The sequence below is a fragment of the Neopelma chrysocephalum genome, unplaced genomic scaffold, assembly GCF_003984885.1.
Source record: "Neopelma chrysocephalum unplaced genomic scaffold, ASM398488v2 Primary Assembly neopelma1_73b, whole genome shotgun sequence".
Taxonomy (NCBI): domain Eukaryota; kingdom Metazoa; phylum Chordata; class Aves; order Passeriformes; family Pipridae; genus Neopelma; species Neopelma chrysocephalum.
Genome location: NW_020897734.1, coordinates 2816298 through 2931632, shown reverse-complemented (window position 1 = coordinate 2931632; position 115335 = coordinate 2816298). Strand labels below are relative to the sequence as shown.

The 115335-nt window shown below is 44.7% G+C and overlaps 3 protein-coding genes and 1 pseudogene across 10 annotated transcripts; 2 read left to right on the top strand and 2 right to left on the bottom strand.

Annotated features, from left to right (window-relative positions):
* The first annotated feature begins 30436 nt into the window (after window positions 1–30436).
* Window positions 30437–81539, top strand: PLS3 (plastin 3). Of its 4 annotated transcripts, none has more exons than XM_027687198.1 (17): window positions 30456–30533; window positions 36855–37005; window positions 59805–59891; window positions 67291–67454; window positions 69822–69951; window positions 70408–70540; window positions 71830–71911; window positions 72579–72744; window positions 73817–73959; window positions 75158–75253; window positions 75780–75975; window positions 76628–76706; window positions 77361–77475; window positions 77592–77725; window positions 78626–78749; window positions 79311–79435; window positions 80222–81539. In XM_027687198.1, the coding sequence occupies exons 3-17, from the start codon at window positions 59825–59827 to the stop codon at window positions 80352–80354; spliced, it is 1887 nt and encodes a 628-aa protein (XP_027542999.1). In that variant the 5' UTR covers window positions 30456–30533; window positions 36855–37005; window positions 59805–59824; the 3' UTR covers window positions 80355–81539. The 4 variants fall into 4 exon arrangements, with proteins under 4 accessions (XP_027543001.1, XP_027542999.1, XP_027543000.1 ...); XM_027687199.1 differs by having other exon boundaries at window positions 30490–30533; window positions 36858–37005; XM_027687200.1 differs by lacking the exon at window positions 36855–37005 and having other exon boundaries at window positions 30437–30533.
* Window positions 49851–49922, bottom strand: LOC113969544 (annotated as a pseudogene).
* Window positions 81540–83127: 1588 nt separating the features above from the next.
* Window positions 83128–109935, top strand: AGTR2 (angiotensin II receptor type 2). 5 transcript variants are annotated; one of them, XM_027687275.1, is made up of 3 exons: window positions 83128–83143; window positions 92617–92749; window positions 94428–96031. In XM_027687275.1, exon 3 carries the CDS (start codon window positions 94501–94503, stop codon window positions 95617–95619), a length of 1119 nt encoding a protein of 372 aa, XP_027543076.1. In that variant the 5' UTR covers window positions 83128–83143; window positions 92617–92749; window positions 94428–94500; the 3' UTR covers window positions 95620–96031. The 5 variants fall into 5 exon arrangements, 4 of the variants coding, with proteins under 4 accessions (XP_027543076.1, XP_027543075.1, XP_027543078.1 ...); XR_003534882.1 differs by lacking the exon at window positions 83128–83143 and adding an exon at window positions 109924–109935 and having other exon boundaries at window positions 92472–92749; window positions 94428–95998; XM_027687274.1 differs by lacking the exon at window positions 83128–83143 and having other exon boundaries at window positions 92472–92749.
* On the bottom strand, window positions 84457–85719 carry LOC113969438 (nyctalopin-like). The gene has a single exon (XM_027687129.1). The coding sequence runs from the start codon at window positions 85717–85719 to the stop codon at window positions 84457–84459; it is 1263 nt and encodes a 420-aa protein (XP_027542930.1).
* Window positions 109936–115335: the final 5400 nt, after the last annotated feature.

Below are 115335 nucleotides of genomic sequence, written 5' to 3'. Positions count from 1 at the left end.
CTTTCCTGCTGCACGCAGAGAGAGAACTGCAGCTCTGCTCCACGGCACTCTGCTGCTCTGACCCAAGGGAGCTACACAAGCACACCTACAGCCACACCACTGACCTGGAAAGGAGCAGAGAACTGGGGGAGGAACTAGAAAAAGAAAGTCATTTGTAACCTGTTCTGCTCTATAATGAGGTGCTGGGGATGCAAACGAGGAGCAGGTTTTATAACTGAGGGCCACAGGTACTACTTTAGTAACAACCAGCTCTTTGTAGCTGCTCCTGCTTTGTGCCACAGTTGCTTTCAATGAGAAACCAAGTGGGAAGCTCAGCTAAGGACTGTTGTTGAGCTCCGGAGTTTTTCTCCCATTTGGATCCAGAGCTCACTGGGAAGCTGGGAAGGCTGAGGAACTGCTGATGAACAGAGCTGATGGAAGAACTCTGTCCTACACCTCACATGGAGAGCATGGTGGGTGGGTCAGAAATGCTCCTGCAGATCTCTGTGTTGCCTTGGCTCTGATGCAAAGCACCTTGCCTGGCTTGCAAATGGCATCTGGGAGAGGTTCAGCTCTATATAGAAGATAAAAGAACTGCTTTCAAAGAGGAAATGTGCAAATTAGAGCTGTAACTAGATTAGACTGTGAGTATAACTTGTCTTTGGATTATTTATGTCCCATGTGCTTAGTCTTGATCATACTCATTACAGCAAGTACAGCCCAGGATTGTTTAAACTTGGAGCCAGGACAGCTGAACAACAGCCTCTGGACAGCAGGGTCATATGACTGCTGTGAGCAGGTTGGAGGGAGGTGGCAGTGACCGTGGTTTTGGGCTTGTTTCTGAATCACACATGCTATTTCAGGATGATCACAGAACAAAAAGACGCAAAGAAGTCACACTTCTTTGCACTTTTTTTTTTTGTTATTTTTAACTCACTCTTGCCTGATGTGTTGTCCTGCATCTTAATGTCTCTAACTTTCTCTGAGTGGAAGATCCCCAGAGACCCTCTAAGCATTGCTGCTTTTGCCTGACACTGTCACCCAGAAAAGAGATGGATAATGCTCTCTCTGCTCTGCAGGTGCACGACATGCCCAGCCCAGCCACAGACAGATACCTGCCCCTTCTTCCTCCAGAGCAGCTGCTGGGTGCCCTCATGGGCTTCTCTGCTGACAGGGATGATAGAAGAGCAGCTGATCTGGTTTGAAGTGTGTCCTTAGGGCTGCTCTGAGCACCAAGGGGAAACAACCGGTGTGTTTGACCCTTCCTGACTGAGGTGGACTCCTGTGAGGGGAGTCAAAATGCCTATGAGTACATGTCCTTTATTTATCCAAAATGCTAACACCTAGACATGTCTGGAAGCTTCTGGAGGTACTGAAGATCTGTATGTTACAGCAAGTAAATGTGTGTGCTCTCAGCCCTCAGCAAATGCAAGTTAAAACTCATGATGGTGCTTTGTCTGGCTGCTGGTCCTTGAACACACATAGATTGCTACTGCATTCTTTTGTCGCTGCGTTGCCACAATCAGCACTTTGGCTTCTCTTTGTTTAGGAGCCTGTTGTGAGGTCAGTGAGCACTGCTGTGTGCTCACCACCTCACAGGGTAAACTCCTTACCCACTGCTTTAAATAAAGTGACATTTGGATTGGAAAGCTCATTTCATTTTGTGGGGAAGCAGTTTGCACAGTAAACAAAGAGGAGAGAGAATAGGTTCAGACTTCATTTATATGAAGACATGGAAACTATAGATTACTGTTCTGCTGTCTTGCTGCTTGAAAAGAGAGACCTTGGGGGTTTTTTTTACATAGCACATTTGAATGTTGGCTCCTGACACTGTATTTGGATATTTGCTGAAGTTCTAAGAGTATTGAATACCTAGAACGTCCCAATGATGTAAGACAGGATGTTTCTGGGGTGAAAAGAGGACCAAGATACTCAGTCTTTTTTTATAAGCAGAATAACTATAGAAGAGACTTCTAACTTTTGGCTTGCTAATTTTTGTAGCTAGAATCTGGAAGCAGCTTCCTTTTCCGAGCTGACCTTGGAAAATGTGTTAGAGTATTTTCTGCTTTCCATATCAGGAAATGTTATTTGCATCTTGGACTCCTTTTTTACTTTTTAAAAAGAGCAAAAAAGAACCTTTTCATGTGGCAACAAACTGCAAACTAAGAGCTTTATTTCATATTTTAAAACCAAAATATAAGTTATTATATCTTTTTCACAGTGGAGACACTGTGTCCAGTGCCCAGCTAGTTCTGTGTTAACTGTTATAATTTGGTTAGTTTAAGTCTGTGTAATGCATAACAGTAATACCCTGTTTGTGCCTTTGCCTTTGCACGTACCAAGACTGTAAGTGTTAAAATAATTCTCATTTTTTCAGGAATAGTCCCTCAGTGCTCTGGAAAGGTATCTCAGGGATCAATCCGAGCAGTGGAAACAAACTGGCTTGCGGAGAGGCCAGTGCCATTGGACTGGTGCTTGGAGCCTGAACTGCCACATCAGCATCACCTGCAATGGCAAGTCCTAGAGGAACAGCTGATGTTGTAGAGGAAGGGTTAGGGAGGCTCAGGATGGTGGAAATCACATTAGCAAGATCTAAGATAGTCTCCAATTGTCCATCTCAGCCACTTAGTTCCTGGCCTGTGCTCTGTCTTTGTCGAGACAGAGCAGATCTGGCACAGGATGTCACCACAAACTAGTGTGTTTTAACAGAGATATTTTTCAGAGACTGTGGGTTGAAAAAGCAGAGCTGTATAGCAAAAACACAGTGCAACGTTGCTAGAGATGCTGCATCATTCTGCAAAGGGACCTGAACATTTTTTCTCCTGCTTGCATAATTTCATCCCAGAATTGCCGTGTCACTGTCACACAGGTTTTGGTCTCCAGGTCCTAGGATCTGTGATTATGAAGAAAAATTCAGCTGACAACCATCTTGGAAACATTGCTGGAATAAACACTCTCTCTAGTTTTGTATATCTTGTTCCAACCCCAGCTTGGGTCCAGAATCACTCCAAAAGTTCTGGAATATTCTGATGAACACAATTTGTTTTTCCTACTTTCAAACTTGGCACATTTTACCTAGGTACAGTTACTACCTGCACAGACTCACACTACCAGTGTGATGACCTGGCTCCTAAGAAGTCCTTGTTCACAGTAGTTAGAGAAAAATCTGTCATCAGTGCTGTGGAATTCAGATCAGCACAGGAGTCCTCCTTTGCTCTTTGAGGCATGTGAAGAAAAGTCTCATAAATGTTAATAGTAATAAATTATGCAAGCCTTACTGCTATTTAAAGCCAAATAGATGGCATCACTCACATCTGGGATTGCTACACATGGATATATTACAAGCAAAAGGAAAGGGTACAGGATGACATCCCTTGGAAGACAGACATGGGCTATGTACTCTCATTTAGCAGCTCCTGCATCCAGCCTGTCACAGCTGATTATGCTGCAGAATATTTTGTAAAAGGCCAACAGCTACTCTTTCTGCTGCTATTAATGTGATGAAAAAAATTACCTTCTTCCTGGATTGTCTTAATGATTACCTAGCTCCATTAATTTCAATTTTGCCATTTTAGGTCAATTTTAAAACTGCATGTTCTTGAAAATGCATCCTCAAGTAGTCAGACTCTGTTGGAGTTACCCTCCTTCCTCCTCCTGGATAAATAGACTACTCAGCTCCATGTTCTCATGCTGAAGATATGTTTCTGGATTGCAAGTAATTTTTGTGGCTCTCCCTTGAACCTCTTCCAAGCATTGAGCATCCTGGAGTATATTGACATCAGAATGGGAGGTGCTGAATTCTGTTTGCCTGTTTCTCCCCCTTCCACTCCCTCAGCTTGCAGAGTCAACTTCTGCTTTACATGCACAAGTACCAGCCCTGCGTGGATCTCAGGTTCAAGTTTCCATGAATTATTTCTGTGAGAAAAGCTGCCTGTCAATCGTATGCCTTGCAGGAAACCATTTTGTTTTCTAAGGAGTTTCCACCGAAAAAGGGGAAAAGCATTTTAAAGCAGGACCTGAGGCTGACAGCGAGGTTTCAAGCTGTGCCAGCACAAGGTCTGGGTTTGCAGCAGTCTAGACAGTGGCCACCACATCTTGCGAGGGTGGCTGGGAAGTACCAGTGCCCTCAAACCAGAGCAACTCACCAGCAGTCAGCAAGTTGACTGTTTCATTTTTGTTTGTGGGGCTTTTTTTTTGGTCCCATTACCCAAGGAAATATTTTGGAACAATGACATTTACCTAGGTCTAACAAATCACCTGCCTTGAGCGCCGTTTGTTGGCTCCTCTGTCATTTTCCTGCTTTACTAATAACCTGTTCTCAATTATGCCTGTGATGGAGCTGGTCAAGCAGCCATAAACCATCAGAGATGGGATGAGCTCAGCTGCTCCAGCCTCAGCCCACCTGATGGCCACGGGCAGGGAGCTGAACGGGGCTGATGACTCAATGTCCTCTGTTATTTCATTCCCAAATTTCAGGAATTAGAAATGCTGACTGAGTCGTTTGTTAGTCTCCTTGTATTGCTTTTTTGTACTGCTGCCTAGGACAGGCAGATGGAGAGGGTAAACTGGAGACAGTTCTGGTTGTTTCCGATAGCCCATGTTTTGGAGGGAAAGTGAAGCTAGTCAAGAGTTTGACAGGTTTTCGGGAAAAAGGCTCCACTGAGATAATAAAAAAATAAATCTTAGCTACTTGACAGCATATTTTAAAGCTTTTCATCTTATTAGAGAGAAGATGACTTCAATGGCATCTACAGGATTAGTTAATACTGAACTTCCATTACTTTTAAATCTCATTTCATTTTACATTTTAGCAAAAATCCATGGAAATTACTTGCAGTGATAATATGGTACCTTCCCCATAGTCTTTTCACAGTAATCTCCATTTTTGAGGACATTCCATTTTGGTTTCAGGATGAATTCCAGTACGATAACATTTCTTCCTTTGCATTCTAGAGGTCATGAAGATGAAACTTCAGGAATTCAGCAGTCCAATTTCAACCCTTGCCAGACTTTTTCATGGAGTGGATGAGGAGATTTTTCTTCAAAGTCTTTGTGGAGGCAGGAAACTGTGAGTGTGCAGTGATGGGCAGAGCTGTGAGTGACTGCAAATTCAAAGCTCACACTTACCTTGCTGCAGAACAGAGTTGTACAACAATGATTTTTTTTTTCCCTGCTTGCAGAAATCAATTGTGAATTTGAGTGAATTTGTGAATAAACCTGAATTTGTGAATAAACCTGAATTTGTGAATAAAACTTAATGTCTGCCTGAATTTACATCAGCAGAGCAGAATTAGGAAGGTAGGAAAGTCTGGAGTGCAGGCAATGATGAACAATCCCTTGTAGCTCCTTCTCTCTCTGCCCTAAACTTTTTTCCTATGTAAGGAGAAAAGTGCAAAGACTTCTGCAAGGTAACAAACACTGTGATTACAAAAATCTGGTAAGAATAGGAAAAAACTGGAACACTTTCATCATATTAAGCTAAGCCAAGACAGAAAGTTTGAATTGCAAAGAGCACTTCTCATAATGCATCTTCTTTTTTTTTTTCCCAACAGCATGACACAGTTTGCTCTCAGACTGTCAGTCACAGAAACACCCTTGATGGTTTCTACTTGTTTCCAGTGATACAGGTGGATCTAGAAGCCACTGCAGGCTGTATTGTCTTTATTTCCTGAAGCACAGCAACCTCCTTAGTGGGAAATGCTCTTTACAGCAGACTGTATTCCAGCAACCAAGACTTAAGGCATATCTATAAAAGAAATATCTGGATGGTGCTGTGATATATACTGGAAATGTTTCCCTGGTGTAAACTGGTGCTGCTTCACTGCTTCACAAAAAGGTTTTATCTTTTACAATAGATGAATACTGAACCACTTGTACTTCTATAATACAAAGAGCTGCCAGACCTGATGACATGGTTAAATTTTTCACTACAGCATTGAAACTCACCTTAAAAATAAAAGATACCATAGTAGATGGGTGAGCTGCTAGAAAAATGTGACACTTGGAGAAAATCCAGTTGATTTGGTAACAGATAAGGACTGTCTAAACTTGTGGAAGGTCTTAATTCTGCCTACACAGAACAACTATGAGTATTGCACAATGAATCTGGGATTTTCATTCAACACAAATCTCTTCCATAGCACAAATTGGTGGTAGATGAGCAATTGGCCTGACTTAGTGATGCAAAATGTTCACTTGAGATGATATGTTTGACTATGTGTCACCTTTTCTTGTCCCACTTGTGCAAACATTCGTGCATGCAGGGCTTTGCCAGTGTTCATGTTCACAGTGGCTGCTGCTCTGATGAATCAGGGCACTTGTGAGACAGAAGGGACGTTGGTTACTAAATGTCTTCCACTCTAAATGGGGTCAGACTGCTCCATGCCTGGCTGCTCCCTTCTCTTCTTACCCAGAGACAGGTCAGTCAAAAAGCAACTCAAAAACAACTCGCCATCTCAAGTACGCACGGGCTTTGTACTGAAAAGTTACCCGACAGCAAATACTGTGAAAAAAGTACCTGTTCATTTGGGGATAATTCACAGGCAGAGAAAAGCTGGACTTATGTGGCCTGGTAAATTGTTTGCAATGAATCATTCAACCAGTCAAAGTGCATTTGCTAGTAAAAGAGAACAGGAAAGGAGATGTGCTAGCGGCAGCAATGTGTTGTCAAGCCAAGATGAAAATGAAAGCAAGAAGTAGGGCACTTTGCTGCCTTCCCTCTCTCCCTTGCATTAATACCCGAGGAAGTTCAGACCCTTTGAAAGCCTAAGAGCTTTGCACTCTGGCAGGAAACTCCAGAAATAAAAGAGAGGGCACTGTGTCATACCGTTCCTTCCTTGGGATTCTGGAGTGTGCACAAACACATCATTTCTGTTATTGCGCATTTCCATTGAGATGGTGCCCAAAGGCTCCAGTGGGGCTGGCTGATGCCACGTGAGGGGCTGAACAGCATCTCCCCCTGAAGCCAGGGAGGCAAAGGGTGACCAGTGAACACGACAGCTGCCTGCACCAGCAACTGGTGAGACCTGTCCTCTCTGCAGCTGTCAAGCAGCAGGACTATGCAAACACCAGCTGATTTCAAACATGCCGCAGAGAAATTTAGGAGCAGCTGGTGATTAAGAGGATGGAATTATCACAACAGGTTTCTTACTGCTCTGTGTGACATTATCAGCTGGATGCAGCACACTGCCCACCAGCTGAACCAGCCAAGGCTGTCATTAGCATCAGGGATGCTGCACATTTTTGACCCAATGCTGGTCAAGGTGTTGCTTCCACTTGGAAATGGAATATTAGCAAAACTGGCCGGCCATCTGCAGGACAGCATGCCTGGCCTGTGAAGAAAGCAGTGTAGAGAGCTGACAGTTGTACAGAAAAGCTTCCAGGCATTTCTTTTTCCTCTTTTCAACTTTCACTTGAGCTGTAATATTTAGGATAATCATATAATTCAGGGGACATTTTGGATAAGTCAGAAGGGACATTTCTGTGTGCCTGGTACTTCTCAGTCTCAAAAGTTGCAAAGAATAACCTTTGAGTTTTCGATGTGCCATGCTGTCACCTCCTCATCACAACAAGCTTCCTCTGGCATGGCTCCCAGTGCTGAGGGTGATGGCAGCCGGGCTGTGGGCAGTATTAGGAATATGTAACTGAGGAACACTGCCATGTCATCACACTTTGGACCATATGCATTGAGAAGGAGGATTTTGCTACCCACACCTCTGAAATGGGGAGTGTGTGAGGGCAGACTTTGGTGTGGGACAGGAGCCCTCTGTAGCTGATGGCTAGATGTTTTTCCCTAGCTGAGCCTCAGTATTCTTATCTGTTCTTTGGGCACAAAGGGTATTAACCTCATTGGTAAAGTGTTTGAGACCCACTGGGGAAATCCCCTTGATAAGATGAGAGGTTGTTATTAAAACATTTTAAATTCCTCCATGACTGCTTTCAGTGCTCGCTTTGCAACATAGTGGAAAAAAAAATTATTGATACCTATTTCTTCTCTTGGCTGCTCTGCTGCATCCCTGTGTCCTTGCTTTAATAATCTCTCCCTCAAGCTCCAGTCTCCTTCTGTAGCCCACCAACACAGTTCACTGTTACCTGTATACTCCATGGGTCATCTAATCACTTGGATGTCTTACCTTTTCCTAGATGATCCTTGTTCCTGGGGCCACTAGAACAAAACATAGCTTGGGAAAAGACTTCTCCTGCAATTCTCATCCTGATACCTGGCAGTGGCTGGGACAATTCTGTTCACCTTCCCCAGGGCAGGAACTCCTTGCTGTGTTCTTGCTGGCCCACTCCCAATTGCTGCAGCCCCTCTCGCAGCTGATGGTGCATCTCATCTGGGTGGTAATATTGACTGCTGACTGATTCAGACAGAGGATGCATATATGTCTGTCCAATATTGAGTGTGCACAACAGGGTGCATTAATTCTTCATTTTATGAGAGCTGGCAGTGTTTGCTGACTTCCTCTTGTGTGGAGATGAGAGTGGGAGCACTGTGCCTCTTGACCGGAGCCAGCCTCTGACCACCACTGCTGTTTGTTATTCACACACCAGAGACCAAAATGAACACTGACTATTACATACATTATTCAAGGGAAAGAGACAGCAATTGCATTAAGCAGTGCGCGGTGAAACAGTTCAACAAAGGGCAGCTTTCCTCAAATACATCTTAAACATCTTAATGCGCTGCCGGGATGTCCAAAATGCTTTTGAATTTACCGTATGTATTTTGTTCTTACAGGAGACAGTGCTTTTCCTAGCAGGGCACAGAGATTGAAAGCACTTAAGAGCAAAAAAAAAGGAGGCCAATTCACTTGGTGACTGAACAAAGGTTGCAGCTTCGAGATTCGGAAATAACAAACCACTTTTGAAACAGAATCTCAGTCAGAGGCAAGGAAAGGGACATCAACCCTGTGTGCTACACAAGGCTGTCAATTTAACTGCCTCCAGAAGATGGGCAACAGGACGTGGCTCATGCCCTGCAAGATTTAATGTCTCACCAGCCCCATTTGGGGCTATCCCTGACCTTGCCACACAGGGCATGGTACCCAGCCCAGAGGACTGGGTTGCTCATCTCCCTCCACCCGTGGCATCCCATTTCCCCAGCTACCTTTTCGCTCTGCTGGTGCTCCTTGCAGATAGATGGGGGTCAAGGTGATCTGCCAGAGTAAGATTTCCTATGTTGTTATGGTGCACTTGCTCTCAGTCAGGATTTATGTCCCTGGCATGTTCCTTGCTTGGCCTCTGCTTTCTCTGGAACCATTAAAATTAAGGGACCTGCAAAGGGTGATGGCAAAGAAGAGACCATTCAGCATCTAAAGCTAAGGAAGAAAGCTATGGCAGGACAGCCAGTCCTGCAAAATATTATGTCCCTATTTGACTTTGAGACAGCCCAAGGAAGGAGACTCTTCCAAGAGCATGAAAACTTGTTGCCCCAGACTGACATTTCAGGAGAAGCTGCTGGCCTGAGCCACTTGCCTAACCTAAGCCTGCAGACGAGGCTGCTATGAAGAGGCTGGTTGGCAGCAGGAATCAGCAGACACAGTGCAGGATCCTGACATCCAGCACTTCCCCCCAGCTGCATGTCCGTGGGGGAGCAGGATGGCACCAGCTCACTGTGGTGTGGGCTGAGGAGTTGCTGTCCCAGGGGTGAGCCTGGCACAGCCACGTGCCAGCACTGCCTGCAAGACAAGTACGCGGTGTTCCCCTGCTCCCGACACCACCTCTGCTCTGCTATTTCCTTCAATTGACCCCACGGCAATTTTCCAGCTGGAAGCAGCTTCCTCACACCCAGTCCTGACAAGGTTAGCACTAAGTTCAGGACCATTAGCACCTGATTTTTTCCTCTGAACTGTCACAGCTTTGTAGCTGATCAAATCTGAAAAGGGTGCATTTAGCAGATATGCCCTCCTTCTCCCCACAGCCCCAGGAGCTGCCCCGGGGGCCTGCCCCGGGCTGCAGAGAGGCAGAGCACTTTGGGGGAGTTGCATGGCACTGCAGGGCTTACGAGCCCGGTGGAAAAAATGTTGAGCTGTGGGAAGCAATGATCTTTCAATAAGCACTGTAAAGTGTATAGTCAGACATTTAAGAACAGCCCTGGCAGAAAAACAGAGAAACTCTGGGTGAGCTAATCCAAAAACAACAAAAGAAGTTTTCCTTTGCCCCTCCTGCGTTAGAGCTCTGCCTTTCCATAACTTCAGCCTATATTGCTGCCTCTCACACGCACCCATCCTACTGCTGCCCGAAAAGTGTTTTGAAAGGAAAACAGCTCTGCTGGGCAAACACTGATTTGCAAGTTTCTCTGTAAATACAAGAAGAGAAAGAGAATGAAAAGAAAGTCAGGAGATGGCACACAGAGGGGTAGGTCAGTCTGCAAAGGCAGCTGAGGAGCAGCAGCAGAGCTGTGCTGGTGGCATGTCCCCAGCAGCTGCCTGTGCTGCCGGCACTGCTGGGACTCCCTGCCTCCTCTCCCTCACCTTGAACACCTCTGGCAGCACGAAGGGAAATGACTGTTCAGGGAATGGGGGAAGGAAAGGCACATGGAGAACTGTTACTCAGTTGAGCCTAGTTTAGTTATTCAGTTGAGCTTAGTTTAGTAACTTGTAATCATAACACGCCATGAATGACACAGGGCAGCGCCTCATGAACAGCTTGGCTTGTGCTCCCACCCCAGACTGGACAGGATTTGGTCTCCAAAATATACATATTTGGCAAGGAAGGAAAGCTCAACTCTTGCCATCCTTTCACAGAGGCCAGAAAATGATGATTTACTTATAAGGTATAAAAGGTTTTCAGAGCGAGTCCCAGGAGGGCTGTGATGACTCCATCACTAACCATGGCTCCACAACTGGACCCTGAGCCTGCATCCTTGGGCCAGGCATTGTCACCACGTGCTTCCTATTGCACTCAACGGGCATTTCCAGGCAAACTCTGCCTGACTTGGAAAGTTCCTGCCTGTGTGGAGGTTATTACTTGCAACAGTGCTGGCTGCTGCAGAGCACTGGATGCGGAAGGCAATGTCCCAGGGAGCATCTTTCCACCAGTCCAGACAGCTGCTTTCTGCTCTGGTCTACACCCAGACGTCGCCACATCTTCTACACATTGAGGGAACAACCTCCTGACCATACCTGCATGGAAATGCCCTGTTCCTCCTGCATTTAGGTGTCTTAGGAATCCAGCAGGCAGAGCTGCTCTTAGGCTCACAATGCTCACATAGTGGCAGCATCCATGGGGCAGTTCTGACTCCCCCCCATGTATGCCTGCATTGCTCTGCTTCCACTTTAACAGGTCATCTGCACCTTGCTGCCTGGAGCAGGCAGGATACAGGGACACGATCACCCTCTCAGCTCATCCCTCACTTATGCAACAAAGAACTAGAAGAATAAAAGTTTTACTGTTTGAACAGTCAAAATTCACTAGAAATGCAGGATTAAGGAAATTTTGGATTTTTATCAAAATATTTTGATGTCTGGCCAAATGAACAATGTCTTGGAGCATATCTGAAGATCTAGAGAAAATAGACTGTCATTTTTAACATCCTTTGCAATTACCTTTCTGATTTTTGAAAAACACTGACCATTTTAGTCGAATTTAAAATAAAGGCAAATAATAATTATGTATGAAAAAATAAGTTTCCTGGAATATTTCAAATCACAGTGGAAGATAAGTTTTTAGTTTCAAGAGCTTTGGAAGAGACAATTTCCTTTGCTCTTCACTGCAGCAGGTGTGACTCATGGCTGGGGAGCTGCAGCCAGAGCAGGGTTTGTCCCTCAGGGCAGCCAGTAGCACAGCTGAACTCCACAGCCTGGGCTGCAAAGAGCTGCATGGCTCGAGAGCAGATCCACAACCAGCTAATAATTATTTATGCATTAGTCTATGACGGCTGTTATAATATTTTATTCATACATTTCCACCCTTTTACAGCCACCAACGCCAACACATAAACGCAAACTTCTCTTCCGTTGTAGAGAGGTGGTGGTGTCCAGTGTCTCTGAGTGTTTATCTGCTCCTGCCCCTTCCCCAGCTTCTTTCGTGGTCGTTAGTTCTGCATGTTATCTCCTCCTGCCATTTGTCAGCAGGGAAGGACTGGGTTTCCCTGCTGGGTGGGTCCATGTGGGTGCTCCTGCAAATCCTTTCCCCGAATGCATCGGCTTCTCACGTCAGTCCTTGGGACACATCTCTTATAAAATAGTGCAAAAACAGTCAGCACACAACTCAAATAACACACTGCGCTTTCCTCAGAAGTACTCAAGACTAGTTTGGGAGGGAAAGATCCTCCTGTGAACCACCTCTCTTCCCAAAAACTGCTCCTTTGAATGATTTCCCGAAAGATCCACACAGTCCCAGGAAATGCTCCAGAATTCCGAACAAGAGAGGCTTAGCTCTGCAGTCAAGACTTCAAACATTGTCATTTAGCAGCCTTCTGAAATACAGCATTTCAGTGTCTTTTGCTCTTCGCACAATAGCAGTAATGTGAGGAAATCTCACAAGCACAGCTGGTCTAAATAGCAACATGTAGGAAATAAAACAGGCTTCTTGGGCCTGGTACATACATCCTGCTGCTCTGGATGATTTCTAAACACAGAACACAGTGAGCATCAATTGACAACTCATAAACTATGGAAAAGGGATGCTGAGCTATTTCTGCATCCTGAAAGTGTGCACTGTCTGGAGAGAATGGGAAGGAATAGTTTTAGTTTTGAGCTTAGCTTTAGACCATTAAGTGCATTTAAAAATATCTTAGCAGCTGTATTTTCTTTTCTTTTTCTAGAATACCTGTTAAATAGCAACTTAACTATGTGTTAATGCAAGCATACAGACAGCCCAAGCCCAGAAATGCTCAGTGAATTCTTTTTTAAGAGGTAGAAAAAGGAGACAACCTATTGCTCTGAATTTGGGGGACGGTTCTCTCTCTGTTCTCTTTTCACCCTCCATGGAACCCCTTTCCTGTGCAATGGCTGTAGATGGTTACAGAGGCAGCAGACCACAGTGTGCCTCAGGTTGTGTGTGCTCCAGGCCTTGGACTCCTGCATGACCCACATGCATAACCCCAAGAAATTAGAGCATTATGCCCAGGGGATCAGCCCTGAGCCATTTCTGACAGGAGTTGATATATGTCACAAGATCTGCTAAAGGACAGAGGGTAACAGACTCATTTGTCAGCCTGTCCAAAGCAGTTGTGTTCTGGATATATTTCAGCATCTCAAATATTTTGCAAGCTGTTATCTCATGCAGCTGTACTGAATTTTTTCAGACACCACTGTGGTGGCTTCCCTCAGGGTAAAGAGGCCACATTTTGCTGTCACACTGTAAGCCTGGCACTGCTGCACATGCTGAAATCCTGGGGAGGGACTCTGTACTTTGTCTCAATGATACTGTTGACACCTAAGCCAAAAACTCTATTCAATATGAATAAAAATAATTATCTGGGCTTATATTAAATGCACAAAAGTTCTAAGGATTTTGTCCACATAAGTAAGAGTAACACTAAATATTCATGGACCTACTGACATCACCAGATCTACTGATACATTGGACTCTATAGTTGGGAAATTAGCTATCTTTTTTAGGAACACAGAATCTATCAAGAAATAAAAGAGGCTGTGGAAGTGTCTGGTAAGGCAGAAATCCTTGTTGTGGTGGTAAAGTCCTGGTAAGAAAATCATCTGCTTTGAGATACCAGGACCAGCAAAAACAAGGAGAAAATTGAAACAGCATTTAATGATATTTTTCTATGTAAGGATTCAAAAAGACAGCACAGAGCCAAAATATTCATTTCTTTGTGATGTGCCAAAAAAGTACTGTGAATATTCCTGATGTGACTGTGCACTGTGCCAAGCACGTGGTGCAGGTACCTGCCTCCAGAACAGGGAGTCGTGAGGCACAAGTCAGGGCACCTTCTGTGATCGAATTGTCAGGAGAAGATTTCTTCATTCAAAGTGAGAGTTCAGTGACTTTTTTGCAGCTTTTTGCCTCTCACCAGAATATTCCTGGCAGCAAAGTTGTTTATTTGGATATTTGTGGAAGGTGAATCATAACAAAGGAATCACAGACGCAGCTGAAACAGGCTGCTGCTTGGTCCTCATTCTGACAGCTCGTTTTGGGGAAATGCCACTGATTTGCTACCATTGACATCCAAAATCCTACACAGAAATCAGGCCTTTGCTTCTCAGATACACGTGTTTGATTTTTTTGGCCATGTTGAGTAACAGGGACATTCTTATTTAAATGGAAACAACAAGTATAGTTACAAGAGAAAGATGACGGCAGAAAGCATCATGACTGCTGTGAGACTTTCAGCATCAGCAGCCTGAAAGTCATGTGGTCTTTCTGCAGAGCATCAGGCCAAGCAGTGCTTCTGGACCTCCAGTTTTCTCTGTTGTGCTGTGGGACACCTTTGCAGGGTTAGAGAGGAGAAGGTAGCACTCACCAGCTCTCACTCTCAGCCCAGAGTGGCCCCCGTTGTGCTGCAGGAATGATGATGGCTGCTGGTGATACTCCGAGCAGGGACTGTGCAGGTTCTTGGTGCTGTGGCCCAGGTCCAAACAGCATCACAGCATCAGGCTACAATTTCCTTGAACATGGTGTCTTCACCTGCTGTCTGGCATCATCAGAGTGCAAAGACTGCAAGGAGCTCATCTGTTTTGGTGCTGGGTGCTATGCAGGGCATTGCTCACCCATGTTTCTGGTCCAAAAGCCAACCTATGTTATCAGGAAGATCCACCTTAAACAGCACAGAGTGCATCCTCATTTAGCTGCACATGCATGTTGTTTTGGGGATCAGATACCTTATTTACAATAGAAGCCATAGTCACCACATAGTGCCTTCTGTAGAGGGGAGGAGGGACACGGCAGGAAAAGCTTCTCAGACTGCACAGGAGGAAACTGGCAGTGCTTGGGTTGTGTCCCAGGTTTGTCCATGTATTGGATTCTGAGGGCCAGTTGTCCAGCAGCAGTTCAGGAGCGTGGGAGCTCCCCACCATGTGGGAGCCAGCCCATGGGTTGTGCTCCCAGGATCAGATAGGCACTGCTGCAGGCCATTTCTCCTCTCTGCCACCTCAGTACAACCGTGCAGGAGTTTGCCCTCCCACTGAATGGTGTTGTTGAAACCCAAAGATAATGGTTCAAAGAACCTCTGGCACTTAGCATACAATAAACTTAAAATCTTATCGGGATCGAAAGGTGTCTGATATAAAAAGCCATTACAAAGGTTTTTTAAGGTTTGACTTTCTCTGCCCTGCAGTGGACATAGTCCAAGGTAAAGTCCAAATTGAGTGTCACACTAGCTGAGGGACACTCTTTTTCTAATGCTGACACTGCTTTTCTAAAGCATCTGAAGCTTTGCTGCCGGGGTAGATGCTGACTCCAAAAAATGAGCCACTGTCACTGCTGCCACTGCAGGGTGGGACATCTTTACAGAGTGCTCCCCACCAGGCACCAGGGTCCTGGGGATATGTGGCTGACAGGGGCAATGCCTCTGGGAAGAGAAGCAGAAAAAGTCTGTTGTACCAGGATCTGCTGTGCTGGAGCCCTGTACACAGTCACACTTGTTCTTCTCATTCATGCTCTGGGTAGTGAACTCATGAATCTAAAACCGCTCTCCAAAGCTCTTAGGAACTGAAGATCCCCCTTAAATTGTTGTTTGCTTCATGCTTTAGCTGTTGGAAAAGTTTTTTTCAGAACAGGGGGCAAAGTACTGTACACTGAGGTCCAAATACAGGGAACCTGCAAAAACACACTACAAAGTCCACAGGCTGGGAGGTGCCCTGGCAGGGAGAAGGGAAGGAAAGGTCATGGATGTCAGTATGTCTCATCCTTCGCCCCTCGTTTCACCACTGCCCCGGGCTGAGGTGTCCCTGACTTTGCAAGTGCTGAGGGGCAAGTCCCAATCAAACACTCAAATGGTGATTTGGCCTCAAAAGGTATGTCTAGCACCATCCTGCCCTAAAAAACATAGAAGCCAAAACCCTCAGGCTCCCCTACTGAGCACAGCCTTGAGTCCCTCGGCACCAACAGCCTCTGAGGTTCTGAGCCTGCCTTGCTCCATGGCAAGGAGGCTCTGTTTTCTCATCACTGCATCCAGTGCTGGATAGTCCAAAAAGCAAGACAGAGGGGGCTTATCAGGTATGAACCCTTGCCAGATGCAGGGGTTAATGAACTCTGGCACCCTCTCCTATTTGCAGTCGGGTGATTATATGTTCATAACAAATGTGCAATCAGTTCAGTGCAGTCAGGAACCTGTTTCACCACGTGCACACCAGGGCACAGGTACAGGCTTGAGTTGTCTCATTCTTTTTAAACTCTTTAATGATTTTCTCTTCTGTTGGATAGACCCTGAGCTGCTGCTCATGAGTAGTTCTCACATCTCCCCTTCACAAAATGAGTGCACAAAGGCATCTGGGGAGAGCTGAAATTACTCAAGATTTTGACAACAAGTACAGCTGAAAAACATGTTTGTTTCAACATCATCTTTTTTGCCTTTGTTACACCTGAGGACCTTTGTAACTATTTGAAATTCTAATGGAAGATTTTTAAATGCATTTTTTCCATTACAAGTAAGTGCAAGTATGAGGGGAGTTAAATACAGGGTTAGGAAACACTGCAATGTTCAGGTTAATGAAATGCTTCTGATTGCTCAAGATTAAATATTTTTTTCCTCCCTGTCTTGCTAACCCAGACCTGTTCTCTTTTTGGTTTGTTTTGACTCTGGCTCCTGAGCTGATAAACGCTCCTGCCTCTGTGCCTGCTCGAGGGTACAGGAGGTGCACCTTTAGTACATTTCGTGTTTTTAACCCCAGTGTTCTCATTTGCCCTGAGCTCTTTGAATATGAAACCTTTATCTCTGCTTTCCAGCACATTTTCTCCCCTGCCAGCTGAGAAAAAGCATGTTCAGCACTGTGACCGTGGAGGCAGCCACACTGAGCCCCGAGGGCAAGGGCTGTGGCAGAGCAGGCTCATGGAGCTGCAGAAACCCGAGGAACCCCTGAGTGCCAGTATCAAGGTTTCACTTATGAGAAAGGAAGGATGCTTATACTTTCCCTTTATGGATTTTTTTTGTTTGTGAAAGAACCAATCTGACCTTATCAGGTCCTCTTGCACATCTCACCTTGGGCAGAGCCAAGGCCACGGACCTGCAATACCCTTCATACCTTCCTTGGAAGTACTCTAGCGGCAGATGGGGTCACAGTCCTCTTATATCATGAGTTTTATATCACCTATTCATCTTCTCGGTCATAGAACATCCGCTATCAGCCTGGCCCACATCCCCAACCTCCCACATGGGGGGGCAGCATGGGAGCAGCTCCAGCTCTCACCCCCAGCTGAGTGGGTGCTGTCCCTTCCATGCTGCAGCTCAACTGTCACTTCTGAGAGCATCCTTACTTTGCAAGAGGAATTCTGAGGAGTCAGAAGATTTGAGCTTGGCAAAGCATTTTGGAGATGCATCGTGGCACAGTAAGGTTCCTTGCTTTGTGGTTCCTTTGCTTTCTGCACTTTGGTGGATTCCTGACACTGCTCAGTTTAGGATGGGTTTTTATCACACACTTAAAGACTGTCTCCAACTCACTAGGGACAGCCAAAAGTGGCAGTATAAAGATACAGACCAGCAGGCTGATGTGTGGAAGCTTCAATGTCTGCATTGATGGCTTGTCTAATTTTCCTTCGTGATCCCACAGCATGGAATATTGCCATCCCTGATCCTCCTGCCATTCCCTGCTTAGGGTACAGAAATGTCACAGAAGAAGTCCTCATTGACAAAGCCATAAACATGGGCAGCTTTACAGGAAAGCTGGTGTATTATACTTACAGCAGATAACTGCCCTGCCAGGAGAGTGATAGCACAGGCAATAAAATTTAAACAATGAGTGTTTACGCGGCAGCTTGTGGGCTCACAGAAGGCTGCTGGAGCAAGCAGGGAGCAGCCTGGATCAACTAATTCATGGTTGAGGCCAGAGAAGCAGTAAAGGAGAACTTGGGGAGGATCTGCTGATAGCTGGGATCCTGTTGGGGAGATCTGCATTTGTGGTCCCTTAGACACAACTGCAGCCTTGGGACTCAACCATCCTGCTAAAACAGGCCATGGACCAACCACGTGACTTCTCCCACTGCCTGTTTTCTTCCACACTGAGCACTGTATGAGGAAAAGGGAGAAGAAAGCAGATGCAGGTGCAAGCAGGAATATGACCTGTCCCCAGCTGAATCATGGTTTTCATACAGCAAGTGAGGATATACTACACTCTAGCGTGAATAAATTATGCTTTTAATAATAATAATGAGGCTGAAAATCAGTTTTGCACACATGTGGGTGTGCAAGAGTGCTGAGAGAAAGTGGCCCCCATGCAACAGGTGATTCCATAAGCCACCCTGACTGCCCACATCACAGGCAGCTGCTGTATCCAGGGCTCAACCTACCCAGGCTGTTGTCTCAACAGTTGTGTCTTCCTAATCCCCCCAGCCACGTGTTAGTGCTCCCTTGGCATGCCCAGCTCTGCTGGCAATGGCTGCAGCTCTGCTTGGCCAGAACAGCTGGGAGTGTGGGGAATGGTGGCCTCCAAGAAGTCTTTATTTTCATGCTGATAAAGATCAAAGTTTTTCTCTCCAGGGTTTCATGGCAGTTCCCACCAGGGACGAGGTCTCCCTTGGGAACTGTGATCTATCCCAGGGTGAGGCAACGGCCACACCGATAAGACAGAGCTGCACGTGGCACCAAGGGCAAATCAAAAAGGCCACTTTGGGACAGGGGGACTGAGCCCCTGCTGCATCTGTGTTCAGAAAGAAAAGCTGTCATTGAAGGTCATCTGGATCACAGCATATTTGTCACCCAGGGGCTTGTCTGCAGGAGACATAGGTTTACATTGCCATGGCCTTTCACAGCACATCACTCTCCTGTATCCCTTGGTGATGTCACTACTGTGTCTGAGAAATCCTGTGTGTGGAGCAGCACCCACTGTGCTAGATGGCACATGGGCATTGGACATGATCATTGTTATCCCAAAGCATCTAAATGCTCTGAATAAAGAGGGAAAGGTGGCAGACAGACACACAGTGGTGGATTCAAGGAGGTGGCACTGTTCAAGGAGGGTTCAAAATTTTAAATTAATGCAAAATGTTGCAAGCCTTAACAAAAAAAGTTGGGCTGTGCCGAGAGGAATATCCTGCAGCTGCATGGCATTAGTTAGGGTGGGACTTGATAGCGGAAGCATTAAGAATTCTGTTTTGCTCACTTGGAGATTATTATCTTGACAAGAAGAAGATGCCACAGTCTCAAGCTGAGATTTAAACCTGAGGAGCTGTGCATGCACCAGAAATTTGGATGTATGCGAAAAAACCTTCCTCCCAGCTGGAAATGTAAAATCATTACAGGCTTATTTGAATTGCAGGGCAAAGGGTTTATTTACTGTGTTACACACAGCACATCTTCCAGCTCCCAGGTCTGTGAGGCTGGTCCCCAGTGGGGAATTGAGATTCTTTTTCCCAGTTAACAGGGTGGGAAAATAAGGTTTTGGCTGGGGAAACAGAACAGGAAAAGAACAAAGTATAATTGGAGAAAAAATAAATAACTCATTTTGCATTGAGTTGAAGATTTTCAATACTTGCAGCCTCCTTTAAGTGTTTAACCTCACATTCAAAAAGAAGGGTCAAGCAATTGTGCTTTAAAATACTACATTTGAATCTGTGGTTAGAATTTGTATTCCTCAGGATTTGGGGTGATTTGCTGAATTTGACCTGACTCCACACTTTGTCATTCACCAGAGCTGACCTTTTGGGAGAAGTTTACTATTAATTATACAGCTTACACCCAGCTTTTATGAGAAGGGCTGGTCTGCTGCTATCTGTTGCTGTTTAGAGTCCAGAGGCAATAGCAGGGCAGTGCAAAAGGGTGAGCCAGGACCCATGGGGCAGCGAAACAGAACCACAATCCTACAGCTGTATTGGGTTTGCATGGCAAGGTTTTTGTAGCAGGGGGACTACACCCTTCTACAAGAAGCTGCTGGAAGCTTCCTTCATGTCCAAGAGGGCCAATGCCACCTGGCTCCAAGGTGGACTCACCGCTGGCCAAGGCCAAGCCCAACAGCAACAGTGTTGGAGAAAAAACAGTGAAGGAGGAAAAAAATGCTGTGGAACAATAGCAGTGAAGAGGGAGAAATGAGAATATGTGAGACAAACAACTCCACAGACACCAAGGTCAGCTCATAAGGAGGGGCAGGAGGTGCTCCAGGTGCCGGAGCAGAGATTCCCCTGCAGCCTGTGGTGCAGCTCATGGTGAAGCAGCTGTGCCCCTGCAGCCCATGGAGGTCCACAGTGGAGCAGAGATCCACTTGCAGCCCATGGAGGACCCCACGCTGGAGCAGGTGGATGTCTGAAGGGGGCTGTGACCCCACAGGAGACCTCTGCTGAAGCAGGCTCCTGGCAGGACCTGTGGCCCTGTGGAACATGTTTGCTGGCAGGACTTGTGACCTCACAAAGGACTCATGCTGGAGCAACCTGTTCCTGAAAGACTGCACTCTGTGGGAGGGACTCATGCTGAGCAGTTTGTGAAGAACTGCAGCCCACGGGCAGGACTCATGCTGGACCAGTACATGGAGAACTGTCTCCTGTGGAAGGGATCCCACACTAAACTAATTTCCAAAGCTGAGTTTGTTTTGCCCATGACAGTAATTGCTGAGTGGTCTCTCCCTGCCCTTATCTCAACCCGTGAGCCTTTCTTTATATTTCCTGTCCCCTGTCCAGTTGAAGAGGGGAGTGACAGGATAGCTTTGGTGGGCACCTGGCATCCAGCCAGGGTCAGCCCCCCACAACATCCCAGCTCAGCTGAGCCAGCATCGCTTTTTAGAGCGAGTCAGTGAGTATGAGCAGGATCTCTGGGCTCACAGCATCACCCTCAGTGTGGGGGCTGTGTGGTAAAAAAAGGAATCAGGAAGGTGTCCCAGTTGGCAAAGTCCAGATCAGCAGGACAGTGGGAAGCCAGCCTCACCAGGGAGCTCATCAGAACTTCTCACAATGTGTGATTTCCAACTCTTTGTAAGGCAGCTCTTTCAATTAAATCTTTTAAATAATTGCATTACAGTCATCTGTAAATAAGGTCAGGTTTTCCAAGCTGCCTTCATGGCTAGCTGGCCTGAAATCTGTCAGATAGTATTGAAGTCATCACCACCACAAACAGTGTTTTTCAAAAGATAAAGCAAGTTTATTAGCAGCTATGTGACAGAGAAAGCTACCTCAGATTTTCTTCCAGTACCAATATGATGGACCATAAGCATATGATGATTAGAAAAAACCCTCTTTTCACAGATCAGGAGGGAATATTTAGTGGCTGAAAAATGTTTTTATGTGTTAATGCCTTTGGCAGTACTTCATTCTCAGATTTCTTATGAGATACATGTGTGAACACAAAAACTAAGTCAATTGTAAAAATATTTGGGGCAAAATCAAAACTAAAACCAAATGTTGCTTGTCCTACTTCTAGAAGAAGTGCCTTTTATTCATGGCTGTCACAGCAGTAGAAGTTGGTCTGGATGGAATATAAAAAATGGGAAAAGTGAGTACAGATAATGCTAAAACAACAGCAAAAAGAAGTAGGAAGAGATCAAAACTCTTCACACTGCCAAGTTTAAAAGGAGATGAGATCTCCATGTGTTACTTTGTCCACCAGAGGAGCTCCCTAGTCCATCTGGGGCACTTGGTGCTGGTAGCTCTTAACACTCTTTTGCCTCCATCTGGAGCACAGGCGATGTTGAGGTTGGCAGAACTGGAACCACAGACACTGCCCTGCCAGGCAGCTCCGGTGCCACATGGCCATCTCTCCTGCAAGTGGGGCCCTTGGAAATGTCTTGGACCATCCACCTCTTGTCAAAAAGCTGGGTCTCTAAAGAAATGCAGATTTGGGCTCTTCTGCTGGAGTGGCTGCTGGGGCAGGGACCCAAAAGAGGTGCAGAGACCCAGTCCTTTAATCTCTCCTGATAAAATGCCTGGGGCAGACGGTCTGGAGAATGTCCTTGGCTTAGCATGGCTGAGAGCAGGGGCCCACAGCACTCTTCTGAGAACCAGTTTGCCCTTTCTGTACAGATCAGTGTGGCCGAGGCCTGGTTATCTCAGGTATTCTCCACACATGGGAGTTGAGGGTCTCTCACTGCTTTCATCTGCCACCCTTAAAAGACCTTCAGTGCCTGCTGCAGAAGCAGGAGGATGTGGAGTGCCCTTGATGGAGGACAACACAGCCTGTTTTCTAATTCTGCCTGTGCCCAGCCCACTAGAGAATCTTTTTTTTTCCCCACAAGAGTATTATTTTCTTCTGTATTTAAGCCACGTTGCAGCTATGAATTCCCTTCTCTCTCGCACATCCCTATCAGCTCTAAAAAAGAGAGCGAGATGGGCTTCTGGGAGGAATTTCTGTCTGCAGCTGATGCTGAGAAACATTTTATGAGGGGTTTACTGTCCTTTTCCAGTAAATGACTTTTTTTATAGAGAATGTTGGTCAAAACCTGCGGACTGTTGTGAGGCTGGAATGTGAAATGCCAGGACAGCATCCAGCCAAAAGTCCTGTGATGGAGTTACGTAAGTGCAGGAGATGAGGATTCTGCTCACCCATCTCCATTGGCACAAATGCTCTTCAATGCCATGAAGGTGAATATCCATGCAAAACACGTATTGTTATGAATTCAGAAAGAATTATCTATCCAAATGAACTTTTAACATCATGCAGCTTCTTCATTACTGAGCTCTCTTCCCTCAGCCAGGATGAGATGCAATCCTGCTCCAGCCAAAAAGGTTTTTTTGGGACACAGAAGCTTTCTGTGAATTCCTTTCACAGACTGTCCCAAGGCTGAACACTCCTTGGAGGTGTTGAAGCACTGTCTGCAGGACTGGGCTTGCTTTCAGAGCTGGTGACTGCTTCTAGAGAAAGGTTTTACATTTTCTACAGTCCTTGTCATCATAGTAGAGCTGTTGGTTTGTCCTCTTCTCCTCCTGCCTAGGAGACATTAAACATGAGCTAGAGACTACTGGCTGAAGAGAAGGCATATGGAAAAAACTTTTTGCACTACTGGAAAAAAGTGTGGTGATGATTCCAGAATGCAGACCAGAGGGAGAATGAGCTGAGCTCTTGCCACATGACAGCCAATCATTTTACAACATGGAAATCCATTTTCTTGTTCTCTTTGAATAAAATATTCCTTGTTTTTAAAATGAAGCTTGCAGGACTTTTGGTGCTGATTACTCATCAAAATACTACTGGGTATTCAGTGAGTTACCAACCCGCAGCCCAATGCAAATGATTTCAGCAGCTGACAGCCACATACTGCAGCGACCCAGCTACCTAATAACCTTGCCTAGAGTCAGGCACCAAGAGAAAAATTAATTTTAACGTGTCTAGATCAGCAAAAACTAGAACAGCAAGAGCTAAACACGGGGAGTACAGTAGTGGGGTCAGGAAGGAGAAAACATTTCTGCCAGCTGGATCCAACACTCCGCATGCTGCTGCCTGGAGGACTAATCCATGCTCCTGTGCCAGGGGGATGGAGCTAAGCACCACTTATGGGGCTGGAAATGAGGTTAACCTCATTGTACCCACATCCTGCAGCTGCTCCCTGCACTGCAGCTGCACCCTGCATGCTGCTTGGGCTTTTGCACAAATGGGAAAGAAGAGAAATCCCAGCATGACCAGCACCAAGAGGTGCTTTCCTGCAACAAACAGGAACAGCAATAGTAGCAGATAAGGCTGAAAGCGCCTTGGAGAGAATTACTAGTTTGTCTCATGTCCCACAGCAGGATGACAGGAACCTGAACCACCCTAGACTGATTTCTGTTTGCCCTGTCTCTGCAGTTCCTCATGTTCTTGTCTATCACAAGGAGTTCCTCTGCTCTCTGCCCTGTCCCACACACAATTACCACAAAAGCCACATTGTTTTCAGGCAGTTCTATCTTTCCTGCTGTGTCTGTAGCAATAAAGTTTAGGGAATGCAAAGCACTGATAGGTAAATGTGGGCTGATGCACTCACGTGCTGGGGAGGCTGGCACACACCAGAGTCTCCTGGTTTTGATCAGCAGGATCAGCCCTGCCCCAGCAGTGCTCAGCTACCTGGACATGCAATTCAGGGCAAAGCAGCTCCCTTGAATCTGCTAAGATCAAGGCACCTGGCCTGATCTCTGCTCTGCAGAGCACAGGAGGAGGCAATAAAGCCCTGCAGTTGCTAGACCTGTTAGAGAAACTGCTCCACTGAGTTTGTCCCAGCCACTGCACCGGGTTTCACATCTCCTGGAGCTACACGGGGTGTTTGGTTTGGCAGGCGTGGTGCAGATTGGCCTCAGAGCTGGGAGCAGCCACCTGCAGCCACAGCCTGGGCTGTGAGACTGAAAAGCAGCTTCTGTACCAGGCAGGGTGCAAGGGAGCAAATGTGTGTCACAGCTACAACTCCACATATGGTCCTGCTGCCTTTTACACACCGTGCAGCACCCGTGCAAACACACACAGGGCTGGACAGAGAACACTGCTTCTAAGGATCACTTTTATTTCCCTCTTGGTAAATATCCTTATCCAAAATCAGTTTAAGGGAATTCTGTGAGTCTTATCTTGTTCTGCAATTTTCCTGCTTTACACAGTCACTAATAGTTCCCTATTTATTAGCACTCCACACATCCACGTCATCTCCCAAGCCCTGGGCTTGCAGGAATGTAGACAGCCCTGCTTGGCTTCCACTCACCATGGATTTTGGAGGCTCTGGGATGACGGGGTTTTGTAGGAACTGGAGGAAATTTGTGCCAGCATGAGTAAAAGAGAGGAGGAGTTAAAAGGTAGAGGGGCAAAAAAATAACAAAAACAAGGAGAAAGTTCAGAGAAAATGAGAACAAAATACTCACAAATATATTACAGACTAGAAGGACTAAAAATTTCAAATTAGTTAGAATCATAGAATAATTTAGGTTGGAAAAGACCTTTAAGATCATCAAGTCCAACCTTTAACCCAGCACTTCCAACCTCACCACTAAACCCTGTCCCTCAGTGTCACATCTACAAGTCTTTTAAATCTCTTCAGCGATGGTGACTTAAGCACTTCCCTGGGCAGCCTGTTCCAATGCTTGACAACCCTTTTGGTGAAGATACCAGCAAATGGGGAAATATTAGGAACATTAGAAACAGTGTCCTTGAGCAGTAAGAACACTTCCTCAGCTATCAAGCACAGCCTCTGGCTCTCAGCCCGTAGCAGATGAATGTAACTCATCAGCTGCCATGCAGTCTCTGTGTACCTCACTTTAACTTGAGTTGAGCCAAAGGAAGGCAGAGGGGAAAGGAAAATGAAAGCAAGGCCATCGCTGGTGATCCTGACTGGCATGAAGGTCAGCACTGTGCACACAAGACTCCTCCTTGGAGGCCCTGTACACTTCCCAGTTTATCCCATGCCAAGCCTTCTATACCATGCAGATTTGCCTGTGCCAGCAGCTATTCTGCTTCCTGCCTCCAGTCTTTTCCCAATGACGAACCAACTGCATAAAGTATTGACCAAGTCCTATCTTGCCAAACCACCAGGCTTTTCCCTCCTGAAACCCTTCCAGGGTAACGTTGTCCAGCTCTGAGCAGATTGCCAGGATTTAATAATAAGAAGCTGCATGCAGAACGTCAAGCTGTGGCAATAAGCAGGTTACTGCACACCCAAGTGTCAGCCCAGATAAATGATGACCAGAATGACCCACTCTCAGCTGCATGGCAGTGACTGTATTTTCCACAGTTTGCAGCTAACTCTGCTTGGTTTTTCTGCCCCAAACTACCGATGTCTGACTTCCTGCTCTCTGGAAATATTATTTTCTTTGTAAACAGTTGTTTCTACCTTATCTAGGAGAGAGGAAATGTGGATTCAGTAGCTTCTCAGGGCCTGGTCTTGATGGGTTGATAAATTAGGAGAAGGCACAAAAACACCTTCCCATTGCAGCTTTTTTTTTTCCTTTGGTCCACAGTGATGAAGGAGGGAAGTTCACCCTGTTGATGTGAACTGCAAATAAAGTCACACACTGTCTTTTGTGCTTGAAAGGTCAATGAATCCTCTGTAAGCTTGACCCATAAAAACCCCTGTAGTTAAGGGTTGTACAAAGACATTACATGAGTAACTCTGACTTACCACTCCTGTGTTGGAACTGAAGAGCTCTCCTTATGCTGCATGGGTGATCCCTGAAAACCTCCCCTTGGCAGGAAAGAACACAATTTTAAAATAAAATGTATACTGCAGGATAGAGACAGCATGAAACCCTGGACAACCCCTTCAACAAAGCATGAGGAGATTAAACTGGAGGCACTGGTGGTTTCACAACACAGTCCAGAGCCCCACAAGGTGAGCTGGCAGCCAGGGCAGTGAGAGGGAAGGCAGCTGGCAGGCGACCTGCCCAGAGCCTGGCAGGCTGATAGCTCTGGTGGGTAATCTGCATTCACGTGGGGAGTCTCACAGACCTCTCAGACTTTGAATACAGATTGCTTGCACTGGACAAAATTGATGGATAAATTTACTGATATTTCTTTCCCAGAAGTTGTTTTTAAGTAATGTGCCCAGAATTATTTGAGTAAACGTTTCTAGCAGGAGGTAAATTCAATTTGCTGTAGGTCAAAATATTATGCAGATTCCCATCTGCTTTCGTGCAATGGAAAAAAATAGTTTCAAATTATTAATCTATTCACAGTGCCACTCAGTTGTTCTTTTTGATTGATGACAAGTGTTTTTGACATTAATATCCTGGTTCTTAGATTCTGTTAATGTTGTGGGTAAGTATTTGCAGAAAACAAAACAAAAGTTTAGTTGAGAACAGATGCCCTAATTCTAATGGAAGAATTTCACACTAACTCCTTAAAGCCCTCTTCTGAACCCATATGAACTCTTCCAGTATGTTTTGCAGTTTCTCTGTCTCCTTGGCATACTGTGCATCAGAGACACAAATTTTTAATTGCCCTGTCAGGCTTTCTCTCCTTCTTCCTGATTGTCACCACCCCTTTACTTACAGTCTGTGATGATCTTGATCTTAGAGCAGCTATCTTACCCACAGGATATCAGCATATATTGTTCAATAACTCAGCCAAGAGCAATTATGGAACGTGGAACATGGAAAATCAGTACAGATGTATCGCTGAGCTGCCAGATAAGAAGCTTATATTTAAACAGACAATAAAATTTCATTTTACTTCTCTAGGCACGGAGTCACACTAACATTAACCTGGCAGTGGCAAAGTCTGTTAAGGGCCTGTCCAGCTTCCACTGGAGTCAGTGGCAAAGTCATACTGGATGCAGGGCCAGCTCTTCCTCTGCCTGGTGATGTCTATTGTAATAAACTGCATTTATGGGAATCCATTTCCTTACAGTTAAAAATAGTCAACACCAAAATCCAGCAGGCAGTCCTTCCATTGTGGATCTATAGCCAGGGCATTTTCTAACACCTGCTAAATTCACCATATTCTGCTGAGGAAGAGACTTAATGAAGCACTGTTTAAACTAATCTTCAAAAAGTATGGCCTATTACCTTCCTCCTAAATTCCTATGTGCTAGTAGTTTGTGAAGTCAGCATCTTCTATTTGCATATTTTCTATAATAATGTTTCACTATAACTTCATTTAAAAGTTATATTAAATTAAACTAGTCATGTCATAAGTCAGGTTGGAAACACCTGTTGCCTTTCTGACACTAACCTCTCTGTTCAAGCATGGCACTGTGTGGAAAGTCCCTCTGTGCAAACAGTGCTCTTTGTCATTTTCTAAATAGCACTCTTTTTGAAAGGGCTTTAAAAATTTCCCAAACATAATTTCAGGCATTGGCCAATACTGATATTCCAGATCCACCCTGTGCTTCAGTCTCTGTTTAAAATCTCCATGGGACTTTTTATAAAGGCACTGGTCTTCCCCTGCAACCTTTGCCAAAATTTCGCCTTTTCTTTTCCATTATATCACCTGTGGATGCAGTGAAATAAGAATCCAAGTGCCTCCTGTCCTGAAAGAGTCTGTCTGCTCCTTCCCAAAGCAGTAATTGCTGAGCTTTGTGTTTATTACTACTGAAAAAGGGAAACTAATATCTGTGTTAGAGTGTTTTTAACCATAAATAATCACCTAAGAACATGCAGTTGTGTGTTTTTTCAAATAAGGTATTTGCTACTTACATGTAAATAGATTTCCACATTTTGACATCTCACTCAGAATACAGTAATTACATTGAGTACATAATAAAAATCTCAAACTGAGCTTGATGATTGTATCAGAGTGCTAAGTGGTGATTGTAGTTCTATAAAAGAATGTGTCTACTATAGCTCAACTTTCTTTGTGCATGAAGACATGGGGAAATCCTAATAAAGAGGCAACTGGTAAATGTTCAATATGTTTAATACTTTGCTGCCTCATTTGGAGAACAAAGAGTTGCCTGTTTCATACTACTGGTTTGGACAAAGGCAGGGCATGGAAACGTGTAATCTGCATTTTCTGAATAGTCAAGATGCACAAAGATGATTTCATCTCTCTAACTCTTTTATGCTGGCATCTTAGTAAAATGGGACAAAAGTAATCTAAAGTTTTGGGGTTTTTTTGCTAAAATCCAGAATCAGAATCAGAAATATTTATAGTTCTGTTGTGTTTGTAATGCAATGTGAAGCACCCTAGGGTGGTAGGACTACCACCCTAGAGTGTAAAATTGAACTAATCTTTTAAATAAGTTTAAAATTACAACTCCTATCTCTGAGAGCTAGTCTAATAAACTGATGAATATGTAAGAGTTTCTGACACCCAATGAGAAATCCAACAGTATAAAAAGAATGAAAGGATCAAGGGAAGAGAGTCTAATTCTTCTCAGGAAGCTGCTCCTGCTAATGTGATGAGGAAACTCCCGCTGTGAACTGTGTCACTTCCATCATGTGGGACCACTCTGTGAGACCTTGTCATTTTGTAGCTTTGGAAAATAACTGAAAAATGAATTTTCCTGGCAGTTTTGACAACAAAATATGTTTTACTTTATGTTATAGTGATCGGTCTGACAGTCTTTCTGTAAATAATTCATACAAAAACTCATAACGTATGACCATGCAATTCAGGTCCAGAAATGTGCACCTGTAACAGTGGCAAGATAGAGAACTAAGTACTCATTGCAATGGACTTCACTGGGCAGTTCTAGTTAAATATGCCCTATATTTAATTAATTTTTAAAAAAGAGGAAGAATGATCTAATGTTGGTGTGGATCTTATCTATTAATAGTCTGTGAGGTAACAGTCTATTGCCTTTTGGCAAGTTTAGTTTTTCTGACAGTGGTGAAAAATAGTTAAACATCAAAAAATGGGACATGTGCTATTATGTTATACAAGAGCTAGCACCTTCCATTAGTGTTCCTTTTTTTTTCTCTGAATGTATTACTTTGTGGTGTTCTCACCTCCAGGCATGGGAATGTCTCATCTTTCTGACCTGAAAAGGGTCCTGCGTGCTTGAATGTATATTTGCTTTTCTCCTAAAACCAGAAGATATTAATACCTGGTCCTGGTGGAAGTGCTAGTGTTGGGCCAAGAGTGTGAGGTTTCTCATTTGGGGAAACGGCTTCCCCCTTTTCTGGCCCAGCTCTGCAGTCCAGCTCTGGTCCCTCTCTCCTTCTCCTCGTTCACCTCCTTCTTCCCACAGCAGGTGTTTGCTTTGCCTTTCTCAGTTCGAGGCCCCTTTTGAATTAACTCCTGTTCTCCACCGCTTTTACGCAAAAGTGTCCCTAAGGCCCTTGATTTTCTGAACCCTTCTAGCGATTTTCAGAGTGAATGTCTGTGTGGCAAATGTAGAAATTAGGGCAGTTATGAGGCCACATATCCCGAATCGGACAGCTAGAGGCTGGATGGGGAAAGGCCACTGCAACGCTCCCTGCCCAGGAGCACAGAGTACAGGGTGCAAGGGCCAGGCACCCACACCCCACATGCTCCTTGTGGGAGCCAGGCCCCGAGCCAGCCCCTGTCTCTGCTGTGTGAGGAGCTCCTTGCCCGGTGCCCACCAGCATCAGCTTCTCCTGGGCATCCTCAACCCCACCCCGTGGGGAGACCAGGGCAGTTTGCAAGGGGAGCCCGGAGCTCTTCTGTCTATGTGGCGGGGCTGCGGGAGCCAGAGCTGCCTGTACATGGGAGACAGGACAGTCTTGCGCAGGAGGAGGGATGCAAGCACAGGAGGAGGAAGGGATGCCTGTAGGGAGAAGGGATGCTTGCTTGGAAGGAGAGTTGTACACAAGGGAAGAATAAGGCATGGTTGCGGGGCAGGAGGGACGCGTGCACGGGAGGTGGGATGCACGCAGGGCAGGAGGAGGGATGCACGCAGGACACGAGGGATGCAGGCAGAGGCAGGCAGGGGAAGGCAGGGCAGAGCAGCCCGGCGGCGGCGGGGACGGGGGCACGCCCTGGCTGGGTCCGCAGCTCCTCCCTCGCCCTGAGTGACTCCGCGCTCGCCCACTCGCAGCGCGGGGACAACGTGATGTGCAGGCGGGCGGCCCAATCCGGCCGGGGCGGCGGGGCTGGGGCGCGCCGAGCGCGGGCAGCAGGGCTGGACTGGCACGGCGGGACGGCTCGGAACGGCACGGAGCGAGCGGTGAGTGCTCCCGGGGCTCTTCCAGCGCGGCCACAACTTGGGGAAAGTTTGCCGGCGCTCTCCCCGCCGCCCGGACGTGCCGCCCGCCCGCGCGGAGCATCCCGGCTGCGGCTGGAGCGGAGGAGGCGCCGACCGGCTCGGGGGCTCCGCGGGGCCCGGCCCGGCCCTCGCTGCCGCCCGGCCCCGCTCCCGACCAGCCGTGTCCCCGGCGGGGTCCCGGGACGGCGGGGCGGGCGCGGAGCCCGGGAGTGTCGGTGCCCGCCGGGACGCGGAGGACGTGTCCGCTGGGCGCGCTCCTGCCACCGCTTCCAGCCTCCCCGCGGCGATGAAAAGGCACTTGTCTGATTCATCCCCCTGGAAAAGTTCACCCCGGGGCTGAGCCGGGGCGGGCCCAGCGCGGGGGATGCGCTGCCCGCGGCCGGGCCGTGGCTCCGCGCTGGGATAGAGCCCTGGCTCCTGCAAACTGGGGGCTTTGTGCGAGTTGGGGAAAGCAGAGCCCGGCCGAGGGGCGGGGAGGTGCCGCTTCCCGCTGCGAGTTCCCGCAGGGCTGCACTGAAAAGAGGTTCGGTTTGCGCTTAACTTTTATCTTTTGTTCAGAGTAGTATTCCCAAAGCAGAAAAAGTGAGGAAATGGGGGCGACTTCTCGTCTAATAGAAGCGGGGTGAAATAAACTGACCTCATGGGACAGCTGTATGAGTTTATTTTTATGCATCTCTAATTTGGACTGGGAGAGGAAGTGTCACCCTGCTCCCCCTAACAATGGCTTCTTGTTGGGATCCTGAGGAGGGAAAGGGAAGAGCAGGGAATTTTTCTGGAGGTAAAGCTTCAGACTTTCGTTTTCTTAGGAAAAGCTGGGGCACCCTGACGCTGGCTGTAAGTATTCTGATGGATAGTATCAAATCCCAGTGCTCACAGAGGTAACAAACTCTGCAGTTATGACTATGCTACAGTTTTAAGTTTTTATCTAAGTAGGTCTGAGACATGTGCGTGGGAACCGACTTCCTTGGGACAGCCTGCATGTGTCTGCTCTGTAAGAGCATCTGTACCTTCAAGCAGGGCATCCCTTGTACTCATAGATTTCAGGAGAGCTGCTAGTATAGCTCCGAGCAAATGCCATCAAATCAGCCTCTGAGGTTGTTATTGCTGTTACACAATTCCAGTGGAATGTGAGAGCTGGGCTTCCTGTTTTTGGTCAATCTGTAGTAGAGACTATAAAAGATAATAGATATCTCAGATAAATTGCTTTTACATGAAAACTTGGAGCCATTGTTCCACCAGTAACACTTGTGACTTCTCCAGTGAGCCTGGTAACCTGAGAAACTCCTTAATGCTGGGAGACTTGCTCAGAGTGACTTTAAAGACAACAGCTGGAACCTGGATATAAAGAGGGAATAGTTAGGAAGATCAACATGTGTTAGTGCTGTGCATAATGATGTATAGAAATTCAATCTGTTTTGAAAAGAAGTCTTGTGCAAAGAGGAGCTGCTGGTAGTTTGTAAGTGGAGAACAGTGATTCGGGGGATTAGTGGACACAGGGCAAGTCCCCTGAGTGCAATATTCTGCAGCTGATTTTTGCCCTGGGGGTGTTTGATGGCCTTATGTGCGGGTGTGTGCACGTAGAGATTTTAAATTCCAAATCTGCTGTTTTGCATCTGAATAACTTAAAAAAAAAGTTATAAAATAATTTGTTAAGAGAAATGTTTTCGAAACACTACTGTTATCACAGCCTGTTAATCTTGCCAAAGGTTTAACAATTTGAGGATGTAGCTTGGTTGTAACCAAGCTCCTTTGAAGGAATTTTCTGCTTGTGAAAGATGAATTACTCATTCTTTGTCTGAGTTAAGAGATTGTAATGTGATTATTAAACTCAGTTATTCAGTACTAGATATAAAGAATTATGTTCAACTGGGGTCTTTGTTCGCTTATCAAAGCTAATCTGATTAAGTTTCCCCTCCTATAAAATAGGCAAACATCTCCCCAGATTAAAGAATGCCGAAAACTCCAGAAACCTATTTACTAGTTTTTGCTAGATTAGCTTCACAGTGGATGGGGCTCTGGGGACTGATGACTTCATTAGGTATTTGGCTGATGGATGCTTGGAATTGCGATAAATGCAGAGGAACCCCTTCCCCTGGGGCTCCCTTACTGACTTCTCTGTTCCGGGTTTCAATTGTTGTGAGATTAAGGTGGTGAGTGAAGGAGTTGCAGCCTTGTTAAATGGGTTTGCTGCTGAATCCACTCATGCGGGATCTTCTAGTAACTCTTTCCTGTGTTGACTTGGCTTTCTAGAGCAGCAACTTAACTGGCTTCGGAGAAGCGGAAAGACAACGGTTTTGACTTGAAGGAAGCAAAGGAAAATGCTGCTCAGTGATTGATCAGAAAAGATGTTAGGTGCCCTAATTCAGCAGTTGTGCTTAAGCAGCTGCTGGTGATTTAAGTGATCTATGTGCCTTGTGAATAGCTTTATAGGTAAACTGCATGCCTTTTGTGCAGTAAAACTGCAAAGGCTCCACTTGGAGCATCAGTACAGGAGTTGCATTTTTGACAATGTCTATAGTGTAATGCATCAGGAGCCGAGAAATGCTTTTCTTTTAAGTGATTGGCAGTGAGTTTAGGGAGGGTGTGCCCACCACAGATATTGTAATCGATTTCCTTATCCAAGTAGGTGGTGTGATCAGCGGCTCATTTAGCACCTGAGGTTGTCTTGGTGGTGATATTTAAGGTGGTGTTAATTTGTTTGGTGACGTGTCCCAACACACAGATAATGTTCCTTGTAATCTATTTTACATAGTATTAAATAATAGGTGGCGAAACACAAAGGGGCCGTGTTTTCAGCAGAGCCAAAGGCCAAGTAAGTTCTGCTTTATATAAAAATTTTGTTTGTTTGTTTTTAAGTTACAATGTTTTGCATCTTTTCATGTCATTAAGTGCTGAGAGGTGTGGATCAGAATTCTCTGGGGACGCTTGTCCCTCTTTAGATACAGGCCTGTTAGCTTCATTTTTCTTGCCCATGAACCGCCTGTGGCAGAGGAGATGATGGAAAAGCAGCATCAACCCTGCTTGCATTACTCCAGCACAGGTTTTGTACAGATCCATCGGTGCCCTACAAAACACAGTCCCAGCTCTCTAATGGTGTTCACAAGGGCAGCTCTTGACCTGCCACGCTGGGAGGCAGGTTAACCCTGTGCAGGGACGTCGGGATGCTTCTGACTGGGAAGAGAGTGGAAAGCGAATGTGAGGATGGAAGGAGGGAGATGCCACTGCTACAGTGTTGCTTTGCAGTTTGCTGAGGGCTGGACAGGTGAAATTTTGTGCGGCTACAACTTGGTTTTTATCTGTGCCACGTAGTAGCAATGTGCAGCAAAAGAAACATGGTATAACGTGTGGGTTTGTTCAGGCTTTGACTGTATTACCTTTGCTCCTTGTATATTAAAGCAGTAATTCAGCATAAAAAAGCAAATTCTCGTCTCTTGAGGCCAGCTGTTTAAACATGACTGACAAGCTATCGAGCTGCATGGTGCAATAACAGATATTAATTTTTAACTTATTAGTTACTACTGTGAAGTTCCTTGGGAATAGCCACAATATGATGTGTTAATATGTATTAACTAATTGCTGACCTTTGCATATTCAGTACTTTCTGAAGTAAGTACTAGTGTGCATTAATTAATCTGTGTATCTTTTTGGACATTGAGCTCACGGAGTAATTAAAGTTGCTAATTACATCAAAAAAGTCAAACATGAATCCAGAAACTCCTACCACCAGATGTGTGAAAAGTAGAATTAAATACTGAATTAAAATGTTTACCAAACAACCTTAATGAATATGCAGAGCATAACATTTCTGAATATCTTTTTCTTTTCAAGCACCTTGCAAAACTGAGACCAACTCTTTTAATGAGGGTGACGCAAGGTTGAATTAAATCAGTATTTGTTGGGTTACTGCAATGAATGTCACAACATCACCTATCCCTGGTCCCCAGACCCCTTGATAGGCATCTGTTGACATCTTTGCATGTACATTCCTGTTGGCATTTTGGGAATTGGTTTATTGCACAAGCAGCAGTGGTTGTGTTTGTGGCAGAGCTCTGCCGGGAGCACTGCTGGTAGGGGAGGGCATAAAAAGGACCGTTTCCCCTCTGATCGTCCCAGGGAGTTGCTCAGGCTCTAATGCAGAATCATCTATTCCTGCTTGCACCATTAAAGCCCTTTCCAGCTTGGAGGTACCTGCTGCTCTTTTTGCTGGTAGATAAGTAGGTGGGAAGTGTGAGAGGTGAAGGCCATTGGGTGGTGGTCCAACACCTGGGCTCTGGGTGCTGTGGCTGGGAGAAACGATGCTAACTGTCCATCCTGGAGGTCCTGTGAGCTGCAGCAGCTGACAGTGACCGGGCAGCTGTGATCACTTTCAGCCATGTGACTGCTGGTCATGAATGAACTACTGTTGTGTCCCCTGCTCCATACACAGGGGTTTGGGTGTACTGTCTCTCTTGGATTTACTGAATGGCATGGAACTAAAAATAGGTATCTCCAACGTGGTCTGTGCTGGGAATGGGTATGGAGTGAGTGGTGCTTAGACACAGCAGCATTCAGTACAGCTTCAGTCTTAGCAGCTGCCTACTTTGTGCTCTTCAGTGCTGAAGTTGTAGGTGCTGGGTTGGTCTTGCCTGTCCACCCTTGCTAGTGTCGCCTGCCCTGGATGTTCTTCCTGCCTCTAAGTCAGGTTTCTCTGAAGCGGAGACTTGGGTAACATCTCTCTGTCACATGCTGTGAGATTCAATTGGAGCACTGCAGCACAGTCTGTGAGAAGTCTCCTGGTTTGTGCAGATGTTTCTCAAGTGAAGGGATGGGTTAGATGTAGATTTCCTCAGTTTTACCTGGGTGGTTTTGCCCACTCCGTGCCATCAGCATGGATAAAGGGAATTCCAGCTGTCAGAAATCCTCCTGCCTTGTCTTTTTGTGTTCTGCAGTCCCCAGGCCCACCCCATCTCCTTTGGCACATGGCACCAGTACACCTGGGGTGGGTGTGCTGCATGGGGAGGGTGATGGAGGCCCACCCTTTTCACTGATGAGCAAGGAGATGATTTGACTACAGCCGAAAAATGGGACTTGTGTGTTGGTGGCTGAAGATCCCAACATGGGCAGCAGGTGCTGTGTTTGAGATTTTGGATATTTGGTCCCTGTGTGATTTGCCAGCCATATAAAGAGCAACAGGTCTCCTTGTACAAACTGAGCAAGAAAATGGGGTGAATCAATGGAACTGGAAGACAGAAGTCTCCACCTAATAGGGGTGGGAAGAGAGGACATGCCCATCTGCACTCTGCCAGTACCACACTGTTTGATCTGGAGGTGGTGCCACTGGAGGTAATAGAGCTCTTCCCTGTGGTGGGCATGTGTGATGTCAGTGCTGCTGACCAACAGCTGCCCTGACAGCAGGACTGCCTACTTGCCCTGTCCACCCTCTCCCAGCAGCTCTGTTCCCATCAGGACCTCCCTGGACAGGGTGCTTAGCTGTGGTGGCCAGCAAGGCCAGACCACTCAGTCACTGTGGCATCTGCTGGTCTCTTGGGAATCTATAATCTGTTGGCTTTTTTTGGTAATAGATTAAAAATGCCAAGAATGATAAGCAAGTCCTGTCTGGCCTGCTTGGAGGAATTATATCACGTGTGCTCCTCTAACAGCTAGGGTTTCACATCTGGGTTTTGTGGGTTAACACCTGGGCTATTCAAAGCTTGTTTTGTCACTGGGTTGTGAATGGCATGATGATGAAGAGGCAGCTTCCCAGTCTGAAGGAGAGTTGCTATCAGCAGAGATGCAGCTATCAACAGTTATTCTTTCCCTTTTGTTTGTTTTGCTGGTTGATTCCTCTAAGTTTATCTCCACCTTTCAGCATCTGTGAGCCATGAGGCTGACCACTGCCCATGGAAATGGAGCATCCTTGGCAGGTGGGCTTGCCTTAGGTCCCCTTCCTTGTGTCCCCCTGTGCTGGCTGGTCCATACTGACACCCTGTGTTGTGGGACAATGTGCACATTCCTGGGGGTGAATTGGCTCTTCCTGCAACATCCAGACAACACAGCCCCAAGGGCTCTGGTGGCCTGTGTACTACTAACATTTGGGAGTCAGTATGGAAGAAATAAAATAATTATTGATTTGACATGCATCTGAGGATGTGGGGAGCTGGACAACTGTCTGAAATGGGAAGCTCTGGTTAGGACTGCTGCCGATTGCTCATGTCAATCCATATGGGCCATATGCTTCTAACCAGTCTCCTTGTCTCATTTCCTTCTCTGAAATGCTTACAGCTGTTTTTCCTGCCTCTTCAGTAGGTTTTTTGTTCCTGTAAAAAGAGTGACGGCTCACAGATGCTGCTGGAAGTCCCCACTGCATAGCTGGGAAGAGAGACTATTACTGTGATCTTCAAGGGAAGATAAAGTGTAGTGTCTCTGCAGGAGGCCCAATTACTGCTGCTTTGAAGTAAGCTTTTTTGTTTTTTCTTTTTAGAGCTGAAAATAGATTTTACTGTCTCATTCACTGTTTCCTCATGACACACTGCCCTTAGTGATGGAAGTGAGAGAACAGGGAGTTGATGAGGTCACTTATAGGTAGAACAAGGAAGGATGAAGTGATATTGGCAGTGATTGTGTGTGTTGAGGTGTTCAATAGTCAGTCTTGCTGCTATGCATCTAAAACCTGGGTTAAACTTCGGTGTTGCTTAGATGTTGGCTTTTTCTCTGAAGAAGTCTGTGGCTGAAATGATAGCAGTGCTTGAGGTTCATCATTGCTGGTCCTCCAGTTATGTACCATCTCTTGTGTTCTGCTCTTTTTGCATTCTGCCAAGAGAAGTAATTGCAGACCTCTGTAGTTGGGTTAATGATCCAGCCCTGGTCAGGTGAAGAAGGAGCTCTGTAGATGCTGATGCCTATGCAAGTGTTTCACAGTTTATGGATGGATGGGAAAGGGCCATCTGAAGACAGTGAGAGAAGCTCTCTGTACTCACTTTTAGACAAATGACCTGTGTACTGCAAGGATGGTGGGGTTAATGTGGCAAAGTAAATGGCTGTGTTGACTTGGCTTGAATGCCAAGTCAGGACAGTGCCTGTAACAAATGAAACCTAGTTGTGTGTTTATGTCTGAAGTCTGTGTGATCTTGGGTTCGTTTAGGTGCTGAGAGTACAAAAAATCTCTGCTTTTAATGGGTTGGTTTCCTGCTGGCCATAAACCTAAATAAACAAAACTTCTCTTATTTTTCCAATCCTCTGATTTGACTTTTTTGCAGTCCCAGCTGTACAAAACAACAAGGTGTCCCAACAGTTGTTTTATTGGTACTGGAGATAGGAAACCTGGTATAGGATCCCTGTGGTATGTCCGTGGCTGGTGACCATTTTCCTGCCTCATCCTCCCAAGGCTCTCATTGTTGTGCAAGGAGCCATGGATTGGCTTTTCCTTCTGCACAAAATATACTGAGACTGTACTCTCCTCAGCCTATGTTGTAAATTATACTTTATAATCTACTGTAGGAAATGGAAAAGAAAGTAAATCTGATTTGTGTTCTTTTAGAGCCCTGTTCTTTCGACCAAAATACACAGGATAAGTCTGGCCCTTCCCTCTATTCACTTTTCATAGCCTCCTTTGTTTTTAATTTATATATCTTCTTATTCTAAATTCCTCCCATCCCCAAAATAGAACAGACATCAGCCTGCAAGCAAAGATTGCCAGGCATTGGTCTTGTGGATTATAGTGGCTTTTTGGCCTGGTTGGAGACTGAGCCCCACCCTACGTAGGCTTGGATTAAAAATAGTCTTCCTTTTCATCAAGCTGAAAACTCTGCATAACACATCTATGTCTTGGTTTCTGGGGTATTGGCAGCCATGGAAGCCCTTCAGCTATAAAATACCTCGGAAAATCTGTTTGCTGCTAATTGTTCCAAAAGTGCAAAGGTGACTGGTGTTGGGAAGGTGTAGAGCCAGGTGTCTGACTGCCAGCCACATTGTTATTGTAGATGTTGAGTAAAGTTTTAGCCATGCTTTTTGAAGGACCTGAAAGAGTTGAAAACCGTAGACCACAGCCTGTACATTAGGCTGCCACTTTAAGAATGTCTCAAGTACTGGGGGGAAGTCCAGTGGCCAGGAGACTGCTCCTGCCCCACAGCCTCTAGCTCAGTCCTGTCTGTTCAGACCTGAGCTGCACACTCCTTCCTCCTCTTATAAAACAGAAAATACCATCAAGGGCAAGGGGTTGGCTGGTATCTGGTATGGTGATCTCATTCCCCCACTGCCTATGGGAAAAGCTAAGCCTCAAACCCAAGCTTCTCAGGCAAGTCTGAGTGGTTGGCCGTGGGATAGCAGAGGGAAGATCCGAGTGTCTCCTTGCCCTGGGCATCTGTTCTCTACCTCATGAACCTCAACTGTTGACTTCTTGTGTGGTTTAATTTGTTTTCCACTGTCTTTGGCCACGCTTGGTGAGGCAGTGAGTCGTTTTACAGGGTGGTAGCAAATGCCAGCCTCTTGCAGGCTCCTGCCCGCTCCGTGGGGGAAGGCAGGATGCGGCTGATCTGGGATGTGGAAGCAGGAGGTGCTGCCTGGCAATTCCTCCAGCTTAACCATAAGCCTTTATGGTTGTTTAGGGCAGGGGTGGGAGTAAATGAGATGGGGAGTGTGATGGGAGGAGGGCAGGGAGACTCTGCCCATTGCCTGTTCATGGCTGTTTATGACTAGTGTGCTCTGTGGGCCTGGTTTACGTGACCTTGTCGATCAAAGGTCTCTCTGTAATGAGAGAAAATGCCTTTTTCTTTTCAGTTTTTGTAGACTCTGCCTTGGCCTGTTCTGTTTCTTGTTCTTTTATTCTAGACTAGATAGACTGTAAAAAAACCCTTAAAAATGTGAAATATTGTGTCTCATAAAACCTTTGTAAACAGTCACGAAACTGGCTGTAGAAGGACACTAGAAGGATTTTATTTCTCCCGAAGCCTAGGGATGAGCTTTCAGCCTTTGTCTAACTCAGTTGCATGTTTTTACTGTATTGAGAGTCAAGGGGTTATTTGTTCATATCTCAGATTCTTAAAGTACAAAAACTGACTCCTGCAGTTATGTCTTTACTACAGACTTTTTTTTTCTAGAGGAAACTGAATTTTGTTTGAAAAAAATGTTTGAAAAAATTGTTATCAATACAGAAACTTACACAAGGCAAATTGAGCTGTTGCCTACTGCAGGGTCAGGTCAAGACAATGAAAAACATCAACTTGGGGAAAAAAACATAAAGGAGAAAAACTCATGATCTGGTAGATGAGACAGGCTGAGTAAAATCAGGAATACTGCTGGCTTGTATCAGTGTTTCCTATATCAGCCACTGAATGGGCCTGTGGTTTGGGGAGATGCTGTGTGTTTTGGGGGGTGTCAGTGACTGCTGGAATGGTCTCACCTCTGGCCATAGGTAATCCTGCCCCTGACCTGTGTCCCGTTAGTGCAGCTTCTGCCAGAGTTCTGTGTGCTAGAACTGCTTCTGCTGCCTCAGTTCCAGATGAAGTGGAGACTGTCTTTTTAGAGGGGGAAAAAAAAAAGAATTGATTGCAGCGTTCTAGGGACATCCCCTTGGATTGCTAATGAAATTGTTGTTTCTTGTGGTGGAGGAAAAGGAAGCTTAAGAAGAATCACGTCTGTTCTCTCATGCTTTTTTTTCCTTCTTTCCTGAAGATCAACGTATGAAAAGTATTTTGTTACTAGAAGGACATACAGGCACATTGAGTGCGTGTGATTCTGCACTGAATTTATATCTATGTGGCTTATTTTTTGCCAATGTGTTAGGGATTAGATTAGGGCTCTCCAGAGCTGAATGCACAAGAAGTTTGAAATGCAAGTTGAAGACCTTGGATAACAGACACTTGTACCCTGTCTGGATTGGATGGAAGGTGATGTGCAGTGGGTTGTTACTGAAACAAGTTTGCACAGTCACCTGTGTGCCATTTCCATGTTCTTACCTCTCTGTTGTGTTGTCTGAAAACTATAGCTGAAGTCCTTCTTTTCTATATGCTCGTTCCCTCAAAGTATCTTTGCAGCTTGGCATCCCAGGAGCTGACTGGGTGAGTGAGATGGGATCCTGTTCTGCACGCTGGGAGTACCACATAACACTCTGCATTGTCAGTGCCAGAAATAGTGGTTGTGAGTGATGCAGTTCGTGTCAAGATGGAGAGATAAGTAGTTTTGCTTTATGGCAGCATCCCACCTGTGGTGGACCCATTAGCTTCCAACAGAAACTGGAGACTGGAGCACTTTGGGTTACCATGTTCATAGCAATGCATGTGTCTCTTCTAAATTTGATCAGATTTGAGGTTTTTTAATGTTTTTATTGGTCTTTGCCTCAGTGATGTTGCTGGTGCATGTGGTACTGTCCCTGGTGGCAGAAGCCTATGTACCAGGACTTCTGCTCCATGGACTGTGCTCAAAATAACAGGGAAGGGGGATTGCTGATCTACCTCTTCTGCTGCCTCTCCAGAGCTACAAGGAAGAAGAGTGTCTTGCTCTACTTTCACAAACAGTAGGACTGAACTTGCTGCCTTTGACTCTGCCCTGCTGGGAAGGATGGGAGTGGTGAATGAGGTCCCATGTGTTTTCACAGTCTCTGTCCCTGTTTTCATGGCAGAGCTCAGCACAGCCCCTCTCAGCAGAGGAACTGCTGGGCAAGCACCAAAGTTTTCAGAGTGCCCAGGACAGCGCTAACCAAGTGGAAACTTGAATTCAAGCTAGCAATCCCTATAATTGGCATTCATATTTTGTGAGGCAGTGCTTCAGCTGGGTCACTTACTAAATGGTGTCTGAAAGATCATAAATTCTGGGTCCTTGTTTATGCTGCCATTGCAGTCTTGTGCTTCTTCCTGCTAATCAGCCAGGAAGGGTCTGTGGAGCGTTGTTTGGGTTTGGAGCAGGGCTGTGGTTTTGAGATTCCAGGATGCTGAGTCTTGTCCCAGGGACAGGCTTGGATGCTCTCCTGCCTTGGAGCCTGTGCAGCAGGACGTTAATGAGCCGGCTGATACTCCAGCCCATCCCTGTTTTCCTTGGGTTAAAACAATGTTTACCTTCTGCTCTAACTGTCGAGCAGCTGCAGTGCTGCAGTGGTGTATATACACACATATATATTCTCCTATAAATCCTGTAGTTAAACATTTCCTTGACCCAGCATAGAATAAGGTGCTTGTCTCCAGCTGGTCACAGAAACAAAGGAAGTGAGTTCCAAAACAATATTGCAATTAAGCTGTTTCTTCCTGAATTTTGCACAAAATGTTTTGCCTCCGAGAACGCATTGTGAGAACTTTATTTTAGGGAATACATAGGGTGTTGTAGGTGCATATAAAGTTACCCTTTATGATTGCTATTGTGCAGGCATTCAGGGAGAAGGTTGACCCCTGCTTTTAAGAACTGTTTCTGAGATAGCAACATTCTGAAGGTCAGTAGAGAACAAATGGAAATACATTTACAAAAGCATTCATTTTTCTCAGTGCTCCTGGAAGTAATGAGCAAGTTTCTGAATCCTCACTTAGGTAGAATTCACCTTTCTATTAGGAGAGAGGGGGAAACCAGGCCTTCTGAAAACTGAAAATATTTTGAATAAGCAGCCTTAGTGTCTGATCTAAACTTTTTAGCCTGTTCCTTTCTGCACTGTTTGGCCAAGGTTGAGACTAAGCTTTCCTTGGGGATATGGATGGGAGGTTCCAGTGCAATCATACCCCTGCCCTTCTGTTGCCCACCCCTCTGTAATGTTCTCGTTGATCTAATTTCCAGCTGGGCTCTTGCCACTCTTTTATATAAACCAAATGCTCAAGCAAAAGCAGCATAATCAGACTTCTTGTTGAAAAGTTGAAAAACTTATGTTGCTTCTGCCCAGCTAAGAAGCTCCTGGAAGTTTCTGAAGCTGCACTGGATGGATGGTTGTGGCAGTGCCCACCCTACTTTAGTTATATCCATCACTAATGACAACAACTTTTGTGTCTCCCTCACTTCCTTCCCGTTCTCTAAGTAGTATATACCCTTTTTCTGCATTACATAGGGTTATTTTTGTTGGTCCCTTTGCTCCCTGTGTTCTGAAGGCCTATATAAAAAAAGATTTGGGAAGCCATGAAATGGAGTAAGATTCTGCCCTGTATGAATGGCCTTGGAACCCCATGTTATGCAAGAGCCTTTACAACCAGTACCAGTCAATGATTCACTTTAGCAGTTAAGGCTTTGTGCATTGGGTTGATATCAACTTGGCACATAGCAAGGCATTGCACTTTCTTTTAGTGCATTGCCCTTGCACGTGTAACTCTCACAGCTGATATTCTTGCTCAGCATTTGGACCTCTTAGGTGTAATCCACGTTGTACCTTGTGGTACCATTGTTCCCAGCTACAGATTTACCTCTCCTACCTGAGCCACAAAGTTGCTTCATGCCTTCTGTTGAATAACAGGGCCTTGCTTAGTCTTGGCTTTATGTAGGATTTGTAAATTTGTTTGTTTGCTTTTTTAAATTGTTAGGATGAGGGTTTTTCTTAATTCCTAAAACATTAAACTCAACAGCAACAACAGACTAGAGAATATAAGAAATCTTCCATCAAAGCAAAGACTGGCCTCACAGCATAGAAGTCAGTCTGCTACTAGTAGCTGTTTTTTACGGTCTGGAAAATGTGAGACAGCTTACTAATTAACAGTGTAATGAGCTGTGCTTGATGAAGATTGCACTCTAGGGACCTAAGGCTATGGGTGACAACTTACAGTGTATATGTGAGTGGCTCTACCTCACCTTTCTACATGTTTGAAGAGTGCAGTAGTTGTGAGAGTCCCTGAAGTTGGCCTGTCCAGCAGGTCCATCCTAAAGGAGATTTTCTGTTGGGCTCTGAAACAAAATGAGCAGTTGGAGGGAAGCCAACAAATGCACGAGCTAAATACCAGAGAAAGCTTCAAGGTCCCTTGAGATGAGATTCTGGACTAACTCAACACAGCTGAACTTGTAGGTCCCCTTGCACAACATGAAGGGCCACGTGCCTCTGGCAGGATGTCCAGACAAAATACCAGTCCCTCCTTGGAGATCCTCCCAGGCTGGACTGGGAGTGTGGGCTGATGCCCAGGCTGGTCAGTGACTGCACCAGCAATGAAACCTTTCTGGTGGTGGGAGGTCACCTGCAGGTGGGTTGTGTGGGACTGAGGAGCCACCCAGTGGCAATGTCCCACAGCCTCCCACCAGCCAGGAGTGGGTGCAGCAGATTGGTCTGGACAGTGGCCAGCAGTTGGCCAAATGTCCATTTGGTGGTCGGAGCAGGCTGTGACTGCAGTGGTATAACCTCTTATTGTGTATTGGTGGGGGATATTAAGTGGTTCCTGACCTCTGGTTCTGCATAATTGCCAGTCTTGCTACAGCCCACGGATTTATTTTTCAAGCCACATCCTTTTTACTGTTGTAATCTTATTTTGAAGATTACACCAATTTTATTAGTAATCTAATAGGGTGCTTCTGTAGGCAAGTCATTGGTGATGTTTGGCATTAGAGAGAGCTCTTGAAGTTGAGTTTTTGAGTCAATATGAGGTGCAGTGCTTGGCTTTGGCAACAGTATTTAAATTTTAGTATTTAGAAAGTGAGTCTTCTCAGGGGAAAAGTCTGGCTTGAGTAGCTGCAAACTTTGCAAAGCTGTTGCTGCTGCTCAGGCTGCAGAGAATTTATCACTGGCAGAAAATTAAAAGGCTTGTGACAGACTTGCATGAAAATACAAACCTCTTCTGAACAAATCTGTACTCTGTCATTTACGTTGTGCTACAATTTGCAGTTAAGATTGTACTAAGGTCTTTTGACATGCAGAAAAAAAAGGTTTTAAGAAGCATCAAAAAACAAAGAACTATTCTCTATTCCAAGCTCCTCCAGTGTCTTCTCCTTTGGCTCAGACGAGATGTAGCAGAAAGGATGGAAAAGTGCCTCAGAACTGGTGGTGTCCTGCTCAAGCCTGAGACCTGCCTGCAGGACTGGCCAGAGCAAATCCCAAAGGCACTGCACACCCCTGCAATGTGCTGGCTTCTGCCCAGGGAAGTGTAGCACATCTGGCAACTGCTTTTCCAGTCAAAGAACAGAAAGGGTTCCCACGTCATCTTTAGTTTCTCTCTCCCTTTACTCAAAAACCCCACCCAACACTAGACTCTCGGGGCCCATGGTCTCAAGGGAATCACTTTTCATTTTTTTTCCACGTATCCCTTCTCCACACCCACCTTTTTTGTCTTTTGAATTTAATAAAGTGGGTGACTCAGTACTAAATATAAAGCCTGCTTCCGGCATCATCTGCCTGTGGCTCATTTCCTGGAGCTGACATCAGTTGAAGCCTCCGATTTCCTTATGAAATAGCAAGACATGAAATATCCTTTGCACAGTGTTCTGGGCATACTTGTGGACTTCTTTGGTGACTGCATGGCTCCCTGATCTAAGCTGTGAATAACTAGCTGGTTAATTGCTAAGCTGAACACTGGTGGAGCACAGAGTATAAATTGGGTAAGCCCTCAGATCTGTTTTGCACTGGAAAATCATACTGTAGTTTGCAGGCGTTTTTTAAATAAAGACTAACTTTCAGTCCCTCCTGCATATGCAAGGTTTTTATTAAATAAGCATGAGCCTGACTAATGTCTTGCTTTCTTCCAGATGACAGGCTCGCTGACAGAGCAGCTCAGGAAGCTTTTAGGGGGGAAATCTAGCAAAGATGGATCTCTTTTTTTCTTTAAAAAGACTGATAAACCGAGGAGTTAAGGTCAAATGCTTGCTCCTCAGTTGTCACATTTTGCATAGCTGTTTACATTGATGGAATGTATGCTGCCATTGGTTGCAATTGAGGGTGAAAGCAAGAAGTGCATAAACCCTCAATTTGTATCGAAAAGCACAGGGGAGAGTGCTTCTATCTGTCTGTGCATAATGTCATTAAAATCCTTATCTTTAAAAGAGAATGTGGACAGAACTGGAGGAGGGGAGCATCTGGTGCACAGTAAATGTCATTGATCCCAGTCCAAAATGGGCTGGTGGCTGGCCATTTAGATTTGCTCTCTAAAGCCCTGGCTCATAAAGCGTGGTGGGTTTTTCTAGTGAAGTAGACTATTTAGGTTTGCTGATTTCTATTTCAGCTCTTCATTCATTAGTGCCTCTCCCCACTCTCTTTTTTTTTTTTTTTAAGGAAAGGGAATGCTCCTGAAAATGCTCAATGTGCAGCACCAGAGCAGGCAGAGGCAGGAGACTGAGCCATCTTTGCTGCTCTTGGAGGTCTGCTGATACTCTGTTGGCTCTGGGATCTCCTGAGGCTGCTGTGGCCCAGCCCCCTGGCCATGGAGGTTGCTCTACCATGGAGATGTTGGAGGGGACCAACATGTCTTACACCCCCCTGGCTGGTTGACAGTAGAACTGGCTGTACCCCAGAAAACACTTATTTTAGGCAGAAGCTAGAAGTGCCCACAGGTAAAACTCATCCAAAAACCCACTAGGACTGATGTAGCATGCCCATCACCATGGGTTTCATCAGCTGTCTTGAACAGCTTCCAATATTAGCATGACATCTCTTGGCATTGCTAACTAGGTGTGGAAACTACTACTTCTGGAGTGGGCAGGAAAACCTGGTGTCCAGAAGCAGATGGTTGTCCTCACCTGGGCAGTGGGACTCACTGTGGGGAGCAGTGGGCCTGCACAGCATGTTGTAGTCGAAGGCCAGCACATTGGATGAGCTCCCTTCCTCCCCCAGAACTTTGCCAGAGGGTCAGTTCTTGAGGGCTAGTGGTAAAAGGAGAGGGACAAGGTGACTCCTGGATTTACCCTCTCTTCTCTCTTGTCACTTGGAAGGCAGCAGCTGCTGCTCTCACAACCATCGTTGAGTAACTTCTGGAGGGCAAATATGTATTAGTGGCCTCCCAGTGAAACTTGGCAGCTGGAGCTGGGGAGGAGATGTGTCCGCTTGCGCAATGATGTGCTGAAGGAATCCTGTCAGTGCTGGAAGTTCTCCTTGTGCATAAACCTACATGGCAACGTTCCTTCTGTGCAGGGGAGCGGACATGTCACCTGAGCACCTCAGGCACCTTCTTCTTCCCTAAAAGGCTTCCTTGAAGAGGAAGGAAGAGGAAAATACACTGTTATACTGGCTCTACCAAAAAAATTCCTATTTTGGAAGACTGTGGGGAGTGGTGTGTATGACCAGGCGTGTTTGAGGAAGTGGGCTGGGAGTGCCCGGGGAACTGTGTGTTCGCTGCCTGCCGTCACCACACCCCGGCGTGGTGAGTCTCGGGGCATGACGCACAGATGAGTGGTGCTGGCACTGCCGAGGTGCTATTTTGGGTTTGAGTGTAATTGCAGGTTGGACGAACAGGACTGGATTTGGAGTATTCAGAGAGCTCTTAAAGCTCTGGAAAAACTGGCTATCGCTGATCCTTTGCAAATGTGGAAGATGGGTATTTCACGTGCACTGTGCGTGTGCATTGAACTTCTGGCAGTGGAGCCACTGAGGACCTGTGCTGCCTGATGACAGTGGGTAGGAATGTCCTTTCCCTCTGAGAGGGAACAGTGATGCCTGTTAGCCCTGTAGGCTGCTCTTTACGCTTATCTCAGAAAAGAATAGTGAGTAAGTGGAGTTCTGAAGGCCCATGGGCTGGTGGCTTTCAGGTGTCTACCTCTGCAGCGCGAATCTGTCACCTGCACATCTGCAGGTGCCCCTTTTCTGTCCCAGCAACACAGATGCCAGAAGCAAAGAGAGGAGGCTTTTCTTTTCCCTCCCAAAAGCAGACATTGCTTGTCCAATGGCTCTGCCACTGATAAGAAGTCACAACCTAGTTTGGGAGCTGGGCTTTGGCATGTTCTCCCCTGGACCTGTCAAGCCCCAAAGCCTCAGCACTTTCTAACCCTTACAGGATGAATTTACGCTGTGCAATATGCTCACATGTAGAGTGGAAAGTGGAGGCACTGAACTTCATGAAATAAGTTTTTGTTGCATGTTTGCCCGGAGACTTCACAGGCTGGATTCAGTCACTGGTTTGGATCAGAGCAGCCGGTTGGGCTCCTTGCATCCAGGAGCTGATGTGATGCTGAAGCTGGTTGCTGATGCAAGTCAGAGCAGAGTCAAAGTCATTCTTCCCTAAACCCCATCTGATGTGCAGTCAACCTGGCCTTGGTGGACTGCAGTAGCTTTTTTCAAGCCAACTTCTTTCCTTTTAAGTTGCAGCTGCAGTTCTGGGCATAAAATCTTCTATTTTGGTTTCCATGATGTTTGCCATCCTGAGGAAGCTGTCAGGCTGTGGGTTTGGGGTTAGGCTTTCTGTTTTGAGTTATTCTGGGGTGTGTTTTGTACCTCTTTTGAAACTTTACAGCTGGAAGCTAAATTTTCAGGTGATACCCAAGAAGTGGGACTGGGCAGTGACTCACTTTCCTGGCTGAGGTAATTTTTAAAAAGAAACAACAAAAAAACCCCAGTGACACTATTGGCCAAGTATTTTTACTGAAGAACAGTCACAAGTTCTTCACATTCTTCATTAATTCAAATATTGTGTTTATTAGCAAATGACATCCTTTCCTTTTAGCTATGAGAAGGCTGAAACATTATGGACTTAACAGGATCAGAAAATTCTGAAATATGTGATTATAGTTTGGAAAACTCACTTAACCTTTTTGATGACTGATTCTGTTCCTGTGCATTGCATTAGCAATGACACAGTACACAATGTTTCTGTTGCTCGTGTGTTCCTGGTTGGCAGCAGATGTCTGTCCATTTTCCGTCTAGAGCAGACAGGGATTTATTGTTGAGGTAATGCAATATATTGTAGTATGGGCCAGCTCCAAACTCTGTATTTAACCACTTATTCAAACCAGCTTTGGGTTTTGTTTTGTTTGTTTGTTTGTTTTTGGTTTGGTTTTTTTTAAGGGACTGTGGGGTGAAACAGCAGGCAGCATCCTCCTTTAGTGCAGACTGAGGCCAAATAGGTCTGGATTCTCTCAGTGTTCTGTGAGCTTCTGGTTTTTTCAAAGACATCCATAAAATAAGTACATGAAGCAAAATACAGGTTCTGCATTGCTCTTGGGCTGGACACGCCGAGAAATAGCAAAGCAAAATGCATTTATTTTAAACAGTAAAGAGCAAAGAGAGGTGGTTTTTTTTTTCCTTTTTAATAAAAAAAAATAGTTTGCTTACCTAAAAGCTTTGTCTCTTACTGCCTTCTGTTCCCAAGTGCCGAGCAATAAAAGAACAAGAGCTGGTTGTTGGGGGAGAATCCCCACTCCGTGCCCCGTGCTCACGGGATGCTCGGGCCGTTCTAGCGCATCTCTGCGCGACATGACCGCATCCCTCCGCGGCTCTCGGGAAGCGACCTCCCATCGCTGGGCGGGGATGGTGGGAGGAATGTTGGCTGCCCAGCTCCGGGCTGGGGGCGTGGGAGACGCTTCAGCGCTCGGGCCGGGCGAGGGAGCGATTCGCCTTCCCTGACAGAGGAGGAGAGGTAAGGAATGGATGGGTGTCCCGGGGCGGGCTGGCGTTTAGGTGCAGCCTGGCTGTGCCGATGCAGGCACAAGCCAAAGACTGTCCTGCAACGACTTGATTTGCTTTTGTCAGCAAAACGTCTAGTGACTCCTACTGCTGTAATAGATAGAGGAAAATAGCTGTGGGCAGAACGAATTTCAGGTTTTAATGTGTTTAAATCTGGAATTTATCTGTGCACCTGACTGAGCAGTGTGTGCAAACAGCAGCAGCGAGGGCTGCACTGACTGTGCATCACCGAGGGTTTAATGTTCCAATCCAGGGCTGAGGGTGTGCCTTCCCAGAAATCTGTCTGGGACACAGTCCTACTCCCTCTCAGTCTGTAGCAGGCTTTTACAAAGCAGAACTGCTTAAACTTGTATGTTAGAAGTGTTAAATATTTAAACATCTGCTTTGCAGAAAGTGTGAGGAGCTCTGAGTACTTTTGGGAAATGGCTGTAGGCTGCTGGCTGTGACAGCTACAGAACTTTTTGGGGGTCTTTCACCTTGAGAAGCTGGGCTTTGATATTCCAGTTGGAATGGCATGAGGCATTACAGTCTGGCAGGATTTAGTTTCCAAACTGAGGAGCTTACCTTGCTTGCTGTGTTTTCTGGTCACGGCTGGCTATACTTGTTGCTGGAAGCCAGTGTAGACCCTCTCCAAATGCTTTATAGCAGTTGCTACTGGCTTAAAATACTTACATACCAGTACTTCTAAGTATTGAACTGAAATACTGATTTTTTTTGTGCTGAAAAACTTAAACTAAACTTGTCTGCAAACCTGTAAAACACATCTAGTAAACCTTCTTCATGTTCTGATTTTGTTTATACTGAAAGTGTTTCTCTGAGGTTTTGCTAAGTTATGTTTTATTAAACTAATACTACACTTGATCTTAGCCAAAAGGCCAAGAAGTGATATTTTACTCTTACCCTCATTTATTCTGCAAAGCATCTGTCTCTAAAGAATGATTTCCACAGCTGGAGGACTCTCACACCCTCCTGAAATTCAAAGTAGTGATGAGGTTGCATACTGTTTACAGTGTATAGTCTCTTTAACCACAATATCTGTCCTAGGGGTATGGGGCACTGGCTGAGCTGGGAAACTGAGGGAGGAGGAGGCTAAGCAGCTTGAAGGGTCCTAAGGAGAAGTTAGAGCTCGGCTCCAGGAGTGCTGGATGCATCTTGGAAATCCTGCATAACCTTGAAACCTGCTAATTAGAGCGCATTTTGCAGAGGTTATTAATGCCTGTTCAAAATCCAAGAGTCACAAAGTAGAGCTTGCCTGATCCTGGACTAGTGACTGCTCCCTATCGCTCCTCCCCACATTAAGTTAAATTATAGTGGAGTGTGGGGAACACCCTGCAGTAAGAGTAAATGTGATTTCCCTGTCATGGCAGCTTCCTGGGAGGCAAGGACAGCAGTTTTCCTTCTCTTCTAGCCATTTCACATTAATTTTTGAGATTAATGTTTTTGCTTTTGTTAAGAGTAGATAGGATCTGGACTATCTTCTCTGGAGTAAATAAGTGGTGAATTTATAGGGTTTTTTCTTACTTCCTAAAGCTGCTAGGAGAGCTGTGCAGTGACACCAATTTATTGCAATCTAGTGTTGCTTTCTTCTTCTGAAACAAGTTATTTTGACTTCTTTCCCTTTTCCCCAAGTGCTTTCTAAACAAGATTACAGAGAGCAGGGGAAGGATGGAAAAGTTTTTTTTTTTTAATCAGTAGCTCTTTCTAGTAAGAGATAAGTTATTGAAATTCCTGGGGTTTAAGACACTTTTAAAACATAATTACAATGCTTAGGGTACGGTTTGTAGTTTCTAATGTTTTGTTTCTTTTTAAGAAAACATTCATTGACACATTTCTAAATGTTTATCATCTGGGCTGTAGTCGCTGCTGGGATTTCAGCCCTGACTGTGCCATTGGCAGCTCTGTTTACCTTCAAACTGATAAAACAGTCTGCAAAACTGCTTGACCACAGCTGTACCTTCTGAAAGGCTGCATGAAACCCACCCTCCCAAAATTAATTGCTGAAACTCCCTATTGTCCCGCTTGCCAGGGATCAGCACTGTCATGCTGGGTGTTTGGCTTGCAGGAGCTTGTTTGCTGGCGTTGAATAAGCAGTGACTGTACTGTGATTTAATTTAGGGATCTGGTTGATTCCCCTACCTGGGCAGGAGGGAAGTTTGAGACTGAGTAATGCTTCTTGCTTTATCATGGCACACTGAATATCAGTTGCTTTACCTGCCAAGCAAAGGTGCCACCTGAGAGCAGAGCCTGGAGGTACTGGGTGGATGGAGATGGGTCTGGGTTGTGTGAGCTTTGAGGGGCTTTATCCACCTGCTGCGGACCAGGGCACAGGCTGAGATCTGCAGCTCAGCCTTGTAAGGAACTGGGCTCCTTTGGGGCTCAATATTGGGAAATCAAGAGACACATGCTTAAAGCATGTTGAGGGTAACCTGCAGGTCTCAGCAAGCAGGCCCAGACACTTCTGGGGAAGAAAATTCACACTGATTCAGCCTTGTGATCCTCATCCCTCCTCACTTATGCCAGCAGGGAACCCACTGTCTTCCCCCCATTGCTCTGAGAGTCCCCTCATAAAATGAGGGATGCTGAGTTTTGCAATGGGTGGTAAGAGATGGGTCCTTTCTTGAAGATAGGTATGGTTAAGATATGCAGAAGGAAGTGTTTAATGCTGCTCATTATTTAGGGAACTATGCAAGAATAGGAATTACTGTCAGCATAAGAGTTTCCTGAGGTGCTAGCATGACTTTTCTGTGCCTGAGCCAGGAATTTAAATGAAGTCTTCTGAGTTTCAGTCCATTAGCTGACACCTGACCCTGACCCCCCTCTCTTTTACCTTCTTGCACTTAAGTTTAAATTATCTCTGAATGTTATTTGCTTTTGCAAGTTCCAGGCATATGAGTGTACAACTCTTCCTTTCTTGAGAAGTCTTGAAAGGATCACCTGTTCCACATTGTACTAGCTGGGTAATGAGAATATTGCTATTCTGTTTCCACTGATATGAACAAACTATTGAAATTCAAAAGTTAGTTAAACCAATCTGGTGTGTTATGATCTCAAATATTCTCTAATCCTAGAGCAGTTTCTTTGCTAAAACCAGAAGTGTGCCAAAATGTAACATTTAGGAGGAGTATTTGTCAAAGAGGCTTTTAAGGACTGATTCATTGGTGCCTTGAGCAGTATTTTATCTATGTTTCCACTGGGCCTTGCAGATTACAAGTACTCTCTAGATATATGTAATAGATTTGGAGCAGCAAGGCAGTCTGTATGCTGTAGCTGCAAGCATGATGGGTGTGTGTGAGTGTAGTTGGTCTCCTCTGTAAAAGTCAGCTCTGCCCCTGCTTTGACCCTCCACCCAATCCACTTGGCCTTGGGCTTCCATGTCAGAAGCCTTCGAAGAGTGTAAGGTCTTCAGAAATCTTTCAGTGCTTCTCCCTTACGTTTGAGTCCCAAACCAGTTTTATGTTTCTCTTGGTTCAACCTCCTTCTAGTAGATGCTAGGACATGAGAGTGACCAAGCATCCCTCTAGTCTACTCCAGGATAGCATCTCACTCCTCAGTGTGCATCAGAGACAGCTCTGGCTCATAGGATGGGGATGTGTTGGAGGAGATTTCATTGAGGACTGGAGAAGCTTTTTTTTCCTTCCATGGGCAACTGGAGTGCAAGCATTTGTGTTCCTCTGACTTTTGCTTCCCTTCTGGCCTTTGGGCAATTTGGTATCACATGGCTGAGCATCCTTAGCTGCTTGCTCTGTTTCCTCTGTCTGTGACACAGAGGGGTTTGTGTACTTGCATGCCTACAAATTTCTGTTTTGTATCCCCAGCTTTCAATATTCTGGATGCTGTTCTGGTCTTTTATCAAGAGGCTGATTCCTTTTTGATGCTGTGAGTGGATTTGATGCTGATTTTGGGTTTTCTCTGGGTACTGGCTACAGCTTGGTTCTGGGTCAGGGTGCTGCATGTGCTGACCATTATCCAGACCTGGTTGCACCCCGAAAAGCTTCTTTGACTGGGAAGTCAAAGACATGTAAATTGGCTGATGGATCAGCAGTTGTTTTTACTAAGGATTTAAGATGGTTGAAGCTGGGGAATCTGGTTCTGTCTTGAAGGAAGAGAAAACACTTCGACCAGCTTGCAAAAGGGGAAGGATCAGGTTGTCCAGGCTGTCAGTGGATGTTGGGGCAGCAATTAAAATCTAAGCAGAAGCCATAGGAATACTGGTTGGCTGCAGTTGTTGCCATACTGTTGGAGTAGCCCTGCATCTGTACAGCCCAGATCCCTGCTGGGCATCTACCCAAGTGATGCTTAGAAAAATATCTGGCATCATTCTACACAGGTCTAGTGAGGAGAAATTCACCTTCTAACCTGCACCTTTGAAGGAAGGTACCTGTTCAGAGATGGATACAATGGAGACACCTCCAAATGCTGAGAGAACCTCTGTCAAGCTAAGTGCATGTGTTTCTGCTCCTGATGGATTTGGCAGATTTGCTCCCTGCAGCAGCAGTGAGTTGTGCAACAACTGGGGCAAAGCCTCACAGTCCTCTCCCAGGTGAATGTAAACCTATCAGGGAGCCTGCCTCTCCAAGCATGACAGTTTCGGGAGTTTGAAAGAATATAGAGCAAAACTCTGCTTAATGGGATTTTTGTGATTTAGAGGTGCCTCAAAAACAGCAGCTGGAGATAATCTCTGTACGAGATTGGACTGAAATGAGCTGTAAGGTGCCTGTGCAGTGGGAATCCCTATCTCTGGTCATGTGTCCTTTCCCTGTGATGCAGCTGGTGGGCTACACAGCCAGCATGGATCAGTCAAAGGGTGTATTGTGTGTAAAGGCAGAAGCTTGAGGGAGCTAGAGAAGTGGGAGGTGCAAGGTAGTAAATTCAAATAGCCAGGAGAGGTTAAAGAAATTCAGGATTAGAATAGAATTTGTGGGTAGTTGGTCTTGGCCTGTTGAGGTCAGTTTTTTGGTGCTTTGCATGGCTGAGAAAAGCTGGATTAAGAATGAAATAAAGCTGGGTTTTTTCAAGTGTTAGAGTGCAGTGGTGTTCAATAGTTAAAGCATTGCAGACCTCGAGAGCAGAGCTGTACATTCATTACTGTTGAGCCTGATGCGCGTGAGGCTGGGAGAACTTCATTGATGGGAAAAACAACAGGAGATGCAACAACTCGGCCAAATCTGGCACCACAAAGAAATACTTGCTCAAAGCTTTATGTGCCCCTTTCTTTCCGAGGCAGGGGAAACAGCAGAGTCCATAAGAACACCGCAGTGTTTGTGTGCAGAGTACCACGTTCCTGCCAAGAGAGACACCAGAATCATTTCCAGGGGGGACAGTACGGTGCAGTGTCTGTGGATGGGGCAGCATCTTCTAATCAGTGCTCTTGTCAAGTTGACACCTATCACCATGTGGAAACACAAAGTGTGGTGAAGGTCTGGTTTCAGTTATTGCCTCTGACCAGTGGCAATAATGAAACATAATTGCCAATTAGAAGTTTATGTGCTTCCAGCAGCCTGGTGTTTTCTAATAACCACACGTAAGGTGTGGGTGCTGTCGTGTAGGAATGTGATGAGCCAAACATTGGGATGAGCATTTGATGAGCTCACAAACTGATTATGAGCAGGAGAGGATAGATTACATGATAGGTTTTCATTTACAGGCCATCAATCTCTAAACTTCCCTGTCTCCTCCCAAAGCATTGGAAACTGTTTATCTCAGAGGATTCATCAGACCAAGTCTGTGCACCACAAGCTTTCATGTCCTCTTGTTGCTGTCAGGTTTGGAGACGTTGTCTATAAAACCCCAAAGGCTTTGCTTGGGCTGGACCAGAAAAAGGAGCTGGCAGAGCTGATGGGGTGCGGGTGTGTGTCTGTGCCCTCTCCTGCCTGTAAACATTTCCAAAGGCAGCTTGAGCCTATGCCTGTGCCTGTGGAGGAGGGTTCCTGCAGCGTCAGGAGATCACCACAGCATCCTCTGCAGCTTCCCAGTCACCTGGCAAGGGATGCAAAGAAAACTTAGGCTTGCAGCCCTTGCCAGTGACTGGCTTCCCTCACTGTTTGCCCTGAGGCTGGCTGCTCTGGGCTGGCCCAGCAGCTCCAGAGCTTGCAGAGCCATGCTGGGATGGTCCCAATGCTGTGACCTTGTGGAGGGAGCCTTTGTGGCATTGAGGGAGAGGCCCTTGCGGCAGAGAGGGCTAGGAAGGACTTTGTGGTGATTTACACATCTTTCAAAATGGGCTGGGCAGGGTGAAGAGGGGAGTGCAGGTGGCCACCCCATTCTCTGATGGGGCTCTTGATGGGGACCAGCCCTACCTGCAAAACAGGGAGGAAAAGGAGGATGGGGTGAGCCACAGGAAGCCTGGGGGCTGGATCCTGTATCAGCTGAATCACCAGGATTCCCTCCCAATTGGCTGGGCAGCTGCGTCAGTGCCCAAGCCCAGGGGTTCTGGCCCTTGCCCTGGGTTGTGGGGGGAACCTGAGTGCCTGGCTGTCCTATTTGTTATTCCTAAAGCAAGGCTGATATGTGCTGGGTTGGTGGTCACAGATATGTGGGGTTTGGGTATTTTTAATTAGCTAATGCTGACTGACTTGCCTTCTGACGTCGGAGCCTTTGTCATGAAAAGGCAAGGAAACCACAGGTTCCTGAAATGGGGAATACATGCGGGGTGAGTCACTGCCCCAGACTTGGTCTAGCTCACTCAGGGTTTTTTTTTTTAATCAAATGGAAAAAGGACATATTAATACCTTTTTGTTGACACTTTAATGTGTCTCTGCATTTGCCTGTTTGAGTAAACAAGTTGATGTTGTTAATCAGTCATTTGTAGAGATGTTAATGCGGGGCAGGCCTGGGAGGGATGGAGCACTCAGTTTTCAAACTAATGCAGAGCTGCTAAGAGAGCAAATTCTTCCGTTTGGATCAGCAGCAAATTCCAGCTCTGTTTCTGTTGGAAGTGTTCAAGTGCCTGTCAGGAAATATTTGGTTGTCATGTGCTTTCAAATTTGAATTAATCCTCCAACTTTCAAAATGTACAAATATCTGAATGTCCCCCTTCCATCAGTTATCACTGATCCTCTGTGTAGGATGCAGCTCCCAGGCAAAAGTCTTGGAGACTTTTTTTTCCTGTGCTTGAGTGTTTTTAAGTTGCTGTCTGAGCAATTAATCCACCCAAATATCCTGGTTAGCTTCTGGCACTTGTGCTGGAAGTGCTGAGGCCGCAGTGGAGGCATCCCTCCAGCAACAGCCCCTGCGATGCCGTGTCCCCAGGTGGTTTACAGCTGTCAAAACATGGGCTGGGACAGCTTTCCTTGACCTGCCCGTGTTGCAGCTCTGTCTGGAGAGCAAATAAACTAACCCCAATTTGGTGACTGCAGTGTGTTTAGAAGCTGTAAAATTTGTTTGCACAGAAACTTTATACAGGCCCTCTCGGGGAAAGGAGTTGATATTCCAAAACCTGAGACGCACTTTAAACAGCTCTGATCTGTATCACACGTGAAGTCTGCACTGTCTGCCAGCCACGCTCCTCTGGGTAGGTGCTTTTGTGCATCTGTGTGTTACAGAGCTGCCCTTGCTTTTCTTCTGTGTGGTGAGGGATGAAGGCAGAAGCAAAAGGGATCTGGAGCAAGACTCTGTTTGTGTGTATTGACCCACGGACCATCAGCCACCAGACTAAAATGAGTGTGAGATCACTAGCTCACTTGTGTCTCCTCTTTTCCCCTTGTTCTCTCTTCCTCCCTCTAAAAGTCTCTGGCTGTCATTGCAAGCCCTGGCAGAGGCTTTGCTCACAGCAGGAGTGTGACGTGGTGAGGTGTGAGCAGTGTGGTGTGTCCCACAGGGCTTCGAGTGAGGCAGCTGATCTGTGATCCCTATGCCACTGAGATAAAAAGGCTTTTTGTGTTCCAGAAGACAAAGGCTCTTGTTTAAAAATGCAACTGAATGAAAAACATGATTCTGAATGCCCCAGACTCAGCTATTAAAAACAAACAAACATAACCCCCCCACAACCAAAAAAAAAAAAAAAAAGAAAAGCTCCCCTGACCCCCAGTCCAGTGTGCCAATGATGGTGTAATGGCTGCATTGCAGAAAAGCTCTGTACAATTGCTTGTAACTTTGTGGCCCACTAACCTTTTCATAGACTATTTTGTTATAACATTCTTTCCCCTTTCCGGGCAGCACTAACAAGTTCAGGTATCTGCTTTTTCTCTGTTGGTTCAAATTTTCCCTCCATCTTATCAAGCAGAGAAACAGAAGGAAGAGGAATATGAAAACTGAGAGAACCTCTTATGGACTGACTGAGCTCAACAACCTAGGGACTGGAAAGGAAAAGAATTTTAAATGAAGACGCACACAGACAACTGCAGGTCATATCCAGAGTGTGATATTTCCCTGATAAAGTCAAACAGAGCAGCTTTTTTAAAAGCTCTCAACTTATGGTGGTGTTTGCTGCTTCTTTTGGTGTTAAAGATGTTAGAGATAGTCAGCAGCAAATTAAATTCCAATTAAGTGGTTAAATAATGATGCTTTGGGAAATCCCTTTTTAAGCGAAATCCTCACGGTTTGAAAATTAATTGGCGCATATTAGGATTAGGAAGAAGGCAGAATTTGTGGAGGATAATTGGCTGAATTTTCAATCTGTAGCTCAGCCTCTCCTATCTGGCAGCTCATGCCTGTGTAGCCAAAACCGGCTCCATTCTTGGTAGTGTTCCCCAAGTGTTTCTGCCAGTTGTGAAATCCACCTTCTCTATCGTGCAACAAGCCTGCTCAGAGCTGATTTTCTTGCTGAGCAACTCCTTTATCCCCTGGAAATAGCAGCCAGGTTCCAGTGGCACTGAGGCTCAGGCTGCTGGGGCACTCGTGGGAGTGCTGCAGGGAAGGGGCTGCTCCAGGAATGGGAATAGGTCCCAGACTGGACATTGAGCAAGACAGGCATTGCTGCACACAGCATTCCTGCATCTTGCAAGGACCTACATGGTAGCTTTGCCTTGGTCAAGTAGCCTAACTTGTACTCTCTGAAACAGCATAAAAACTTACTGTGGTGCTTTTTTTCTTAACTCTGTCATTCTGATGCAGCTTTGCTGTGGTTCCTCCCCTGCCCTATTCTTTCATCTTGAGCCCAGTGATGAAGTTGGTTGTCTTGCTGTTGGTGCCTTTTACTGACTGTTCAACATCTTGTTTTGTTTGCTGGCAGCTCTGCAGATGCTAGGAGGCAGGGTCTGCTGTGCTTTCCTTCATGTCTCTGCCCAGTGATGCAACTTCTTGTTGATTTTCTCTGCTGCTAGCACCTGTCTGAGCTGCTTTCCCAGGCTGCCACACCTGCCCATTGCTCTCATCTCTAACAACTTCATTCTTTCCAGACTGAGTGAAGTGTTACAGAAAATGAATATTTACAGCTACAGGCAAACTTGTGTTCTTAAGCTAACCAGTGGTTGTGAAGGCAGTTGGGATGGGAGCCTCAGACAAAAGAAGGTTGCTAATCAGAGTATAGGCATTTGTGAAACTGAGCCTCTCGGGGCTTGAGCCTGGAGTCAGAGCCAGCCTGTTCAGGATCCTGCCTTCTGACAGTCTGTAAAACGTAATCCACCCCTCATCCTTTTGCTTACAAAGGAGGAGGCAGCTGTGTCTGTTCCCATAGGCAGAGGAGGAACCTTTTATTTCTCAACTTCAGGGATTGTAGCTGACAAAGTAGGAGTTGGAAATCTTGGGATGCAAATCCCATTTGAAGTTGCACCTGAGCCTGCCGAAATCCCCATTTGTACAGAGCTAGCAGAGGTGCTAGAAAGTGCTTATCAGTGCCTGTCTTTTTGCTCACACACAGGGATTGCCCCTGTGTGCATTGATGCATCTGTCACTGCTCTCTCACAGTTATATCAGCCAGAGCACCAACAGGGCATCTTACGTTCTGTCACGAATGTTGTGGGAAGGGGACATGGGCAGGTAACTGGTTTTCTCCCACCCCTATGGTGATACCTCCTGTCCAGGCTGGCTGGGTGGCACCTATTCAGTGCTTGGAAAGTAGGATTATAGCAGATGGGTGGAGGAACTCTATGCTTCATCCTCTCTGTTTCTTAAACGCCAAGCAGATCTGATCAAAGCGGAGTTTCTGCGTACTCGGGGTTTCAGCGTGACTGGTGCCGGCTGTTCTGTGCTTGCTCACAGTGCTCCTTGCTCAGGAGGTTGAGGGGATCAGTGGCTGTGCAAAACAGCTTGTTCTTTACGTGGTTTTTTTGGAGACTGACTCTGGGGAAACAGGCAGGTGTTTATTCAAACAGCTTTCTTGTAGAAAAGCAAACTTTCATTTTTGCAAACAGTATCAGGTATACTGCTTTGTGCCAAAAGACCCTTTGCAGGTACTGTTCAGAATCTTTTTTATTTAGGTTTGGTAGCTGTATGCTCTCAGGGGACAGACAGGCAAGAAGAGCATTCAGAATCTCTTGCATTAATATTTTAACTCTGGATTCTGATTTTATGCAAAGTTGTGGAAAATCCCTGGAGATGTGAGCTTTTCTGACCTACAGAATACACTGGCAGCAGGTACCTTAATGTGTGCAGAACAGCATAGCTGTAAAATAATACACAGAGCTAAATATTAACAAGGCTAATGGGATTTTTGACTTGTTAAGGAGTGTATTTCCCACCTCTGAGTTTCACACATCTGTTTTCTTAGTGGAAAGATAAATGTGGTTCCGAGAACTATACTGACATTGGTACAGATTGTTGCTGTGCTGCTGTTTGAAACTGCATGTTACTGAATGTAAGCTGTTTTCACACGCTGTTCTTTTTCTCTTTAGGTACTCCCTAAATTAATGAGATGGCCAACACCATGCAAATCTCCAAAGATGAGCTGGAGGAACTCAAGGAGGCTTTTGCCAAAGTTGGTAAGTCACAGTGAGGAGGGCACCTTGCTCCTGACTGCTGTACATTCGAAGTGGATTTTTCCCAGCCCTGTGAGCAGCAGTGGCAGCAGGATGTGGGCATTCTGCTGCTCTCGTGATCGTCTCAGTGCCAAGGAGTCCCTTGGCAGCCTTGTTGCTTCTGGCTTGTCACTTCTAGCCAAGGAGCACAAAAGCTGGGCCACAGGCAGCCTGACTGTCAGTGAGCACTGGCAGACAGCCTTGTGCTGTTGCTCTGGGGTGGGCTTTGTTGCTTCCTGGTGGCAGAAAAAATATCCAAACAGGCATTGCATTGCTTTGGCCCAGACAGCATTTCAGGGCTTTCACAGTGGTTCTGGTGATGCTGGTTTTGGCAGATTGGCTGAACCTTGCAGATGGTAAATGTAGGTGCTACGTTTCGGGTTCATGCAGGTGCATTTGAGGTGTTTGTAGGCAAAAGCCAGTTCGTGTCTGTTTACCTGGCCAGCATGGAGCAACTTGTGGTGATCATAAATGCTTTGTGGCTGAGCACACCTGCATTGCCCTCTGGTGGCTCCATCTCTGCTCTGGTGCTCACCTCCTTCACCCCTCTGTGCCCCAGGGGCTGCACAGCCCCAGCTGCTCCACCTGCCTCAGAGCTTTCCCCCTGCACTGTCATCGCAGAAGTTTCTGACAGGCTGCTTCAGGAAGCTGAAACAGGCAAAAAACCTGACATCATGGAGAAAAAATCTTTTTCTGTTGGTTTATTTTCCTGATATGGCTTACTGGAAGATCAGAGAGATGGTAGGGAGGGGTGGGATGGGAGCTGGAGCACAGCCATGGGGACTGAGGTCAGCGTGTGCAGCTGGGGAACCACACCCGGGACTGGCACTGGCCGGGAGCGAGTTGATCAAGTGGTCAGAGCCAGTGTTTTGTTTTCCTGACTGGACATGGGCATCTCTTGGGCACTGGTTATAAATACAAAATCATAGTTGCCTCTTATCTGTATCAGGTGTTACCACCCTCTAGAGCATGGTGGCTGTGAAAACACTTGCTAAAAATTTGCAACCTGCAGAGAGAAATGTGAATTTCAAAGGCAACTGATTCTCATGGAGCAGTATTCCCTGTTGGAACTTGAAACAAGTTGAATTTTAGGGAGTTGCCTTTCTGTCTTGCCCTTCCTGAGATTTTCCCAGCAGGTGGAATTGAGCTGCCACAGAGCAAAAGAGCAAAACGAGTGACCATAGTGTTTCTCTTTGCCTAATGTGTCTCTGAGTGCAGACCTCAATAAGGCTGGGATGTAGGCAGCGTGTTCTGTCGTTGGATACATTTAAAATTGTTAACCTCTCTGGAATGTGGTGGCTTTTTGTCATTAGTGTGGGGGAAATTATCAAGATTAGGTTGGCTGGCTGCCTTTGCACTGGAAACATGGAGAAACCCAATTCAAATGCTGGTTTGTTTTAGCAAACCAGCTCACCCTGCTCAGGTGGTGCATCCCTGTTTAGTTTTAAATTATAAAGGCAGTGTCAAAATTTAGATATTAATGAGAAATGTGATAATTAACCTGGACATACCCACAAGTGAGATGGGATCTACTAGTTCTTTTCATCTGCCTTCTGTTTTGTGTGCTTTAGGCATGGTACAGCCCACAAACATGTGGGACATACCTGTCAGGGGTGTCTTGGATGCTCTCATTCCTTTTATTCTTGCCTAAAGGAGCCATATTTGCCCTGGAATATAGAACTGGTTGCTATGACTTTCACTGTGAACTTCTAATGCCATCTCTAGTGAATGTGAACAGAAGTTTGACTGAGACTGCTGTGTAAAACAAAGTCTGTTTTACATCTCCCAGCTACCTGGAAGACTTGGAATGCAGCTGAGAAGCATGGTTATAACAAAACTCAGCTGGTTGGCTTCTAGGATGTCGTAAAGGAGATGTGGGGAGGAGGGAACGTTTCACAGGGTGATTTCTCCTCACCAAGATGTGCCTTGCTCTGATACAGGGTTTCCTGGAGACCTGCTTTAACTCTAGCATGGGGCAAATTGCTGCTCTGGATGTGTAGGTTGATGGGACTTGAAAGGTGTGTGTTTGACCAGCTTTTCTGCATGCAGCTGGACTGGATCAGGGCATCTGGTGGTGCTGCAAGGCAGTGAGGTATGTTACTGTGTACTCTGTCACAGCTTGCCCTCCATGCCACTTGAAGGTATTCCCTCTCTCCCATGCAGCTGGTGTGCTGGTCTCTGACAGCCAGCAACAAGTATGAGTCCAATAGACACCTAGTGGTTACTAGAACAGTCCACAGGCAAGAAACCACTGTTCAAGGTTATCACTAAAGTCAGCTACAGCGCAGACAAGCAGCTTCCAGCATCCTACAGCCCGGGATTTGTATTGGAAGTGATCCAAGGGGTAAACAGCAATGTGGAAAAAAAGCATTGTAATGTCTGAGAACAGTAATTAAGTGGGTCATTGGAACTGTCTAGGCTTTGAGTGACCCACAGCTTAGTGGGAGAAGCACAGGTTGCTCCAGATCTCAGCAGAGCTCTGAATTTGTTCTGCAGAACAGGGTGTGTGTGTGTGTGTGTGTGTACTTGGCCAAACAGTGGCATTTCAGAGGGGAGGCAGGGCAGAACAAAATCTGCAAACTTGTTCTATTTATTTGTCTTCCTTCTCCCTGCTTCTAAGATAAGCAGAGATAAGCATCTTTTGTGGAAACATGAAGTACTCAAAAATCATAACCCGGCCGAACACTTTGTTCAGTGCTGCAAGGTGGTAAAACAATGCTCCGAAATGTTCGCTTGAGGCAAATAGGGATCTGTGATCCTGCTAGTGTGTCCTGCTGAGCATTTATCCTTAAAAGGAAACTGTGTGGGTTACTTTCCCCTCTTGCATCCTGTTATTTAAGCTATTTTAAGTACTTGTCCTCGGGAGGAAGCCGAGCCAGAGCTTGAAGCAGCTTTTGGGATTCACTGCGGCTTTGCTGCGCCACCTGTGTCTGGGCAGAGGCCGCTGTCGTGCGCCGCTGCCGTGACCTTTCCCAGGTTTAGCACGCTGGCCGTGCATGCATCTTTCAGTAGAAATAGGAAACTTCAGATGTGCTGTAGTTTCCTTTCCATCGGGCAGACTGTAACGAATCCAGGCTGTAGCTTGTCTGTTAAAACAATTTCGCTTTCTTCCATTAGTAATTCTGGGCCAGCCGCCGGAGGATTTCATTTGGGAGAGCTTCTATTTTGACAGCCTCTTCTGCTATTGAATAGCACCTTGGATTTTGTTAGAGAGGGATTTTAGACCACCTTCTGTCTGAAGTCTGGGCCTGCTGCAGGACATCCAGCAAGGCACCATATGGTGGGCCTGCAGTGATGCTGGAAATAATTTTGGAACTTGCTGGTATTGCTGAGGTGAATTTTTTTTTTTCCTTTTTAAAATTTTTTTAAATTCTGCTACTTTGTACATTTGATTGTGATGCCAGAAGGGGAACAGAGACAGCAGGAATGGAAACAGCTGCCCTGTGGGATAGGGGTTTCAGGCCTATTTGTCACATCAGGCTTTTTGACATGTTTAGAACGGATCCATTTTCCACCACGTAATCCATCACTAGTTAAGATTACTTGACTCTGCTACCAAGCCAAAACCACAGGCTAGCACATCTACCAGGCTTTAGCTCTCAAATCTGCCCTTCTGTGGCCAAGAAGCTAAAACTTGAAATGAGAGCATCTTTACTGCAAAACCAGTACCTTGGTGTGGGGTCTTACAGTTCAACCAACAGACCTGACTTGCTTGTAAATCCCACTCCCAAGTGTCCAGGACATAAGTACCCTTTTAATCTATAAAGTAAATCAGTGATTAATTTTTTTCCAAGGATACAATGGAAGAGTAACTCTTACAGGTGGGTGTTTTGGATATTGTTAAGATGGAAGAACTTAAGTCCTAAGTCCTGAGAACCAAAGGTTTTGAGTGACTCAAGTGTCCTTCACACTTACGTGCTGTTTGTCTGAGCCCAACGCAGGTGTTGAGAGCCACTGTTGTGCAGTTCCTCCTGAGGGGCACCATCTTTCCTGGTGCCATGCTCCAGACTTGTGGGAGCTCACATGTGAGTATGCATTTCAGGGACTCTTCGTGTGGCAGAGCTGCTATTTCTTTTAATTTTTTTTTCAGTGAGCAGAGGTGAATCTTCTTTGAACTAGGCACATCTAGAGGACTGGGAAGGTGTTTGGTTGCAGGGGTGAATGAAATCTTCAAAATGGGCAGATGTTGACCCAGACTGGAGTAAATTCCTGATATCTGCCCTGCAGCAAGGTTTGATGCTTTCAGGCTGAAATTGAGGTCTGCTGAGGAAGTGTGGATGGACCAGACAGCCTGGGCTAACCCCTCAGTTGCATTTCAATCAGTGTTTTTAAGTTATGATTTCCTTTCTTCAAGCAAACCAATACAAATGCCAGGCTGGGGATTAGCTCCTGTAACTACACTGTACTCTTAAAATGGAGATTAGGAAATCCCTTCTTGACTGATTTTCTTCACTGGCTGTGAGGTAGGGAAAAGATGCATATTGCAGAGTTAGATTCAGTAATAAAAGTACTGTAATAGAAGAAGCTGTGATTTATCTAGAGGGGAAATAGTTTGCTCATGACATCGGAGGCTGGACTGTTAATAAAGCTTGCCTTTGTAAGCTTATATTATTTTGGAATAAAATTCTGAAATTGAGGGCCAGACAGCAGCCTGTTGGTATCATTAATCATTGCCCCAAACGACTTTATTTCACCAGCATTATTGTAAACACTGACATTTCATAAAGTAGTTTAATGTATTTATTAATCCACTGGGATTGATGCTCTTCTTTAGTTTGAGATGTAGGAGGGGAATACAGGTTTGCTCTGGTTGCTTTGGATGTTTGCCACTAAGCATCTGAGTTTCACTTTCTTGCTAACTGATAAAAACAATTTTAAAATCTCATATTCCTCTATGGATCTGGAAAATGTGGAAGGTTGCAGTGCTGGTGTAGATATGCTGCTTGCTGGAACATTGCTGTGAAACAAAACCTAAAACCCACACTGACACCTCATTAGAAGTAAATTGACCTTTACAATTTGGTAAAAAAAAAAAAACAAACCACAAAACTGGACTTTAGAGCTATCCTGATTGTTTTCTTTTACTCTTGAAAGTATCTCCCTTTAAGCATAAATACTGACCTTAGTGGCTGTGGTGTGAGATTTCTGCTTGAACAAATCCAAATACTGAGGCTGGTGCAGCTCTTCCGTCCTGCAGCCTGCAGGGTGGGAGGAGGTTTGGGCAGCAGAAGCTGTTGCTTGAGTGGAATTTAACTCTGTGGCCTTAAGGAGAGCCTGCTGATGGATCCCTCTGGGTCTATGGGGCTGATGGGATTCATCCCATGGTGCTCAAAGAGCTGTCTAATGTAATCATGAGACCTCTCTCAATGGTTTTTCAGTGGACTTGGGAATCTGAGAGGTCTCACTTGACTGGAAGCTGGCAAGTATCATCCCAATTTTCAAGAAGGATGACCCTGATAACTATAGGCCTGTCAGACTCACTTCACTGCCTCATAGAATTATGGAGAAGACTCCTCTGGGATCTACTGAAAAACACCTGAACAACCTTGCAGTCATTGCTCACAGCCAGCATGCTTCCACGAGCAGCTGAGGTCACTTGATTTGTTCAGCCTAGGGAAGAGGAGACTGAGGGGTGATCGGGTACTGGAACAGGTTTCCCAGGGAAGTGATCATGGCATCAAGACTGCCGTAGTTCAAGAAGGGTTTGGACAACCCTCTCAGGCACATGGTGGGATTCTTGGGGTTGTCCTGTGCAGAGCTAGAGTTGGACTCAATGATCCTTATGGGTCCTTCCAATTGAGGATATTTTATGATTCTGTGAAATAGCATGAAAACCCTCTTGTGTGGGATATGGGGAGAATGGTGGCTGGGTGCAGCCAAGCAGGGCAGGATGCCTTGTAGCACAGTGGTTTTGGCAATTTGTGGTGGTGAGCTGCACTCAGCAGTGCACCATCACAGCCCCAGGAGCTGTGGGAGGGGGGGGGAGAAGGTAGCACAGCTACTTAAATGGAGAAAAAGCTCTCATTTAGCCTTAAAGGGCTCGGCTGGTGTCTTCAATACAGGCACTGTGTTGACTTTGGAGAGCCTGTGGTTCAGTGATGGTCGTAGGAGACTGCAAGTCTTCACATCCTCAGCCCATCCAGGTATTCCCCAGCAGCAGCAGTAATCCAGGGTTAATATCTCCCCACAGCCCCAGGCCTGGGGAGGAGATAGCAGCTGGGGCACTAAATCAGCTTCCCTGGGCTATCTGTAGCACTTGCCCACAGCCATGTTTTTAACATTGCTAGTCAGCCAGTAACAGCTCAACTTGTCCTGAATTCCTGTCTCTCCAAAGATGGGGCTGGAGGGTCATGCTTATGTCTTGAGATGTGAACCTGGGCTGTCCAACAGCTTCAAATGCTGTATCTGATTGTGGACCTGACTTCTGAAGCCTCAGTACCAGCTGTACTGTGAGCCACACTGTCTGCTCATCCTGTTTAGCCTGAGGAAGGAGGCACTCAACCGCTGCCTGTCCATAGTGGCAGGAAAATCTCACTTGCCTGAAGAAAGGCTGGGGCTGCTGGATTTGCCATGTGCTGTTGGTAGATGTGATGATGTCCCCAAAGGGGTTGGGATCTGTTAAGGTGAAAAGCTCCAGTTTCACAATAGATTTTTGTTTTCTTCCTCAACCTAGTAGGTGACAACGTCTCACGAAGCATGGGATGCTGTGGCTTGGTGATTGACTGTCAAAGCAAATGTCCTTGCAGACCATTCTTGGGCAGCAATAAAATATCTGGTTGCAATTTGCTGTCAGTGTTAAATGGTGAACATCATCATCAACATGATAAAAATGCAAATGTAGAGCTGACTTAGTGTTTTCTATTCAGAAAAGAAGTGCTGTGTTTCATTACCATCTATTTTTAACATGCAAAGGCAGGGGCAGTTAGATGCAGAAAGAGACGTTCTGGAGATTGTTTATGAAAATGCAGATGTTCTGTGATGAAACTTTTACACCAGACTTGGTCACATGTGCCAAGAGTCATCCTGGTCAGCCCTGCTTTGAAGCTGCTGTTCCCCAGAGCCAGAGAGATCTCATGGCTTGCACTGGGACCCTCTGATGATGCGCCATGTGGATTTACTGTGTGCCTTTGGTTCCTGGTGTATTTGTGGTGGTGTCCGTTGAATAGTGTGCTCCTTGGTATTTGTGGTGTGGGTATCATGCTATGTGTCTATGCCCTGCGTGGATCTTGCTTTCCTGGTGCACAGATTGCTGTCCATTAGCCCTTGGGCGTGGGGGCTTTGTTTCTGCTCCACCTTCTGGGGTTGGTCCCGTCAGGTCACTGGCACGTTTCTAAAACCTTCTCCTGTCTCTTCTCTTCCTCAGACCTCAACAGCAACGGGTTCATCTGCGATTATGAGTTGCATGAACTCTTTAAGGAGGCCAACCTGCCTCTGCCTGGATACAAAGTGAGAGAGATCATCCAGAAGCTCATGATTGACGGCGACAAGAATAAAGATGGCAAGATTAGTTTTGAAGAATTTGTCTATGTAAGTGGTATTCCTGAATTTCCAGCAGCCTGGGGGACTTGTTTTAGAAAAGCTAAAGAAAACAGTAGAAGAGGCTGAACCTGACTTCTCAGACACCCTAATCCTAGTTTTCTTTTGACAAACTGATCAATTTTGAGGGTTATCCCTGCTAAAATCAGTTTTTTGTGCAGATCTCTGCACATGACCAGTTTTTTGTACTGTTGCTTCCAGCCTTCAGATGTGGATGGAGGAGAAAATATGTTGTCTTTTAAACAAAAAAATACAAACAAAAAGAATCCACATGGTTTTCCTATATGAAAGCTTCATTGGAGGCTAAAAGACTGTTTCCACATGAGGTGACAACTGGAAAAAAGACTTCCAGTTCTCCAAGCTTATAGTATTGACTGGAAACTTCAGTTTTTCCAGGCACACAGATGAATGCTGTTTTTCCCAATGTATCAGTATAATTTCCTTTATTTGATGGAACTACAAGTATTTGCTAAAGACTTGAGAGGGCATTTCAAGATATTTTTGGGGTTTAGTCTTAGATGCTGATCTAGGAGAACTCAAATCTGTTGATTCAAAAGAGAAGAACAGGAGTAAGAAGACAGGAAAAGCTGGAGGATGGGCATATCCTTCAGTCTTTTATGGTAGAAATAGATCAGAATTTTTTAGTTTATTTTTAAAAAAGCACAACACTTCTGAGATACTGGTTCAATGTATGTCTTTCAACCTTTTCATACTCTGATGGCTGAAAGCTGAAAAAAATAAAAGTATGTAGAGTACATTGAGGGAGCTGTTTTCATGTCAATTAGTTTTCTTGATATTTCTTAATTTATCTTCACCTTCTGTTCCTTAATTGTTTTCAGACCCTCTGAACTTTTGAGTTCGGAGTCAACTAGTAAGTTGGAGTTTGTTTGCAGTTTGTGAACACTTGCATGCTGGGTGCATGTTTCAGCTGTTGGTTTGAGCTGGTCCATAATTCTAACTTTGCACTGGGAAGGAAGAAATAAATCTCTTCTGTCACATTTGAATGGTACCAATGATCGAGTAAACACAAAATGTCTTATGGGCAACTTAAGGTGTGCATTAGCAGCAATGTTAGTTGTGGGATTTTTACCAAATGAACTGTTGCTGTTTTCTAACTCTGAGCATTTTTGCTGGAGTTTGTGTTGCAAAGGATGACGTGAACTGACTTGAGGTTGGGGCCAAGTGACTTATTGGTACCTCAGCATTAAAGCACATGTTTTCAAGAAGATGTGAAATGCCAGTAATTAACCCAGGAAATTTTAAAATAAATAAATCTGAATTAAAATTCTTGTGGTTAAAGCCAACAAACAGAAATCCCCCAGATTTTGGGCTCTTGAATCTTTGATCAGCTTTACCTGATCAACTTCTGTGTGCCATCAGCAGATGGTGTAACTGCACTATATCATCATCTTGACTTGCCACCTTCCCTATGTTTAAGGGTCAGGGAAGGTAAAGAATGACAGCCACCAGGCTGACCCTGTGCTGGCACCTACAGCCTGGTGTCCCCTCCTCTCTTTTTAATAGAAACACTTTGTTGTTCTGTTTTACAGTGCTGCTTCACTGCCTTTTTCTGGGCAGTGTTAAGAGAACCTTTATACATTTCATTTGTGTTTTCCACATGGTTGAAACTAATTGAGTTCAGTTTTGAGGGAGTTACAGTAGGCTTTCCAGCCATTGAATGTGTTTTTTACTAATAATTGCTCAGTTGAGTAGGACCTTGGGGCTTCTAATAGTAACACACATCCTGCACAAATGGCATGTGCAATCTTTCTGTGCTAAAGCATCTGAGGGTGTTTTGCCAGTTAGCCCAAGCCTGTTGTTGAGGAAGAAGGGGGAATCCTTACTTGGAGCACTCATTGTTACACATCATTGCAGTTGACTATTACATGCTTAAAGAGAATTGTTTCTTGGGTTGTGGAGAAAGTATTTTGTGTGAACTAAAGTCACAGTCCCACGAGCATCTGGCTTATGCAGAAAGGTTAAAATTGCACCACAGCTTTCTCAAGTTTGGTCCTGCGGGAACTGCTGCATGTGTACCTTCTGTCAGACTGCAAAGGTTTCACATTTTATTCTTGTGGTCTCTTGAAATCTACTTGTAAAGGTAAATATATGCAAAGTACTTCATGCCTAATGCTTCTGTTTCAATAGGCACTGGCGATATGTGTTTGAGAGAGTGGGATGATTTTCTGTCCACTATCCATGTTAAATTTAATACCACTACACCCTTGCAGGGCCCTTCACATTTGCTGATTTTACTGTGAAGTTTGCTTTAAAGATGAGGCAAAATAGCTTCTTCTGTGGTCCTTTTGTTTTATGAAGAGGAGCTTTTCTTGTCTAACAGAGCGCTTTAAATTGTAGATTTTCCAAGAGGTGAAAAGCAGCGATATCGCTAAAACGTTCAGAAAAGCAATTAACAGGAAGGAAGGAATCTGTGCCATCGGGGGCACCTCAGAGCTCTCCAGCGAGGGGACACAACACTCCTACTCAGGTACTGCTCTACCTTCCTGCTCTTCTCTGGGGTGAGTGGAGGCCCCATGCCAAAACCAGTCCATTTCTGCTGCTGTGCCCTGTTCTCTGCTCTTGTTCTCTGAGAGCTGAATGATCTTGCATCAAGGTGAGAGCAGGATAGAATTTATATACTGCAAATTTAGCAGTGTATAAATTAAATATGTGCTTATTTGTTTTGTTAACTGTGCTGGCTGACAGAGTCCTTGTGTCACACTTGAGTAAAATAGAGTTGTTGAGTAACATATAAGTAACAGGAATATTCTGGTAATTGGAAGTGAGAGTCATCTTTCTTTAAAGTTTTTGTGTGACTAATAAAATAGTGTGGTAATGATAGTGGGGCTGTTATTTCCCTGGGCTACTGTATGCTGATTCTTTTTGGAAAATCTTTGCTATGTTATGAAAAAACTTGTATTAAATTTACGATTGGTTATCTTAGAGGAAGAGAAATACGCCTTTGTAAACTGGATAAACAAAGCCTTGGAAAGTGATCCTGACTGTAGGCACGTTATTCCAATGAACCCAAACACAGATGACCTGTTCAAAGCTGTGGGAGATGGGATTGTGCTATGGTAAGTCACGATGGCTCCTGAATTAAAAAAAAAAAAAATAAAAAAAATTGAAAATCACCAAAACAGCTTCCCAGAACCGTACTTGGGGAATTTTCATCCTGTTCTAGGCTGATTTTGTGACTACTGTGTGTGCATAACACTTTGCACATATAAAAAGAGACTCAGTCTCTTTCATTGCTATTGTGTGATGCTCCAGCTTCAGTGCCAGCTTCACAAGCTGGTATTTTCTTCTAGTGTTTCTGTCTGGGCTTGAGTCTGAGTTTGCTGAAGGGGAAGAAGGGGCTTTGTGGGAGCAGAAGTTGTCCTGTTACAAACTCAGCTTGGTGCTGCGTAGCTTGGGGGAGGGCATATGTGATAAATAGCCTGTTCCCTTGGATGTTTAGACAGACAGTATCCTCAGTGGGAATGTTAGTGACCTTATGAATTAACCCAAAAATGGATTTCCTGGGAATCCTTGTGTTGGTTTTAAGGTGACTTATTTTGTCGCGTGCTGAAAACAGAAGGCATCCAGGGCTGCTAAATACCAGCCACCTTCTATGTATGGTGTTTTTGCTGATTATGTTGGTTAGATTCATTTTTTTTATTGCAAGTGTATTTATGTAGTGGAGAGGTGGATCAGCCTGGAATTTCAGTAATTCTGTATCAATACACAAAATAATTTTAAGTGAGCTACTCATTGCCTTTAATTTCTTTTTTCCTTTAGCTTGTGATATATATTTTTATTTTATTTATTTCCCAAGTTTCAAGTAGTTCAGGTCTTCAGGCAAAGGCTGAACTGAGTAAGAAATAGTTCATAATATAAAGTAAAAACTTGCCATATTTTGTGTTGATTAAAAATTCATTGTGCTCACATGCTCCCCACTGAGCATGCCAAGTGTTTGTGGTTTTTTGGGGCAGGTTGTCTTGCCAGCAGTAATACACCTTTACAATGGGAGGAAGCACGTTGTCTTACTAGAATGTGCAGTGAATGTCAGCAGAGCAATGAGTCTTCACTAGTTCAGTGACTGCACTATGAATAATTCATGTGCTCTTTTTGCTCCAGCAGCTGAGATCAGTAGTGGCCAGGAATATGTTTAAGGTTTCAGGCTTAGCTATTAGTTACAAATATATTCTTGATAATGTCAATATTAACTTCTGATTTACACAACCTTGATTTTATGAAAAAAAAATACACAAAACCAAACAGGCAAAAGGAAATGTACTGTTGTGAGTCTTGTCACAGTGCATTGAGTTTTGTTCAGGTTAAATACTTAAAGTTATTTAAATGTAATTGTTTTTCCTTCTAACAGCAAAATGATCAATCTTTCTGTTCCGGACACGATTGATGAAAGAGCAATTAACAAGAAGAAACTCACACCATTCATAATTCAGGTATGATGCATTTCTGTATTTCTTGCCGAAATTCATATCCAGGTAGACTTAATGAATGCAGCATGGTGGCTCAAGGCATTGCTGAGGAATGCTGAAAGGGAGCAAGTTTTATAGTTTATGTTTAATTATTAAATGCAGTTTTGTACTGTGCATAATCGACAGTTCTGTGGGCACATTCAAAAGACAAAATGCTTAGTGACAAAATGGGTAATGTGACTGAAATGCTGTGCACACCTGATATTGCTGTGGTGATTATATACAGCACTGTCTTTTTAAAGCAATATGGTTATTGGTGTTGGGTGTCTGTGAATCATTTCATAGTAGGACAGGTTGTTTTTGGGAAGATGCCTGTGTGTGTGCGTGCATATAAATTACCACTTCTCTAGCCTTATTCTTGTTGATGCCACTAGATGCAACTAACTCAGATGCTGTAACTAGATACCAGAGGCTGAAATTAAACCCTGGTGCCTAGTTCAGTTCTTATTGATTCAGCCTGCTGCCACCACAGCTCCCTTTAAACTTCAACCGGAGAGTGGCTGGGAGCGTTTCCTCTGAGCTGCTGATTTTGGAGCAAAAACAGGGGGGAAATCTCCACTCTACTGGTGCTGGATGAAAGGGAAATCAGCATCTCCTTGGACTGTGTCTCACTGGGCTATACTGTTTGCAGGAGAACCTGAACTTGGCCTTGAATTCTGCATCTGCCATCGGCTGTCATGTTGTCAATATTGGTGCAGAGGACTTGAGGGAAGGGAAACCCCACCTGGTCCTTGGGCTTCTCTGGCAGATCATTAAGATTGGCTTGTTCGCTGACATCGAGCTCAGCAGAAATGAAGGTAAATTAAACTTTAAGTGATTTCTTCCAAAGCATGAACACCACATTGCTAGGGCTGTCAGCTCCAGCCCCGTGGTTGCCTCTTCTCCCCCTCTTCTCTGCTGGAAGGGGGTTCATCAGGGCATGTGCCAAGCTGACTGCTCTCCAGCCTGTTGTGGCTGTGAGCAGGTTCGTGCAAGTGGTTTGTGCCATCCTGGTAACGTGTGTCAGCCTTAGAGAACTGGCTGAACACCAATCTGTAAGTCAAGATGCAGCTTGGCTTGAGCCTTGTGAATGAGCACATTGCTTGGTGATGCCCCAGGCTGCTTCAGCTATAGGTATCTAATGGAGCTGGGAGGCACCAAAAACTGATGCATCCTTTTAGCATTATAGACAATGGTACATTTTCCTCTTAAAAAAAAAAAAGGAGAGGGCTTCAGCTCTTCAGTAATGATTTGATTCTCCTAAAATCCTTGCTACCGTCAGTGGTGCAGCTGAGCTGTTACTTTGTTCTTGTTGGTGGGAAAGTGGTGTTTTTTCCCTGTGCTCACTTGGTCCTGCTGACAGATCTCAAAATTTAAAGTTTTCAAATCATTCAAAGAGCTTTGATATTCCTGCATGTGCTATCAGTGCACCCAGATGGATGGAGGGGCTTCAGTGTCTTTTATTTAAACTTCCCCATCGTGAACTGGTGCCATTGTTTGGCTTAGATTGAAAATTCATGATGAGGGAAGCACCGGGTGCTTATCTTGGCTTTTCTGGCTTTTTTTAACAGTGCTTATGAAACTACTTGGAAGCATTTTTTGTTGAGATAGAAGTACATTTACATTTAGCTTACTGTCATCAGCTTAAAAGACTGCACATAAAATCCAGAGAATTTTGTTATAAAAGAAAACGGAAAATACTTTTTACACACAGTTTTCTAGATCATTCATACTCCTCTCTGTGTAACAACCATCTCAGGAAAACTCCACTAATACCCAGAACATTTTGATGTAATCAGCAGCTGGTATTGTATCCCTCTGAAATACTGCTGCAGCTCTAATTCTGGCACGCAGGTTTGACTCTTGCCCTCACAAGCATTTTTCTTCCAGCACTGGCTGCCTTACTTCGTGATGGTGAAAATCTGGAGGATCTTATGAAACTATCCCCAGAAGAGCTGCTCCTAAGATGGGCCAACTACCACCTGGAAAACGCAGGCTGGCACAAAATCAATAACTTCAGCTCAGACATCAAGGTACCAAGAGCTCTCCTGACCTGCACATACCTGGGAAAAGACTGAGAGCCACGCAGGGCTGTTTTTTGCATGTGTAAATGAGGCCCTTCATCCTCAGACAGGACCTTTCTTAACCCTAGTACACTGGGTGGTCTTAACAGGAGAGTTATGGATGGTATATTTAAGGTACTGCAGTGCTGTTCTCTCTTGCCATGAGGATGAGCCCAGTGTTGAACTGTCTGTTTCCTCAGTGCTGGTGGGGTTCTGCTACAAAGCTCTTGCATTTTTTAATCAAATACAAAACTGGTATTACTCATATGTTTTCTTATAGTTATTTCTCAGATGTGAGGGGGTGGCTCTCAGCACTAGTGAGAAATGGAGGGTGGTGACTCCTGGTCAGTGTGGGGTTTTTGGATACTGGTTTCAGCAGATTTTGGGTGCTTCTTCATGTGGCTAGGAGTTTTGAGGAGGAGAAAGGGGATTGGGGGAAAAAAAAAGATAATTGATGTGCATGGGGAGCATGTGCACACATATGGTCACTCTTATTTCCAGCTTCAAAATTACTTCCAGTTTTGCTGATAGCTGTTGGCATCTCTGGCTGCCAGGATATTCTGAGGTCCTCCTTATTGCTGAGGACTAAAAGGAAATGTAGTTGATAAACAATTACTGTAGCTGTTTGCTCCTCCTGATTTGTGACCATCCCTGCCCTCTCTCCCTTAAGCTATCGTAGCTAATGGGCAGGAGAAAAACATTCAGACACTTTTTTATAATCATTTTTTTATAATTTTTTGCCTGGAATTCATTTTCACTGAGCTATTTTCATTGTTGCTGCAGTAGTAGGAATGGGTGCCTTGTTCAGGGGCTAGGGCTGCCTTGGTGGATGTGGGGACCATGACTGTGAGCAGCATGGGGTCATTGTCTCCTCCAACTGTTGGAGAGGTGGCTGTGGCACCACAGTTTGCACAAAGGCAGTTTTCAAACAGTCAAAACCTGTAATTTTCATCTTATATATTTCTAACCTTTTCTCTTTCTGTTTCCTTTTCTGCTGCCTGGATTTCTACCATTGTGCTCTCTTTTAAGCTTACAGATTTTGGCAATTCAGTAAAGGTATATAAGCCAATTATGCACAGTGACTTGCTTAAGATGAGCCTGAAATGAATTGTTATGGTGTATTCAGTGCTGTGCAGGAGATCTGAATTTTCTTTTTCATCCATTTCAGGATTCCAGAGCTTATTTCCACCTCCTCAATCAAATTGCACCTAAAGGGCAGAAAGAAGGAGAGCCCCAGATCGATATTAACATGTCAGGTTTCAATGTAAGTATTCAGGCTGCCCTGGCCTCATGCTGTAGAATCGTGAACTCCCTCTACCCTATCATTGCCCCATGACATCTAGGTAACCTGGTATCTTAATTTCTAGAGCGTGTACAGTGTCAGTGGCCATGTGCACACCTTGGGTGTGTTTTCAATGAGTGGTTGTTGCTGGCCTGAGCAGTACCTGCCAATTAACAGAGATGACTGAGGAATCATTTGTGGGTTTGCTCCGTTTGGAAGCATGCTGACTTCTGCTTTTGAACCACCAAGTTCTAAAAGCATAAAAATTGGAAAGCATATAAGTTTGAAAGCACCATGCTAGGAAAAAAACCCAAGGCAAACCAGGATGATTACATGCAGAGCAGCGGGGGTTACCATGCGTGCTTCATCCCTTCGTTCGGTTAGCGACTGACGCCTAACGAAGGCACGTGGAGTTGTGACATTGCTCCAGGTAGTGGTCAGGAGCTTCCCATCTGCTTTGTAGCCTGATCTCTTCCGTGACAGCTGTTGTCCATTGCATCCCTGGCAGGAAAAGGATGACTTGCGGAGAGCAGAGTACATGCTTCAGCAGGCGGATCGGCTCGGCTGCCGGCAGTTCGTCACACCGGCTGATGTGGTCAGTGGCAACCCCAAACTGAACCTGGCCTTCGTTGCCAACCTGTTCAACAAGTACCCAGCACTTACCAAGCCTGAAAACCAGGACATCGACTGGACCCTACTGGAAGGTGATGGCCGGATCAGTCACAAAATTAGCAGGAGGGAAATATCTAAAGTAAACAGTTGTGTCACAGGAGGCTGTGCCCCGCAGAGGTGTCTCCATTGGAGTAACACCTATGATTTGAGGTTATTGGTGCTGCAGCGGTTGTTTACTCGTTTGGGGCAGATGAGAAGGGTACTTGACAGTCTGTTCTGCTACTCTGAACCTGTAGGCACAATGCCAGCAGTCCGTCACTCCCTGTGCCAGGGAAGTCAGTTTTGGCATTTCCTGTGATGGGCAAGAGCACCTCAGTAATGCAGTGAGGTGTTCATGGGAGCACTATTTGTTGGCACAACTGGGATTAGGGCTTTGGCTGCTTGGCTCCCGGACAGCAGTTAGCTAACACCCATGTGAAAGACCTTCCTCGTACTTTTTCTTGGAGAAAGTGCAAAAGGCATACTCTTCTGAGGCCTGGAGAAATCAAACTGCTGTCAAAGACTAGATATCAGGACCACCCTCTTCCTTCCAAAAAAATTACAGTAGAAAAAAAATACTCTTTTTCTGCTTAAAAGCCTATTGATGAGTTATGCTGCTCAAAGCTCCCTGCCCTTGCAAGGTGTAAATCCCTTGCACAAGGTTGAGCTTGCAGAATTTGCATGAACCTGTTTTCTCTCATCCAGGAGAGACGCGCGAGGAAAGGACCTTCCGTAACTGGATGAACTCCCTTGGTGTGAACCCCCATGTAAATCACCTCTATGGGTAAGCATTGGGCTCTTGAGAGAGGCCAAGTAGGTCAGACTAAAGATGTGTCCACACCAGCGTCCTATTGCCACAGTGCTGAGCAAAGACCTTAAGAAGGAAGGGAGTGGGAGATGCTCCCTGCACTGTCCCTGCAATGTGCAGCTGGGGGATTTCTTAGCTGGCACTTGGCTTTAAGGGCTGAAGACAGTGTGTTTATTTTCCCTTACCTTGTAAAATCGTTACCCTGAGATCCCAATACATTTGGTTCTGCTTAAGCAACTGCACTAGAGCAACTGAAACTAGATGCCCCATCACCTAATTATAGATCATAACCAAGACACCATAGTTAGGAGACAAAATATTCTGGGTCTCTGTAGTCAGTCGAAAGAGGTGGCTACCTTTGGATTTTATGTAACAAAATTCTTCCCTGGATGTGTTGGTGTTGCTGATTACCATGCTAAAACCTGCTCTAGCTCAGCAGCTGGCTGATGTTAAGCATGGAGCATTTCTCCTTCCCTGAAAACTGCAAAATGCTTTGATTGGTTTTTTTTCCTTTTTATGGTTGTTGAAATTGCAACAACCTGTGAAGAGTAGTAGTTATTCATGATGTGACAAAGTCAGAGTACACTTGAATCTTGAAACATTAGACTTAATCAGTGTTTTCCACTTTAGTGATCTCCAAGATGCACTGGTAATACTACAATTATATGAGAAAATCAAAGTTCCTGTTGACTGGAATAAGGTTAACAAGCCTCCATACCCTAAACTTGGAGCAAATATGAAAAAGGTAAGCGTGTCAAAAGACCTCAAAAGAAATCATGGACACTAAAAATTCCTGTTTAAGGTTTCCAGTCAAGTGAGTGTTTTTAAATGATTTTCTATGTCAATTTTTGTTCTGTGTAGCTAGAAAACTGCAACTATGCTGTAGACTTGGGAAAACATCCAGCTAAATTCTCCCTGGTTGGCATTGGAGGACAGGATCTGAACGACGGAAACCCAACACTGACACTTGCCTTGGTCTGGCAGTTAATGAGAAGGTAGGACTCCTCTCAAATATGTAAACTTGTGAATGGAGTACAGAATTTGGAAAGTTTTTTGCCATGAGAGCACTGCAACACTGAAACAGGTCACCCAGAAGGATTGTAAAACCTCTGTCCTTTGAGGGAGTTCGAGACACAACTGGACAGAATTGTGGCTGAACTGATCCTGCTGCACATGAGAGGCTGGAGCAGAGACCTCTGCACAGCCCACTGGTGGATCTGTGATCATCCTGCCAACCAGGATCACCTCTCCCTCTTGCCTGCTCAAGTTTGGTCCACATACAGAAACCCTGAGCAGGAACATTACACAACTTTCATGTTCTAATTTTTAGTTGGAAATTGAGAGGAAATCATTCTAGGGCTGCTTTATAACCCTCTTTTGCATTGGATTGGGTGGGAGGGAGAGACTTAGTAACAGATAAAGTTGATCTTCCTTTTTCTTACCTATTTCTGAAGAATTCCAAGATGATGCAAATATATATCTGCAAAAAAGCTGCATAGTAGCTTGTTATTTGACATCAGAGGTCAGAATGCCAACTTGCTAGTTAATCACACCTTTTAGGTAATGTGTTACTTCTATGGAGCAAATGGTCAGTGGAGAAACAGTTTAACAAGAGTTCTGAGCCCATGCAAGTTTGTGAGCTTGTATTAAAGATCATGAAAGGCTAGGAAGACCAAATGCTTTAACAGAACTCACACTGCAGGTAAGATAGCTGGTTCTTCATTTTTGCTAAAGGAGTTTGGGGACAAAAAAAAAGTGCAAACAAAAAGCCCAGAGCTGAGACTATGTAAAGACTTCCCAAGCTGCCATGAGCTCATGGTGCATCCTGGCTGCACAATCAAGTGGGGCTTTGCTCTGACTCTGTACCTAATCTTGTTCTCTCTGCTGGATCTCAGGTACACGCTGAATGTCCTCGAGGACCTGGGTGATGGCCAGAAAGCCAACGATGACATCATAGTCAACTGGGTAAACCGGACCCTAAAAGAAGCTGGCAAGACCACCTCCATCCAGAACTTCAAGGTGCAGGTTCCCCTCTTGCATCCAAAAGGAGAGAAGTGCCCAAAAAGCATTTCCTTGTCTGGAAGGAGCAGCAGGGGCATCTTAGAAAGGAGTTTAAACAGGACAGGATTCAGTCTGTGCTGGGAATAGAGTGGCTTCAAGCTACCAGACTGTTCCCCACAGTGGGGAACAGTGGGGGGTGGCAGAGGAGGGGAGGATGGTTGGGGTCTGGGGCAGAAGGTCGGGGCTGAGATGCTGGTAAACAGGGCTTGGAGCTGGTGAGCACTGTCCCTTGGGCTGTGGTCAGCAGGGCAGACCTGCTGTCTCCACATCAGTTACTACTTTGTATTTTCAGAGCACTTGCAGTAAATTGGAGTAATAATATTATATTATTGCCCAAATGAGAAGCAGCAGTTTGGTTTTCCCTGTGGTCCAGATGGGAACAATCACTAACATTGCTGCTTTGAAAAGGCTTGTTCAAAGCCTGTTTTGTTGCACATTCCAGAGCAGCTGAATTGAGGTGAGAAATATGCTTTAAGGGTTAGACATTCATCTTTACTTCTCTGTCCCTGTGTTCTCTAGGACAAGACTATCAGCACAAGCTTGGCTGTTGTGGATTTAATTGATGCTATTCAGCCTGGTTGTATCAACTATGACCTTGTAAAGACTGGTCATCTATCAGAAGATGACAAACAAAATAACGCTAAGTAAGTCTGATATCTCAAAAGCTGTTTTTCATTGAAAGAGTGCCCCTTCTATGTGCTGGCCTCAAGCTGTAGGTGTTCTTACCACAGTTTATTGCTGTGGTTTTCAGTCTGTTTTAACACTGTACCCTTTAGACAGGCAGCACTTACTGTAACCCTCTTGCTGTCCTTGCCTGTGACGCTGGAGGGAGCAGTTGGCTGAACTCTGGCTTGTTGGGAGAAAGGCAGAATAGCTCAGGCAGTTCTTAGCAATGATACTCTTGTTTCTCTCGTGCTTTTTCAGCCATATGAAGAGCTGGTGGCTCATTGTTTTGAAACTGAACCATTGTATGTCTCATGTGTTGTTGAATCAATGTAGGTTGTCAAGTTTAAAGTGTGCCTATTAAAACATGCCTTTGAAATGTGTGTTCTGTGGCAGAACGACAGTAAAGTTTCTGGCAGATAATAGTCTCACTTTGTTATCATAAGGAACAAACAGAAGGGGAAATGTAGATGTTACACGATTAATCCTTCATTGTATATGCTATTATTCCTAAAAAGTATTAAGATTATTTTTTTTAACTGTTGGTAAAGGGTCAATTTGCACATTATAAACACTTGACTACAGAAAAGGAAAACAGCAAAAGATCAGAAAAATTGTAAACCAAATGGATGTGGTGTGATTGAACTGTTCCACGTCTTGAATCTTAATAAATAAGAGGTGAAATTGTGTTGGATACGGCAGGTGCTGACTTGTCATTTATTGCTAGCAGTCTTGATGCTGACCCACTCATCTTTTTTGGTGAATAGGTATGCTGTGTCCATGGCAAGAAGAATTGGTGCCAGAGTTTATGCTCTTCCAGAAGATCTTGTGGAGGTGAAACCGAAGATGGTCATGACCGTGTTTGCCTGCTTGATGGGCAGAGGAATGAAGCGAGTATAAAAGAGTTGAAAAGAAAAAAAAAACCAAAATGCAACAAAAACCCAACCTGCCACCCTGGGTGCATGAGTAGCAGATCGGCTGTGACCACGTTGAAACGCTGTTGGCCTGGAACTGTTGAGGTTCAAAGGACTTTGTTTTGCTTTGCAAGACAAACTCTTTATCAAAATTCTCAGGGAGAGGAGTTTTAACCAACAGACATGCTCTTTTCCCAAAGGAAAGTTTAACTTATCAAGAGCTCACAGAAATGCATTCATAGCAGACCTGCATCTTGCAATACTGCTCTGGAGCTGCTTTCACTCCATTATTTCTCAGTTACTTGATGCGTGGTTTTTTTACCCCGGAGGGCTATAAGGTGGTTGGTATGAGTTGTAATGGAAACAAATCTAATTTCTATCTGCAGTCCACTTTAATTTCTGTCATACAGTCCAAGCATATTCTAGGTTTGACCACATCCTTAACTTTGCACATAAAACTACAGTACAATTTGGGACCTGCAGGTCAGCTCACAATGCTAAATGACAAATGTGTAATTAGGAAGATGATCTTCCTCTGGTATTCTTTGTACATGGTGCTTTTTTGTACATCTAACTATTTTGATTACCTTACAAATAAAGCATGGCAGTTTTTTCTCTTGCTGCTTATAAAAAGGTTAAGATTTTTTTGTTTTGATTTGTTTTTTTCTTTTGTTTAAGGTTATACTATATATGATAATACCACCATCCTTGGACCTCTTGCAGTAACATATGATATCACGTTGTTGATGGCACGGTTACACCTGAGAATGGAAGTGAATGCATTTTTGTATGCATCTTGGTTCAGTCCTGTGCACCTAGAAAATAATTTTTACAAAAATCTGCATGAAATCTATAACTTTTTTATTTAAAATGCTGTTGGATATAAAACCATACTACATTGTGGGGAGGTTTTGTGCAGGGAAGAGGCAAATGGTATAAACAGCAGGGTTCAATAAAGTGAGCAGCAAATGTGCTGGAACATAAAACTATTTTTACAGATAAATGGAAGCGTTTTCGCCAAAGAAGGAAGATGCTGTATCCATAGGATTTAATATTATCTTGCTTTGGCAAGCTGTTTGCTATATTTTGAGATCATATTGCTATTCCAAGCTATTCAAAGTGATGTAATATGGTGGCAAACCATTAGTTGAAATAAAAACATTTAAATACACGCTTCTCTCCTTATTTACACTGATCCAGCATGGCAGCCTGTCTTCACTTGCAGCTGGTGCTTCTGGGCTTCCATGTCACACACCAATTTTCCTCACCTTTGATGGCCAGGTGCAAATCTGCTATTAGGTGCTGGTCCTTCAAAGCATGTTGAGAGGTTGGGGCTGCCATTAAAAGCAAAGGAAGAACACTTTTGTTCCTCTGTATCATAATACTTTGTGGACTTCAGAGATTAAAGTTTATAAGACAGCTAATTGAGTGAAAGGGATTTAACTTTTCTATGTGTAGGAGATGAAAAAAGGGCAGGTGAGAGGAAAGAATTTGGCAGGGAGCTGGGAATGTCAGCAAACTGCCACAGTGATTTACTGCATGAAGCCTCATGCACAGCCCTTTGGGAACTTTCCACTGGTGCAATTTTTTCATAAGAAAATATGTTAACAATGCTTCCACAGGAAATTGCATGTTTTCGCTGAAGATGGAGTGATATACAGTAAGTAGAGTCCCATCCCTCCTGCTGAAACAGTAGGTGATTTATAGCACTGGGTGGGTATGGTGTAATCAAGGGCAAAATTCTTAGACTTCGGAAGTGGCCACGTGCATCTCTCCTGTCTCGCCTCTTTGGCTCCTGGTACCAGGTTACAGGGGGAGAAATGGAAACTCTGACAATTAGAGAATGGGAGAGCATCTCCTCCTTGTGCTGGGTGTATTTAAGAAATGGGCTCACGCAAAGAGAAGTATTGGGTCAGAGTGAAGGTGCACTGCAGAGCAGGCAGGACAAACCCCAGTGTTTTTGCACCAGTAAAGCCTCTTACAAACAAGATTTCAAATAGTTTGTTTTGTCAATCACACCTAAAATTTCCAACAGAAACCAGAGATACAGTTTTTTTCTTCCTGAAAGTATTTTTGCTTTTTCATATTAAATTATTTGTTTATGTTTATTGAATTACTTGTTTTTGTTTATTCAAGTCTGCTTTTGCTTCCAAGTTTTTTTAGCAGTGTCAGCTTTGTTCATAAATTTTTTTTTAAGCAGTCAAGCTTGCTGCTGCCTTTGTGGATATGTGTTGTCCTTAATCTCAAGATTCTCCTTCAAATGTCTTTCCAAGCCCAAACTGCATTATTAGGGCCTGTGTTTTGTGGTGGAAGTTTTTCTTCTATTCCTTGCAAGTTTCATTTTTTTGTGGATTAAAAGTATAACTGTGTGTTGTTCCCAAGCATACTGTGTACATCTTGTTAAATATTTCTATTGCTGTTTCATTATAGCACAGAAGAAGCAATTTAGTTGTGCTTCTGTTCAGTGTTTAATGAAGTGGTGGCGTAAAAGTGTAAGGAATTTTTTCTGTAAGCATTCAGAGGAGACAAGGCTCTCCTCCTTATAAATTTTTCACCAATTTATATTATTCAGTGGAAAAAATCTAATCTTTTAAGGACTTAAAAAATTGCTGAGGTGGACTTCGCTTGCTTGTTTTTTGCTTCTGCCTCTTTCTGTTGCAGCTTGATGGCAGAGGGGAATGCTAAAGCAAGAAACAGACTGGAGTTTTTCTCCACTGCTTTCCAAAGTATGTGAAGCTGAGGAAAGTGAGGATGGTGAAACAGCACCAAAAAAAAGTAAGCAAAAATTTATTGACCATTGAGTACTTTGCACAAACCTAATCACAGTCTGATAATGAGGAGGATGCAGCATGTGTGATTTTGTTTGTCCCTTCACTTGAGCAACAGCAAAGACTGGCTTTAGTCTACACTCCATGGCAGGTTTCCCATGTCAAAATGTGCTGGGGTTTGTGTTTTCAGCCCTAAACAAAGGTTTATTTTTCTTACCTCTTATGAGCTTGGAATAATTCCTCTAAGGACAGGGGCAAATGTGGGAATCTGCCACACAGATTCTGTTGCTTCCTTCCGTGAGCACTCAGTAAACATTGGACATGTTTTATGGCAAGTGCTTATACAATGATAGTTGCTGAAAATGTTGTCTAGGTGTTATTGTTTTTAAAGGTCAGGTGAGAAATAATCATTGGCAAGAAAATTCTCTGAGAAAACATCTCAGAGAAAAAGGCAAAAAGCTGTAAAGAGCAAAGTTCCTCAGACCTGGCTGTGCTGCCACCAGCCCTCATGGCTGATGGCAAGGTCAGAGCAAGGGATGCAGCTGTGGGTGATGGGGGCTCTGCTCACTGCAGCTTTAGGAATTACTCAATTCCTGAAGTCTCCCAACAGTGGAAAACAAAGAGACACTGTGAGGCACAAGTGCTGTCTGTGCAGGTCACGTCCTCTGTGTGCTGGCAGCCAAAGCCTAGGGAAGACCATGCTAGTTCTGCAGGACAGGTCTCCATGGACAGACTTTGTCTACCTGTGATGCAATTTAATCTCTGCAGGAAATCCAGCTCTGCTGTTGACTGTGCCTGGTGCCTGAAGGATGGGATTTTCCATTAGTATTACTATGAGCACCAGACTCCTTGGACAAGCACTGACAAATGGTGCTGCTGGTTCTGGGGGTTGTGGGGCTGCTTCTGTGACTTGGCAATGGGAAGTGCTTCCTGCAGAGTGGAGGGGTTTCCCAGTCAGGGGTTTAGCCCAACGAGATGTTCCATCCGGGCAGGAACACATTGCAAAGGAAAAAGCATCCAAAAATACTTAATATTTCTGGATCTGACTGCATCAGTGGACAAGTGTCCCATGTCACCAGCACAAGCCCCTGCCCTGAACTTGCCAATGTGAGCATTTACATTGAATTTTGATGTTAGCATTTCAGATTTGAGCATTGCCCATGAGTGAAAGCATTTACTCCTATATAATAAAATCCCTTTATTTCCGTATAAAATCCACCTGTAATAAAACCCATTCTTCACAAGCAAATAGTAAGAAAATAAATAAGTAGCCTCCACCTTATAATTTAAACATCATTAAAATGTGGCTACCAAGATGTCCTACCCCCCTGCACTGTACCACATGTGCCAGGCAAGTGCCAGCAGGATGGCCTTGCTGGGGAGAGTGGGGGGCTCTGGAGCCACGCTGGTACCAGCCTCCCTGCACTTGTCTTCACCTGCCAGCTCGAGGGGCACCGTGCAGTCCATCAGGTCCCCTGGGCGGGGGTCATCGAGGGCTGTTGTGTTGTGAGGGCCCAGGAAGGCACAGTCCAGCCCTTCGATCACAGCCCTGCGCGTCACCATCCACTGCCAGAACCAGAGCATCCTGCAGTCGCAATTCCAGGGGTTGTGGGATAAAAACACGTACTTCAGCTTTGTCAGTCCAGCGAACAAGCGGATGGGGAGGGAGCTGAGGTTGTTTTTGCTTAGGTGAACAAAGTGCAGCTTGTGTAAGTATGAAAAAGCAGAGTCTGAGATCGAGGAGATCTGGTTGTTGTTCAGGTACAAGTTTCTCAAGTTAAGCAGATGTCTGAAGGTACAGTCCACAGCAGTGATTTTGTTGGCTTCGAGGTGCATGGTCTTGAGCTGGATCAACCCTTCAAAAAGCTCATTAGGCAAATCAGTGATGAAGTTGTGTCCTAAATTTAACATGCCCAATCTGAGGAGCTTTGTGAAAGCGCCATTTTGAATGATCCATATCCGATTCTTCCTGAGATTCAGATCGTACAGCATTTCCAGGTCCTTCAGGGAATCTCTGCCGATGGCTTCTATGTGATTGCCCTCCAGGGACAGCCTCGTGAGGCTGGAGAGGTTGCTAAAGGCTTGTGGGACATACCGCATGTTATTGGAGGCTAAATCGAGGCTTTCCAAAGAAGGCAAGTGTGAAAATAGAAGCGGGTGGATTTCGAAGATATTGCAGTGGGACAAATCCAGGCTGATGAGGTTTAATAGTCCTCTGAAAGTGTTTGCATGCAGGTAGGTGAGGCGTGAGTTCCTGCTGAGGTGCAGCTCTCGCAGCTTGTTGAGAGCGTGGAAGGTTCCTGGGGTCAGGAAAGTTAGATTGTTCCCATCTAGCCAGAGGCTGTGAAGGAAAGTCAGGTTTCTGAAGGTGTTGGTGGTGAGAGTCCGTAAATAATTATTGGAGAGGTTTAGAGAGATGGTGGATGCTGCTATTTCTCCAGGGAGGGCTTTCAGTCCGGCTCTGTTACAGAGGACAGTGTCTTCAGTTGTACACTTGCACATGCTTGGGCATGAATCGGAGATATTCTGGCTCAGACCAGCCTTTGCTGCACAGGTAAATACAAATATAACAAGAAAGGACATGACCAGCCACACATCAGCCACTGCATCTAGTACCTGATGGATAGAAGAGAAGGAGGCAAGAAAAAGAGCGTGTACCTTTTGGGCAGGTGAACGGCAGGTGTTGCAGGGTTGGTTGGGCTGTGCACAGTGAAAATAAATTAGCTGGTTCTTCCTGCTACAGACTGGGGGTGGGAAGTGTATATGGGGGGGGGCAGTGGTGGTGGGGGGGGAGTGGATTAAGTGTTTAGGCACATAAAAGCCGATTAAGTGCTGCCCTGCTGTGAAGAGCATTTCTGAGAAGTAGGGAGATTTTTCAGCCCAGCATCGTGCTCTGACAGTGGTTTTTCCCACCTCCTCCCCGCTGCAAACAGCTGCAGGTAACAGACTTCCCTTGGGATCTGTCTGGGAGAGGCTCCTGCTCATGGGTTATCACCGTTCTCAGAGTCTGCTTGGCAGTTTGTGCAAAAAAACTCTGTTTGGGGGGCAAGTTTTGTACTTTTCTCCAGTTAGAGCTTCAGCAAAGGCAGCTGAGTGTGGCTCTGCTATCTGGGTATGAGGTGAGGGCTCTCACCCTAGTGTGGCTGCACACACTGGCAGATGCCTTGGGCTCAGTCCTAGGGAAGTGGAGTTGTGACTGAGCCCTGAGCACAGCCCTGGTGATGGCTGCGATTCCTCTGCAGTAAAATGGGAGACTGTCAGGAGCTCTGCAAGCCTCCCTGCCAGCTGGGAATGTGCAGGGGAGTGCTGTCTCCTGGCAGAGCCTTTTCTTGAGATCAGCCCTGAGCCCTCTATGAGTGGTAAAAAATGATGCCCGTGGTCAAAACACAGAGCACCCCAAGGGCACTCTGACCTTCCCAGGGCACTGTCTATCTCCAGTAGGTCTGAAGATGCCACTGAGCAGCTGGAGCTGGGCTTGGGTCCCTTAAAACTTGTGCCCTTGACCCCGCTGGGCCAAGGATATTTTTATTGGATATTTTTTATCCAATATCCACAGTGCAAAGGAAAAGTGCAGTCGAGGGGCTGATTGATGCACCCAGAAGCCAGGAATCAGCCATCTGCACACTGATCATTTTGCTTACCGTGCCAAGAGGACTAGACCCAGGGCTTGCAGCTGATGTGTCAGCAGGGCAGGCAGTTGCTGCTCATGTTTTTTGTCACTCTTTTAATTTTTGTTTTCCACCTCACTTCCCTCTGCTAGAGTTCTCTTGTTTTTGATGTGTTTCAAGCACCTTCTGTCAGCCCCCTGCCTTCCATTCCATTTCCCTGCTCCTACTTTCTTGATCCGTCTCTTCTTTTTTTGTGTTTTACAAATTCGGGTTTCCTTTCCCTATCCTGCTCTGCCAGCTCTGTCCAGACAGTGGCTAGAACCCCAAATATATTTTATGCCCAACAGTAAGTGTGAACTGGACAAATTTGCAACTCTGTTGTTTTCTCAGCAGAAGCAGATTAGGTTTCCTGTACTAGTTAAATTACTGTGTTGGCTTCAGTTAGTTCTGTTTTCTTCTTCATTTTTTCAAGCAACAGTCCCCTGAAGACCAGCTTCTCCCTGGAAGGTTGGCTAGGATGGTCATGTTGTGTAATGGAGATCATCTTCCAGCTGTAAACAACATCATTCATTTACTCAGACAGGCTTTGATACAGTCTTATTGGGGGCCAAAATCTGGTTTTCACTGCGAGCAGCAGTGATGGCACCATGCCAAGGGGCTTGTCCTGGGAGCCCCAGAGGAAGGTGGAAACGTGTGCTGCTCACCCCATCCAGCTGCTCACATCTGGGGTCATGCCAAAGGTTTTGGTGGGTGAATCTTTGTTTTCTGTGTTCCTGGCTCAGCTGGGACTGCTCCTTGGAGAACATCACTTTGGAGGGGTGTCCCACTGCTGGGATCTCCGCGGCTTCTCTTACCTCCTGCTGCAGCACAGCTGTGAATATCCATTGCTCCACGACTTTGCCAGTGCAACCCTGTGAAGGAGACAGGTTTCTGCTGGTCTCTGTGCAGGACAAGTGAGCTGCTCTCTGTCTGCTAGGCTAGCTGAAGTTTGGTAGCTCAGGCTGAAGAAGATGGATCTCTTGCTCTGGTGTCCTTTTTATTCTACATGGACTTTTATTTCTGGTTGTATTTATTTCCAGCAGTGCTGCCGTGTTCTAGCCCTTTTTTTAGCCTAGAGCTCTCTCACTCTCCTTGATTTCATAATGGAAATTTTCAGAGACTAAAAGCATGCAGCTCTTGGAGCTCATTGTTGCCAGATGTTGCTTAACTGGACTAAAACATTGTGGTGGAACAGGACCACACAGCTCCAGAATGTTTCCTTGCTTTGGAGCCTGTAGGGCCAAGGAAGCCCGTAAGTATTGCAGTGACCAGATTTTTACACCTTGTCACAGCTTTGGCACTTCCAGTTGCTCCCTATAAAGATTCTGCAATGCACAGGATGGTGGCAGCTGCCTTGCCAGGGTTTTGGCTGTGGCTGCCACACGGACCACACTTACTGATGGCAGCTCTGGTTGCAGCTGCCCTTGGGGTAGAAGTCAGGCAGTGATGTACCATCGCTCAACTCTGTGGAGAGCTAAACCTTTGCTGGGGGCTGAGCTGATCCAAGATAGTGGCCACAGGAATGTCCTGTGTGTGCTGTAGTGCCCAGTGCCCTTTTGCAAGAAGCCTTGGAATTGCCTGTCCAGCTGCAGCCCCTGAGCATCTCCACTGCAGTCATTGCCACGTTAAGCTGCTGCAGAGACAAGGTAAGGACATGGTCCTTGAGAAGAACAGGCATGTGATTTTTTTCACTAGCTACCTTTTAACAAACACTTTTCACTATGGTCCATTCAGTTATGAGCATCCTGCTCTTGGGTTGTTTTGTCCATGCTCAGCTCTCTGTGCTCCACGTGCAGGGATTTTGGTTGTCTCAGTCCATCTGCTTGGAGGGTTTTCTGGAGTGCATCATGTGTTTTGGCTGAGGTGGCTCATTATTCTGGCTTTAATGGAAAAGCTGAACCACTGAAGGTTTCTGTTAAAACGTATTCCACCCACTCCACGACCATGGTTGTGTTTTTTGTCTTTCTTTCAGTTACTGATTTATCTGACATCTGGGATTTATAGCCCAGCACGCCCACTTCAGAAATTGTTTGTAGCTGATGTCAAGAGCCCTGCCTAATACTGTAGATTTTAAGGATCTGTATTCTCCTTAGGAGACTGATGTTTGATACAAGCTTTCCAAACATCTACTTTGGGATGGTCTTGCTGGTCTAAGGAGTTAAAGGAGCAAGGTTTGCTTTCTTTAAACTTTCTATTGGGCAAAGATTGAGTGAGCAGAATCACTTAATAGCTTTGTTGGTTAACACATTGATTAAATAAGGTGGAATACCCAAGTGACAGGAATATTCTGACTCTGCCGAAGCTTTATCTATCTGGTGAACTCTCACATGTATCTCAGCATTTTTGGAACATTGGAGAAATTTCCAACAAAAACACTTAAAAAGTGGGAAAGCTGTTTGCAGTGAGTGTAGTTCAAAATAGCAAAGGTAGGAAGATTTTTATTTGTAAAATGTCTCTGGAAAGAGACCCCTGAGTACTCTGTAGCTCTATAAAACTGGCCATGGAGCCTTAACTCTTCTTAAATATCACTTTGAGACACTAAAAAGAAATGTGAAGCAGGCTCCCACACCCTTTAAATGCCAGGCTATGTACAGATATATTAATACTAATAAAGCAGAAGTCAGAGAGGAGGGAGCTCTCTCCCATAGGCTGTGGGCATCAGTGTCTTGACTTCTGCTGCTCATCACAGCAGCTGGTCTGGGAGAAGTGAGCTGTGCAAAATGACCTGTGATGAAAAATTGTTCTTTATGAAAGCTGACTGTGGGTTCCTCTTGCACCCCAGCTGAGCAGATCTCAGTTGCTGGAATGCTGTGTTTGGGACATAGCAGCATCAGTGGCATTTAGGCTCTGTGCCTGTTGTGGGCAAGTGCTGGTGTCTGGTGGTTTATCTGTGTCTGGAGCCATGACTGGGTGCTGTGCAGCACTCAGGAATGGAGTTTTGACCCAGTCCTGCTGCCTTCAGCAGGTCCAGGCATGATGTAGTGCTCCCCTGAGAGTGGGCAGTGGTGCCAGGAAACATGTGCACTCGCTGCCTTTAATAGCAACGGGTGCAGCTTGTTTTCAAAGTCACTTATGTGCTTGTTTTCTTTACTACTTTTAGTAACTTGTAAAATGCTTACAGCCAATTATTTGAACAAACAATGTTGTGGAGGATAATCTGAGTCTTGGCAGCACTATTGACTGGACAAAATCATCCCATAAAATAAATGCTTTGGAAAAGTTTTCTGCATGCTGGAGGTAGAAAGGGTATCCCTCTTTCCTCCCAACTCCCTCTGTCACGCTATAGACGTTGAACTGCCTCAAAAACTGACCTCTTTCAGCATAGAAGGTTCATTTAATGGGACCAGAACTCTCTGACCCCATACTCTGATGTGTCCTGCCAGGGTGACCCTTGTCTTCACTGCTGTGCTGCTGTGAAGTGAAAAAGCAAGGCTTTCCCCAGGCCTGCTCAGGGATTCCACATGAAATCATGGAGCTAAAATGAAACACTGACCAAGGTTTTCCCTTTGAAAATGCTAGTAGTTCTCCCTCTTGGCCAAAACTCTGGGTTTGCAGACACCCACTGCCAGAACTGATTATGCTTCATAGGTACATAAGACAGTGTTAAGACCCAGCATACCAAGGCAAGAACAACAGATGCTGGATGGGAACAGGACTCACTACCTCGGCCTTTGATCTTCAACCGGCTGCTGCTCACAACTTCTCTTTTCCCTGACTCCCCAAAGAGGACAGGAGCTTTCTCTGCAGGAGTGCTCAGGGGCTGCAGAAGGACCAGGTAGATACTCCAACCTTACTTGCAGGACTGAGCAATTAATCTCTAAGGAAACCCTTAAACAAACAAATGTGGGAAGGAGAAATGCATATAAAAGTTTACGGGGTGCTGGGGAAACCCAGCTGGAATGGTTTTGGTGAGTGTGTCCAAAAGGTCTGTCATTCAGCATGAAGCAAACACACCATCCGGAGGGATGGAAATCATCCCTGCCCTGGCAGTGTGTGGGTGCTGGATCCCCAACTTCTGCCCTCAGCCCTGGGACCAGGGAGTCAGAACATCCTGCTGTAAATCAGCACTAAAGGGGTGTCAGAGCCACGGTGACCTGTGTTGGGTTGTGCATCCTAGGTAGCAGGATGCTTTCTCCAAAAGGAAAAAATCAAGCCCATGGATACAGTATGCATCTGGACACCACACTGTCTTGAGGATTTGGCAGGCTGGCAGGGTTTAACCTTAAGAGGTGGCTGTGACAGACTGCTGGCAGTGTCAGATATGCTGCCTGTTCGGAATATTCCATCCCTGACAGCAGCACTTCCCTGCAAAATCCAAGACCTAGGACTTGGAGCGCATGGATTTTTTTTTTTTATTTGCAAGTTGATCAGAAGTTGCTTTTTGTGTGGCAGTGGCTTGTGAAGATGGTGGTTTTAGTCCGAGGTTTTTTGGTTTGGTTTGGGTTTTTTTAAACACTTCTAGTGACCTCTTTAGCTGCACGGACTTGAGGATGAAAAGGCAAACTTGAGTGCTGAATGTGAACACGCAGCAAGTTTCTTGTTCCTCTTGAACTATGAGGTTTTTTTCTTGGTATAAAAGACAAGCTTAAAATCTTTCCCCAAATCTATCCCCAGAAAGACCCATTTAAACGGACCTTGTGGTGAAAACTCCCAGCTTTTGTAACTTTGCAGCCAGATGAGCAGTAAACAGGCTCTGCCCTGTGCTGAGCTGTGTCCTGGGCTCTGCTGCAGCAGATCCATGTGCTAGATTTGCCAGTCTGGCTGTGGAAACAAGCACATGGACAAACACATCCCACAAGCTCAGTGGGCATTAGCTCAGCTGCAGCACTACATGGCAAGGGGTTGGCTTGTGCATGGACAGCTTGGGCATCCATATCAGGTGTCCCATCTGTTTCACAACCATTTGTGTTCTGGTGATGCTCAGAAATAATGAGGGGGAGAAGGAAATTATGGGGGAAATAGAAAAGAGAGGGGTTTGTGCACTGGTGAAAATGGAGTTTTGGAGTGAGAACTTGGGATCAGATAAGGAGTCAGATGCACTGGCAAGGGGAAGAATGGGAGCAGGATCTGTCAAAGCACAGCCTGAGGTACGGCCCCCATTGCATGGGGGGCCTCAGGGCCATTTCTTGTGTACTAAGAGGAATGAACCCAACACAAAATCTCAAACAGTTTTGTAGGTACAATGGGATAGACACAGATCCTGAAAAGTGCATCTGGAAAGGAAAACTTTATCTTTAAATCTAAACAGTTTGTGTTTGTTATTTTTGCAAAATAAACATTTTAGTGCATTTGACATTTTTCCCCCACTTGCAAAGCACACTGGGTGTTTGGTGAGGGACAGAGCAAGATCTTTGTGTGCAAAGCAGCTAACAGCAAGGATTCCTGGCGGAGGGTGTCCACTTTCTGTCTCTTTGTGTTCATATTATGGTCAGCTCTGCCAGGACTAACAGCCTGTTTCACTCTCAAATGTGTTAGCAAGTACTGGGAGTCCATGGGCTGCATGGGAATCCCCCTGCCCTCAGAGATGCACGAATCCTTGCATGGAGGCTCCCATGTGTTTCGTGTGCACGTGGAGGGCAGAAAGGGGTTGCATGTGGGTGTATCCCCCTGGCCCAAGAGCTGCAGTAGAAGACTGCAGGGATATTTACATGAATTTCCTTTTTTTTTCTTGCTCGATTTCTTCTTTTTTTTTTCTTCCTGGCTGTCTTGTTCCTCTCTCCTGATTTACCGCAAGCGTTCACGTGGCCTTGGAAAGGGGGGTTCTCAAACTGCTTTGCTTCCAAAAGGAAAAGAAGCTGGCTGGCATTCATATTTCACTTCTTGAGTTATGTAGGTTAAAGTCTCCCAGTGGGAAAACAGAAGATATGAGAGAGCAGATTGCTGGTGGCGACACTCGCTGGGAGGAAAACGGAAAAAAGGAGCACAGAACTCTAGAGCTACGTCCGGAGGAGTGTGAGGTCTGAGAGGTATGTGCTCTGTCTGCTGTTAGAACATAATTTCTACTGATTTGATTCAGTTTGTGATAGAATGTCTCATTGTGGGTGAAGTAGTAGTAGGAAGGCGCAGCTTGGAGGAGCTGATTCTAAGGCACCAGTTGTTCATGTGCAGAGGGGGGAGCGTGTTTGTCAATGAAACCTTGTTCTCAGTAATGTAACTACTGATTGTGGTGTGGTCCCTCTGCTAGGAGTAAGTGAGATATGTAATGCTCTGTGACGAATTCTGAGATTTCAGCTTCTGTAGGTTAAAGTGAGGGGTTCAGGACAAAAGGGTGAAATGGGACTCCAGACCCTCTCCTGAATATTTGTGTTCCCAAACAAAAAGCTTTCATTGGGTTTAAGATCTGTTGATTACAGAACATGGGCTTGTGAATCACTATTTGTGACTTTAAATATTGACATTGTGCAGAAATTCCCCTGCTGAATTTTCATTTTTGAGACAATATATTTAAAATGAAATTTTTGTCAGTATAACCAAAGTAGCATATTGCATATTTTGCATTGTGCAAATGATAAGCTACTGTACACTAAATTGTTAATACAGAAAAATGTGTTTCAACTGATCTGTTGCCTTCTATTAAATGAGAGATCATTGCCCAATTCTGTTGTCTTGGTCAAAATTTCTGTTGTTTTTAGGGCTCCTTGTGAATTCTTAAACACCTGACTGATTCCACAAGGACTTAATTAAAAATGAATTGCCCCTGTTATGCAAAATAAAATATTTGGGTATGATATCTTCTTTATTTGCATATAAAGTTATTTGCTTATGAAGTTTTGAACTTTGAAAAGTGCTCTGCTCAGAGTGCAGACACAAGCTGTTGAACTGGAACAAAGGCAGACCTGTCAATTAACTCTCCTATTTTAGCCGTTTTGTAGTTATATTTTTCCCTGCTGAGACCCAGTCCTGATCTTTCTAAATAGATGGCACATACTACTGTTAAATCTGATGCCTGCAAAAATTGAGTTTATTGCTTGTGTCTATATTTCTTTTACTGTTCTGATTAAAGCTGCCATGAGGGCAGGAGATGCAGATTTGCTTTGAGAGGATTTTGGCAAATGATATTTTGCAAAGACTTTTCAGTGTCTTTCTATCCAGCCCTGTGAACTAAAAAAAAAAAAAAAAAAAGGCAGCACTTGCTTTCCTAACAGCCTTGTTAAAAGGCTGCTTTCATGCCTGTGAAGTCCCAGGAGACCTTCAGGTGTGAAGTGCCTGATCTCCACTGGTGACTGCTGCCTTTTTACATTATTTTAACTGCTCAGAGTGCTGGAAATAGCACGAGAAAGCTGAGAAAAGGATCACGAGGAGCTTCAGTGTGCCCTTTGGGTCACACAAGTTCCCTAAGTGTCTCCAGCTCCTGAGTCCATAATCTTTCTGCTCTGCTGGCCCCAGAAAGCACCATCTGTAATCACAGATAAAACCCAGCTGCTTGCTTCTCTGCCAGGCTAATTAAGAAGTGCTGTGACCTCCCTAGGGCTAATTGTGTCCTGTCAGTGGGATGAAGGTAAGGAGTTCAGCAGGGTTGCCTGCTATTTCAGCACTCAGCTTTCTGACATAACTTCAAATGGTTTTTATTTTATTGTGACTGTGTGATTTCAGAGCTAAGACAGCTGCAGAGTCCATGTCTAACACACGGTTTCTGATCCGCAGGTGAGAGATGTGATAGCAAATTGCTGCTAGCACATGAATTTCCTGCAGAACGTCCCTTTCCAGCAGCACCAGCATGCAGAACAACTACTCCCTGGCCGTCACCACCAGAGAAACTCTTCAAGCCCTCTCTACAGCACTGACAAACTCGTCGGCTGTATTACTCTCGCCCCCTCCCTGCCCTCTTACCTTTTCAGATTATCAGTTTTCACTAATTCCAGCACTCTTCTCTGTGGTTTTTGTTCTGGGATTGATTGGCAACAGTGTGGTGGTTGGGGTGCTTTGTCGTCACACTAGTCCCAAAACAGTTGCTAATATTTACATTTTCAACCTGGCCATGGCAGATCTGCTGTGCCTTGCCACCCTTCCCTTCTGGGCCACCTACTATGCCCAGGGATACAACTGGCTCTTTGGGTCTCTCATGTGCAAGATCTCCAGTTCTGTCCTGTGCTTGAACATGTTTGCGAGTATTTTTTTCATTACATGCATGAGTGTGGACCGGTACCACGCCATTGTCCATCCTATTCACTCCCAAAGAAGGACTCTACAACAAGCTTATTTTGTAGCATCGGTTGTGTGGGGCCTTGCCTGTTTGTCCTCCCTCCCAACTTTTTATTTCCGAGACACTTACTACATCGAAAGCTTGGGGGTCAAGGCTTGCATTATGGCCTTTCCTTATGAGAATTATGCAAAATGGTCTGTGGCAACAGCCTTCCTGAAAAACGCCCTCGGCTTCTTCATCCCCTTGACAGTGATCACCACCTGCTACGTCTGGATCAGGAGGCACTTGCTTAAAGCACGGGAGTTTCGGAAAAGAAAGCAGAAGAGGGACAAAGTGCTAAAGCTGGTTGCTGCTGTTGTTGTGGCCTTCTTAATTTCCTGGCTTCCATTCCACATTTTAACCTTTTTGAATGCCTTGGCTCATATGAACATCATTAACAGCTGTGACGTGATAGGGATCATTGACACGGCGCTGCCATTTGGCATCTGCATGGCATTTGCCAACAGCTGCATCAACCCTTTGCTGTACTGCTTCATTGGGAACCAGTTCCAGCAGAAGCTCCATCGCTTGTTTAAGAGACGAGTTTATCAGTTCAACAGCCATCGAGAAAGCTCCTCTTCGAGGAAGGGCAGCTGCTTCAGAGAAACTGAGACTGCCATGGGCAGGGAAAGGGAACCTGAGTGCTTCCTGTAGGCTCTGGGGCACGATGTGGGACAATGTCAGTGCAGCTGGCTGCCCCTGCAGTGATGACATTTTCCTCTCTCCTCTTCCCTTTGTTTTGTGCCCATTCATTTACCAGCTGCTTGAAGGAGAATCTGTTTTTATCATACATGAGGATTTATTCCTCCTTTCTGCAATGAGCACTCAACTTTTACATAGAAGAAAAGTTCAGACAAATAAATATATCGATGGTATTTCAAATATCATCTTTTTGTGTGGCTGGGAACAGACAAGTGTTAAGTGTGACACTAAAAGGCTAAATATACCAAAGAACTGTTGCATGACAGCTACAGCTGCGTAGGTGCCGAGTATTATACCCTAAGCTGATTTTCTAAAAGAGATTCTCAATAGAGTTTCTCAATAAAGAAGTGCAGATATTTCTGTATCAATCAGTAAGAAAATGTTTTGATATATTTTGTATATTTTAATTTTTTTTAAATATATGGCTAGAGATGTTGTATGTAAAATGCATCAAGTATGCCTCCTGTTTGCTTCAGCCTGGGATCCTGAGAACATGTGGAGACACGGCTCTGCCAGCTTCTGGAGGCAAGAGAGTATTCCTGAGGGAAAATAAAACCCCATGCATGTTTTTATATCTTTCTCAGAGCAGGTAACATGTCTCTAGCCCAGATGGTCTTTTGCTTTGGTCCAGTGTGGTCACTTTGACAGTAAAGCTGCAGGAACCAAACATGCAATGTCCCGCTGTTAAGTGGGAATGCCAAGCCCCAGGCTCTGTCCAGTAGCCTTTAGGGAAAGGGCTTGCTGATTGTCTGGACATTTTGCATTTAAAATGTCAATTATTACCGTAATTTTGGGGTCCTGTGTGACTCTGGCTGAGTGACTCTGCCTTGACAAGCAGAAGTAAAACCCCGGTGTGACTCCTAAGCCTTCCCCACATCTCAGTATGGGGGTTTACGCATTTCTAACTAAAAGAAAGAGTGGGAGGCAAAAAAAGGTACTTGGCAAACACTGATTCTATTTTGAGGTTGCTTTTGATGTTTCTTTGACATTTTCTTTTGCTGGAGAGATATTGGTCCTCTTGGACCCTTCAGAAAGGATCAACTTTGATGGGCTCAATCTAAAAGAGGGATCTGTTAGCACATTGCTCTGTTGCCTGAAGGTTGTTCCCAGGCTGGGTGACCAAAAGATTGTTATCTTCAGGGAATTGTTTTTGAGAGTTACTCTTGAGGCTTCCATTAGCATTTTTGGGTCAGAAATTATGCCTGGTGCTTGGGGTAACCAGGAGTCTGGCCTCCCTGGAAGTTCCAGCACTGGCTGCTGCCTGGAAGCCATGGGAACCTGGTGCAGGAGCTGTATAGGGGTAAGTTTCTTCACTGGATTATACAAGAAATGTGCCAGTCTCAGAGTGATGCGAGATGAAAATTTTGTGCAGAATTTTGGCAAAACAGGGCTTGAACACAAATAAGCCCTTCTCCCTGTCCTGGTCTGGTGTTCTGGAACGGGATATGTGGTTGGAGAGATGCTTGTCCTTGAAAGTGAAAGAGCTACTAATGCAGCTCCCCTGGAATGTTTTTGTTGAAAATGTTCCGAGGAGCTAATAGTGTCTGGGGTGTTGGATATTTCTGGAAGGACAACCTGTTAATTGCTTAGCAATAAGGACAGCAACGAAGTGGTGCCACAGCAAAACAAACCAGCGCACTAAGAAAATTATCAGGTGTTCAAAGCGCAGGCTCAGAGGGGTAATAAGAGGTTGGGGAGACTTCTTGCCTTTGCTGCAATACAGGTCAGCAATGAACACAAGTGGGACATTAATTGACATCTCTGGAGTCTCAAAACAAAAGCTAATCTGCACCACCTGAGCCCAGTGGTACCTGTGCTTCAGCTGTACCTGTCCCAGGAGCAGGCACAGACTGCACGTTCTCTACATGTCAGGTTGGACCTGCTAAAAGAGAACAGTGTTTAACGAGGATTGTGCCTTCTGCCTGGTGTGCAGACTTATGCTGATAGGGAAATACTATGGTGATCTGAAATCTGTTGCATTTACACCTGTGAGAGGCTAGAGAAAACAAGGACAAAACTTTCCCAAGGAGAGAGCAGCGATGCAGCATCTCCCTCTGTTGTGGGACAAACTTCTGTTTGTCTGCTGGAGGGCAGGGATTGATAACCACTCGCAGGGACTGAGGCAGCTGCACACAATGTTACTTTCCGAGAAACAGGGAAACAAAAAAAAGAGTATTGAGTGTGTGGTAAAACTGAAAGGGGAGGAAAATTCCTTCTTTCAAAATGCAGTTTCAAAAGAAGTCCACCCTGAAGGTCATATTCTGCAAGAGTGACAAACCGAGTGACCCCAGTGTGACATTTTTGTTTACTAGATCTGCCTTGTACCTCTAATAGGTCATGAATTTGAGTAGTGTGGTTAAACAAACATCCAAAAAACACTGTCTCGAGAGGAACCTGATATGGAAGCAGAGGAAGTGCTGTATCAAGGGTTTTGCTTTATTTTTAGAGCAAACTGATTAATGTTGAGCTCTAAGAATTTCTTCTGTCATATTCAAGTTTCTCATGAGATTTTTGAGGACTTTTAACGAAAAATGTATGTGTGGGAGGGCCTTCACAGTTTCCACATGTTGTGTTTATTTTTTCAAGGTTTTCGGCAAAAGAATGTGAACAAAAATTTAAGTAGATTTCTTTTCCTTGCAAATTTGAAGCTGCTTTTTTTTCCTTTCAGGAGAATATTTTGCTGGTATTTGCAAATGATTTTAATTGTTGTGCAGTGCTGCAGCCTCTCTCTGTCAGACCCCAATTCCACCTCCCACCCCGGTCCTTTGCAAGCCTTGTATGCCCTGAGGCACCTCTAGAAAATGCAGACCCCTGTCCAATGCAGGAGCCCTGCAGCCCTTTCATGGGGTGAGCAAGCCTGGGAGTCCTGCTCGGGCCAGCCTGGCCATCCCCCAGCACCCACCCTGACTTTGGGACACTAGAGCAATTCACACAGTTTTGGCAGGGATTTTGCAAGTGTGTGTGGTTGCTTAGTGTTGCTCACTCTGCAGGTACAGAGACATGAATTTATGAGCAACAACTGGGTTTTGGCTCTGTTCTGCCATGGTGCAGCAGAGTGGAAATCCCCCAGTGCAAGGTCTGTGTTGTGATCTACCACGAGGAAATGCTGATGGGTTTGGAGTTGAAGCTGACAGTGGTAGCAGGGGAATTCCCCTTTGGAGAGGGAAATGTCCTGGAGTGCTTCTGGGCCTGTCCCCCCAAAGAGGGATGGAAGAGATGGTTTCCTACAGGGGTCACTCAGTGTTTGATGTATTTGCACAGCAAAACCTGTTTGTGCCTTCCTTTTTTAGCTCTAGCTGATTACTCTCAGCTTAAATGATTGCAGAAAGCATCTCAGTACAAACTGAGCATCCTGTGTGTGTCCCTGAGCCAGCTTGACTACACAACTTCAATATATGCAGCAGAGAAAGGCATTTATTATCATGAGCTAGTGCTGGGTGTGAGCTAAATGTTTTGTTTATGTAAGATATACAATAAGAAATGTTTGGTACAGCATGTTCTCCCTGAGAATTCAACACAGCCTGAATCTTGCGTTGGCATCCACTCAGCACTCTTGTCCCTGCTCCTGCCAGATTCAGAGCAGGAATATCATCTTGCCACTTTGCAGACGACTGCCACAACTTGGCTTCCCTTCACAACACGTCCCCTTGTCCTGGCTGAAGGGCAAGAAGGTGCCATGGAGCAAGTGAACTGCTCACGTTTCCCTATGAAAATGGACCTTTTGGATACACTGAGCAGTCCTGGCAGGAATGCAGGAAACCTGAAGTGTGGGGGTTGAGGTGGTCTGGCAGCCTTTCTTCCATGCTGGCAAACTTGATGCTCTCGTCTCAAATGTCCTTCCCATGGAGGAAAATGACTGGTGTTGTTGGGAAGGGCTGCTCTGTTCAGCAAGGTCCTGGGATGTGCCTTCTTCATGCCTGCCTGCTGTGGGATCCAGCTGTGTGCAACAGAGGGGGGCTTGTTCCTCTGGCCCATGGGCTCTGCCAGGCAGGGTTTGTGAGTGTCCTATGGCTTTGTCTTTCCATATACCTGTCTACAGAAGGAGCCCAGGGCTGCTGTCTTCAACATCACATATGCTCTGGTTTTGGTACAGTGGTCAGCCCGTTTCCATGACTGTGGCAGAGCAGCCAGGGAGGTACCTGGGTGAGAGGCAATGCTCCATCCTGTTTGCCAGGTTTCATTGGAATCAAAATGGGAAAGAAAAAAGAAAAAATCAAACGGGCAAAATTTGAAATTTGTTTGTTAAAAACAGTAGGAATCTGTCTATAAAGGAAGTAATGCCTAACCCTGTGAGACACCCAGCTGCTTTGCACAGGCCTGGCTAAAATGAGACTGGACCTTGGTCCTGGAATTGAAGAGTCTGGGGACAGGGAGCAAACCAGCCTCTTTCATTACCTCTTTCAAATGTTTACTTTCCACTTCCTCTTCAGCTGAGACAGAGCCTGGATTTGACACTGTAAGCTCTGGATAGAACTCTGTTAATCCCTGAAGCACTTCACGAGGACAGAGCAGAGTGATATGGAAGTGGATGAGGGTCATGACATCAATATCCCTGCCATGAGGTACATCTGAACTTACCCCCCTCCCTGCTGACACTCAGCAGTTCTTCAGTCTAAACAAATACAAAATCACAAAGCTCCACTCCATCCCTTTAAGACAAGCAGTTATGAGAAGCCAGGACCTAGTGTGATTTTTGGCTTTTAGAATTGTAAATTTAAACACTTTATTGTTTTTATGGCAAATAAGAAAATCAACAACAGTGCAAATGTGACTTATCCAACACGACAGACAGCTGAAAGGAAACACAGAACGAGGCTGTCTCTAGAAATCACACTCACCTTGTAACAAATGTAAGAAGCATTTCTAGCAAGAAGGGAAATGGTATAATCATTAAATGCACTTAGACAGAGATATATCGGATATATGAGATACAGTTACTCTTGAACAATGTGTGGGAGAGCTTAATGCAATGAAATGGAAAGATGTCACATTCATATAACATATCCACAAGGAAGCAGAAGCAGCATATTATTATTACTGTTTAAACTTGAGTTTAACTGTCTTCTGCTTTCCCTAGGGATGTCCCAGAGGTTGTTCTCTGAGGTTACCTGCCCACACATATTGCAGTTCATTCATCGTGGAGGAAGCACATGCACGTAGAGGTGCTGGCTGTGCTGGAAGCGTGGGGCTGAACTCTGAAATAACTTGTCTGTGCCCTAAACGTGCCCCTTTGTGCTTTGCTGCCAGCTGGCACTGTGGGCAGCTGGTGTGTGAGCCCCGAGGCTGGGTAGTGGGGAGGTGTCAGCCGCAACCATCCCTGCCCCAGGCACCCCGGGGTGCCCTGCCAGCCAGGGTGCAGTGCCATACAGCACACAGCCTCCTTCAGAGGCACAGCAAAACATCTGCACTGACAGTTAGGACAGCATCCAAACATGAGCTCTTTCGCAATGACAGGAAAGTGAAAATTATGAATACAGTGTGTGCTAGGCACGCAGCTGTGTCATGACAGGGTAGAAGATATATAGCAACTACCCCTGTCTCTGGAGAAAATGAAGCACTCCAAGAGGTGATGTTTATGTGACATACAACTGTTTAGGCCTCCCTTTGGAGGAGAGCACGGTGAGTTTTCTGAATAGATGCTGAGTGGCATTACTTTGTGTTTTTTGGCTTCCTCTGGTCAGTCCTTTAAGGAGTTTTACAAGTAATGAAATAGGCCTCATGACACTCAAGTGCTACCATCTTACACTGCCAACACCTTCGCTGATCGCAGTGGGGTTTATTCCAAGGGAAGGACAGTGCAATCTCTCTATACAAATCTCTACTGTTGTGGTAAACTCCAGGGTTATAGAGCATTATGAATCCCTTTTTATCATAAAGTGTTGAATGTCCTTGTTTTTCTGTATTAACTGTCTCCTTTCAGATAAGTATAGTGTGCAGAATTTGTTCTTCAAAGTGCTTGTGCTTCTTTGCAAGAGGATTCCTCCATGTGCAATTCAATAAGCAGTAAAAATGTCTGACAAAGGTCCACTTCAGGATGTACTTTTATACCCAGACAGATTTTGTGGTGTAATGAACACGTTTAATAGTGAAAAGATTTTTTTATTTTCAAATCCACACTAATAGACTGCTGTAGTTCAGTATATTTGGGCTTTTATTAGGGAAATAACACAACCTAAGGGAGTTGTTTTTAAGGACAAGTCTAAGAAAAAAAGGCTTCATGGTATGACACAATATGTGCTGTATTAACTGGGGAGAGCCCCGTGGACATCACTGGCTCTCAGCCCAGGATCTGGCAGTCTTTCATCTGATTTAATTTTGACCTTCATTTCCTGTAGGAATGCAAAGGGATTTTTCTTTCATCCACTGGAACACCCGGAAAAGAAATTACCCATCAGTCAGAAATGTTTATTCCTTCAGCTCCGAGTCCAACATGAATCAAACTATGACACAACTGGCTGCTTTTCTAGCCACTTTTATGATGAGATTTGATACTTTGCAAGTAACTCACCCTAGGATTAAGGGAAACACAAGCAGGTAACGAAAACAGAAAGTTGTTAATGTTGGGCTACCCTGTAGCTAATTGAGCTGCAGGAGTACCCAGAGCAGTCTTCATGCTGAAGGTAGGAGCAGATTTTATCCATACCATACACAAGCTGGGTGGGGAATTATGTACTTGCTGACTGCTAAGACAGTACTTGAGTTAAGCAAGACATACCATCAAAAAAAATCCACCATTTAAAAAATGTTGGAGGTTCATGTGGGACAAACAGGGTGGATTCAGTACATGGGTCTGTTGAAAGCCTCTGAATAATTACTGAGGAATCCTCACAGGTTTTCCATGGGCAGGTGACAGTGCTGAGGACTTGTTCTGCTGCGTTGCGACACCGGTAACACGAGGCCCAGTGACCTGAGCTGGATGCGGCTGGAGACACACGAAGAATTGAGAGGCTGATCCCAGAGCTCCCTCCTGCTGTGGATCCTGTCATAAATCTTTGTTGTGTTCATGATGCCACCTGTGCCTGTCCCATAATCTTTGTCATACCATTACCTCAGGTACGCAGTGATGTTCAGACCAGCTGAACTCATAACAGAGCAATGCTGGCAGTTGACACCTACAGCTGTTTACAGAGCATTTCCTTTGCCCTTGTTCCCTTTCTGCCTCCAAGCTCTTATAGACCCAATAATTAATGAGACTAAATGAAGGAAGTCTGTCTTCAGCTTTATCAGGGTCTTTAAACTCTCCCTGTTACTGGTTCAAAAGAAAAATACTCCAAAGGAACATTGGAGCTAAGTCAGAGTTACAGCAACACAACAGGGCTAAGGGACAGACAGTCATGTGTTCTCCTTCATAAGGTGACCAAAAGAAGTCACTAACAACTTTCCTTTTCCACAGAACTTGACAAAGGAGCAGCCTTTTGTAGATCATCCTTGTGCTATTTCTAATTTACTGGCTTTACAGGCTCCGTCATTCTCTGCCTGGCATGAAGCATTTACCTGCTCTGTAAACAAATCTATCCCATTTCTACTGATGGAGGAAGTTGCTGTTCAGCCACACCATGGCAAAACATGCTTTATTTCCTCATATGATCTCACCCAATCTCACATACTGCTCTAAGGGCTGAATGTGCTCTCAGGCATTTGTTTAGCACAAAGCTAATCCTGCAGAAGTCCAGGGATTTTGCAATAAAGTGATTGTGCTTTAGGTTGTTGGGAAATTCTGAAAGGCAAATTAAGAACTCCTTTCCTGAGGCCATTTTGCCAGAGTGCTCTCTTGCTGAAGGCAATGCTCACTTCCTGGTTAGGCTCTTCAAGGAATCTAAATGTTCCAATTAGACTATTATGTGCTGGTCTCTGCATTAGAAACCTCTATCCCATTAGATTTTTTACCATCCCTGAAAGCCTCTCAAATGCTCTGTGATTCATCACAGTTGTCTGCTTTTGCAGGCCACTTGGCAGAAAGAGGACACACTAATAGAGTGCATGAACTTAATTCAAGTGGGGGAGGTGAAGCTCTGATTGCTATTTTGGATTTCACCTGGGAAAACCTAAGCCAAGTAGAGAAGAGTAACTATTTTATCTTCAGATCCTCCTCTCTTCTGTATGCTTTTGCATTTATGAGTTAGATGAAGGGACATTGTGGTTTTTGGTTTTTTTTCAGGAACAAAATACTGTGGGTACCTCCTTGGAGGTTTTTGTGTGGACAAAACATTCTCAAGACTCAGGCTGCAAGCCAAGTTACAGATACTGAGTTCTGTATTCTGAGCTACAGTGAATACATTCCAGTTAGAAAACAGTGAGCTGTGAGTTTTACAATATTCATCTTAAAACCTCACTGGACAAAGTTCTTTAGATTTGCTTAATGATTTCTTTTTTTCTGTAAGTCCTTAGGTGATATAACGACATGTCAGACCTTCTCCGAAAGAAGAAAGAGGCCACCTAGTGTCGAATTACAGGCTGCTGTAGAAAACTGTCTGCTTGGAAGTTACGAAAACATAACTTCGGTGCAATAATAATACTGTTTGTAGGAGTTTAAATAAAAAACCAAACAAACAAAAACCCCAACCAAACAAAAACAAACAAACAAACAAACAAATCCAAAAAAGAAATAGTGTTGGACATTGAAAATCGGATCTCAATTAGCCATACTTTAAGAACTTCAGCATGTCTATTTTACAGGTGTATCTACTGCTTGTTACAAGAAATCAGTGAGATTTGGCAGCTGTTAAGTTACTGAAAGTTCAGTGCAGCACTCAGAAGACAGTTCCACTCTGGTAACTATACTGACATATTTGTGAAAACCCCACTGCCCCACAGAATGGACAGTTGAGTGAGGGGTGAAAGGTAAAGGAACAGATGTTCATGGTGCCAGACCAGCTGCCAGGATGCTTCAGAAAATCCCTGTGGGCTGCAGAGACACCACTGGCACCTCAGGATCCCTGGCTTTCATTATATTCAGTGGTGAAAAAGTTGCCCCAGCAGGTTGTTTCATGTCTTATAAGTCTGAATTGCCTGCTGGAATCGCTCCTCCTTCTACATTGACTTTTAAGAGATCATCGAGCTACTAGGATGTTTGGAGGAGGGTCTAAACTGATGTTTTTTTCACCCAAGGTCACTTTGTTGTCTTCTGGAGATACTTGGCTTTTCATGCATTCTCTGCAGAAGGAAATGGGTCTCCTGGGTGCTTAATCTCGCTTGGATGACTAAGGTAGATGGCATGAATAATCCCCCAAGGCATGTATCAAGCATCTCTGTTAAATACTGGTCTTGCATGCTCTGGCATTCAAACAGGCTTCCAGTGACACCCTTGCTTTCAAACAGAATCTACTTCATAGAGTGCAGGGTAATTTGAATACATACAACTGTAGGAAAATGCCTGTATTCATCTGGAAGGAGTTTGTCTACACAATGTGAAACAATTTCCTTGGGAGAAAAAAAAGCACTTTTCCATATCCCCTTCTGAGCCATGGTGTTATCCAAAAAGATGGCTGAAACAAAGTTTTTAAATTTCAGATTTGTCATATTTTGGTGCTTAGTTTCTCTTGTTAGCCACTGACAGCTGGAACCTTCTCAAAGTTTAGAACTTTCCAAATTAGACCTTAAGTATCTTCTTTGCAACATCCAGAAATGGAGGTACCCAAAATCAATGTCTCTATGAACTTGTACTGATTTCATTTTATTCAAGCAGTATCATGAGAGTACTTCTTCCCTTACGAATATTCACTATGCAGATCAGTGCTTTAGTAATTTCTGCAAGCATAGGGAGTGCTAACATGGGACTGTTAGTGCATGTCCTGGTGGCATGGAATTCTAGTAAGGTCAGTTTAATTTGTTATGTAGCTATAATAAGAACGAAGTTCTGGTGTACAAGACTTCTAAAAAAAAAAATCTACATAGAAGTAAAGGGTAGAACCAAAGATAAGGCAGGATTCCATGTAAGATTACATATTGATGAGATCAGCTTTGTTCTGTGTTTGAGGCATTTTGCTGCGGGCATAAATTGTTGTTTATCAGATTAGATGGGAATAGCAAAAATAATAATAATTCTTTTAAGTTGCATAACTTCTAAGAAAAAACTATATTTAGAGGACTCAATGTGACAAACTCCACAGACATGAATATTACTTTATACCTACATTAATTATTTATTATGTTTGGAGAATGTTTGTGGCAGTTTCATGTGGCAATTCCAGCCCTTTTACATATTTCAGTAGAAGCTCTAACTCAGTCTGGCATCTTTGTGGGTAATAAATAAATTTCAGATCAAACCAGTTAGGTTACAGAAAATGAAAAACAAAGTTAGTCAAAACTTAGTAGAAACAGGAGTCCTCAGAGCTTGGTTTTAATGCTTCCCAGTTATTTGTCCTATATTGAGTCTATCCCAGAAGTGCTCTTGGATACGTGCTCTGCTCATGAAGAGGACAGTTCACATAGGCTAGTGGGAGCTTATGTTTTTCACAATGTCTGCCTAATATTTGAAATTCCAAGATTTTAAGACAAGAGGGATATTTATAATGTTTAGAATTGCCTACTCTTATCTCTTGCACAGCCCTACTTCAGTCAGGTTGTGTTTTTCTAACTATTTGGATATATGAATCCTAAAAAAAGCCTTATGAAAGTGCAAGTCCAAGAGAATGCTACCAGGCTGTTTTTTTATAATTGTTCTTTGTAGACCATTCAAAGTAGTCCATTGATCTGCAGGGATCATGGACAAGAGACTGCAAACCACAGAGCTGTGTTTTCCAAGAGTGGAAAACCATGACATATGTGATGGAACATGATTTGAACATGCTGAAAACAAATGTGCATGTGACAAAGTGTACACAGGCAAACTCACATGCTCTTAAGTCAAAAGGTGTCGTAGGCACTAACACTGATTCTCTTACGTCTGCAGAGCAGTGCCTCCACCCATGAGCCACTGATACCAGTGTTACTTACAAACGAGTTGGGTTGACCACGGAGAAGAAAAACATGCATGGAGATCGTCAAAATGTCTCAGAAAATATTTCAGGTAAATACACCATAATTTGCTGATGATGATCTTTAGGTGGTGAGAAATCTTGTTGGTGGTTTGTCAGCTTTGGAGGCAGCAGCAAACTGCATCTTCATAAAAACACGGTCCAGGAATAGTGCACTGTAATTAAAGTCTGCAAATGGTGTATTTGACCGTGTGTTCACTGCAATGAGCAGTCCCTCCTCTGGGGGCCTTCTGGGCTGCAACTAAACCATAGAACCCTCTTTTCCCTACGTACTGTCTCAAGAAGCAAGTTTGCGATGTCTTTCTGTGGTACCTTTACAAGAGCTGTTCCCCCTCCTATCTGAAGCAAAGTGATTACTTGAGTAAATAAATACCACCGGGTAGATTTATCAGCAGCTCTAACTTTTGCCTGCAGAATCCTCCAGTGTTTTCTATCTTGTGCAATTGAGGAAATATTCATAAACCCTTAAGATACAAGAACTGAAGGAATGCTCTAGAGCTTTTCTGATAAGCCTCAAAATTTCCTGGTAGTACTAATGTCTTAACCTTCCAAACCTCAAGAAATAATATAGATAAAAATTGCACGCAGAAGGAACACACACAGACAAAAATGGCATGTTTCAGCCAAGAGAGAACATTCTTCTGTAAGATTCTGTTTAACACCGTACTATCAGATTTTATGCCATTTTCAACAAAAAGTAAAGCTAGTATTGAGAAATCCGATGCTGCCCATTAGTCTCATACACTGCAACAACTCCTGAGGAAAGAGAGAAGCATCCAAAGCTTCTTTGCGTTCCCTTTTCTTCCCTTTGTTTTTGTGCAGCCTACCAAAACTGTCTTTTAAAAGCTGCCAGGTCAGCATTTCAGATCCAAACCTAACTGTCCTTGCCTTGAGTAGGGTTGGAGTCAATCATCTTTGTTATTAATGATCTAAGTGGTTCTTCTTAACTTTTTTTAAGCTTATCTGTTCTGTTTTGCAAATCTCTGGCCACCTCTACTCGTGCATCTTCCTATTTGGTTCACAGCAATTACAGAGTTTTAGTATTGCATTCCTCAGAGCCAAAGTTAGATTTTGTGTCTGATTTTACCTGTCTTTTGTCTCCTGTACCATGTTTACTTTCCTTGTCCTGACCTTCCTTGGTTTCAGTAGAACCGGTTAAGCTTTATTTTTGTTTTCCTTCTGATAGAAAACATGTTTTGTTGAGTGACTTTAATTCTTAATGCAGTAAGTTGCATATGGTCAGATCCAAGAGTTGGTTGAATTTCTTCCAAATTTGTTAACTTTGTCTTCTTCCTTCCCTCAAACAACACCACACAGATGATCAGAGTAGTGCTGGGATGGTCCTGGCGTATGTAACTGTTACATAATTTAATACAGGAGTCCTGCCTGTACCTCATTAAATAAACAAGCACATTGCTTCCTTCAGCTGTTGGAGTTTGGTGCTTGATTTACAAAGTGGGAAGCTATGGCTTCTTTCTTTCCTTCAGCTTCTTCCTCCATTTCAGCCTCAGAAACTGAAGTTTCTTGCAGTTGGAATGCTTGGTAATACCAGTAAAGCCCGTTAGTCTTCTTTGAGAAGAAAGGGTGTGGTGGGCTGTTAAGGCACCTTTGACCTCCAGCATCAAACCCTCCTTCTCCATCTTCCAGCATGTAGAGAAAAAGCTTATAACAGAGCTTGCTCCTGGAAGGGAATCTATTCCAAAACACTGGCAATTGGAATTTTCTTACTTTTTAGCAAATACATTTTTTTGCTGCACTAAGAACAATCAAAGGAAAATGCTAAATCAACCATCCAGTAATTACTGCTCCTACATTTGTCCCAGGCTCTGTACTGGAGAAGAAGACATCTCCCCAAATATCTTTCTTTAGTTACTCGTAATTGTCTTTCTGTGTTATTTTTTTTTCAATTACTGCCTTTTGTAGGAAACCTAGTTGTGGTTGTCCAAGATTTTTGATCCAATAGCTTTCTAAGGGTCAGCTCTTTTTTTTTTTTTCCATAGGCTCCTAAACTTCTTCTGTGAGTCATAAAAAACAGTTATTTGCGTAGGTGTAACTCTGTGAATGTCCCTCTGGGTTTCTACAGAAAAACTGCTCTCAAAAATTATGCCATGAAAAAATCTGTGAAGTACTTCCTGAAGAACTGGTCAAGTATTATGTCAGTGTAATCCCCTAACCTTTTTGCTGCAGGGCTTAATCCTCCAAACAGGTTAGGGTAATTCTCAGTGATGTGCCTTGGGACGACATCCAACACAGGCAGTGACAGCGCTTCCTCTTCTTTCTCCCACCAGGCAGCAGGTCAGAGGTTTTGCTGTTACTTGTTTTTCCAATGGGACAGAAACTTGCTGGGAGCACCCGTGGGGGAAAAAAAGGCTGCTCCTCTATTTACCTTTGAATGGCAGGAGGGAAAGGAACTGCTCAGTGTTTGTTTTTAATCTGGCAGCACTCACATTCCTGGTTTCCTTCCAATTCCTTGGAAGCTTGGTCTCATACAATCACAAAACTCTCCCCTGTTGAGCAACAGTTTTGTTCCTTCTCTGGAACATGACTACCTTGGGAATGTCCAGCTGGAGCACAGAATAACCACAAGGCAAGGGACTGCAAATCCAACATCTCCCTCGGGCTGTTCAGTGCCAAGATCTGCCTGGAGTGTTTGGAGGGGATGACCCTCTGCAGTCCATGCCTTGCTGCTGCATTGTGCTCAGCTGGCAGGGCTCCAGCACCAGTTGAGAACTGTGTTCACCAGCCCTGGTGCAGGGAAATCAGGGCCCATTCTGGTCAGATTGAGTATGATTCCTAGACTAGCCCCAGGTGAGTGGAAACACTTCTTCCCAAGTACAGCTATGTGCAAGTCAAAGCAGCTTTCAGGGATGCTTATCAGTTGATCAATCTGAGAAACCTTTAAGGGAAGGACTTTCCTGCACAGGAGTAAAGTTGTCTGTGTTCTTCTCACTGGGACATTACAGTGGGGAGGTGACTATGCCTTGGTACTTTTGGAACACTCTTTGCCAAACTGTACCAATATCATAAGATATAACATTAGATGCAGCCCGTGTGGGTGGGCTCCAGTCTAGTGGAGGCAGGTTGTGGGGTTTTAACTTTCCTGACATGCAGGGCAATAGGGGAATCCTGAGAAAGGGTGAATATGTTGGGATAGGGGCCTGGGAAGGAGGAGGAAGTTTCAGTCTTGCCCTTACTTTCTGCTACTGCAGAAACACCTCTATCTTTTGGTGAAGTCCTCCTCACCTTCCTCCACCCTTTCAGTGATGTCAGTGCAGCTGAGGAATGTGTACATGAGTTTTGGGAGAGAGAAAAACACTCCTCTCCCACACGCAAGTATAGTCCTTAGAGCCTACACTGTCCTAAGACTTAATTGCACCTGCTGGTATCATGATAATTTGATGAAAGATTAAACAGTATCTTCTGTTGCTGGTACTCTTCCCCAGTCTGTCTGGGTTTGCTATCAGCTTCTGAGAGGTTGCCAGAAGTTCAGCTTTGCTGTCTTGTCATTCCCCTAGTATGCGGTCTCGATATTTTTCCCACCAGTGTGATCCTCGAGCGGGCATTAGGGAGCAAGCTGGCAGCTGGTCAAGCTTTGCTTTCAGGCAGTGTTCTGCAAACTTGTCCCACAGCTGATTGGGTATCTGCTCCCAAATTCCAAATTCCAGGACAGGCTGGCTGGTGGGTGAGATGAGGAGGGAGGTTAAGGAGATGGAGGTGAACCTCTGCCTCTTTCCTCACGACACTCAGCTTCTGGAAGGGATGTAGTGAGGGCTCTGGGCTCTGTCTGTGTTGAGGCACATCAGCTGTCAGGGCTGAGGAACACACACATCTGCACACACAGCTTTTTGGAATAATCACACGTAATCTTTAATCCTGCATCAGTCCTATTGACAAATCAGACAGGTGCGAGGTCTTGAGTTGCTCTGCCCTACAAAATGCCACGCAAGGATAATCTTGGGTTAGATACGTAGCTTAGTAGTTCTCCCAGTTCCATATAGGAGGAAATAGAAAGATGAAATTGTCCTCTCAAGCCATGTGTCTGCATTCCAGGCATATCCCAGCCTCCCACAGGCTCCCTGACAGCTGTGGGTGAGAGAGAAGATAGAAATTGGTCAGCAGCAAGTCTGTGTCAGACTCAGGATGGATGTTTGTAGTTTCCAGTTCCTTGTTCTGTCTGGCAAGCTACATGGTGTCTGATTTAAAATTTGTAAGAATGCACTATGAACCATGAGAAAGTGAAACAATGCCAGTAATTCCATTGATCTCACTTGCTTTTACAACGTGATATAAAAAGGAAAATTTGTCTGACTAGAAGTTCTGAGAATTCTTTTCTTTAGAATTATTATGAAAAGCTGACTTTTTTAGTTTACTATAATTAATTTTTCTGATACATTTTACATCAAAGCAACCTAATTACAATAATTTTTTTTCTAGATCAAGGTGTTTCATGACTTTATCACTGCAGCAGGTGTTAAAACTGAGATTTTTAATTCTGTTGGACTGAAAGAAACATTAAAATTGAATTCTTTTAAGTCAAAACAAAATATTTCTATACATAACAGATACAAAACTAGTACTGCCAAAGACACATTACACAATTCTACCGAGTTACTGGTCTTTTGGAGAATTCTTCTGTGGGTGCATTTTCAGCTAGATCTAACAACAATTGAAAGAATGGGACTGGTGGGCTTTTCCCATCATTCCTAAGACTCTGTGGCAAATATTTTATGTAGGAACTTAAAATTAGGGTCTCCTGTTAATCAGAAGTGCCTCAGCTTTTCATAGCAATGTGGTAGAAACTAAAACTATGAAACAAGTAGAACATTCAGTTCGGAGGATCTAATTTGACACCTGCCAATTATTTTCAGAGTATTTTCTGAGTTCATCCTTGAAACCACCTGGGCACGGCTTTACTGAGAGCTCTCTGTGTCCCTCACTGGAAGGGCAGATGTTTGGTTTCTCTACAACACTGTGCTCTGCAATTGCCTTGGATGCAGTCATGTGCCTGTAGGGCAAGGGAGACTGTTTGGGTATTCCCCATGGGAATGCTCAGACTGTCTTTTCCTGGAGGTGATGAAATCCTGATCCTGCAGTGCCAGTTCTGTTTGCAGCTTTCTGATGTGTGTTTTTGTTTGCCTTTCCCTGGCCTTTAAATAATTTCTGCTGAATCAGAACAGGTTATTACTACACTGGGGAATTCCAGTTCTCAAGAGAACAAATGATTCTGACCTGACAGTTATTTCTAGTCTTTTACTTGTTTCTTTCCTGGAATCCCTCGCTTTCATCTCTCCCCAACCTTACATTTAGATAACGTGATAATCTGTGATAACCTTTAGAAGTATTTCCTTGCCAAAAGTCAAAACAAATTCTCCCCACCAATCCAGATCAAATTTTTTCAGTAAAGCAGCACTGTAAATAGTCAGTAGTGATTATCAGTTTTGTTTAGGCTGCTTTCTGCATACGACTGCCTATATGGCTTCATACAAAATTCTTCAACAAATTTGATTCTCTACCAGATTTCAAATCTAATTGACCTATTCTATGGAAGGACATGGCATTTTACCTAAGACAGATTGAAACACAGTCCTAAGCTCTGGGTTGCAGTTTTACAAGAGCTCTGAATTTGTCTGGTGTCTCCAATTTTGAACTTGACCTTATTTCCTAGTTTTTGTTCAGATAAACTGGCCTTCCTGTGACATTTCAGCTCATCAGAGATTAAGGGAGCTTATAATGTTTCCTCTGTGTGCAGTCCTAAGAACAGTTTTTGGAGCCATGACAGCCATCCTAATGAATCTGGACGTTTGTTGGAGGGCTCTCAAGTTGGAAAGAGAGCATAGGCAATCCTAAATTCTGTACACAAGAAAATTTGGAACACTGATAGGTTTATTTTTTAAGTACAAAATGTCTTCACAGCACTAAAATCTTCACGCGAAGAGTAAGTACTCATCGGCAAAGTACACTTCAGTCTGAGAACTGGGCAGAGGTTACTGTAATGAGCAATCAAAACATCTGTATGCAGGTAAGACCTAGGCAGAAGAGTGGACATTGCATCACAGGATGAAAGGTTTTTCATTAGTGTTTTGCAAAATATATAAAATTTCTCACAGATTGTAACTTGTTGCTTGAACAGATTTTTCATTGTGTAATGCCAATGTCCACTCCCATTTCCTACTTCAGCTTCCTGTGCCTTCAAAGTGAAATATCATTTAGGAGTTTTACTAAATCTTAAGAATTTTCATCTGTCTTACATTTTACAAATAATATGAAGCAGTACTTTTGCATTAGAACAAGATATTAAAATTGAAGTTACTGTGACCATTTGGAGCCTTTACCCATTAAGGTGATCATGCTGCATAGTTAGTTTTACCTGGCTAATTTGGCTGACCTCCATGTAACTCATGATGTGGTCAGGGACTTCTGTCCCAGAGGTTTCTGTCTTATTGTGTTGCTCTCAAAGATTGTCCCAGTCAGAAAGCCTAGATCTTGAGAATCATATGGAATAAAATTTGGGAGGGTTATAATTAACAATGAACTTAATGACTAACTAAGCTTGATGCCAATGAAGACTCTGATTAAGAACAGTGTTGTACCTTATACAACACATTTCTTTTTGTTTACACAGTCTACTTTTACCAGTGTGTGCGTGTCTGTGATGTCAGAATTTTCTTGGTACTTCAACAAACTATCTTTGTATTGACACTGCCCTTCGAGTTCATGTAAGGCCATTCCTCCTATATGTACATACAGCATCAACCAAATCAATGTCAGAAGCAGAAATGGAACTTAAAGATCAAACAAACTCCTGTAATTGATGTTGCTACATTTAGTAAGACAAGATTGAGGTGCATGCCAACCTTGACCTGAATGCCACGGTGATGGTGATGAAAGAAGGTACAAGAATGGGTGCCACTCCCACATGAGCTGACTGAATGCTGTCAGATGGTCCTACAGACTCTATATCTCTGTGGTGAATCTGCTCTTGCTCTCCATATTTCTTTAGGAGCCCTAACACAAAGATATTCTTCTTCCTTACAAGAATACTTTCTGTTTCATTAACTGCAGTGTCACCACAGAGCTGTCAGAGAATGCAGGAATTGATGTGCATTATGCAGGCATCAGCTTTCTCTAAAAAAGATGCAATAAGCACTGCAAAACATGGCTGTACTTTCAAAGTCCTTATATCTTTAGATGATAATTGGGTTGCAGTTCTTGTGAGAGAAGGCTTACTTTTCACAAGTTCAGGTGGTTTGTTTGGGTTCTGTTTGTATGTTTGTTTGTTTGTTTGTTTGAGTGAAAAGCATCTTCTATTGGCTGGTTTAAGAACCCAGCAGGAGCTCAGAGTAAGGTGCTTTAGCAGTTGTACAGTACCTTCCTTTTTAAAAGTGTTTTACAATACTAAGTATCTCCTTTAGATTTTATTCCCCTTCTCCCAGTTGAACCACCACTCTGACTCAAGATCTGCTCTGCCCCAAATTATTTTTCCTGTGTGGGTCTGTTTCTCAGCATGTCTGTCTTTAATCAGTGTGCCCAGCAAGTTTTCAGGGACTGAGGTTCATGTGCTGAGTCTTTGTGACCACCATTATCGTTCTAATCAAATAGCAACGAATAAAATGGTGAAATCCTACCCGTGCTTCTTGAGAGCTGGAGTTATCTAAATATAAATCTAGACATAAGTTAACTAAACAGAAGTCTTCTAATGACCTGCATGAATTAGTGGCAAATAGGTGGGCAGGGAAAACCATATGTGAAGAATAGAATGGAGAGGGATGTCACAGGAGGGAACTACTGCAGGAGAGGGTCCTGTGTGTACTTTTCCCCAGGAATTGCAGGAATTTGCTGCTTCTGAAAGAGTAATAAGTGAGCCTTGCATTGCTCCAGCATGGGAAGTGTGGCTTGGATCTCTCATCTTAGTATGTGTATCTGTTACCTAACATTGTTCTGATTTTGATACTTTGGAAAATGATGATTCACACTTCAAAGGTTCTTGCTTCTTTGTTAGTCATGAACTTGTGGTCCCTTTTCCCTCCAGGTATCCCTGCCATAGCCATGTGCTCTATCTGGTGTGAGCAGCATTTTGCTACACACTCTCACACTCTGTTTGCCACTATGATATAATTGAGGTTTATAGGTCAGTGTTTAGGACAATGCAGAAACACAATCACGGAAAGTTTTTATCTATGCAAATAAAGGGATCTACAGGGAAAAGGATGAATGCTTCATGGGCAAGATAACAGAGTGTTTGATATTATATTATTTCCTCTACCAGGTGCCAACTCCTTGACACTCTCAGGCTGCAGCTGCCGTCCAGTCCAGCTGCCAAGGTGTCCAAGTCCAGGAACCTGTAAATGAGAACTGGTAGCTCCAGTGGAGTATGTACTCCAAACCATGTGACTTCCAAGATCCTTTATGTTCAGTATGATTTTAGGCATGTTATTTTTCAATACACAGCCTTTCTATAGCATCGGTAGTTAATATTGTAGACCAGTTACTTACAAAAAGAAATAGATTTTAATTGTGGTAAATCCTAGGGACAGATCAGGTTGTGGTGAGGGCAGAAAGAGAAGGAGGTGGTGTGCACAGCTTTTGCTTTCCCTATTAAACTGGGTTTATCTCAACCCATGAGTTTTCTACCTTTTACTCTCCTGATTCTCTCCCTGATCCTGCTGGTGGGGGAGTGAGTGAGTGGCTGTGT

What these genes read in the sequence shown, in the direction of transcription:
- LOC113969438 (XM_027687129.1), bottom strand. Translation starts at nt 85,719, where the DNA reads ATGTCCTTTCTTGTTATATTTGTATTTACCTGTGCAGCAAAGGCTGGT.
- AGTR2 (XM_027687275.1), top strand. Translation starts at nt 94,501, where the DNA reads ATGCAGAACAACTACTCCCTGGCCGTCACCACCAGAGAAACTCTTCAA.
- PLS3 (XM_027687200.1), top strand. Translation starts at nt 59,825, where the DNA reads ATGGCCAACACCATGCAAATCTCCAAAGATGAGCTGGAGGAACTCAAG. An exon ending in CGACTGGACCCTACTGGAAG is followed by an intron (nt 75,976 to 76,627) that starts GTGATGGCCGGA and finishes TCTCTCATCCAG; the next exon opens with GAGAGACGCGCGAGGAAAGG. An exon ending in TTGGAGCAAATATGAAAAAG is followed by an intron (nt 77,476 to 77,591) that starts GTAAGCGTGTCA and finishes TGTTCTGTGTAG; the next exon opens with CTAGAAAACTGCAACTATGC.